At 34.2% G+C, this 144,179-nt stretch overlaps 10 protein-coding genes across 23 annotated transcripts; 5 read left to right on the top strand and 5 right to left on the bottom strand.

Annotated features, from left to right (window-relative positions):
- The first annotated feature begins 15,648 nt into the window (after positions 1–15,648).
- Positions 15,649–22,132, top strand: LOC114712278 (tyrosine--tRNA ligase 2, cytoplasmic-like). The gene is made up of 19 exons (XM_028896785.1): positions 15,649–15,725; positions 15,839–15,986; positions 16,129–16,418; positions 16,510–16,606; positions 17,050–17,155; positions 17,239–17,321; positions 17,472–17,617; positions 17,821–17,926; positions 18,551–18,610; positions 18,794–18,915; positions 19,000–19,147; positions 19,362–19,651; positions 19,747–19,843; positions 20,534–20,639; positions 20,725–20,807; positions 20,960–21,105; positions 21,322–21,427; positions 21,877–21,936; positions 22,061–22,132. Exons 1-19 carry the CDS (start codon positions 15,652–15,654, stop codon positions 22,079–22,081), a joined length of 2,289 nt encoding a protein of 762 aa, XP_028752618.1. The 5' UTR covers positions 15,649–15,651; the 3' UTR covers positions 22,082–22,132.
- A 634-nt stretch (positions 22,133–22,766) lies between these two features.
- LOC114712282 (protein THYLAKOID ASSEMBLY 8-like, chloroplastic) lies at positions 22,767–25,233 on the bottom strand. Of its 2 annotated transcripts, none has more exons than XM_028896792.1 (3): positions 25,151–25,233; positions 24,141–24,631; positions 22,767–23,685 (listed from the first exon to the last, which is right to left on the bottom strand). In XM_028896792.1, the coding sequence occupies exons 2-3, from the start codon at positions 24,516–24,518 to the stop codon at positions 23,296–23,298; spliced, it is 768 nt and encodes a 255-aa protein (XP_028752625.1). In that variant the 5' UTR covers positions 24,519–24,631; positions 25,151–25,233; the 3' UTR covers positions 22,767–23,295. The 2 variants fall into 2 exon arrangements, with proteins under 2 accessions (XP_028752625.1, XP_028752626.1); XM_028896793.1 differs by lacking the exon at positions 25,151–25,233 and adding an exon at positions 24,961–25,124.
- Positions 25,234–27,985: 2,752 nt separating this feature from the next.
- Positions 27,986–36,275, bottom strand: LOC114712281 (uncharacterized). Of its 2 annotated transcripts, none has more exons than XM_028896790.1 (6): positions 35,490–36,275; positions 31,898–31,953; positions 31,288–31,578; positions 29,686–29,977; positions 29,051–29,247; positions 27,986–28,416 (listed from the first exon to the last, which is right to left on the bottom strand). In XM_028896790.1, exons 1-6 carry the CDS (start codon positions 36,225–36,227, stop codon positions 28,263–28,265), a joined length of 1,728 nt encoding a protein of 575 aa, XP_028752623.1. In that variant the 5' UTR covers positions 36,228–36,275; the 3' UTR covers positions 27,986–28,262. The 2 variants fall into 2 exon arrangements, with proteins under 2 accessions (XP_028752623.1, XP_028752624.1); XM_028896791.1 differs by having other exon boundaries at positions 31,288–31,518.
- Positions 36,276–50,008: 13,733 nt separating this feature from the next.
- On the top strand, positions 50,009–54,773 carry LOC114712247 (endo-1,4-beta-xylanase 5-like). The gene is made up of 7 exons (XM_028896723.1): positions 50,009–50,076; positions 52,143–52,189; positions 52,286–52,505; positions 52,619–52,782; positions 52,984–53,082; positions 53,284–54,072; positions 54,332–54,773. The coding sequence occupies exons 1-7, from the start codon at positions 50,034–50,036 to the stop codon at positions 54,689–54,691; spliced, it is 1,722 nt and encodes a 573-aa protein (XP_028752556.1). The 5' UTR covers positions 50,009–50,033; the 3' UTR covers positions 54,692–54,773.
- A 2,046-nt stretch (positions 54,774–56,819) lies between these two features.
- LOC114712269 (endo-1,4-beta-xylanase 5-like) lies at positions 56,820–65,130 on the top strand. Its single transcript, XM_028896767.1, has 8 exons — positions 56,820–56,859; positions 57,361–57,401; positions 57,674–57,893; positions 57,987–58,150; positions 58,260–58,358; positions 58,560–59,352; positions 59,458–59,746; positions 65,035–65,130. The coding sequence occupies exons 1-8, from the start codon at positions 56,820–56,822 to the stop codon at positions 65,087–65,089; spliced, it is 1,701 nt and encodes a 566-aa protein (XP_028752600.1). The 3' UTR covers positions 65,090–65,130.
- An 833-nt stretch (positions 65,131–65,963) lies between these two features.
- LOC114712268 (putative pentatricopeptide repeat-containing protein At3g13770, mitochondrial) lies at positions 65,964–88,319 on the bottom strand. Of its 8 annotated transcripts, none has more exons than XR_003737219.1 (4): positions 71,354–71,573; positions 69,644–70,061; positions 67,264–69,187; positions 65,964–66,028 (listed from the first exon to the last, which is right to left on the bottom strand). XR_003737219.1 is itself a non-coding variant. In XM_028896764.1 (4 exons), exons 3-4 carry the CDS (start codon positions 70,095–70,097, stop codon positions 67,743–67,745), a joined length of 1,899 nt encoding a protein of 632 aa, XP_028752597.1. In that variant the 5' UTR covers positions 70,098–70,250; positions 70,985–71,332; positions 88,308–88,319; the 3' UTR covers positions 67,165–67,742. The 8 variants fall into 8 exon arrangements, 6 of the variants coding, with proteins under 6 accessions (XP_028752597.1, XP_028752594.1, XP_028752595.1 ...); XR_003737220.1 differs by having other exon boundaries at positions 67,268–69,187; XM_028896764.1 differs by lacking the exons at positions 65,964–66,028; positions 71,354–71,573 and adding exons at positions 70,985–71,332; positions 88,308–88,319 and having other exon boundaries at positions 67,165–69,187; positions 69,644–70,250.
- On the bottom strand, positions 72,955–91,834 carry LOC114712267 (ADP-ribosylation factor GTPase-activating protein AGD4). Of its 4 annotated transcripts, XM_028896757.1 has the most exons (20): positions 91,705–91,834; positions 88,755–88,831; positions 87,510–87,610; positions 87,077–87,147; positions 85,599–85,661; positions 85,221–85,265; positions 84,323–84,388; positions 81,266–81,313; positions 81,078–81,173; positions 80,950–80,991; positions 79,740–79,955; positions 79,493–79,624; positions 78,584–78,802; positions 77,710–77,796; positions 77,350–77,622; positions 77,020–77,138; positions 75,519–75,597; positions 73,744–74,156; positions 73,410–73,535; positions 72,955–73,272 (listed from the first exon to the last, which is right to left on the bottom strand). In XM_028896757.1, the coding sequence occupies exons 1-19, from the start codon at positions 91,753–91,755 to the stop codon at positions 73,421–73,423; spliced, it is 2,313 nt and encodes a 770-aa protein (XP_028752590.1). In that variant the 5' UTR covers positions 91,756–91,834; the 3' UTR covers positions 72,955–73,272; positions 73,410–73,420. The 4 variants fall into 4 exon arrangements, with proteins under 4 accessions (XP_028752590.1, XP_028752589.1, XP_028752591.1 ...); XM_028896756.1 differs by having other exon boundaries at positions 72,955–73,535; XM_028896758.1 differs by lacking the exon at positions 91,705–91,834 and adding an exon at positions 91,177–91,335 and having other exon boundaries at positions 72,955–73,535.
- Positions 91,835–96,735: 4,901 nt separating this feature from the next.
- On the top strand, positions 96,736–98,461 carry LOC114712280 (probable xyloglucan galactosyltransferase GT17). Its single transcript, XM_028896789.1, has one exon. It carries the CDS (start codon positions 96,816–96,818, stop codon positions 98,253–98,255), a length of 1,440 nt encoding a protein of 479 aa, XP_028752622.1. The 5' UTR covers positions 96,736–96,815; the 3' UTR covers positions 98,256–98,461.
- Positions 98,462–100,071: 1,610 nt separating this feature from the next.
- Positions 100,072–108,305, bottom strand: LOC114712279 (protein ACCUMULATION AND REPLICATION OF CHLOROPLASTS 3-like). Of its 2 annotated transcripts, none has more exons than XM_028896787.1 (12): positions 107,782–108,305; positions 106,636–106,694; positions 106,270–106,334; positions 105,604–105,738; positions 104,448–104,496; positions 103,591–103,703; positions 103,437–103,511; positions 103,171–103,281; positions 102,490–102,671; positions 101,558–101,842; positions 101,374–101,450; positions 100,072–101,222 (listed from the first exon to the last, which is right to left on the bottom strand). In XM_028896787.1, exons 1-12 carry the CDS (start codon positions 108,093–108,095, stop codon positions 100,342–100,344), a joined length of 2,346 nt encoding a protein of 781 aa, XP_028752620.1. In that variant the 5' UTR covers positions 108,096–108,305; the 3' UTR covers positions 100,072–100,341. The 2 variants fall into 2 exon arrangements, with proteins under 2 accessions (XP_028752620.1, XP_028752621.1); XM_028896788.1 differs by having other exon boundaries at positions 101,558–101,839.
- Positions 108,306–125,142: 16,837 nt separating this feature from the next.
- On the top strand, positions 125,143–126,602 carry LOC114712277 (transcription factor NAI1-like). The gene is made up of 4 exons (XM_028896784.1): positions 125,143–125,217; positions 125,305–125,769; positions 126,054–126,383; positions 126,516–126,602. The coding sequence occupies exons 1-4, from the start codon at positions 125,143–125,145 to the stop codon at positions 126,600–126,602; spliced, it is 957 nt and encodes a 318-aa protein (XP_028752617.1).
- The last annotated feature ends 17,577 nt before the right edge of the window (positions 126,603–144,179 follow it).

The raw sequence follows: 144,179 nt of genomic DNA, 5'->3' as shown, positions 1-144,179 counted from the left end.
GCTCGCCTATATGGCTATGTTGTCCCATCTGATTCCACCTTTTCTTTTCTGGGGTGTCCCGGGGAGCCCAGCTCCACATTCTTTCCCCGATCCGTTTAAGAAAACTAATTTTAGACTCAACTATGATTTTTTTAATAAATTTTGACTCTACCTTTAGCTTGTTGCAACCTCTTTTAGCAGATTAAAATATTATATGTAAAATTAAATAAGAAAAATACCAAATTTTTTTTGAAATTATTATTTCTCAATTCAGATACTTAAGAGTTGAAAATAAAATAAAGAAAATTGTGCATGATCTATTATTTTGTAAATTTAGTTAAATAACTAAAATATTCTTGTATCATATTTGGAAAAAAAAAAAGCTAACAAACCTATTATTATCAGTAATGTTATTAATTGTTCAATACTTATTATTGTTAGTTCACAATTTGTTAATAAATAACTTATCATTACGAATACATTGCTTATCATTTACTATTCAACACTTGTCGTTGTTAATTCATAATTTGTTAATAAATAACTTTTCATTGCAGATATATTTCTTATCATTTGTTATTTAATTCTTGTCATTGTTAATTCAGAACTTGTTAATAAACTTTATAATATAAAGAGATTTTAGCTATTTAACTACATTTAGAAAATACTATATCAGATATCATTTTCTTCTCTATCATTTTCAATTCTCAAGTGTCAAATTTGAAATATTATATTTTTAACTTATTTATTTGTCGTTTTTCCTTAAAATAAATATTTTACCTGCGTGGATCGGGGAAGTAAAATTGAAGAATTTGAAAACTGGGAAGCTATGAGAATACAAGGCCAAAGGCTGTCTGAATTGTCATAAATACTTATAAACACATTTTATATAAATTAAAGTAAAATTTTTTTATATACTTATCTCGTATTTTTTTAACTTATAATTAAAATATTATTTATACATTATTTCAAGCTTCTGAGGTCGAAGGTTGTAAGGAATAAATTGATTTGAGAATTGAAGGAGTTATTTGAATAAAATCAAAATTATAATTTTAAAAATATTTTTATGATATACAGAATAAAAATGTGAAAAAGTTTATTTTGATTTTAAAAAAATATTTTTTATATTTCCCAGACGCTCCCCCCTTGAGAAGGGAAAAAGGATCCTTGAGTGGACATTTGGGCTAATTCTCAAGGAGAAAGGGGGACTGCTTTTCTTGTCATCGAAGCAGGACGTTTTAGAAAGTCAAAGACGCACCTATGCGTTATTTAAGAAGAATGGGTTTTTAAATCAGGCAAAACAAACATCAAAATCAACCGCAAAAAATGGCACATGCATCTACTATGCAATCTTTTTTCAACCGATATATTCACACAGGTAGAGTACATAGTTGTTGAAATTACATAACTCCCCTTTTCTTTTGAACCTTCACCTAGCTTGTGTTTAGCTGGAAAAAAAATGAGTAGACAGATTTTAATGAAGGAAAAAAAAGAAAAGAAAACAGAGTAATTTTAATATTATCTTATTTAGATTAATAAGAAAAAAGGATAAAGAATTTTTTATGATATGATATACGATCTGCTAAGAGTGTCGTGGTTACTGTTCATTTTCCATGTGATGTAGGATCAAAAAGGTAATATAGCAATATTAAAAACTAATTATAAACATATTAGTCATGATAAATTAAAATATTACCTTTTTTTTCTAAATTCTCCCATTTGGGAGTGAAGAGTTACGAGGGGAAAGCCGGAGAAGAGGAAAAATCTTAAAAAATATTCTCTCTCCTCCTAAAAATTTAAGTAACTCAAATAATGAGAGGAGAGAAAAACCCCTTGTATCGCCCTCCCCTCTTCTCATACCAAATAAGTCCTAAAAAAAAGAAAGGATCAACTCCTAGATTTGCTGTTGAAGTTATGTGAATTATTCATTTATTTTCAAGACCTGCTATTACTTAACAAACATAAGCCTCGCTCCCACTTCTTAATATAAAACCTAATTAGAAAATTAACATTGATCCTTTAATATAACATCTATTTTACATATTTATTAATTTTTTTTCAAATTAATCTTATCGATATTCTCTCAACAATAATCAAATAAAAAAGGAAAGAAAGAATAAGAAAGATGCTTAGGATATTTTAGAAAGAATATATCATCTTAACTAATTTAACTAACTTCATTAACTTACTCAAATTAATTAATTATGTCCTATATTAAGGAATGAGGGGGAGTATTAGTTTGGATTCTTAATATAGGAACTAGATAATTAATTCGGAGAAATTAAAAAAAACTAGATAAATTAGTTATTTGTAACAAATATGTAGTGAATTCTCTAAATTATCCTATTTAATCATATGTATTGGAATTATACTTTGATGAGAACTTCTTATAATCAATAACGATATTTTGAGAAAAAAATTATGAATTTAGAATACAAAATAAATCAAAATATTATATTTAAGAGCAAATTCAATCCTACAAACTAATTATTACATTTAGGACTAGATATAGTAGTATTTTTAGTTAATTAATTTGCTTACAACATGTTTTAATAGAGTTAAGAAAATATTTAACTTATTAACTTTATATTAAATTTTAATAAATTTTTAATTTTTTTTGGACCCAATAAATTTTTAATTTTACTCTTATTTAATACATACACTTTCTAAGGAAATAAAATTTTATATAATAATAAATGAAAAGTAAAATTATATATTTATACAAAAAAATTAATGATACAATTTATAAGTGCAACAAAAATACGGCCTCTTTGAAATAAGACTAAAATAGTAAGGAAAAAATGTTACAAAATATCTGTTACATTTCAAAATAACAAATAAGGGAGACTAATCATTTTATAAAGATATCGATTTTTTTGATAAATATTTTCACGTGTTAAAACTTAAAACCATCTATTTAATAATTAAAATTCAACGGATATTTTTTCATACGTTTTTGGAAAAGTAATTTATTAAAAAATAATGAAAGAATAAGAATGAAAGGTGTGAGATTTGGGAACGTGGAAGAGTGATGGGAGCTGGAGATGGGAATTTGACGGCCGTGATTTTGTCCGTTTTGGGGGACAGGGAGGGATGAGGGGGTGTGCCGTCACGCATCACCCATCAAAAGTCAATCCGTCACGTTTCTCCATTTTTCCAAGTTTATTTAAGTAATTTAGGCCTTTTGGGCGTTTGAAACCAGGAGAGGAATAAATGAGGATGGACTTGGGACGTTCCAGGTCAAACAGACAAGCGTGTTAGCGAAAAAGGAGTTACTTGTGTCGTTGGGGAACTTGCATGGATGCCATCGAAGAGCGGGATTAGCTTGGAAGGTAAGAGAACTAATGTCATGACGAGTTCAGTTCATAATTCGGAGAATCACAGCTTGGAGCGCAACGGAACATGCTAGTGATACTCCCATTGTAGGGTGTATAGATAAAATTAAACTATAATTTAGAAAATAATTTCTAAAAAAAATTATTTAAGAATAGATTTTGAAAGATATATTTTTGTAAAAAAATGATTTTGATAAAGTGAGAATGTTTAGATAGTTGTTATCAAAAATACTTTTTATATATGCGAATTATTAAAAATTATATAAATTAATATAATAATTACATAAAAGATAGATTTTAGATATTTTATTTGAAATAATAAAATTATTAATAATATATTTTTGTCAACATAATAAATGATGATATATAAACAATGCCAGTAATAAATAATTAATATGTGTATATGTATTTATAAAATACAAGATTAAATATTTTTAGAAGAATTATTTGTTTTTTGTCAATTGAAAAATATTATTTTACCTTAAAGATTTTAAATATAAAATCCCACAATATGTTTTCATAACTTTTTTTTTTAATAATATACTAACTCTGATCTTTAATATAAAAGCTATTTTGATACTCAATTTAGTAATAAATATGAAATCCTAATCCATTTTATTTTTCATATTTTTTTTAAAGTAGTCATTGTAGTAGTTACACATGTTAAATATTTTATCAAATGGTACTTCTAACAAATACACATGATTAGAAAGGGTATTTAAAGAAAGACAACACCTATTTATTACAAATAGCCAAGTTAACTAGTTTTTTAATCTATGCAAATTAGTCAATTAACTCTTATATTAATGACTGGAAGTAGTATTACAATGTAAAAAAAAAAAAAAGACTACATTTTCAAAAAAAACAACATTTTTTTGCTTTTCATAAAACCATAGTTTTAGAAGCCAAAACTTTGGTTTTGGACTAAACCAAGGTTTTCTGAAAAATCTGCTTGTTTGGATAATATTTGGCCAAAACCATAATTTGAGGTGAAAAAACACTTTTTTTTGAAATTGCCAAACACCCCTTATCTGCATATATATATATAATATATATATATATATATGAAGAATAACATTATCATAGTTGTATATTTAACCACCAAACGAAGAAATAGTCCTTAATATAGGACTTAATTATTAAGTTAATCTTGATTCTAAATATAAATCTATTTGTCATATTTATCAGTTTTTTAAATTATCCCTATAGATACTCTATCAACCATAATCAACTAAGTGAGGAAGAAAGAATATTAAGAAAAATGATTATGATTTTTTAAGAAAAACATGTCATATTTCTTATAATTAACTAACTTATCTAATTTCTTTAGACTAATCAAATTAGTTAAATAAATATTATATTAAGGATCGGATGACTATAAAAACAAGTTGAGTATTTTACTAGATTAAAAAAATATATTAAGTTACTTATTTATAATAAATACGTATTGACTTTCCTAAAACATCTTAGTAATTAATTTACTGGTTAGAGTTATTATTATTAAAATGAATAATTTGAACAAAATAAATATAGATTTTATATTTAAAACTAAAATAAAAATTAAATAATATTTTATATTAAATACAGAATCTGCAATTAAAAAAAAAGCATGCTCAGCTGAGGAGCTAGGGAGATGAAAAGACGAAGAAAGCCGCGGAGACAAAGCGCATTAAGTAAAAGTTAGGGAGGGGGTAGTAGTAGCCTAGTAGGCACAGTACAAGTGTGAGGAGTCTCTCAAAATATATGAAGCCAACATGCTGGCTGGGACTTGGGAGAAGGAATGATCGCCTGCGCTGCGCTCCTTGGGATGCCCACTCCCTCCTCCCTCCTCCCTCCTCCTCCTCCCTCCCCCCTCGCTTCACTTCACGCGCATTTATTCCCGTCCTGTCATCTCCATTCTATTTTATTCTATTCCCCATCACATCGCTGCAGCTCTTACCTCCCTCTCTCCCCTCACACCGGGTCTCCCCCACAGCCACCCCTCAGCCCAACGGCCAGAACTACCGCTCACAACCACATCTCTGTCCGTCCCAACGGAATTCCTAAGCCATCATCACAGATCCAAAAACGAACACCCGCTGCAGAGAAGCTAAATGGCAATGCAAGCCTCTTGTTGCTGAAAAAAAGAAAAAAAAAAGCTAAACATTTACGAGAAACGGACTTCTGAATGAATAAAAAAGTTGGTTCATAACTCATAATTTATCAATGAATCTCGGTGTCTTACTTAAGAAAGCGGACTTGCGAATTAGATGGTCCTTGCTCTTTCGCTGGGGGAGATGGCCCACATAATCACTGCCGAGCTTATCCTGTTTGATACAAAGCATTAAAAATAAAAAATAAGGATTAAGCTTAACAGTAAAAAATAATATTAAAAGAATGTTTAATATGAGTAATTGTTTAATACTTGGGATTAGATAAATTCATATATATGAAACTGAAAAATACCATGGAGGGAAGTAGTACTTTCCAATCCAATCTACATAAGATTACTTAATCCCATATGATAAGAAATCACTCATGTTAAATATATTTTAAACAAATACTTTTAATTCCAGTCTTAATTTTTACTTATTTTTAATATTTCGTACTATTCGAGACCTATTTGTTATGATTGCAAAGTCTCTTTTCAATTTGATTATTGGTACGGCCAATAATTCTGAATTAAGGGTTTCCGGGGACTTTCCATGGTACCAATTTCAATTTCTATTCAGCTATTCTGCATCAGCCCAACAATGGAGGGAGACAGCTTGAGGGAATCTTGTTTTGGGGAGATTCTTTTTCCGGCCAGATTATTTTGGGTGGCCGGTTGGGAATATTCCAAAACTGGCAGAATATATTGTTATTTTTGGTGAGAAATAAAAGGCGCAGTGAATGAGGCAGTCACTATTGTTTTGTTCCTTCTCACTCCGCACTGGAAATCATTAATTTTAGAAGCTACCTAACTACTATGGATATGCTACTTTTAATTATATATATCGAATGAAAGATTTTTGGAAAAAAATAATCCTGATAGATTTTATCAACTTATAAATGAGTTTTTACCATCAATATTGCTTGTCAGACAGGTTTTGAACGGGGAGAGGGTTTAAGAAATCTTTTGTAAACATGTTTCACGTAAGTTAAAACAAAACTTTTTTCATATACTTATCTTATATTCTATAAGTTATTATTAAAAAGCTACTTATAAACTGTTCTAAACGGATTCTAAAAATAGAGTCCGGTCCCTTGGCGTCTGACCCTCCGTTTCGAACCAGCAAATTAATTTGGTTTTGCTGTGATAGTAGTAAAATAAGGCGTGTTTTTGTTGGGCGTGTTTTGTGAATGAAATTCAAGGAATGAATAATACATTTATAACGGAAACAAGTCGGGTAATTTATAATTACGAAGGATGAACAGTATAAGTAGCCGAATTGTTGCTTGATTTCAGACGACACACTGAGACCGGACCACCCATGTTCGGAAAAACGTAATAACAACGCGGATATGATATTGGATACTGGAATGAGTTGACAAAAAAGTTAAGGTAATAAATACGAGGGGCAAAAGGGGCATCATGATTCAAGCCTTTGTGCTGACATGCAAAAGCAAAACCAGAAATCCAGAATGGATGGATTGGTTTAGATATAATAATATAATAAATGAGGGAGGGGAGAAGGAATTGGGAAAAAGGTCAACAGAAAGAGAATGAATTAAATGGGGGGAGAGAGAAAGGGGGAAAAGAGAATTGGGGGAGGCAGGAAGTGCAGAGGGCAGAGGAGGAGAGTAATGATAACAGGAAGAGGAAGAGGGCAAAAGGGATGAAGAAGAAGGCGGAAGGCGACCTCACAGGGAGAGATAATGATGAAGGTGGCAGGAAAGGAATGATGAGGAATTGGGCAGACGGGGGAATGATGCACAATGCAACAGTCCAAATCTCATTTAAGTTGCCTACTGTTGGGGACTCTTGTTGGCATGTCAGCCTGCAACCACTCCATGCATTTCTATTCTATCTCTATTACTATGATAGAGATTTAATATTTAATAATTTTATTTTTTTAAAAATACTTTTTAATAAATACATAATGTAAAATACATATAATCTCTTAAGTATAATTTTTTAAAAAAATAAATTTTTTTATTTGAAAATTATTGGTTGAAATTTTTTTGGTAAAATATTAGTTGAAAATTTTATATCTAAATCATTAAAATTAATCTTAAATAATTTAGATTTCATCGCAACAATGGCCATCAGCACCTAAACCCGTTTTTCCTTCTGTTTCCTCCAAATCACATCTCTCTTGCCATTAATATATTCTTCCAGTTCTAAATATAAAATCTTTATATATATATTTAAGACGGGAGGAGTATTATTTCCCTCTTCCCAACTATCCCCGATCACACTAATGCTTCACTATATATTCATTACATGAGTATCTTGCTCTTGCGTTCGCATGCATGATTTGGTGTTATTTTTTTTTAAAAGGAAAAAAAAAAGTGTTTACAAGTGTGGGGCCCTGGTTGTATTTTTCGCTCAGACGATAGTAATTATTTTCGTGGGAAATTTTGGGGGGCAAAGAAAAGGAAAAGGCGAGAGCGAGGGGGAAGGGTTGAATGATGACGGAGGGGAGGGGGAGTGGGGTGGGCTTCGAGGACGCCGCTACTTTTGGCTTCTGCACACTCTACCTGCCCTTGCCCTCCTAAATTACTACACCTGTCCCCCCCGGAGGAAAAAAGACAACAACAAAAACCCCATTTTCGTCTTTTCATTCTCATCCATTTATGTTACTATTATTTCAATTAATACACTAGAATTCATATTTTTTTTTCATGCGTAGATATAGATTCTTTTGGGATATCTCAATGGAAAAATACATCGTTAACGAGATACGCATTTTTGCTAAAGCATCAGTGCGGGTTTATTGTATTTTATTTATATTTTAAATTTTAAAATCATTTCGCATTTTCTCAATGAAAATCATAGTGAATCATAATTTCGAAATAATTAAAATGCCGAATTGAATACTCATAAGTTTTAATATTAATCGGGTGACATTTTGGAAGAAAAGTGATGAGTTGGAGACAAGCATCGGGCCCACTAAATTGAATTTGGGGTGATGGGTCTTGTCAATCACCAGTTTCAAACTCTGTGGAGTCTGCTCGGATCTGCATTACCTCATTGGCCCTTTGAAATTTGAACCTCCGTTGGGTTTTGTTTCTTTATATGTTAGTCTCAACGTTTCTTCATATATTTATTCATGCTGTATAATGACCGTATATAGAGTCCGCATGCATGTATACATTACATTCTCCTATATTTAAAAAATACACAAAGTTACATTCTCTTATAGTCAATTTTTCTTGCATTTTGTTGAAACTGATTCCTTTGTGTTACATATTTAAACAGAAGCTAGAAATTTTTTTCAAAATTTTGCTCAAATTAAGCAAAGGTTAAACCACACGTATCTGCAAGATATGATGTTGTTAAGTTATACAGACATGTCTATTTTCAGGATGAACAGAAACATAGTATAAAAATAAAAGGAAAGCCCATATGGTTGAAGGAAAATCCTAGAGTTATTGTGTGCACAATTTTTTTTCCCAAAAAGGGCTTGTTTGTGCAGGTCTCAAAATGTAGGAGGCGATCAAGTCTCTCTCTCTATCTCTATCTATCTATCTATCTATAAAGACACACACACACACGTGCGAATTTTGTGGATGGTGTTTAATTAATTATAGAGGGCTTAATTTAAATATTTGAGAGGGGGGAAAGTGAAGCAAAGCAAAAGAGAAGATGAGCACGCAGGATGGATGCAGCCAAATTGTCAAAGTTTTTTTTTTTTTTTTTTTTGACCGGAAAATTGTCAAAGTTGATGAAAAGGCAGAATGGAAAGTTGAGGAATTGATTCATGCATGCAAATAACAGAGGCCAATAATTGAAGCTTTTTGTATGATATGTTGCGGTAGCAAAGTGAGAAGCCAAAGTCAAAAACTGGTATGGCCACTCTCTATGCTGCACTTCGCTCTTCAATCATTGTTTGCTTCCCTTGATCCCAAATATTCCCTTCAAGCTCTTCTAATATTATTCACTTTCTTCGTTCCTCCATCTCTTCCACTTTAATTCATTGCATTTACCCATGAATTAATAATTACGTTATTATTGTTTTTGCTCCTGCCTTCTCTTTTGAGCAAAATATACGGTTTTACACAGCCTTTCTCCTAGATCTGAGAATAGATTTATATATATAGCTGCATAAAAACTCCTGGGAGATCCGTACGCCTTTTTTTTTTTTTTTTTGCTTTTTGATTTTTAGGGAGGTTTGTATTTAAGCTTGGAAACGAGAAAGATAGACGGAAAATTTTAGAGGTATCCAAGTTTTAGGGGGTGTTGGGTAAACTTGAGAAGTATTTTTTCACAAAACGAGATAAATTTCTTCACATATTTACTTTATAAATCCTAAAAACACTTTTAAAATCATGGTTTGGTTTTTATCTAAACACTTCCTTAATTAGCATAGAGAAAATGTTTGCATAATGGTGAGTGGGCAAAATCAGTTTCAGTGTTCATTGCTTTGATAAGTGCCTCAAACTTATTAAATATGGATCGTCTATATATAACTCGAATGATTCACATTTAAAATTTTTAATTAATTATTTTACATAAAAATTGTTTTTTGAAAAAATGATAGTTTATATATTATCTTTATTTTAGATTTCATCCATATCAAAATCATTATTTTGAATAAAAAAAATCAAATTCTAACTGTCTAAACAAAATATAGATGATTTAAATTTGATTAATTTAAAGTGTTTATCACAATAATGCGCATAAAAACCGTGAGATGAGCATAGAAAACCGTGAGAGGGCCTTGTATTACAGTATTACTTTCTTCTTTTGTTGTTTATTCAGAAGTCAAGTCATCACCATTGGGACAGGGATCCAGTTGGCAGGAAAACATGCAATTTTAAAATTGAGTATGGTTTGGGCCTCGTACTGAGTTATATTGTTTTTTTAACTGAGTTGGGTTAAAATTTCAAAATTAATTACTTACTAGTAAAATGTGCGCCTTTGCACGTAGCTAGGCAAGTCAAGATTTCGATGAATTGATGCAAATTCAGAATTATCTTAATACTTTTTTCTTTTTAATGTAAAATTTATTTAACTAATTTAATTAAATTAAAAAATTTAAGTAAATTAGTTAATTATAAAAAAAATATAACATATTTCTCCTAAAACAAAATAATCATTTTCCTTACTATGTTCATTTTCTTTCCTATTTGATTATGGTTGAGGGAGTATCAATATATGTAATTTAGAAAAAATTAATATATAAGAAAGAGGTCTTATATGTAGTACCAAAATTAACTTAATAGTTATATATTATATTAAGGAGTATAACTAAAACAATCTTAAGCTATTTAATCGAATAATTAATTAGGCCTCCCAGGGTCTCACTCAGGAAAACGAAAAGCAAAGGAGAACGACGAACGAGTTTATGAATGCAAATGAACAAGGCATACACTAGTAGGGTCAAAAAAATTGTCTTTTCACAAATCCCTAGGCCAACCAATAATAATGGAGACGTGTCCTTAAATTCATAAAATATGAGGCTAAATATGATCATAGCGTAAAAGCCATAGATTTGGGAAGAAAACTTGAAAGCGGATGCAAATACAATATCATGCCTGGATTTAAGTGTGTGTTTGGGACATTTGAATTTAATTAAATTTGAGGTTAGGTGGCCTTGAATCATGGGAAGAATGTACACGACTTGGGATGAACGTGGGGTTTGTTTTGGGCAGATTGACTTTGTCTGTTGACTTTTTTGGTTTTGCCCCCACAATGTCAAACTTTTCACTTTCTAGGGTTTTAGCGTAGCAGGTTATCGAATTGTGCTACACCTCACGTGCATTGCATGCGGGGTCCCACCAAGCACATACTACTATTTGCCTGTTGCAGGAGGAAGAATTTGGGAGCGAAAATTTATGTGATCAAGTATTTGGAATTGGGCCTAGCGAGGTTGGTAAAGCCGGAGCATGGATGTGGGCCTGGGCTCAGGCCTGGCCCACTCTGGACGTCTGAATAAAAGTAGTTAGGGTAGGGCCATAAGATGAATCATGAGCAAAGTAGCGGACAAAATACCCAAGTAGAATTCAATCATTGGATCTTTAAGAGAATCTTGATCAATTATAGGAAATCATGAAAAAGAACTTACGATACTAAAATGTTTATGATCAAATAAAAAGTTTAAAAAGTAAATGAGGCAGAAAAAAAAAGAAAAGTAAAACAAGAAAAAAAGCCCTTAAAGAAGGTAATGGGCCACGGCCCATTATTCCTTAAATAATACTATTTCCGGTCTTAATATTGAGAACTTTTTTGGTATTCTCGATATGATCAATCTGAATATTTTTTGGCTAAGAAATCTTGCTGTCTAACACAGATCTTATATTTAAAATTCCATGTAAATTGGACTTGATTTGAATTACCGTGAAATACTCAGAATTTTTACTTTAAAAAAGAGTTTAAGTATAATAGTGAAATTAAAATTTGTAGGTTTCTTGCACTTTTTATTTTTTAAAAGTGATTTATGAGCAAATAAGAAGTTATGAAATATTTGAAAAAGTGAAATTCATTTGCTATGTTTAAATTGAAGTTTGTTATTTAATTTATATTACCAGAATAATCTAAATATCAGGTATATAAAGTTTTATTTAGTATATTCAAATTATAATTATATTTTTTTAATTAAATCAACATTTGATTCAATTATTCAATATTGTGAATATATGATAGAGATTTAAATGTGGGATGAAATTCAAATCATATGTTGTATGTCATTGATTGAGATAATGGAAAGATTATAATAAATCAGCTAATGGATATTACCTGCTTAAAATATCCTCACTCACCTCTATATATTAATCTAAAAAGGCTTCTTTCCCTGCGCATCCCAGCCTTGGAGAGCTTTTTCTTGGGGGCTGTATCGCTTCTCCATATCCAAAGCCAGTAAGTTCCTTTATTTAGTGACAGTGATGCCAACAACTGAATCTTTCTGTACGATGTTTGCTTCCGATGGATCCCAAATATAAATATTCTCATCAAGCGCTCCTCATATCTACTATTCTATTATTGCGCCCTTTAATTTCCTTATTATTGCTTTTGAGGGAAATATACACAATCCTAATTTTGACTCTAAGACGCGACTGACTCCCCTTTGAACGCTCACCCCAGACCCCTCTCACTGGCTCATAAAGTTCCTTATCCATCGCCCTTCTAAATTAATCTTAATAGTATAGAGTCAAAATATTTCGTAAATATGTAATACTTTTTTTATGAAAATAATTAAAAATTAATACGATAAATATTACTCCATGCTTTGAGTTCTTCAAAAATTGCACCAACATAATAGAAGGAGATGATAACATGCTAAAGCCTGGAAGAAGAAGTCATTAAATTGATATTTAAAAATCGTGACAATGATTTAGCTCTGGTTTTTAACTCTGTGATCCCCACGATATTTTAGAATTCAATGCCCACTTCAGTTCTATTCTGACATATAACATAAAAGTAAGCCTGAAAACAAACCTCTTTAATTTTTGGTTTGAACATAAAAATTTAATTCATATTGCCTTTATTAGCGGTATGCAAAAACCTAATGATCCGGTCTAGTCCAATCCAACTCAAAGTAGTCCGGTTTGATCTAGTATAGTCCAAATAAGCTATATAAGTTCCAAACTAAGTGATCACACCACTTGGATTAGTCTAATCTAGTCCAGATGATTTGTTTTTTACTTTTAATAATTTGTAATTTAGATGTACCTTTAATTATTTTTAATATTATTAGAGATTTTTATATATTTACGATTAAGTTTTAATACTTCAGAATGAGTTTTAATGATTATATGTATTTTTTTATTGTCTTAGTTGAATTTACTATGTTAAAATCATGCTTCCCACAAAGCAAAAAAAATTTAAAAAATAGAAAATTGGTGATAGTCCACTAGTTTAGCAAACCAAGTTCAGTCCAACCCAATCTAGGATTACTATTATATTGGATCAGATCACATACTACCAAACCCAACCTGATAAAAAATCAGACCAGACTTTGGGTTGGGGTCTCAACTATTGCGGTTCATTGTGCGACCCTAGCGTTTATGATGATTATGAATTGGGGGCAAGAAAGGATTTACCTTCCTAATATATCGTCTGCCTCATTTGTTATTCACTACAGTGCAGTTATAGGGTTTCTCGACTACCTTTGTTTTTCTCCCTTGTCTTATTTTTTCCCCTTGTCTTTGATGCACCTGCAGCTTTGACCCAAATCCGACCTGGTACGTTTATCTTCCCTTCTTTTATTTTCTGTCAAATTCATACAGATGTCACTTCAAATAAAAATAGAGAGATCACATGAACATATCTGCATGTAGGTTTATAATCATATACATGTGTGTATGCGTATCGGGAAGAGATGCATTGCTATTACAGTTTTTGAGGTAGCAGTAGATAGAATAGTCTTAATGCAGATGCAATTGATTTGATTTTAGTTTCATGAAATTAAACAAAACCGTGTAAATTAAGTTTCACGTTTTAAGTTTAAACAAACAGGGGTGATTTGTTGTGATTTGTTTAGGGTTTAGGGTTCTAAGAAGACATTAGGCCAAACAGAGATTACTTTCGCACAATCATATGATTTGTTAATTTTTAATAAATAGGAAAATGGAAAATATAATTAAGGAATGTGACATATTATATAATAGGGAAAATCCCCAAAATAGTGATTGGTGAATTTTAAAATTCCAAATCAGTATTAGTTACTACACTCGTAAAGAAAATGACTACATTCAAAAAGTAAATGACAACATATTTTTGTAGTAATTCTTGATTTGGAATTTCGAAATTTAAATATAATAAACTGGATAAATGTACTTAGTATTATATGCACAAGGTACCTATTTTCAATTAAATCAAGATGTGTCATTCTTTTGTTATGTTATAAATATTTTACAATACACGCTCATTACGTTTGTTATTAATTTTAACTACCCTCTTCAATTTACTTGCTTTGATATATTACATGTTTAATATAAAGGCTACATAATTTGTGAATATTAAGAAATTTAGCTATATTTGCTATTTGTAACAAATATATATTAGCTTTTTTTTTAAAAAAAAAAATCCTTTCTAATAATGTACATTATAGTTATCCTCTTGATGAAATCATGAAAGCCCTTTTACTATATTTATAATTAATGGGGATATTTCAGAACAAAAATTATCAGTATTCGTGAGTTCACATGTATTTGCATATTTGGTGAATTGGACGGCTTGGCAGAGGAAGTAGCTGGTGTCTTTCGTTTTGTCAACTTAATTTTATCCATTTCTCTTATAATTTTATTTAATATTGATACAATTCCTATGATTAATTATAAATATGCCTTTGGCCTTAATTATTATTATTTTTGTTCAAAAATTATAAATTTAAATGCTATAAACATATTGTAATAAATTTTTATAAATAATCACAATTTGGGAAATATATATTTATAATTATTTTGAGAATCTACTTTTGGTAATGACATCAATGTAATAAGTACTTTCCTCAGTACTCATATTTAGATGAGCTTACATGCACACCCCCCCCAACCCCCACATTTTACTCATGCACAAATATTCTACTAGTTCCGGTCATAATTACAAGAGGTAGTTGACTAATTTGAAAAAAAAAATTAAGTTAGTTATTTATAATGAATAAGTGTTGTCTTTCCTAAAATATCCTTACTAATTAAGTACATTGGCTAGAGCTATCATTGATTTTTTTGAAAAAAAATACATAAATATGAGAGACAAAATAGATTAGATTTTTATCTTATATTAAGGATCGGAGGCAGTATTTACTTGTAAAGAATATTTCTCTATGTCTTACACTTGCGATCAAGGCGATTTGTTTATTTAACTGGTGGTGAGTACTAACGGAGTAGTTTGCGTCTTCTATTCTCTTTCCAATTCAACTTAGCTAGGGAAATTTGTTAGCTTCCTTCTTTTATACTCTGGGAATATCTTTTACGACTCACAAGTAAATTATTATCTTGAATCTTTCTTTCTTCCTTTCTTTCTTTCTTTCTTTTTTACCTGTTATTTGATGAGTTTCATCTGAGTGATTAACGAGGTATTTATTTCCTTATTGTAAGAGGAGTTGCAAGTTTTAATTGGATGCTTTATGGCAATTTAGTATTTGTAAAGTTTTGACATTTCGTCTTTCTAAATAACTATAATTTTTAAATTCTTCTCAGATAAATATCATCTCCCTTGGCAGTTTAACATAATTTTCCCTTGATCTCAACACTAGTAATGGAGGCAGAAGCTATGGAATCTTTGCTAGTATCCAGTTCAGACAGCGCAGAATCATCTGGCAGTTCAAATCCAAATCGAACTAATCAGTAAATTACCTTGACCACTTAGCTTGTGGCATTCATTTTTCCATGGAGTTGTTATTTTCACTCAAACTTCAAGTATTATCCACAAATTATTTTACTCAAGTGTTCTCCCACAGATTGAGTTTGGAACAGAGGTTTCAAATCGTGAGGAGTGTTGGGGAAGAGTGTATTCAAGAAGATGAGCTCCTAAATTTGCTGGCAAAGAAGCCTGAGCCTGTCTGCTATGATGGGTTGGAACCCTCTGGTCGCATGCACATTGCTCAGGTACCCAAATTTACCAAATAGTCTGAAGTTTAGTTGACTTTGATTAATCCATCATCTGAAAATGTAGTTGGGAAATGGACACTTTTAAGCTGTTGGATAAACTGAATGGAGAATTAAATCTTTTGTTCTGTGACTTGTGCAGGGAGTCATGAAGTCCATAAATGTGAACAAGCTCACATCTGCAGGGTGCAGAGTTAAGATATGGATTGATGATTGGTTCGCAAAGCTAAACAATAAAATGGGAGGAGATTTGAAGAAAATTGAGGAAGTGGGCCGTTATTTCATTGAAATCTGGAAAGCTGCTGGGATGGATATGGACGGAGGAAAGGTAGAGTTTGTATGGGCATCAAAGGAGATTAACGCAAGAGCTGGTGAGTACTGGCCTCTTGCATTGGAGATAGCTCCAAAGAACAAAGTAAATGATGAAAACGGGTAAATGTTGGTTTGGTGCATTATTCATAACAATGATTTATTTGGTACCCGACATCTAAGTTATTCTTTATTTCCGTCTTCCAAACTACAGGCATCGTCAAATCATGGGACGAAGCGAACAAGATGAATTAACTGGAGCCCAAATCTTTTATCCATGCATGCAGTGTGCTGGCGTGTTTATCCTCAAGGTGCATTTTTCATATTTTAGTAAACATCTTAAGGTGCCTGCTTCCATTATAAAATTAAGTCAATATATTAATATCAATTGTCTAACTTTGTCTGTCCCAAGTCAAATTTTTTAAAAGAGCTGTTTCCATGTATACATTCCTAATTATTGTAGTTTTAGAAGCGATCATAGCGTTTCAAGATCATAATTGCACTTTTAGATCCTTAAAAGCCTAGTGTACAATTATTGTCTGATAAGCAACTTTTACTTTTCCATGATTGGTGAAGCATAAAAATGGAAATTTCTAGATATTAAATTTATAGTTTATTTAGCATGCTGTCCTTTATTGAAATAGTTTGTGGTTCCATTTGTACATTTCTTGCAGTTTCTCTTCTGAAACTACATTTTTTCATTTTGCTTGAAACATGTTTGTGAATATTCCATTAATTTCTTCTTTTAAAGTAGGCCGACATTTGCCAAATGGGAACGGATCAGCGTAAAGTGAGCGAACTCACTACAAAGTATTGTGATGACGTTAAGGAGAAGAATAAGCCTATCATCTTGTCACATTGTATCATCCTTTTTCCTTTCCTGAGAAATTTTGTATTTTGGTTGGATATATCTCTTAATAATTGTTACGGTGTTGATTTACAGATATGTTACCTAGCTTACAAAAAGGGCGAGAAAAAATGTCAAAAAGCGATCCATCATCTTCCATATTCATGGATGATGAGGAGGTAAGCGTGGGGAGGGTGTTAAATTTGTCATATAGAAAATGTGAAGATGCATTGTCCCAAGTATTCCGTAATAAAATAATCGGTTTTAATTCACCTGTTCATTCAGCACTCCCATTCTGACATTTGAACTTCTTGTTTGGATAATATTAGGCTGAAGTGAACTTGAAGATAAAGAAGGCTTATTGTCCACCAAAGATTGTGGAAGGAAATCCGTGCTTGGAGTACATTAAGAATCTTATCATACCATCGTTTAATGAGTTCTTAGTGGAGCGCAGTGCAAAGAATGGTGGAAATAAGTAAGTTTTGCTGCCTTTTGTTGAAACAGTTTGTGGTTCCATTTGGGATGAGTGGGCTCCTATTAGTTCTCGTCATGTAAACTCCCCCCCCCCCTTATTAATTACCACTTAAATTATTTTGGTTTCCATGAGTTTGTTTTCTCACTGCCTGGGTCTTGAATGGTTCTCAAGATCTATCATTTGTATCATTGTTTTTAATGTAGGACATTTAAGAGCTTTGAGGAGCTTATTGCTGACTACGAAAGTGGGGGGCTACATCCAGCTGATCTTAAACCGGCTTTAGCAAAGTCGTTGAATAGACTTTTGGAGGTAATTTTTGTACCCAAGTTTGTGCTTATTATGTTTTCCGCCTCCAAGTTTTGAAAAGAGTTCCAAATTTTTCAATTCGGTTGTACAAGTATTATTTGTTCTTAAACAGATTTATTCTAAAAGACTTTGCCATATATTTTGCTAACATATATCAATGCCACGTTCTTGTGCTGAGATAGATAGATATATATAGAGAGAGACCTATGTGGTCTGCTAACCCTGGAGAGATAATATATATCAATTTTAGAGGGGGGGCTTTGACGTGTAGAAAACTTTTGTAAGAAGACACTTCCGGAGATAGCATTAAAGACTAAAGAGCGAGCGAGAGTAGGGGTAGTAGCTGCAGCATCACCAAAGATCTTGGACTCTTAAAAAAAGAAAACCTCCCCCCCCCCCACACAAAAAAAAAAAGGGGGAAGAATAAAGTCTATTTGTTCTGTAAACCTAGGATATGTAATCTGTATTAACTTTGATTTTATGACTTTTAGACAAGGGGCTCAGACTTGCAAAATAGTTTACCAATAACATATTTCCTGTTTGAAAATGTGTGCATACGCACACCTCTTACTTTATCTCCTTTTACGATATGGTGCAAGGTGAATCCCTCTTTGTTTAAATGTGCAGCCTGTCAGGGAACACTTCAAAAAGGACAAGTATGCTAAAGATCTTCTAAAAAGGGTCAAGGTGAGTGATGGAACCTCTAAAATATGGAATTCCAATTCCAAGTAACATGAAACTGCCGTGACCTGTAGCATGCATACTTATCTAGACCTTTCAGGCTATTCATTTGGCTAGAAACTTATATTACACAAATATGCATTATACATTTTTTTTCCCACGTCTTTACCAAAATTTTTACAACTTTAGGATATGGATACCATCAAGGCTACCCCAAAAGAACCACCACGAGAAGCTATGGAATCTTTGTCCATACCCAATTCAGACAATGCAGAATCATCTGGCTCTTCAAATCCAAATACAACTGATGAGTAAATTTTCTGGACCACTTAACTTGCAGGTTTAAATTTCCATGGAGTTGTTATTTATACTCAATTTTTAAGTGTTCTCCACAGATTGAGTTTGGAACAGAGGTTTCAAATCGTGAGGAGCGTTGGAGAAGAGTGTATTCAAGAAGATGAGCTCCTAAATTTGCTGGCAGGGAAACATGAGCCTGTTTGCTATGATGGGTTTGAACCCTCTGGTCGGATGCACGTTGCCCAGGTACCCAAATTTACTGAATAGTCTGCTGTTTTCTTTGCTTTGATTAATTCATCATCTGAAAATGTAGTTGGAAAATGGTAAAGTGTATTGTTTCTTACACTTTTGGGCTATTGGATAAATTGAATGGAGAAAGGCATGGCAAGAGCACCGCTTGACATTGACGGCATTCTTGCTTTTTAGTGGAATCAAATCTTTGGTTTTGTCACTTGCGCAGGGAGTCATGAAGACTATAAATGTGAACAAGCTGACATCTGCTGGGTGTCGAGTTAAGATATGGATTGCTGATTGGTTTGCAAAGTTAAATAATAAAATGGGAGGAGATTTGAAGAAGATTGAAGTAGTGGGCCGTTACTTAATTGAAATTTGGAAAGCTGTTGGGATGGACATAGATGGAGGAAAGGTAGATTTCATATGGGCATCAAAGGAGATTAATGCAAGAGCTCATGAATACTGGCCTCTTGTATGGAATATAGCTCAAAAGAACAATGTTAAAAGGTTAATCAGGTAATTGTTGGTTTGGTGCATTCAGAGCTTAAGTAAATGACTTATTCGGTGTCCCACATCTAAGCTGTTCTTGATTTCTGTCTTCCCAACAACAGGTGTAGTCAAATCATGGGACGAAGTGAAAAAGATGAATTAACTGTAGGCCAGATCATTTATCCATGCATGCAGTGTGCTGACGTATTTTTTCTCAAGGTGCACTCTTCATATTTTAGTAAACATCTCACCATTATAATATTAATTCAATACGTTAATATTAATTTCCTGACTTTGTACGAAGTCATTCTAGAATTAAATTAAACAACATTGAGTGATAAGTGTTGATTTTTTTCCCCCCAAAAGAGCTGTTTCCATGTAAAGATTCCCAATTATTATAGTTTTATAAGTAATCATAGCGTTTCAAGATCATATTTACACTGTTAGATCCTTAAATGCCTAGTTTACTACCAATGATTCTTGACGGAGAAAAGTGGAAATTTCTAGATATTAAAAGGGTTCCTATTGAGTTATAGTTTGCATCCTTAATGCCTAAGGGAGAGTTTGTCGGGTAAAACCTTCCCGAGTGTACTTTGGTCTTGAGATTTTTCTATCATAGTTCTTAATTTGATTCTTTTTTTTTTTTCTTATTTGTTATGACTGTGTAAATGGCTTCTTCTTACAGAGCTAGAGATTTTATGTTTTCATTCTGGCATTATCATGCAATGATTGATCTGCATTACTTCATTCTTCCTTTGTTGGTTTTTAGTAAATAAATTCATGGATGTTGTTACATTTCTCGCGGTATTCATCTTTGATGTAGCTCGTATTTTCTTTTCTGAAAGTGCCTTCTCCATTTTGCTTGAAATATGTTAATGAATGTTCCATTAATTTCTTCTCTTAAAATAGGCCGACGTCTGCCAAATGGGAACGGATCAGCGCAAAGTGAATGTACTCGCTAGAGAGCACTGTGATCACATTAAGAGGAAGAACAAGCCTATCATCTTGTCACATCGTATCATCCTTTTTTTCCCTACTTGAGCAGTTTCGTATTTTTGTTGGACATATCTCTTAATAATTGTTTCGGTGCTGATCTGCAGATATGTTACCCGGTTTACAGCAAGGGCAAGAGAAAATGTCAAAAAGTGACCCATCATCATCCATATTCATGGATGATGAGGAGGTAAGTGGGTGGAGGGTGTTAAATTTGTCATACAGAAAAGTGAAGATGAGTAGTCCCATTCTTTTATATTGTGTAATAAACTAAACATTTTTAATTGAATTGTTCATTCAGCACTCATTCTGACATTTTAACTTTTTGCCTGGATAATATAGGCCGAAGTGAACCTGAAGATAGAGAAGGCTCATTGTCCACCAAAAATTGTGGAAGGAAATCCGTGCTTGGAGTACATAAAGTACCTTATTATGCCACAATTTAGTGAGTTCTTAGTGGAGCGCAGTGCAGAGAATGGTGGAAATAAGTGAGTTTTTTGAGTTTTACTGCCTTTTGTTGAAGTAGTTAGTGGTTACTGGTTCCATTTGTGGATGGGTGGGCTTCTATTAGTTCTCCTAATGTAAACTTTCCCTCTTGTTAATTGCCACTTGAACTATTTTGGTTCCCATGAGTTTGTTTTCTCACTGCTTGGGTCTTGGATGGTTCTCAAGATTTATTATTTGTATTCTTGCTTTTAATATAGGACATTTAAGAGATTTGAGGACCTTATTGCTGACTACGAAAGCGGGGAGCTACATCCAGCTGATCTTAAACCAGCTTTAGCAAAGTTGTTGAATCGAATTCTGGAGGTAATTTTTTCTACCCAAGTTTGTGCTCACTATATTCCTCCTCCGGGTTTTGAAACAGTTTCAAAATTTTCAGCTCGGTTGTACGAGTATCATTTGTTTTCAAACGGAGTTGTTATGAACGATTTTGCTATATTTTGCAACCATATATCGATGCCACGTTCTTGTGGGGAGATAGATACATAGATATAGAGAGGGCCCTGTGTAGTCGGCTAATCTGGGAGAAATAGTATGTATTAACTAAACCTAAAATTTGGGGGGCTTTGACTTGTAAAAAACTTGGCAAGAAGTTATAATTCTTGTTTTAACTTCAATTTTGTGATTTTTAGACAATGGGGCTGAGACTTGTAAAATAGTTTGGCAAGTTTGAGAATGTTTGCAAACGTATGGCTTTTACTTTATCTGCTGTTAGTATATGGTGCAAACTAATACGTCTTCATTTGTGTGGGCAGCCTGTCAGGGAACACTTCAAAAAGGACAGTAATGCTAGAGATCTTCTAGAAAAGGTCAAGGTGAGAGATGGAACCACTCAAATATCTTGTAAACAATATTTTCGATGCTGCCTAGCGATTTCTGCTCTTCTTGGGACCTCCTTGTTGCATTGCGTTTTTAAGGGAATTGGTGTTTGGTGTGCAGGCTTACAGAGTCACCAGATGATCCCATACGCTAATTTGGACTCCAACTTCAGTATATTTAATTTTTCAACGGCCACCAAATTTTGCATCACCAGATCTACCTTGTTAATTGTAAGACACAGTGGCATCTCTCTAGAGAATTATGTAAATTATTGGTTTAAGATACATTCTGAATGAGTATGGTGGTACATTTTGCTCAGAATGTTTGCTTTCATTTCATGTTTTCCCCGCAGAAGCCCTTGTGAGCTCCGTATTAGTGGGCATAAAATCAACGATGCGATGAATTCTGCTACTTTTTATGGCGTCCTCAGGGTTACAATTGCATACGCATCCATCTTCTTAGTCCTCCATGTTCAATGTTATGTTATTGGAGGTTGTGCACATTCACATTAACTTACCATTCTATCTCAACAAGTTAAAATTATGATACTCATAAATATAAAACCTATTTTATAGTGCAATATACTACAAAATGAGTATTATATTTAGGATTAGAGGAGTAATGTTCTTTCTCATATTGAATCAACTAGAGTGGAAGGGCCATATTCACACAAAATAAACTCCAGACTTGATTTAACATTGAGATAAATTACAAGGGCCAGTGAATTTTCGTAAAATTAATAAGAAGCATCAAAATTAGTGTAGGTCACAAGTTGCTAAAATTTAAATTTGATAATCGAACTATCAAGTCTAAAAAACCGGCCTGATTAATCCATCAACTCATAGTAAATTTTACTCCTATTAAAAAGTAAATATTTACGAGTCGCCAACAAAAAATTTATACTCGAACAATCTGTGCATCCATACCAAAACTCAAACACTAAGATGTCTATGAAAACAAGTGGGATAATGACATCCTCAAATTAATAGATGTTGGCTTCCGAGTCTCAAGCCAAGATTTAGCTCAGCATCTCTCTTGCTAGTATTTATATACAGATCTCATCATCAATGAATAAGGAGAGAGATTTCTCATTCAAATTCTGCTGTATATGAAAAGATTTTGTTAAAATATGACTATGTAAGCCAGAAGAAGCCATGGCTGTGAATTTGTTACACTGCCGTGTCCAACAGAAAGGCCCAACGGTAACAGATAAGTAGCAGAAGGCAGAATTACTAACCTAAGTGAAGCGAAGATTCTGCCAGAGCACCTCTATTCTCAGCTCAAAATCAATATCATCTTCTGTTTCAACACAGTATAGAAGAGGGGCAGGGAAGGGAAGGAAAAAAGTCCACACCTCAGCGCACCCCAAATATCTCTTCAGGTGGGTCATAAATGTTCTGATCAGGAAAGATCTCTTCAAAATCTTGTTTCACTTTATTTCTCAAAAGCGGATACGGAAGGAGTCCTTTCAACAAAATTCTGAATGGCAACTCCTCTGGTGGATCTGGAGAATTCTTCATGTGTTCATATACGTTCATTGCATCTGCAGGAGATCCATACTTCAAGAAACCCCTAATAACTTCAGTATATGTCTGAGAATCAGGGAACTGGTTCTCCTTTTTCATGCTTTCCCACAATTGCATTACTTCATCCATCTTCTGTGACCTCGCTAATGCAATAATCAAGTCCTTGTACAAGAATACATCAGGCTTGTACCAATCTTGTTTTTGTATCACCTTAAACATCTAAACATTCATTAAGGGATCTGTAAGCTCAGGGATATAAGAATAGCTAGCATTAAATACCAACATAAAACATAAAGGTGTTCATCAAAGAAACTAAATCTAAAAAAATCGTTGTGTAAGCTAAAGATTTTCTTATGACACCGAGAAACTATATCTAAAGATGTTCATCAAAGAAAGTAAAGATTTCATGGATGCATCTTTGGGCATTTTAACAAACAAGTTAAAGATTAAATCACTTCCGGTTTTGTATGACCGAAGTCGTTTAACATGTCAACAATTGAGATATTCGCCCCTGTAAGATAAATTTACTTTCTGTCAGCTAAATCATAACCCAATGACAAAAAGGGACCAGACGAGGGAACCAGTTAAGAACTAACTAAAATTCTAAAAATAATGAAGTTTATTAACTAGAAAGAAAACGATGAAGCCACATAAGAATCAGAACGAAAACAAACCATGACAGCCAAAGAAACTTCTTCCTGGCGCTCCAACTCACTGAGAACGGCAATCATGTCCATCTTCAAAAGCCTCAACACGTGAGACTTTATGAACTTTTGAAGCTTCTCCTCATCATTCTTAAACCTCTTCAAACCCAATACTACAAAAAGTGCTTCTTTGCCTATAAGCTTCTTTCCTCTCCAAAGGGGTCCTCTTGGCCTTCCATCGTGATATTGCTTCAAAATCCACATCGTTTTATCTGAACTGCATTCTACTTGTGGAATCATCGATCTACTGGGCAAAAAAGACTCTTGCGTCGGAGTTCTCATGATGTTGCGAACAAATATGGCAGACAAGTAAGGGATTTTCCATCTTGAAATGGCACGACTTGCCATAAGAATTAACTGGATGTTTTCTAGTGACCCTAACAACTGATCAGAAGCCTCCTTCAACAAAACTGAGGAAAGAGGACGAACATACACGGGACTCCAATTGCAAACTTAATATCCTGGAATTCACAAACAAGAAGTCAATTTTGTTTTTAATTTATAATTCAACCATTTTGAGTGAAGCAATAAAAATGCTAATGACAACTATCGGCACAAACATGACTATGGAAGGGAACACTAATGACAACGTAATTTCTACCAGTCCACTGAAACTAGCAGACGAATTAACCAAAGACATACCAGAGCAGGGGGGAAAAAAAAACTGGTGCAGATAACATGGCCATAACAAAATAAACCCATTGTCTATTAGATAAGAGGACAATTTTAAGCTAAAGGGGAACCCGAAAGAAAGAGAACTAGAAGCTTCAATAATCCTGTTTCAACTCACAAGGATGAAATCAACTGCAAACATAACCGGGGGAAGGGATTTCAAACTGTCAAAAATGTATCAGATGTAACAGAAACCAAGATGTACCCCATGCTTCTCTCCATAACAGTCGCCAGATGAAAGTTCAAAAGAAAGAATTGAATGGGTCCTGATTGAACATGAATAATAAGGTCGAGAAATCTAATGTTACCTTAAAAGACCAAAGAAACGGCAAGAAATCGAGATATAAATGGAAGTGAAACGCGCAAAATCGATTGGAGAACATACGCGCACATAATACGCAAATGTCCACGGGACCGGAGACAGTGACGACGCCGTGAGTCCGTAACCGAAGTGGAAGAAATTTGGAAATGGATTCAGGGTTTTAAGGAGCGTCGGGTTTTTTTGTTTTTGTTTTTGTGTTTTTATTTTTGGTCAACAAGGAGCATCAACCTTGTTCTAGAAAATAAAACATACAAGTAAAACCGGATGTTTTAGAAAAAATCATAAAAAAAGACTGTCAAAATAAAAAAATTATAAATAAGAACCTATTACAATATTAGTATAAGTTTTGACTGTAATAGTATGAGTTTTGACAATAATTTTTATAAATTGAAGTAGTAATATATATGACATATTTTTGTTTATATTCTAAGTATAATTGACTCCGTAATTTATATTTTGGTTTTAGTTCTATAAACACTTGAAACTGATGATTGAGTTTATAATATTATTCGATCTAGTGTACTTTAAACTAATGCCATGATAAAAAATTATAGAATCAGTTTTGTACACAACAGATGCTATATTTAATTAAAAAATCCTAACCTTTTAAAATTAAATTACAAAAATAAATCTATTTTAAATATAACATGTGAAAATTGTAATTAAATAAAAAAATTAAAAGACAATAGTATTATAGTTACATTATAACTGATTTTTTAAGTGGGTCATTAACAATTTTTTTTAAACATTTTTGGCTTTATTATGGCGTCAGGTTTTAGGGTCCATTTAGTATGAAGGAAAATAAGAGGAAAGGAGGAAAGGGAAAATTTTAATAAGCTCAATTTACAAAATTAAAAAATAGAGTTAAAAGATTTTAATTAATTTTTATTACTTTTTTATATTACTTCTTCTCTTTATTAAAATTTCAAAACCCCACTTCTCCAATTTTTTAAACAGAGTTTATTAAAATTTTCCTTCCCCATCCCTCTTCTCTATTTCTCTTGTACCGAACAGTATCTTAGAGAACTTGTTGCCATAATGTTAGCTGAGGGCCTCCAAATGGCCCACAATTTTTTATTAAATGGTTTTAATTAAAAAAAAAGTTCCTTTTACAAGTTTTTGGGCTTTACATAGTTTCAAGTAAAGGTAGTAATTGAAAAGGCTGTAGACACTACTGCCTTAATACCATTTTCTAATGATGAGGTAAAAATAGTAAGAGCTACACAAAATTTTATTTTTTGTCTAGGAAGGCTAATCTCTAAAGTTGCAGTTGATGTATGAATAACGTTATAATTTTCTTTCATTCCCCAGTTAAAATGGTATACATTTTTAATTTTTTTATTAGTTACAACAGTCGAAAGATTTTTTGGGTTCAAATTCTTTACATGCAACTGAAGCTAATGCCAAAACCAAGTAAAATGGCTGGAGGCGATTGGCTTTTGTTGTTGTTGACATGGATGATTTCATTGAATTAAATATAAGGAAGGAGATTGTGGAGCGCCCTTTTCTTTTCAATTAAGAGTCTTCAAGCAGGATGTTATTAACATCATTTCTCTTGATTGGTTAAACATATCAATAATTCAATTTTTTCTTATGTAAGTATGGTCTTTTTTTAATTGAACATTTATAATTTTTTTATTTTTGACTAACTTATTTAAAATTATCATAGGTATCTCCACAATATGTGCGAAAAATTGGGTAACATTAATTATTACAGATTCTTGTACCCATATCCTATCTAATTGTCTAGAAACAGTAGTGTAAGTGAGATAACGTCCTATATTGGGGGTGCAATTCAAGAAAGAAATAAAAAGTGTTGGTTTGTACCATTTATTGAAAGGTATTTAATTCTAATTCATTTTTTAGTTAAGTAAAAATTTTCTTAATGACATGATATTAATATAATCTCATATTTTAGTAATTATTGGAGGCTCACTGTTATCTGCCCATGTGAGCATACTCTATATCGGTTTTGTTCTTTACAATGGGGAGTGAGTGAAGACACGAAGAGTTTTTGAAACATACGTATTATGTGTAATTTTATTTTATATTATTAGAATATTATTTTCTTACAAGTATTTGACAATAGATGGTGCATTGTAAGTTGGTGAGAAAGAATAGTCAAAGTGATGTCAACTGGGTCTTTTTGAAGATAAGTATTTTAATTTTAAATAATGATTAAATTAATTATATTATTGACTTTTTTTAATTTGATTATTCTTATTTTTGTACATTCAAGTGCCATAAACAATCAAAAAGTTTTGAATGCAAATATCATGTGATGATGTATTTGTATGATATCATCACTAAGGGCATCACTACCTCATTTGACAAGGTAATAATATTTTATAAATATCCTATTTTTGGTTTAGACATTGAAATTTTCTTAGAATGTTGCTTACCTAAAGGTTTTTGAATTTACAATATTTTCAAAGTTTGGAGCCATATTCTGATGAGAGAGAAACATAAAATTGGTCAGAACACTTTCTATAATTAACAAGATTAGAACAGAAGATAAGTTTTACATGTTTATCTTTTGTAACTTGCTCATATTAGATGCATACTATTGCTTAGTCTTTTTTTTTTTGGTTGTATATTGATTGTATGGAATATTAGATGCATATATAGTAAATTGTATGGGTTGTACATGGGCTATATATGATGACAAGTTCTGTAGTCTAGTTATTAACGATTTTGGATGCGTGAATCGCCAATTGCACATGTCTAACTAATTTGTATATTAGACTTGTTAGAGAAAATCCTGTCGAAGACAAAAACTTAAAACATTGCCAAATAAAATTGCATATGTGCACCCTAAACATGTACACACACCAACCCCGTTGCTATATGCTATATAATTAAGCGCCAAAGATGTGCACATATGAAAGGAGGAATAGAGAAACAAACTAAAGAAACTCCCTATTTTGCTATCTTATTAATTCTAAAGTCTCTCTGTTGGGCTAACTAAAAAAAAAAAAAGCTAAAGAATCTCCATGTGGACTGTGATCAACATTTCAAAATCTGGGGCAATAAACACTCCAGTCTCCATGAGTTCAGGCAGCCATGAATAGCTGAATCAAATGGGTGCACTACAGTTGTCAAGAATTTATTGACCAATCATAGTTTTGATACGAGATGTGAACAGGGCCACCATCACCTAAGAGATGTGTCAAGAAGCCCGCTTTAGTTGGATCCAAGTAATGGATTACCCACTTCAGAATGTCTTTGCCTTGTCCAAAATCCATATCATACCTGGCAAATAGGATTTTCGTTACAATCCAAACCAAGTTAAAGAATTAGGCTTCAATTAGACTAAACTGCATGGATTTTTTTTAATCTAGATTTTGTTGAAACTATTTAGACTTCTCATTTGTTTTCCATACCAAATTAAAATAATGGATCTTTCCTAAATTTTGCTAAATTACGCAGATCTTGGTCTATTTTCAAAATCCAAGCAATCCCCTCTCTAGAGAACAAAAAACAAAATACCTCAGTTCTTATGAAATTATATAGCCCTCCAAAAGATAGTTGTATAAATTTTGAAATTAGAAACATTCATATGATTTATGTGAAGTTTAAATGAGGCATGTATCGACTTTCAAGCATGAAGTACTGTTGGCCAGAAAACATTTAGTACCAGGCTCTTAAAAAAGGGCTGCGCCCTCATTTTTTAATGTGCAAAACTAGAGTTCCAGAGTAACGCAAAAAGTGCACCTTTTTCCAAAAAGTTTGAATTCTCCACCTTTAATTTTCTCAAAATCTGTATTAAAAAATTTATTTTATACACACAGCGTTATAGATCTTCGTTCTCTATGTCTCTACCCAGAAAACTAGAGTTCCAGACTAAATGCAAATGAATGGTTAAAAGGGGCTTTCAAATGCTTACAACTTGATAATTCGAGTGAGATAAACAGTCCTCTTCTCCAGATCCACTACTACGCCACCTTCTTGGAAGAATTCTTTTGCAGCACGTCTTAGTTCTTCTACAACTCCTTGAGGTGAAAAGAACCTCACCTTTGGGCTCGACTTTGTGCCGTTACAAATCCCAAAGTGAATTAATGGATTCATCTTGACGAGGGCAAACTGCAATTTGCTGGAACAAGTTAGTAACCTTTCTTCGTACTCAATCAGATTGTACAAACGAAGGACCAAGAAACACACTAAAACTTCAGGGTGCGTTAAAGTCCGCAGATAGGAACATAAATTGTAGCTTTTTTTCTTTTTTATAAAGAAAAAATTCCAGAAATTAGGCATCCTTGAGAAATTCTCAATGAGATCCTTGACCTCCGAAAGCCTCACAATGTTGTTAAGTCCTTCCGTTTGTCAAAATGACGTAAAAGCGAGTCAGTACCCAAGATTCAGGTCAGTTTAACAAATAAACCGAAAAAGGGGGAAAAAATAACTCCATTGAGAAAAGTTCACTGCCAAACGAAATTGAGATCCATACACTTTGGAGGATCAAATTTAGAATTTTAAAACCCTGTGAAGACAATGAGGAATTTATAATTGAACACTGTTTACCTCTAATTGCTTGTGTCCTGAACGAAAGGTCTTCATCAAAGAATACGGTGCCCTCTGATTACATCTGAGGATACCATTTTTAATGGAGTTGAGACAATAAGGGAGCCCTCCAACCACATACTGGAAATCAGAGTAGAAGAAATTCCTGTCCAATACTGTCTGCGGAGACCCTACTCTGGTAAGAGCATGGATGACCATGGCATTGTACAAGTTCATGAAGAAAGCAAGCCTCTCGTTTTCTGACAGTTCCCCGACGTTAATTCGTTGAAGATCCTGGGCCGCAATTACATACCTGCAGTTAGGAAAAAGAGGAATAGACCCCAATTAGACGTTGGAAGTTCCCATGAGAGTACGCATTATTTCAATTTCTCAATAACCAAAGCCACCTTCTTGGTTTAAATGAAATGAGAAGTTCTACTAAGACATGTTACGAGGTATAATTGTATGCCATGTGCCAAGCATATCTTTTGAGTCATGCAGAAAAAAAACGTGGTAGTGTGTCTGAGTCTCTGCTTGATAAAAGGTAAACGATACAGCCACCATAAAACTGACACAGGCAACACAGAAGAACTCAGGTTCCTTGCAGGGACTTCAATAAGCCATCTATCTTCTTTAAGCAGCGGAAGTGTCTCAATAAAGTGAAAAGAACAGTCAAGGTTTCCTGTTTTTTGCAAGGGGAGAGAAAGATGGGAAGCAAAGGTTGAGTGATAATTCTACTTGTTCGTAGAGGCTTTTCCCTCCAGAACCCCCCTAGTTGTAGGAATGAGAGAATATAAGAGCGAATAACTATCAAAGAAGGGAAATGATTAAATTATTCACCTTCCTTTCTCTTCCCTCCATTATCCCCTCATCATCAACCCAAACGAATATCACACTACTTTCCCCAAAATCCAGGCACTTTTCGGAATGGACTAGAAGAGACCTTCAAATTGCAAAAGCACAAAACATAGAATTGGAGGAAAATATAAGTTCAAGTGTGAAAAGGAGCATCTATGATTAATAAATTCGAGAAAAGAGTTCGAAATCAAAATTAAATTCAGAAAGTACTGCCTAGAATAAAAACAGCCTACGGAAAGGTTGTAATATTCGAAGTGACGAGTTTAGCATCAAATTTTGATTGCCAATTTAATGCTGTCTTAAAGCGAACACCAACAACTGGTTGTTTATGAATGCTCAAAAGCTCTGGAAATCCGGTATTAGACAGAGAAGAGGTTAATTTATTCATTGTTCATTCTTAAATAAATAACACGGGATTTGAACTCAAAAATCTTGTGAGGGAAAATGAAATCCAGAAAATCAGCAGGAAACCGCTGAGGAAATGGACAAAAGAAAGGCATATCCGTGTCTGATTCATGTCACTGAATTATATTAAGCATCATGCAATACATCTACATATATAGACGAACATTTCATTTTGTAGTATCAAATGTCAATGTGTCTGTTAGGAACAATTAGTGAGTACGTGACTTCAGAGTCAAGATACTAGATGCAGCATACTATGCGATTATACATGTTAACCAAAACCACATTTCACGCAGATACAAATTATTCACCAAAATAAACCATTCAATTCCATTCTGAACCATACAACTAATATCCTACCTGCGAAATTCTTCGCTTTTGCCAATGGCTGAATAGTCAAGGTATCGCCTGTCATCAGTAGCATAAGACTCGAGAATGGCAGACATGAACTTGGTAAGTCTTTGGCATACTGCAACTGCAGGTTTTGGTTCATTATCATTTGTGATGGTCCGGAAATTAAAGCAACCGGTGACATATGGTTCATGCTCAAGGAAACGGTAGAGGTGGTTTCCATCCTCAAAATCATTTTCCCTACATTTGAAAGTTGACATGGACATGAAGGAACCTCCTAAAGAATAGTGCGTCATATAACTACATAGGAAAAACTTGTATGTATTATTTATACATTTGTTATTATATTTTTCAATCGAAATGTGATAGCGCATGGTTATACTGTAGCATTAGAGACAAGTTTATAGTAAACATCAATATAAATTATTAAAAAAAACAGTGAAGAACACTGTTCACAGGCTGAGAACACTTGGGCCTGGTACACGTGCAAATACCGGAGGCCCATGTTAGTTACTTGCTAAAGAAGAAATACTAATTATATTTTCTTTGAAAATTTTAATAGTCCTTAGATTTAATCTTTTTACTAGTACGTCACTAACTTTAAAAGTTATTCTCTTACCCGAAAACACGATGAATGAAATGCTTCTTGGATAACTGCTTTCCGATCTCAACCGCCTGATGATAAGTTTCGAAGACAAACACTTAGTGGAAACATTACAGATTTCACTGTTGAACACACAAATACCGGAAACATTTTTATTTCAAAGTGTCACATTCAACCGATACAGAATATTAAGAAATTACCATTACTGCTGGCAAGGTCAGCTCTAGAAGTTAAAAAGAGATGGATATCTATGGTTGGATCGTGATTAAGGTTTCTTGGGGAAAAAAACAGCTTGCTTTTAGTTTTTGTTAGCACTTGGAATTTACTGGACTCGAAGTGATGGACAAAGAATAAGGTGGCACAGGAAGAAAGAGGAAGTCGAAAATTTAGGAGAGTGGAACATAGCAGGGTGGATGAAGAGACACTGAGAAAGTTATTTTCTTACATAAAAATATTTTTCAACCTCATATTTTACAAACAAAATGATATACAAATTCAGAATGAGATGACTAATAATTAATAAGGATTCAAATGGTTAGAGATGTATTGAAAACTTTTTTTAAATAAAAGATAAAAATAAAAAATAAACAAATAGCAATATTAGCGTTAACGTAGAGCCATGCATAATTTTCATTTTTAAAGAGATAAAATAGTTTTCAAGTATTGATTATAATTTTTAACAGCAAACTCCTCTAATAACAGTATCACCTATCATGCTTAAAAGATTTTATGTTTAAATCTAATATTGATATGTTTGTGTGTGTATATATGTTTAAGTATATAAAATAAAAAAAATATCAACTACAATTTCTTTTTCAATAATCAGCATTAATATAAAATTACAGCAATGTGTAGTCAAAAGTCAAACAATATAAAAAAAAAAATCTAAGAGTTCTAATTTGTATCTATATTTTATACGTTCCATAAAAATTTATTAAAAAAAGTCAAAATTTTAATTGTTAGTTACAATGTTTGTCTAAAAGAAATTGACGATGTATGGCCCCACTTGCTTAGAATAGGCATTAGGCAAAGGTCATCATTGGGATTTCGTTTTCATTTTTTGGTGCATAAATTGAAAGAGAAAGACAGAAGACGCGCATAAAAATGAAAAGTCAGAAACCGATGCTAGTGCAATGGGCATTAAAGAAAGAAAATAAGCATGTGAAGGTTTGTGGTTGCTCCACGATAGCCCCTTTTAAAATCTGAAAAATATATTAATGGAGTGGCAAACTTAAAGTGCAAGAAATCATGAAATACATGTCATCATTTAAATCATAAATACACGCACAGTTATTCTCTCTTATTTTTAATATTATTTATTTTTTTATGTATTAAATATAAAAAATTTTATACTTCATAATTTTATATTTTTTGCAAGTTAATATTCAATATTTTTATATTTTTTAAAGTTAAGTATTTTCCCTAAAGAGTATATTTAAGAAACCAGGACTCTCTATGCTTAACAATTATTTTTTCGAATAGGAGACCAAAACAAACGACTATTTGCATGACATCGCCATGTGGGGTGATAATAAGAGTGAACGTTATAGAAAACAACAACAATACACAAGCTTCAGGACACCAGGAAGTTTCCGTGACATACCTACCACTGAGAGATAGAAAAATACGATATAATGAGAACAATCAGTAACATTAACTTGTGATAACTGATATTTATATTATACCTCATTTATTTGAATTATCTTATTCTACAGCATCATCTAATTAAAAAGAAACAAAAATTGTGTGTGCACGTATATATAATTCTCTGTTGCTTTTTCATTCCTTCCCTTTTCTAACGTCTAGTCCGATGGATATTCAACACTAAGTCTACGTTTGGTATGAAGGATTTGGAGAAAAGGGGAGGGATGATGGTGGATTTTGATCTTTTTTTGTTTGTGTGGCAACATAAAAATTTTAGAAGGGGAGGAAAAATTTTATAAAATTTTCCTTTCCCTCCCCTCCTAACTCTCCTCTCCAAAATTAGAGGATTTTGAGGGAGAGGGTAATATTTTGTTATGTTATGACTATTATGTCTATTTTTATTTTTAATATCTTTGTATCATCCTAAGCCCTTCCCTTCTTCTCTCTGAACGCAGACACTACTCTCTCCTTTCCCATCCCGACACAAAGTCAATAAAATAACAAATGGATTGTCCATGTTATATTTTGAAGAGTTCAATTAAAAGCCAATAAAATAACAATCAGATAAGAATTAAAACATATAATAATAATTACTCCTCCGGTCCTTAATATAGGACCCAATTTTTGAGTTGGTTTTGGTCCTAAATATAAGACCCATTTATCATATTTATCAATTTTATCTAAATTACCACTATAGATACTCCCTCAACCATAATCAAATAGAAGAGGGAGAGGAGATATTAAAAAAGATGATTATGGTATTTTAGGAAAAATGTGTCACTTTTCTTTATTAACTAACTTACCTAACTTCCTTAATTTAATCAAATTAGTTAAATGGGTCTTACATTAAGGACCGGAGGAGTATTATATATTGTAAATATAAGCATAAAATATAATTTTTGCTGACAAAATATTATAGAATATATTTTTATATATTAAATGTTATATATAATTCTATTTGATTAAACATTCCATAAAATTTGAAGAAATATCGTTAAATAAAATAAAGGTAAAATTATCCATATTAAAATATTTTTCTTCCCTTCTCCTCATGAGCCAAACAAGGTAACATTAAAACTCCTCCTATCTTCTTTTTTTTAATAAATCTAAACAAGATAATATTAAAACTCCTCCACTCTCTTCCTTTTCTTTTTCCTCCATTAAACTCTCTATCTTCCTATTAAACCAAACAGACCCTATACATCATACAGTAAAAGGGGGAAAATCCATGCCTCATTCTCTTCCCCTTAATTACAAAAATGAAACAACAAAGAGATATAATCAGGATAATGTCGTTTGAGGGTTCTTTCTAAGAAAATTATAAATACTTTGATCTTTTGAAATAAATACCTTTTTCGATAATGGCAACAACAGTATAGTCCATTAATAGTGATGAAAGTATTAATAATTTCTTTACAAAGGATCCAACTATCATTCCCATTGTAATCGAGGCAGTTCAAAAGTACAAAACAGGTGAAAAAAATCGTTCAACGATGAGATAATAAGATAGGAAGTTAGGTAAATTTTTTACTTGTACATGTGTGGAAACTAAATTATGTTGCTTCAAGTTTTGAAACTCCCATTTCCCGCTCCGGTGTCATTATTCACCAGACCCTCGTGCGTGTCATTATTCCTACTGTTTATGTTGAGCCTCGGGGGAAAAAATTCATTATTTTTTATCAATTTTATTAAAGTTGTAATAATAACCATTTTTAACATAAATAAATATACTTCATATTACTTCAAGTTTCCAAACACATACATTAGGCTTATCATAGGTAAGAAAATAATTTATGCATAATTTTAAACGTCAGATATTCATTTTAGTAGTTTGATGGAAGTTTATGTATATTAATTAAAGTAAATTAAATTAACCAAAAATTCATTCACAGAACCAGAATTGACCCAGGCAAAAATAACAGAGGAATAGAAAAGTACTAAGCATGAGGCATGCGTAGCGCACCTTCTTACGGCCGCAGTCCAAGTGGTGAATGAGCACCTCCACCAACTCTGCCCCAGAAAAGCAGTTATGAATGATTTTCATCTTCATAGCCATCACGCGGTCCTGAATGGGTAATTTCTGCCTCAGAACCTTCACGTATCCCACCAATTCGTCCATCTGATCATCCAAGTTTGCATAATCGAAACCGTACACTGGCGGTGCGGGCGCGTGATCGGGGCATCTCACGGTCATCACCTCCTTCCACAACTTCTGCTCGAAAATCCCACTGTTCCTCAGAGAATTCAACGCAACCAATCCCCCAAACAGCTTCTCGTTGAAGAATATCGCCGGCACAGCTGTAGTACCCGTCCTCTCTCTCAGCTCACTCTCTCTCTCCGGGTACACATCGATGTTGATCTCCACATATTTCAGGCCCATCTCTCTAAAGAACTTACGCACCGCCGTGCTGTCCCTACAGTTCGACCTCGAGAAGAAGCTTATTCTTCCTTTCATTACCAGCTCGTCGCTAGTTTTTTCCTTCACCACGACCCTGAGACCAGAAAGATTGAATTCCGTGACACTCCGATTATTATTTTTCTTCGATCCCTCATCGTTGTCGTCCATTAAAGACGAAATCCCTCTCGCAAGCGCCACCGTACGCTGTCGAATGAACTTTCCGATGGCCGGCATGTCGACGGTGGAGAAACTCGTAGTGTCGTCATTTTTTGCTGAAGGAAGATTTTCTATCCCTGGAGGCATTTGTGGCTTCGGAAGATTGGAATGAGGCAGCACAAATCGCAAATGGCCGTTAGTATTATGATTGGTGCCAGAAACGTCGTTGTTTTGGTCGCCGAATTCAAATTCTCCGTTTGTTCGTCTTGCAGATTAATTTCACCATCAGCGGAAACATGATCACGCTCAGGAGGAACGTTATCTCTTTGAGTCGTTGACGGTGGAGAATTCAAACCCTCCGCTCGTTCTTTTGTGAGATCAATTTTATCATCGGCGATAACATCGTCACGATCTGGCCGAACATCGCTGTCTTCGGTCGTCGATGCTAGAGAATTCTCGGAATGAGATTGGGCAATTCGTTCTGTTTCGTCAGTGATAGTGGTTTCAGAGTGAGTATTGGCTGATCTGTTGGCGTGAGTATCGGCGGAAACAACGTCAAGGCGAGGATGGACGTCGTCATTCTTGGTCGCCGATGATTCATCTATTTCTGTTGATGTTAGAGGTGAGCGTGATTGCTCGGCTAATTTGTCCAACTCCGGAGGATTCGGATTGCTTTCAACCTCGGAACCCATTTCCGGAATAAGATAGAGAAATTGCCAGCTAGTCACATGAAATGGAAACAGAATCAGAATGAAATGAAAAGAGGAGAGGACGAGGAAGAAGAAGAAGATCAAGAAAAGAACGAGGAAGAGAGAAGAAGTTACAGCGAAGACAACAAGGAGCGGAAATGGATGGGTGAATGAGATGGACGATGAAATCGGAGGGGTTTAGCTTTTGTGGAGGGAATTTATGGAAATGGGAAGAAGTTTGAGTGCGAGGCTCAGTGGAATGCACAAGAAGAGGTCAAGGGCATACATAGTCCTTTCTCAAATTTTTTCTTTCCAATTCCAAAAGAATTATTTTTGAAACTTTCAAAACCAACATACCGGAATATACATTTTTTTCCGTGGAAAAAAATGTATCTAAAACACACTGGAACGAATTAATTAGTGGGCCCAGTGGGCCGGGGTACAGATTTTCAGCCGGAGTGACGAAACCACCCGTAAAATCTATTTTATTTTTGAGTAAAATACTTTGATCTCTTTTATATTTTATCCTAATTATACTAGTTTTCTTTCTATTTTAAAATCATACACTTAAATCTAAACAGTTAACTTCGTTAAAAATATTCTAAAAATATATTTTTTAATTAGAATTTGTATTAAAATAGTTTTTATTTACTAATTTTTTCTTCATAATACTAAATTCCTAAATTTTGACTAAAAGGTTTTAAAGAATTTAAAATTTTTTTCTTAATTTATTTTTTATTTTATAAATATTTATTTGTTTAGTACTTTTATCATATTGATGGAAAATTAATTAATCTGATTAATTAAAAATGTAGACATAAAAATCTTGAATAGAAATTTGATTAATTATTTAAATAAATATATAATAAAGTAAATACCTTATAAATGTTTTTGACAAAATTTTTTTAAAAAATTTTAAATTTTAAATTTAATAATTTCTATAATCTCTTAAACTTGGACAATTTATATTATATGATAAAAATATTTATTTAATATATTTTCCAGCCATTTAAAAGAGACTTAAATAAATAAGTTTCATTATAAGGTGAAAAATTAAAATTATAAAATTTTATAATATAATTAGAATTAATAAATTTTAATGCATATTAAAAATTTGAAAATACATGTATTGACATTATTTTTGTTGTATCAAAAATTATTTTTTTGACAAATATAAATGTTTAAATATTTTTTATGTTAAGGAGGGGTATTTTGGTTAAAACAAAAATTTAAAAGTCAAACTTAATAGTCACCTAACAAATAGATGGATGAAAATAAAATCTCAAATATACAATAAATATTTGTATAACATGAATAAAGATTTATATACACTTTCAAAATATTGGAAAAATTTCATAATTTAGAAAAAATAGATGAGCAGTCATAATATTTTACTCTTTATTTTTATTTTGCTGAAGCGTCTGCTGTAAATATACACATAGCATAATGATAAAATAAAGAGAAAATTGTACCAAGAGATAAAGGAAAATTATTAATCAAATGTTGGATGCTTGATAGACCTCGTAGTTTTGTTGTTGCGTGTTAAATATTTAAAATTTTTTTAAAAGAATAAATAGTTTTTAAATTTAGTTTTTGTGAACAATTTTTTCTTAAAACAAATATAAACAAGAAACATAACAATAAGATAAAAAATGATGCATAAAGCATATTCAAAAAGAGATAAAAAATTAGCAAAGTGGATAGAAGTAAAAAAAAATTGATCACATACAAGAAATTTGGCCAATAAGATAATTACGTATAAATAAAATATAGTAAATCACACGTAGAGTACAGAGAAAATGTAATAAATAATTGAATTTATGAAAGGGGAGCAAGGAATTCAGAGTCGGAGGCGGTCAGTGATTTGGGGAGATCACTGAAAGTGGCGCTGATGTCGGGGGCTTATGAAATCCGTTGGGTGAGTCACCGAATATTATGAAGGTTGGCATCATCATATGGGATTTATGCGTAAGCTTTGATATTATTATAGACTTTTTTAATTTTTTAATGTTGGTGGGGAAAAAAGAAGAAGAGAAAATTACACACAGGTCTCACAGAAGACAATTTATTCTGAAAAAATCTCTTAAAATCCAGAAATTCTTCCTAAGTCTCCAAGGACCTACGGGTAATAAATTTTAAATGTGATATTACCCACGTACCCCCATTAATCTGAGTCTGTATTTTCCCCGCCTCAAACCCTTAGCCGTTCTCTTTGCCTATCGGAACCATCTTCGTCCTCGCAATTGTCCCAGATCACTCTCAGTGTCGTCAGTGCCAAATCTAAACCCCAATCCTCATGGCTTTTATCTTGTGCGTGGATATGGTCTCTTGGATGAAGCAAGGAACAATAGCATAAAGAGAATAGCAACGTTTCAAGAAAGGCTCTCTCAGACTACTTTTTTTTTTGGTGATTGATGCTCTGTTTTTTCGTGATTGATGCTGTGCTTCTGATAAAGATGAATGAAAATGACACTGTAATGCGATGGTTAAATGTCTTGTTAATGGGTATATCGAAGGTTGTTAATGTAACTGTATGACTTGTTGTTAACAAGTGATTGTCACAGGTTGATATGAAAGATGACAACTTCAAGTGGGAAGCATTTGTTCTGTTACTTCTATATAGGGGGACAATTTATTAATGGTGTAGAAAGTATAATACAATATGTTAGAGGTGGTGTGAAAACAAAAATGACAAAGGAAGGCACATCATATGAAGAATTTAGAACAATGGTGGGGAAAGAAAGTAATTGAATGGTTATAAAATTCACAGTAACTTTTGATGAGCGTACATTTGTAGACCTTGTAGATAAAGTGTAAATTTGGTGTAGTTACATTGTACATATATATAAAGTGGTAAATGACATCTAGTTATAATATGATATAATATCATATCTCTATTTTGCTGTACTTGTAAATAGGTTGTCATTGACTTGTTATCAGACGCAGTGAAGGTTGTCATTGGCAATCTAAATTAATTTACTGATATAAAGTGACAATTTCTCCTACTTGCAGTGTTCAGTGATTTCTTAACACATGATTTTAGTGTTCAAGTTGTAATATGATATGATGGAGAGGCTGAAAAGAATTGGTTTTGATAAATTGTTAATTAATGCTTATTGATTACTTATCATTTACTACTGTTAAGGTTGTCAATGCTTGTTGATTACTTGTCATTCACTACTGTCAAGATTGTCAATGCCTGCTGATTACTTACTATTCACTACTGTCAAGGTTGTTAATGTCTACTGCTTACTTGCCATTCACTACTGTCAAGGTTATTAATGCCTGCTGACTATTTATCATTTACTACTGTCAAGGTTGATGCCTGCTGATTACTTATTATTCACTACTGTCAAAGTTGATGCCTATTGATTACTTGTCATTCGTTACTATCAAGGTTGTTAATGCCTGCTGATTACCTGTCATTTGATATTGTCAAGGTTGTTAATACCTACTGATTACTTGTTATTCACTATTGTCAAACTTGTTTTTTTTTTTTTTACAGAGAGATTGTTTTTACCAAGTTCTTCATAGAGTCAAGCTAGCACTATTTGATGAAAAGAACAAAATTGATAAGGAAGTCACATGGATTAAAGTACATGTGCAATCTGACATATGAGTTGTTGTTGTTATGCACAAAAACTAATTGTGTTTGAGTTTTTAGGAGATAATGTTTATTGACTAAAGTACTAGTATTTTTTTTCAAGGACTGTTGTGGGTTTTATGTTTTGAGTTGGTTACAAACGTGGGACAGCATGGAATATGGTGATGATGGCTACACAATGCCTAAGTACTCTGCTCAAGAAATCCATAACGTGAAGGTTGGATGCTTGTAGTGGCTTGTAACTCATCAGAACAACTTGCATGGTGATCAAGTGTTGTCTTTGCTATGAGCAAACCTCCAAAGCAAGAGGAAGAAATAAATGACCAGCATATATTGTATTTAGTTTTTTTTTATTTGACAGCATAATGACAACTGAATGTAAAGTTCAAAGGTTTTTTTTTTTTACTTGACAATATAATGATAGTTGAATGTGAAGTGATGTTAATGTGTATTGACATTGTTTATTGGTTATGAAGTTTTTTTTTTAATGGCATTCATGTGTTTTGATAACCACAAAATTCTTCATTCCAAACCCAGATCATGTCCAGAAATAAAGACTTAATAAAACTGGATAAACAAATGTTAACCATGATGATATGATAGGTATATATCACAGTCCTCTCTGTTAGATCCATTTACAACCTCAACAGCGGCTTTTGATAACCTGAGGAGAAGTGATTAATAGCTTCGGCAGTGCCTCTGACAACTCATTCTGTGAGATACTATAGCTTCTAAAAAAATTGTATTATCAGCTCATATAACGACCTTAACAATGTAAGGGGAAGCATTTTTAAGTCATTAATAGCTTTAAGTGAACCCAATAAGATTACAGCAGATTTTTATTGTAGAGGTTCATTTACAACCTCAATGGCGACTGTTGACAACTTGAGGAGATGTGGTTAACAACCTCAGCAGTGTCTCTAACAACTCACTCTGTGGGATATCACAACTTCTATAAAAATTAAATCATAACCAAGTCATATCATATTACAACTTGAATACTAAAATCATGTGTTAAGAAATCACTGAACACTGCAAGTGGGAGAAATTGTTACTTTATATCAGTAACTTAATTCAGATTGCCAATGACAGCCTCCACGGCGTCTGATAACAAGTCCATGACAACCTATTTACAAGTACAGCAAAATAGAGATATGATATTATATTAGATTACAACCAGATGTCATTTACCACTTTATATATATATGTACAATGTAACTACATCAAATTTATACTTTATCTATAAGGTTCACAAATATACACTCATCAAAAGTTACTGTGAATTTTATAACCCTTCAATTACTTTCTTTTCCCACCATTGTTCTAAATTCTTTATATGATGTGCCTTCTTTTATCATTCTTGTTCTCACATTACTTCCAACATATTGTATTTCACCTTCTATATCATTAATAAATTGTCCCTTTATATGGAGGTAAGAGAACAAATGCTTCTCATTTGAAGTTGTCATCCTTCATATCAACATGTGACAATCACTTGTTAATAACAAGTCATATAGTCATTAACAACCTTCGATGTACCCATTAACAAGACATTTAACCATCACATTACAGTGTCATTTTCATTCATTTTTATCAGAAGCACAGCATCTATCACCAAAAAACAGAGCATCAATAACTGAAAAAGGAGTAGTCTGAGAGAGCCTTTCTTGAAACGCTGCTATTCTCTTTATGCTATTGTTCCTTGCTTCACCTAAGAGACCATATCCACGCACAAGATAAAAGCCATGAGGATTGGGGTTTAGATTTGGCACTGACGACACTGAGAGTGATTTGGGACAGTTGCAAAGACAAAGATGGTCCCGATAGGCAAAGAGAACGACCGAGGGTTTGACGCGGGGAAAGTACAAACTCATATTAATGGGAGTACGTGGGTAATATCGCATTTAAAATTTATTACCCGGAGGTTCCTAGGGACTAAGGAAGAATTTCTGAATTTTAAAAGACTTTTTCTGAATAAATTATCTTCTATGGGACTTGTGTGTAATTTTTTCAAAAAAAATTATAGACTTTTTAAATTCTATTTATGAGATAAAAAAAAAGATTTTTGTTGATTCTATCTGGAAGCCACTTCATTAATTTTTTAATATAAGTATATTATTTTATTATTAATTTATTATAGTGTAAATAGTTATATTTTTTAAAAGGTGTATATTAAATAAGATTAAAATTGAAAAGTTATTACTATATTTTAAGATTTTTGTTAACCTGTGTAAAATATATGGAAAGTATTTTTGAGGATATTATTAAAAGGCCGTCGTCCCCATTTCTCCAAGTGGAGGCTCATACGTAATTCCAGACTATTTCCTTGTACTTTCCCTTTGCTGATAAGCAACACTCCTTCCGTTTTGAACCGTCAAACATATACCAAGGGGCAAGCAAGCAAAAATGAGTTTGACCAAAATAAGAAACTAAAATTTTTTTAAAAAGGATTTTTTTTTGTTTAAAAAATATTAATATCTAATGTTATTGAATAAGATTTGACTATTCTCATGTTTAATGAACTGCAGTTTTCTCATATCTGTTTTTTTATATTTAAATAAAATATTAAGCTGTAAATTTGTCAGGAAAAATTTCATTTAACAATATCTTGGATGAAAATAAACTCATTTAATTTCTTGCACGTCAATAGTCATAAGTCTTTTATAAATTAATTATTAATAAATAATAACATTTATTGACTTATTATAAAGATATTGTCATTCAATAAGCAATTTGAATTTTAAATTTGAGGAAGGTTTCGAAAATTTTCATTTAAATATTTTAAAGAAAATTTAATACCGAGTAAATAGAATATTTTTATTTTAAGGTGAAATCATTTAAATTTTTGTAATTTATCTAATTGACATGAGAAGATCCAAAGTTTCCAATTAATGAAATAAAACAAAGAAATTAAGGTGCAATATCGAGCCCATATTTTCACAGGCAAACCAGTTTTCTAAATTGGATTCACTTAAAAGGATTTTGAAGAACAATTAACTTCCGCCCAATGAAACACAACATGAATTATTGTTTCTGAGCGTATTTAATACTATTTCTGATCCTAATTATAAAAACTAGTTAATTAATTTGAGGAGAGTAAGAAAAAAAAGTTAAGTTAGTTATTTATAATAAATATGTATTGTCTTTTCTAAAATATCTTTGCTAATAAAGTGTATTAGCTAGAACTACTATTGTTAGAAGGACTACCCTGTAAAAAAATGCATAAATATAAGAGACAAAGTGAATTGGGGTCTTATATTTAGGACCAAAATAAAAGTCAAACAAGGTTTTATATTAAGAACTAGAGGTAGTATTTTACAGATCAAATGTACAAAAAATACTTTGTGACAATATCCGCATGATAAAATAGTCACATATTTATCACTAATTAATATGAAGATTATGTATTTATTAATTTATTTTGGACATGAAAACTATTTTTGATCTAGCTGCTGTAAAAAACTAGAAATATGTTTTTGTGTGCTGCGTGATTTTGAAAATGAGGTATATTGTCCACAAATTGTGAATATATAACGTAACTTTTCATAGATTTATTATACATAAATTGATATATTAAAAATTTGTAGAAAATTATCTCTCCCTGAACAGCAGAAAAATATATCTAATTGATTGATTATCGCATTGGAGTCATTATTTCTGAGTCAAGTATATATTTAAGAAGATAAAAATGAAAAAGATGCAAGCAGTACCCTCTTTTCCTTAATCCATTTTAAGTACTTAGACTTTTTGGCCAAAAAGAAAACTATTTAGACTTTAAAAAAAAAAAATGGATTCAGATCTCATGCAATCAAATAATGTACGATATTTCTAGTTTTGTGAAGAACAGAGATTTTGTGGTCAGTCAACATAAGTCAACCTTTCTAAGTGTCACTTTAACAGCCTTGGTGATATTTAATTAGTTTTAATGGTAAAATCAAATGTTTTTTTATATTAATTTATTATTAGTATGATAGTCTGATTAGTGATTACACGCTTAAGACAAGGGTAGGACTATAACTTTTTCGACAAATTAATGTATACAGAAGCTAAAAATTAATCTTTTTTTAAGGAAAAAAAATATAGAAGCTGTCTCTGGCAAAAACCAAAGTCCGACACAAACCTATGCTCACTGAAAACATAAATTCCGTGTCTATGTCTCAGTAACTAGATTGAATCACTCAAGTTTGCCACATTATTATTTTATTTATTAATTACTACCAATTGTAATACAAATTACTATGTCCATGGGTCATGACATATTCAAATTCAATTACTAGAATCTGTCAAACCCAGGCAAGTGTGCTTGTATTTTTAATGAACAATAAAGGTTTATTCAAACTAACATCGGACTAAAAATAAATGACCCACGTTTCTAAAATAGTTGGACATTTCAAAGAATCAAAATGTTATGAAAAGTTATAAAAAGCTATACGTTTATTATTATTCGAAAAGAAAAGAAAAAGTATAATATGTCATTGTCATGTAGCATCATAGGCACTTGGTCGTGAAAGGAACCGGGATGGCAGTGAAGAAAGTTGGATTAAGCACCAAAAGAACGCAGCAGGATTTGACTTGGATTTGGCAACTTCCCACCAGCCAATCTGCCGCCAATCTGCATATAATAAAAGTCAACCCCACATCATCGAATTCATCTTTTTCGTATGAGATAATTGTAATGAAGTGCTAAATAAGACATACTCCTCCGGTCCTAATTATAAGACCCAATTGACTTATTTGAGGAGATTAAGGAAGTAAGTTAAGTTGGTTATTTATAATAAATAAGTGTTGTTATTTCTAAAATATCCTTGCTAATTAAGTATATTGGCTAAAACTATCATTATTAGAAGGATTATCTTGGAAAAAAATGCATAAATATAAGAGAGAAAATGGATTGGGTCTTATAATTAGGACCAAATAAAAAGTCAAATTGGGTCTTATAATAAGGACCGGAGGAGTATACCATATCCAATTCTTAACATAAGAGCTAGTTGATTAGTCTAAGTAAATTAAAAAAATTAGTTAAGTTAGTTATTTGTAATAAATAAATATTATTTTTTCTAAAATATTCTTTGAGATCAAATGTATTGGCTATAACTATCATTATTATAATAACTGCCTTGAAAAAAAGATAAATATGAAAGACAAAATAGACTGTGGTCTTATATTTAAGGCTAAAATAAAAATAAAACAAACTCTTATATTAAGGACATGAGATAGTACTACCTCTAGTCCTAAGTATAAGAGTTAGTTGACTAATTTGGAAAGACTAAGGAAATAAGTTAAGTTGGTTATTTGTAATAAATAGGCGTTGTCTTTCCTAAAATATCCTTACTAATCCATTGTGTTGACTAGAACTATCATTATTATAATGACCGCCTTGAAAAAAAAAGATAAATATGAGAGACAAAGTAAATTGGGTTTTATATCTAAAGTTAAAATAAAATTCAAACAAACTCTTATATTAAGGACATAAGATGGTAATTACTAAAAATCTCATTAATTTATAATTCTCCCTTTCCATTTTGTGTTTTATCCTAAGTTGTGGCGTGAGTTGTGACATGCGTCTTTGTCACTTAAACAAGTGCTCCAGCACCAACAAGTAATCAAAGGTAACAATAAAATCAAACACGCATAATATAAAATGTGAACAAATATTCTTTCAGTTCGAATCTACATTAATCATTCAAATTATGATTTCAGTATTTAGTAATTACATGAGCCTTTGTTCGTGGGATTTCAAGATCCATTCACATCCACAATAATATTTTAATAAAAAATTATAATTATAATGAATGAACTGTATTTTATTCTATAGTTTTTTTTTAAAAAAAAGCAATGCAATATAAGATTTCAACAAAATAATTAGATAAGATGCTTTATCATTTGAGAGGGCCATATCTCTTTAAATTTGTCAAAGCACTCACGAAATTAAAGTGGCGTTTGGCACCTAACATGTACTCGACCTGCCTTTTGTAACCTTGAAATTAATGGTGAGCATTCTCTTTTACTCTATTTAAACCCTTTTTAATGAGTAAATATTGAATAATCAGACATTAATTTTTTTCATCAAAATAATCAGACATTATTTCAAATGAAACTAATCATAACAACTGGTTTGATGTAATATGGTATTTCTTGTTATGTCAACTAAGTCCTGCACAACATGCACAATTATTCTTAAAATAACGATCGTGAATGTTTTTTTTTTCATAAAATAGTTTAAATATTATCAACATTTCAACTATTCTATTCTTTTACTATTGATTATTATTTATTTTTGTAATTAAGAATTTTTATTTGCTGTTATTCCTAAGTCTTATATCAACATTCATCGTCAATAAATCAAATTTTCTTTTTATTTTTATACTGCCCATTATTTCTTTTCTTTTTTGATCCAATTTCTTAATTACAAGAACATTGAGGATATTGGATATAGATGATGAATGATGAATTGAATATGTTTGATTGTTAATGAATATATATTATGGTTTTAATGGGCTAATTGCACACCATAACTTGTACGCAAATGTATCTTATAATCCAACATGAATTTAAAACTATATTAAGAATTTACCCTTTTAATAAAACTCCTAATTTATAGTTTAATTCCGTTTGTTATCATATATATTAATCTTTGGATTGACATCCCTTACTAGAGAAATTAGTGCGTGTGAAAGATTGAACCTTTTGTCCCTTCATGATTTGGAAAGACGTTAATAATAGATTAGATTGTAATTCTTCATTAAAAATCTCCCATCACCAAATACACATTAATTAGTTAGATGATTTCTTATTTTCTTTTGTTTAGTGATAAATTCACATACAAAAGTGTGGCAGAGTGCTAGAGAGCCAAATTGGACCATCGAATTGGTAAGAGGAGAGATTAAATGATTATTAATTAATGTGAAATGAAATACGAAAGTCACCAATTTAATTAGATAATCTTGTGGGAGCCGTCAGTGTCAAAACTAAAAGTCAGACTCATATCTTATTACTAAAATGTTAATTCCATATGCCCACGCCATTAACTAGATCAAATCAACGCCTTCTGCTCCATAATTTCTGTATTCATTTGTTAATATTTAATAATTGATCGTGCCATTTCGCTCATGACATATTCAGTCGCCACTGGAATCGTTTTACAGATTGATCAATTGAATGATCGAACAACAAAATCAATTGTTATATAAAAAAATTTGAAATAAATTAAGTTCACATGACTTGTAACATAAGTAGAAATTTCTTCCCACGGTGTGATGTGCGGATTAACAAATCTGATTAGATTTAAAATTTTAATAAATTTTATTATTTAAGGTGGCTCAAGATTCACTTTTTATGGGAGTATATTTTTTTATTTATTCAAATAAGATTTAAATTAGAGACGCAGAATATAGGAAAAATAGATGAAAATTTGAAATCAATTATTTATTTCTCCATTTAATTATGATACTCCCTATTTAATTCAATATATTCAAATCCCAATTAAGATATTATTCAAATTCAAAATTAACTATTAATTTCTTTATTTGAGCTTTCAATTAAAATCTCATTTAACTCAATATATTTAAATTCCAATCAAGATGTTATTCAAATCTTATTAATTGAATATATTTAGATCCCATACTATCATACACAACCTATTTTTAAAAGAATAGGTATTACAAATTTTTAAGAATATAGTTAATAGTTGATAGTTGATGAATGATGATTGATAGTTGATACCTCTTTTTATCAGTACAAAAAGAAGAAAGATTAGATGATGTCTACATGTCAGTTTAGGCTTCTCAATTTTTACAAGTTTTCAGTAATTTAGGGTTTGCTTAGTTTCTTGTTTTAAAAACAATTTTTTTGTTTTTAAGAACAAAAAAAAACTTGTTTGGCAATTTATTTTTATTTTCATATCTACTTTTTTTTGGGGAAAAAATGCGTCAATATTTTTTTTTTTGGGGGAAATAATGCGTTCATGTTGATGACGGTTCTAGTATTGGGGTTCCTACACGCAAAAGCCTTTAACAGAGCAAGGATAATGGGCCTGAGGCCTATTGGGCTTATTTAACATTGTGAGATAAAATTAGACGAACTTTGAAATGAACCGCACAATATGTTTTTCGGCCACCAACCGCACAATATTTATCACCGGTTCATATTAAAATTAAAATATCCTTAAGACATGATTTAGTCACCCAGAGCAACCTAAAATTTGGCATCTCTCCTGCTTCTTACCATTAATCAAGGCCGTATGTTGGTAACAAAATATAAAACAACCGTAAATCTCGTATAAAACAAAATAAAACCATCATCCGTATAATCCAACGAACCAAAATTAAATAGGAAGATATTATAGACTCGTGACATATTGATAAAGAGACAAGACAAAATGAAAAGATAGAAAGTGAATCCCACACATGTATCTTCACGGTATTGCGTATCATGTTCTTGATGATCACCTTCAAAATTTGGATTGATCAAATCAATTTGGAGATCCAGCACAAATCCCTCAAATCCTCAATTGAACAGTAATTGACAAAATTATCAACTGGGGAGTAAAGTTGTCAAACTCGCGAGTTTAAATAAACTCGTGATAATGATGTAAACTCAGATTATAAACTCGAATTGTGAACTCGTAAAAGTTTACTTTTATTAATAAATTGATATTAAAAGTATATAATCAAATAATTAATATATAAAAAAATGAGAACAATTTCATTTAAATATATTTTAAATTTAAATAATTGAAATTATATCTATCAATGTTCATAATTTATTATATTCAACAACAAAAATTTTTATAAAAATCATATATAAAGTCACTAAACATAATCAAATTCAAAAATTTAACACGAGTTTAAGAGCGAGTTGACACGATTTTGTAAGCCAAAAAGGTAAAAACGGTAAACTCGATAAATAAACTTGTAAGTTTAATTGAGTTTACAGTTATCACGAGTTTAAAAATGAGTCGACACGATTTTGTTAGCTGAAAACGTAAAAACGTTAAATTCGGAGAGTCAACTCACGAGTTTGACAACAGTGCTGGGGAGGATTCAATTACAAACCCTACATAACATATATATATATATATGTCTATTTGTTTGAGAAATGACCTTATATAATATGCAGTATATATACCATGTATGTATATATGTGTCTCTTTTCCCAAACTTAATTCTAAATCTAAGAAAAAGATTGCCAAGATTCATAATTTCAACGACGGTGAGAAATTTATGCAATTAAGCAAACATTTGGTCAGCGTGACGTTAACAAGTTAATGTATCATGTCGCTCCAATGTAAATTCACCATATTCATGGTATTTTGTCTAAATATGATACAGAGAAGGTTTGACTGAATTCCCTAAAATGAAGGTCCATTACGTTAATTTCTCCGTTTCTTCATACATTTTTGCTTATAAATATACTCTTCTTCAGAGTCGACCGGTATACTCTTCATTTTCAGCGTCTCCTTCAAGAGCAATCCATATATACTCTTTGGTAAAACCTTCAAAGCTCTCTTCTATATATGCTCTCCTTTCATGGTCATGGCTTCTTCTTCTTCTTCTGTTGTCTGAAACAGCCATTTAATTTTCTGTGTTATATTCCAATATATATATATATATATATATATATTAAAGCTGCAGGGAATCTGTGAAGCTTGGGGACAACAACATGAGTTTCATACTTCTGGTCTTTTGCATATTCCTTTTCCCAGGTTTGTTGTCCGTATCTGATTCTCTCTCCATCCGAAACTCCCATATCATTCATACTTCTTCTGTGTTTATAATCGTATTAATTCCAGTTAATTAATTTTAATAAACTACTTATTATTATTTTTTTAGTGAAATAAATCATTTAGTTTTAAGAACGCAAAATTTTTCCGACATCTATTATTGAGTGGCCTCACGTGTTTTATTTCCGGCCTCTCGATTTGGATAATATACATGTATTTTGTCTCTGTTTACATTGAAATTTGAAGTTCACTTTCATGTGAAAGAAAGTAGGATATCAAAGGTTCAGTTTTGCTCTACATAGGATAACTATCTTTATATCGACTTTTATTCGACTACTTCACGTGTTCATTTGACTCAGTAAGGTTGAACTTATAACCTCATACATATACTAGTATTCCTTTTAAAAATACTTCAATATCAGATTAAAAAAAGGACTACAGGACTTTCGAACGCAGTGTATCTCTGCAGGGAATTATTTCCATGACATTATCGAGCAGAGAAATTCATTGATATCGTTCTCTTTGAGGGGCATTTAATGAAAATTAATGAAAATGTTGGTATTGCTTAATTGTTGTTTTCATTTTCAATATTTGTCCCTCTCACCACCATACAATTGTTTCTTCTCAATTAAATACCATTAAATGTGTTATAGTCATGTCGGAAGAGACGCACGGTCTTTTGCTTTTTAATTATTTTTTGGTCCTCAACCAATTCTTTATTTATCTTTTATATATTTGCATAAAATTCTCTGTCTATTTATTATTTTTTTAATGAAAATTGTATGACCTGGTTGTAGTTTTATAATACATAAAACTCCAAATTAATACCTTTAACACGATCAAAGATCTCTTCCGCTTATTAACTCTATTATTATATTGTTGATTATCAAAGATTTCTTCCACTTTTTTTTTTTGTTTTGATTTTTTGATTACAACTTGCAGCTCACAAGTCTTCCACTCGATTCTACGAATTGTTGATCCAATTTTTTTTTTTTGGTTATTAGCCAGCGCGCATTAGTTTTTAGGGTACAGTGACTATGATTGATAGTTCAAATTAATTTAAAATACAATATAAGTCTTTTTAGATCACTTCATGAAAAGGTAGTTGTAAAATTAAACATGTGAAGAATTTCTAAAGCTTTTCAAATATGTGCTTGACATAAAATTCAATACAACCGAAATTAATCACCTGTAAAGTTTAAATGGATAGAAGGGCAAAATTAAAAAAAAAATAAATATTCTAAACATTACTCCTATCAAATAGAACTTTATATTACCTCCTATCCTTAATATAAGATCTCGTTTCACTTTTATTTTGGTTCTAAATATAAGATCCAAATCTACTTTGTCTTTTATATTTATGTATTTTTTCTAAGGTAGTCCTTCAAATAATAGTAGTTCTAACCAATATACTTGATTAATAAGGATATTTTAAAAAACATAACATATATTTATTATAAATAACTAATTTAACTTTTTTTCTTAATCTACTCAAATTAGTCAACTAGCTCTTATATTTAGGACGGGAGATAGTATTTTGGACCAAGTCAATTTACGGGAAAAAAGACTTAGAATTATGGGTGAGAGCACTATTTAACTTGATGACTTTTTCAGCCATTAATATCCCGTTAATAGTGGTATACTCAGCCGAAAGCAATATTTTTATTTTTCTAAATCATGTATCATCTGTTGCTCTAGAGGGTGTGAAAAAGTATTTAAGGAAATAAAAACAGAGTTGTGAAAGAACATGGTCTTCCCTTTATTCGAAAATCAAAGAAAGATTTCTTGCGCGCATGCTGTTGAAAAAATGGCACAAGTGTCTCTCCAAGAGGAATATAAAATTATAGGGAAAATCTTACGAAATCCTTTAAACTCCATTTAAATTATATACAGACTTTCTTGAAGAGTTTGTGTATGTATAAACTACTTTTAATGATCTTAGAAAAATTTGGTTGAAAGTTGAAACCTATGCAGACAAAATTCTTTGGGTAATTAATCATTAGAACAATGGCAGATCATAAATAACAGTGCATAGAATGCTTATACAGGATATAAAGCCCAAGCTCTGTCCTACGATTACTCCTCCAGCATCCAAGTAAGCTCTCTCCTCAACGAAGCAACACTTGTATTTTCAAGTGAATATCGACTCTGAAAATTAAAATGGACTCTTTAATATTTTGAACGTTATTAGTGTCTAGAGAACCCCCAAAAGCCTTTGTACGATGGGGGAATCATCAAGAACCCAGAATTCAATAATGGACTTCAAGGCTGGACTCCATTTGGAGATGCTCAAATACAACACACAGTGTCCAGAGGCAACAAATATATCGTGGCTCATAGCAGAAATCACCCATATGATAGTGTTTCCCAGAAGATTTATCTGCAAAAGAACAAACTCTATTCATTATCTGGTATATTTTCTCTTTTCTTCTTCCCTTTCATTACTAATTTTCACATCAAAGAAAGATTTAGGTACCTATCTGTGTTTGTTCTTCTCACTTGATTATGATTGTATGCTATGCAGCTTGGATACAAGTGAGTGGGGAAAATGCAGCAGTTTCAGCAGTTATGAAAACAAGAGAAGGATTCAAACATTGCGGTGCTGTCATTGCAGAGCCTAATTGTTGGTCCATGATTAAGGGTGGCCTCCTAGCTGTTGCTTCAGGACCTGCTGACCTCTATTTTGAGGTATTTTCATATTAGGATATCAAATATCCTGTATATTACATGAAGCATAAATAACCAATGATATATTGTATCTTTATAGCTTGTGAATAGTAGAGTTTCATATGAATTCTATATTTTATGTTGATATTGATGATATGGGAGGAAAAGTATATTCTAATTGCTGAAAGTAGCAATTGACGCTAACAAATTCCATCTGTGCAGAGCAATAATACTTCTGTGGAGATATGGGTAGACAGCATTTCCTTACAGCCATTTACACAGAGACAATGGAGACTTCATCAGGAAAAAAGCATTGAGAAGGTAACTCTTTTGTTACAGTTTCATTCTCCTCGGCATTTTTGTGCCATATGTAGAAGGCATTATAAATCCCATTGACATTAGGAACTCAAGAGAAAAAAAAGGAGATTGTAGTTAGTTTTCCCCCCTGAATGTTTATGATTGTGACATGTAATATATAGAAGAAAAATTTGACTAAAACCAGGTTCATTTCTGTCTTTACAGACACGCAAGAAAAAGGTACTAATACAAGCAGTTGATGAAAGAGGTCACCCTTTATCAAATGCAAGCATATTCTTTGAGCAAAAAAAACCAAGCTTTCCATTTGGGAGTGCCATAAACCAGAACATCCTCAACAACAATGCCTATCAAAACTGGTTCACCTCAAGATTCACGGTCACAGTATTTGAGAATGAAATGAAGTGGTACAGCACTGAAGGAAGTCAAGGCAAAGAGGACTACTCTGTTGCTGATGCAATGCTGCAATTTGCCAAGCAAAACAACATCCCCGTTCGCGGTCACAACATATTTTGGGATGATCCTAGTCAGCAGCCAAGCTGGGTTCCCTCACTCTCACCAGATCAGCTTACTTCAGCAGTTCAGAAAAGGCTCAATTCCGTAGTGTCAAGATACAAGGGTCAGCTTGTTGCTTGGGATGTGGTTAATGAGAATCTGCACTTCTCATTCTTTGAAAGCAAACTTGGACAAGATTTTTCACCCAAGATTTATAATGATGCTCACAACATTGATGCACAAACCACTTTGTTCTTGAATGATTTCAACACCATTGAAGATAGTAGAGATGGTTCATCAACCCCGGCAAGGTACCTTGAGAAGCTCAGACAAATCAAAAGCTATCCAGGTAATGATGGATTGACCATTGGGATTGCTCTGGAGTCCCATTTCTCTGGCCCTCCTGATCTTCCTTACATAAGGTCTTCTATTGATACCCTTGCTGCCTCTGGTTCACCAATTTGGATCACAGAATTGGACGTCAAAAGCCAACCTAACCAGGTAGATCTTAAGAAAATCATACAGTTACAGTTAAGTTTGGTATAAAACAGGAATGAGCATGGTGATAAGCATGGAAGAGGGGGGATTTCCTAAAAACAACTATCACCAATTTTTAACACACCAAACGTAAAAGTCTAACTTTCCCTCTCGTTTTCTCATTTTAGAAAGGACTTTTTGGCATATCAAACATATCATTAGTGGTGAAGAACGCCGACATAGGCTAGCATTTTTCATTTTTCTTGATGATTGTTTTGTGCAGGCACAGTACTTAGAGCAGATTCTGAGAGAGGTTCATTCTCACCCAAAGGTTCAGGGCATTATTATGTGGACACCATGGAGTCCTAGTGGGTGTTACCGCATGTGCTTGACTGATAACAATTTCAAGAACTTGCCTACTGGGGATGTTGTGGACAAGTTGCTTCATGAGTGGGGATTTAATACAAAATTGAAAGGAACAACAGACCCAAATGGGTTCTTTAAGGCAAATCTTTTCCATGGTGATTACCAAGTGAAGGTCAGACACCCTATTTTGAGAAACTTCACTTTAACTAAGCATATGCAAATTATGCCAGCAGATGAACCTAAGCACGTGACTCAAGTTTTACAACTTTCCGTTTAATTATTAGGCTCTTTTACATATTGTGGAATATATGACCCTATATATAAAAGTGGTCTTTATTATGACTATATTTTTGGGTTTGCTAGAGGAATGGAAATGGGTCTTATTTGTTTTGTGTTGCAAAGATATGAAAAGGATGCAGAAAGTAAAAGCTACTAAAGCAAATAAGACTTATTGCGCATGAGCACAAACCAAAAATCACAAGAACGATATATCAATGCATACATGGACTTTTAACATGGAAAAGCCTCTGATGCAGGGGGAAAAACCAGGAATCTTAATCTAATCAACAAAAAAATTTCAACAGTAAAAATAGTATTGATAGTAATAGGTCCTTCAACTATCTCTCTAATCAAACTAAATATCAGATTAACTCATAATCAATTAATATATCAAACTAAATAGTCTTGTTGTCCTTTAATTTTGTACCCACTTTTTATCTGAAATTTATACTATACTTTAGCTTGGCCCTTTAACTTGTTTAATCTCTTGTACTTTGAAATTAATACTTTAATTTAATTTTTTTAGTACATATTTTTCTCTTCTTTAATACTTTTTTAATATAGGGTTAAGGCGCATCCAACAATTCGAAGTATTTTGTTAGGTATGTTGAACACCCTAAAAAATTTTGTGGTATGCCTAGTACCTTGAAGTATTTTTTTCAGATACATACACTACCCTAAAATATTTTGTGATGTAATTTTGTTCTTAAATATTAATTTTTTAAGAAGCAATTATGCTTTGAAAATATTATTTCATGAACAGTTTTAATTTCATCATTAATTCTTTAAAAGATTTGTTAAATGAATGTATATCAAGCACTATAAAGTATTTTTCAGTATTTTTTAGGGTACTAGATACACCTTAAAAAAAATGCTTTAAGGTGCTAGAGGCATCACACAATATGTTGGGATGTTGGATGTACTTGAAAAAATATTTCAGGATACTGGGTGTACCACAAAATACTTTACACAGCACCTGACAAAATAATTTTGTGAGGTGTGTTGGATGCAACTTAACTTTTAATTAATATATTCAACAAAAATATTGTACAAAATTAAATTAAATTAATTATAAATAAGTTTAACAAAATTACCATGCCAATGCAAAAATAAAATAAATTCTTTCTCTCTAATGTTTCAACTCCCAAATTTCCCATTCACTGTACCTGAGTGAGAGAGAATAATACGCATTTTGGAAGCATCCATATCAAAATCATTGAATGTGTGAGTCACCAATCTCTGACTGACTGTATATAATGTACTTTAATATATTTTAAACAATTTTAATATGAAATTTTCATAATATTAATAATTACAATTAAAACTTAACATACAGTCAAGAGAAATAAAAGTAGATCGGGATAGTATTGAATATCGAAAAAAAAATTATGTTTGAAGAATTACGTTCAGTATTTAAATCTAGCAATGCACGTACAGATATAATTTCAAAGTATCTGAATATCATATATAATTATATGAAAATAATATTATTTTGCCTATGTAATTATGTATAATAAATGACCCAAGAAACAGAAGAATAGCCATATGCAATTTGTTTGATAAGAGTAGACACTAATTCTTAAATGTATGCTATAAATGTTTACCAATATTTTAAAAGTTGTGTTTCATACTTTGATTCAATTATAAATCACAACATAAATGGGAATTATATCCTACTATTTATTGTGGCATTAAAAAGTACTCCCGAGTCCTGCATATTGAATTGGATGTGGTTTAATATTAAATACATAAAATTTTGATCGCCTTTGTCTCTCTTATTTAATACTCCCATTTAAAATAGGGATATTCTAAAAAAGAGACATATAATTTTTATATAATAATGATAAATAACTAATTTAATCAATATTTAATTTTTATAAATAAATAAATAAATTCTTATATTTAAGATCAATCAGAATAAACAATAACTATAAATATACAGTCACCAATTAAATTCTTTAAATTTATATGTAGTTACTACCAATCAATTAATTGGATATTCATTCATGAACATCAATTACTTAAACTTTAAAGCATAGTATAAAAGATGCTACACTATTCAGCCTCCCATTATATTCCCTTCAGAAACAAGAGACCACATCTGTTGAAGCTTGAAGGCTACAAGTATGAGCATTCTTGTGCTGTTTATCATCCTGCAGTTCTCAGGTTTGGTGTCCATAAATGTTCGGCTTTTAATTTTATAGCTAATAATAAATGTGACGATTATCAAAATTTAGTCTTTATAGAAAACCGTATATGATTCATTGTTAAAAATAATTGACTCTTCACGTTTGGGAAAATTGATAAGCAGATTGTCTTTTCTTTTCTCTTATCTTCCTTTCGTTTAATAGGTTCTCTTTTATTCCTTCTCAATTTTTAAACTGATAAAACTGTTGCTTTTCATCCTTTCTCATTATTTTTCAATTTTTTTAAAAGAATTATCTTGAATGTAATCCAGCTGAAATAAAACGTGATTTATATAATAAACTAGGAAAAATGTGTCAACAACTGAAAAATCTAGTGACAATTCAGTTCACTAAAATCTCATTGACATTTTGTAAAATTGCCTGATATGTACCTTGATATATATGTAAATGAATTTATACTCATCCAGTATTTGAAGTTCTTCTCAAGTCTTCGTTATCAATATACATAATGTCTCCACAGGATTTGAAGCTTTGCCGTATGACTACACAGCCAGCATCGAGGTGAGTTCTTCTTCCAACAGTATTTTAATTATCAAAACAATATCAATAGAGTATTAATAAATAGGAGAGGAAGTGAGAGGTTATGATCCGCCTCTTACTATGAGTCTTAAGAATTAAATCTTCTAAATTATGTATAGTCCACTTGAATTGAAGAAAAATAAAGACATAAAGGAGTAGAATTCACTTTTGCCCGGTGAGTCCCACTGAAGTAGGCTCCACATAGGATTTGCTCTAAGTCTACGTTTACATGTTCTTATGTTTTCATGCTTTAGTGTCTAGAAAATCCTCAAAAGCCTTTGTACAATGGGGGAATCATAAAAAACCCAGAATTGAATGATGGGCTGGAAGGCTGGACTGCAATTGGAGATGCTAAAATACAACACAGAGAATCAAGAGGCAACAAATTTATTGTGGCCTGTAACAGAAATCAACCAAACGATAGTGTCTCCCAGAAGATTTACATGAGAAAGAATAATCTTTATACATTATCTGGTAAACTTTCTCCCCTGCACACTCAAGGGAATATACCCATCTGGATATGTTATTCTCTTCTTCTTGCTCGGTAATGGATTGGATATTATGCAGCTTGGATACAAGTGAGTCAGGGAAATGCTGCAGTATCGGCAGTTGTGAAAACAAGGGAAGGACTCAAATACGGTGGAGCCATTGTTGCAGAGTCTAATTGCTGGTCCATGCTTAAGGGTGGTCTCACAGTTGATACTTCAGGGCCTGCAGAGGTTTACTTTGAGGTACTTTTTAACATATTATTCCGTAATTATGGGAAAAAGGACTATTGATGTGCTAAATCAATGATTTCCAATTTTCCTTGAGACTCAAGAAAAATGCTAAACTTTGCAGAGCAATGACACTTCTGTGGAGATATGGGTTGATAGCATTTCCTTGCAGCCTTTCACACAGAAACAATGGAGACTTCATCAAGAGCAATGCGTCGAGAAGGTAATCCTTTTTTGTTTTAGTTTCATTTTTTTTATCTGTATTTTGGACTAAAGGGGCAAATCACTATAAACGCCATTAACTCAGAACATAGCAAGAGATTATAATTCTTGTTTTGAATACTTATGATGATGATGTGTGCGTGCGTAAATGCATATATTAGGGAGATTAAACTAAAACCAGGTTCAAATTTTGGTTTGGTAGAAACACAAGAAAAGGGTATTAATCCAAGCAATTGATGGAAGAGGCAATCCGTGGCAAAATGCAAGCATAACCTTTGAGCAGAAGAGGTCAAATTTTCCATTTGGCTGTGCCATGAACAAGCACATCCTTGATAATACTGCATACCAGAACTGGTTCACTTCAAGGTTCACGGTTACTACGTTTGTAAACGAAATGAAGTGGTACAGTACTGAGAGTGTACAAGGCAAAGAGGACTACTCCATAGCTGATGCAATGTTGAACTTTGCCAATCAGCACAAAATTGCTGTTCGTGGTCACAACGTATTCTGGGATGACCCTAAATACCAACCAAGTTGGGTTCCTTCACTCCCACCAGACCAGCTTAACTCAGCAGTTCAGAAAAGGCTTAACTCGGTTGTGTCGCGATACAAGGGTCAACTCGTTGATTGGGATGTTGTTAATGAAAATCTGCACTTTTCATTTCTAGAAAGCAAACTTGGGAAAGATGCTTCTGCGAAGATTTACCATGATGCTCACAATATTGATGGAAAGACCACGTTGTTTCTGAATGAATTCAACGCCATTGAGGATAGTAGAGATGGTGTATCCATCCCAGCAAAGTACTTAGAGAAGCTCAGAGAGATTAAAGGATACGCTGGTTACACAGGATGGCCAATTGGAATTGGGCTAGAGGCCCATTTCAGTGTTCCTCCTAATCTGCCTTACATGAGGTCATCTATTGATACTCTTGCTGCTAGTGGCTCTTCACTTTGGCTTACAGAAGTGGATGTCAAAAACATGCCAAATCAGGTAAGTCTCAATAAGATCTAACCCAGGTCTTTTTCAGAGCGACCCTTTATATATATTCGCTTTGAACAAAATTTAAGACAAGTCTGTATAATTTGGTTTGTGTAAGCAGAGTACCTGGAACAAGTTCTGAGAGAGGCACACTCGCACCCACATATTCAGGGCATTGTTCTGTGGACACCATGGAAAGAGTGTGAAGCTATGTGTTTGATTGATGAAAATTTCAAGAACTTGCCCTGTGGAGATGTTGTGGACAAGCTTCTTCAAGAGTGGGGATTCACACAATCACTGGAAGCCACAACTGACTCCAATGGATTTCTTGAGGCCACACTTTTTCATGGTGATTACCAAGTCAAGATCACTCACCCTCTCAGCAACAGCCTCACTTCACTTCACAACTTGCAGGTCATGCCAATGGATGAACCAAACAAAGCTGCACAAATTATACAACTTTCTATTTGAGCTTTTTCTTCTGCATACCTACTGGACTCGGAACTGTATGTTTATTTAAGAAAATAATCACTACTCAATAATATAATGATTGTTTTGCGTCTATTTTTATTCCAATACATAGCATATTAGGGAAAAGTACTTGATTAAGTTCTGAATTAATAGTATTAGGAAATTGGAAAAATTATTAGTGAATCTTATTGGGACTTCCATGAATGAATTGAATGCCTGTAGACTTCTAATAGTCATTGATATGTCTGAGTCCTCATCCATGATGCTCTATTAACCGGAAGAACCAAGGAATCATTACATTGATCTGATTCTGTAGTTGCAATTCTTTAGTTTTTAATTCAGTTTCTCTACGCAATTAGTCACTTACGGCCTAGTCAATAATGTTCTTGTTGACCTTGAACCAATTGTTAATAACCTAATATAGATTACGCGGGAAAGGCCGGAGGCGTATTGAGCATCATGATATTGTTCATTTATTGGCCATCCATATTGTCATTCATAAGACTTTTATGAACAAAGACAAATTTAGAAGACAGTGCCATTAAGATGGAAACAATTTTCGCAGCAGACAGGGAATATACATTATTAGAAAGGCCAACTATTTTAGGTAATTTGACAGTTATATTCAAATTACTTCCAAAATTATTAGGTATCGTTTCATATTTTTTTAAACCCCAGGTCAACTGGGTTATATATTTTATGATTATTTCCCTCATAAATGAACTGTATAAAATTTAAAAATAAATTTCGAGAATCAAGACTTGCAACTCTTCCCTATGTTCGATTCCCTATCCTACTGCTAAACATAATAGCCAAAAGACTAAACAAATGAATTTAAAATCCAATATCCAGTCATCATGTAGAGATCATTTGATTGGAAGGATTCTCTCCAACGTGGGCAGAATCAACCTTGTTATGCCGCATACAAGAGAAAAAATATGAAGTCAGGTCTGAACTCTGAATCCTCTTTTGTTCTCATTTGCTAACTTCTCCAGTTTTGACCATACTTTTTCACGGGCATATTCCGTCCACACTGTAAGGATAGTTCAACCTCATTATCCCTCTGACAAATGTCATGGTCTGAAAAACCCGTTGTATTTGTCTTCACTGATTGTCCACTTCTGAACTTCGTCCCCCACTTTCCTTGCTCCTAGGAATATAAACACACGAAACATTTTCACACACCCAAATTCAGAATCATCTTTGAGACATAGTTCTACTCCTTCTTCCCTACTTGATCAAAATAGCCAGCCTACAAAATGATTGAATCAAATCCACCCCTCCAGCAATATTATGGCAGGCTTTTACAAGAATCAGCTGGTAAAGGCCACCAGAATAGAAGCTACTTTTATGATCCTACTCATTATCCTGTAATAACGGAATGTGAGCTGCCATTGATAGACCTTGATGGTCTTAAGAGGTGTGATAGAAGAGAGAGGCTTGCATGCTCTGCAGCAATATGTAAGGCAGCATCAGAATGGGGATTCTTCCAAGTTATCAACCATGGAATAGACACTGAGCTGTTGAGAAAGATGAGGAGAGAGCAAGTGAAGCTGTTTGATATGCCTTTTGAGAAGAAGGAAACGTGTGGCCTTCTGAATAACTCATACAGGTGGGGCACACCAACAGCTACTCGTCCAAATCAATTCTCATGGTCAGAAGCTTTCCATATTCCTCTCACTAAGATTTCAGAGCCAGCTTGCTGGGGTGAATTCAAATCTTTAAGGTATCAAGATTCTATGCCTTTTATCTATTTTAGTTGAAATCCGTCACTCCCTGTAAAAGAAGCATCAATACTTCAAAGTTTGATGCTTTATGTTTTTCTTCAGGCTCTATATTCTTTTTCAAGTTAAGGAAGAAAACAAATATAAGAGAAAACTTAGATGGTCTTGTAAACAAACAAGAGCTTTTTGGTTGTCTTATTAATATCGACGCCACAACCAAAGTCTTTTATTTTTCTGTGGCTGAGAAGCATTTGGAGCTTTGTCATGAAAGCCAAGACCCAAGATTGAAAGCTTAAAGCCATCAGGGTTTGTTTTCTTACTGCTCTTAAACGTTCATTGATCCTTTTGGTCCAACTCTTTTTAATCATAAAAAATTTCATACGAAGGATGAAAAACAACATATGAATAAACTAAAAGCACTTGCAAACAAAAACGAGCTTTTTCGGCTATTATTGATGCCGACCCCACAACGAAATCTTTTATTTTACTTTGAGCGCGAAGTATTTGGAGCTTTGTTATGCAAGTCAAATTATAAGCTTAGAGCCTTGATGCTTTATTTGCCTGCTGCTTTTAAAAAGTGTTTTTTAGAAAGAGAATATTCTTGGCCCAACTACCTTTTGTTCTTGAGAAATTTTTTATCATGGAAGAAGATCAAAACTAGATGAATAATAAATTACAAACAACGATAAATTAAATGCGCATGTAGACAAACAAGCGCTTTTTTGGTTGTTCTTGATGTTGACATCCCAACAAAATATTCATTTTTCTGTGAATAAGTACTCGGATCTCTGAATACAATTTAATTCGGTTTGCAACTTTGGCTACAGTGAAGTGATAAATGAATTTGCAGCAGCAATGTTAAGACTATCAAGGCTATTAGCAGGAATTCTGGCGGAGAATTTGGGGAATCCAAAGGACGCAATTGAAGAAGTTTGTGATGAAAGCACATGTTTTCTGAGACTAAATCACTACCCAAAATCTGAAGAAGAAACTTTTGGATTAGTTCCTCACACGGATAGTGATTTCCTAACAATCCTCTATCAAGATCATGTGGGTGGACTCCAACTTATGAAGGACTCCAAATGGGTGGCCGTCAAACCAAATCCAGATGCTCTCATCGTTAACATTGGAGACCTTTTCCAGGTAAAAATTGAGATGTTCCTTCACAGAACTGCTATAGAGAACTAGCATGCTAATACACAACTCGACCAGTTGAAAGACACCTCATTAAGAATGTGTCATCCAGCTCCCCCAATTCAAGAACAAAACACAAGTGCATTTTCATTTTTAGAGCTGTCAAGTTTTTTCAGCAATAGCAAGACAGAGTAAATGTTTTTAGCAGTTCAGCAGCATTAGATTGATTTTTACATAAATATACTTTCCACCACTAATCCTTATGGGTAGATTTACGGCTTTTTAAAGTACATAAACAAGACTGGAAAAAAGAACCCCAGTCACTCCAATTGTTTTGATGATTGTTATACAATTTTTCCTATAACCCAATGAAAAAGCAAAAAATGTTTACAGCTTCATATTGTATGTTTAGTTTTTAAGTTGTTCTACGCGATAGTTAAGTTACGATAGTTAACTAAAAATGATTCATCTAAAGCATGAGGCACAGAAATTATCAACTAGTACCACTAAAACAAAAGTCCATAATAAGCAGCGGGAATCAGAACGACCATGATACATCAATTATTAAGAGATTAATTCACTAACAAATTCTTTTCTTGGCAAAACCCAAATACAGGCATGGAGCAACGATGAATATAAGAGTGTGGAGCACAAGGTCATGGCAAATAACAAAATGGAGAGATACTCCACAGCATACTTTCTATGCCCATGTTACAATACTTTGATAGGGAGCCGCACAGAGTCGTCAATATATAGGAAATTCACTTTTGGAGAATACCGAAACCAATTCAGGATGATGTCAAAAGATTTGGACACAAAATTGGACTATCAAGATTTCTTCAAGATACCAATCCATTGATAATGAAAAGTGATTGAATGGCACAATACTAGTTTAGTGGGATTAATACTAAAATCCCTTGGTACAAATGGACAAAGAGGTGGTTCCATACTTTCCCCCCACCCCCCTAAATTTCCTTCATTTTTATATATCTTCAGAGGGGTCTAAGATACAAAATATACAAGTGAAAGGAGTCTTGTAATCAAGTAATGCATCATAAAGTACAACAAAATAAAAAGCCATTTCTTTGTTCATTATATGTTTTACCCTTTTCCTTTCAGGTTTTACTGTCATCATGCACACAACTGATTACTGAAGTAGTTTAGATGTGAACTACTTCAACGAAAAACCCAAATATTCAATATACAGAAGCTAACACAAAGAAGCTCATATGCATGACACACAACACAAGCCACTTAGAAGATAATGAGAAAACTCAGTTTCAAGTTATTTATAAAATATAAAACAGAAGATGCAAAAATTTGATGCTTAGATACCCTAATAACCCCAATTTGTTCTAAATCGTAACTTATTTAACTAAAAACCCATTTGGAATAACTTATAAATAGCTTTTTAATCGTGATTTATGAAATATGAGATAAATATATGAGAAAAGTTTTGTCTCAACTTACATAAAACATGCTTATAAATGATTTCAATCATAATGACAAATAGGACCTAATTCTAACCCAATTAATTAAGTAGTAGGACAGCTTAACTAATCACCAATTGCTAATTCCCAATCACTGAAAGACATAGAGACGAGGGGAAGAAACCCCTTGAGTGAAATATAGTTAGCATCAAAATGAAACTCTGTTTTTATAGCAAATGTTACAAGTCTTTAAAGACTGATATTTACAAAATAATATCATTTACATTCCAAAAAGAACAATTCCAAAATTGCGTATACATCCATAATTATTCCTTTATATCTTATATACACTGTCAATAAAAAAAATACAAAAAAAAAAAAAAAACCCTCAAATGCAAAAGTTCATAACCTTGGTTATATGTTTGCTTGCCCTCTTAACATTGTATAATCAGAACCAAAGGCGGGCTTTTCCATTGCAACATATTTTACTAACCATTCCCGTTAGACGCCAAATGCAGATGCTTTGTCAGATTGAAAAGGTGCTGAATCCTTCTGATTGAACTTCAATTTCACTGTATAAGAATTTGATCCATAGATTTCATATTGACAAACTTTGACTAGGACGAGACAACGATTGAAGAATTATATACATTCGCAATTACCTAAGACACAAAAAAACTTAAATTTGTGCTTTGGCATGAAATATGTAATTCTTCTGCTTTCAATGGATTCACATACCTTAGTCAAGAAACAGTCCTACTTTGTCTTTCAAACTACATTTTCTCTTCGTCAAGGGAACTTTATCTTTACCAGAAAATTCGTCTTGTCTTTTTCCAGGGGACTCCTGGGTGAACTCCACACTTTCGACAATAGACTTGTTCTTCTCCTCCTCAAGGGGTTTCAGCAAAGGACCCAACAAAAGCTCCAGCATCTCTTGAGCAGGATCACCAGTTTGAGAGGTTCTAGTAGGAACCAATTCACCGGTTTTATTTGAAGTGGAACTGTATAGACCCTCCCCTTCGGGAGAAGACCACCTTTTTCTCTCACAATGGGAACCAAGAGAATTTCCATATTCACCTGTCGTTGGAAATTGCTGTACTGATTCAGACTGGCTATTTGATGCTTCTTTTTGTTTCTTCTTCTCATAATCTTTGACATACTGCAGGTAGAAACAAGAAATTTACATCAGCAAACAAGAACATGACTTAATTCTTCCGTAGCTGGGAAACTAGGAATAAATATTGAACCTCAACCCCTTTTAGATTTGCATTATGGCACTATATTCTTTATGCAGTCAAGTATATGATGAGAAGTAATAAACATATTTACATTCACATTACTCGTAAGAAACCATGTGTTATGATTTTCCTTCGAGAAACATTCCAAGAATTTAAATTACCTCCTCCGCAATGGTCATCAGGTCCTCAATCGTTAGCTCTGTGTCATAATCAGTAAAACCTTGAACAGAATTTGCATCAGTATCACCACAACTAGGGTCTTTGACAGTTTGGCTTTTATTTGAAGAACTCTTCAGAGATTTGACCTTAGAACTCTCCTTTTTCTTCTTGTTCTTGTTCTTTTGTGTAGCATTACCATCACTGTTTGCATCCTGTTCACTCAACTTTCTTCTTCTCTTAACTCCGCGTTCTGCAAGAGAGTACGACTTCCTCTTTGAAGTTTCCCTCTTATGACCCACTCCTGCTTTCTTCAGTGCAATTTCAGCATCTTCCATCAAGTCAGGAGCTTCAGCTATAGCTGATTTCCCTGGAGTGCAATTCTTTTCAGCACTGACAGAATTGTGCACAGGGATGGTAGCGGCCGCAACCTTCGGCAGCATCCATGGTGGTAAATACCGTTTGCTTGCATCGCAGAAGCAACTCTGACAATTTCTTTCTCCGAATCATGATTATCGCACATCCCCACTGATAAGGATCTGAGGCATTTTTAAGTTACTGTATTAGATAGGATCAGCAACTCCCAAAGCTGAGTCAATTTTCTAAAGGACAGTCATAGATTTTTACTCAGATCACAGTTTAAGCGGGATGCTAAATTAAACAACAAAGGGCTACGTCAAAAACATCAACAGTATCTGGGATCAATATTCTCCACCCCCTTGCAAATGAGAAAATAAAAATGCAAGATTATGAAGTTTCTCATCCACATACTATCTTACATTAAACTTTAAAGAGAAAACATGGTTGAAACATCAGCAGGTCAGCTTGTATCAGCAATTTTTTTTTTTTCCTTTTCTTCAATTGAAAAACAGATTACGGAGAGAATCCATCTACTTAACTTAAAATATATGATAAGGAATCAGAGCTATAACTATATTACAAGAACAAGTGGTGTTTCCATTAAGGCAAACATGCCAGCACTGAGATCTTGCAAAGTTGCAAGAACATAATGTCTTTACAATATTTTTATTGGAAAACAAACGGATTACAGAGACAATCTATGCACTTGATCTGACAGTACATGATACAAAATCACAGCTAAAAATATATTACAAGAACAAGTCATATTGCCATCAAGGTAAGTAAACATGCCAGAAATGACATTTTGCAAGGACTGGCCAAAGATCCTGAAAGACAATAAATAGCTGTCCCCAAGATCTTCAAAACACGTACAAGTTTACAATCGACGACAATTATTTTTCAACCTTTCGTCTAAATTGACTTGGGAACGAAGCCAATGCTCCTCACTTTAAACTACCCATCTGTAGTGCTAAAAATTTGAATGGCTAATCATTCAGGATCTAAGGAACTTCGATCTCACTTCAGTATTACATATTGGGTTCTGTTACACTTCTGTAACAAGAAGTAGAGAGAGAGAGAGAGAGAGAGAGAGGGAAAGATAGAGGAAGATTGAAGAAGAACAGAGGGAATAGAGAAACCAAGAGGAAAAGAGAGAAACAGAGTGACAAGAGAGACTGAAGAATACTGCACTTCAATCCATGAGAAAACACAGACACACGATTATCCTGGAAATACAGCCTTCTATAGGCAGAAAACAATAACAACTAACAGAAATTTAAATGTAACTAACAACTAATCCTACTAACGACTAACAGCTACTAAACCATAGACTATGACCTAACTACCCTTGCTTAAAAAACACCAATTACAATTATATAACAGGTTCTTTAAGCATATATATTCTTGACTTGACCTACTAATTAACATGACGCGTGTTCAAGACAAGAACGTATCACAGGTGTTGTCAAACCATATTCCATTCCAAGCGTAGATCCAACTTTCATCCCACCACTTGCCCCTCCATCCATATGCAACTTGCCATACATCCTTTTTAAACAATCTCCAAATGGAAGTAAAATTATCTGAGGCAAGTATGCAGGTAGATTCCTCCAATTCATTCCATGTGTTACGGTCACTACCAGATCCTGCCATGTTGATCAATAATCTAGAACCCTACAATCAACTTCACCGTCATTTTTGTTCAAAAAAGCCGGTTCTAGACCTTTATCCTGTAATCTTGCTTAGTTCAACATTACTTCACCCTTTTAGTTCCTTTGCTTTCCACTTATTGGTGGGATTTCATTTGATCACTCATCATCATTTTTAGCACCCACCACTAATACTTCCCTTCTGGCAGATTGCCCATGACAATTATGACAGTCCAAGATCTTCTTACCAATAGTCTCCACAAGTACATCTCCCTCCAATGATTCGGTGAAAACGATTTTTATCCCTTAACGACACTTCTCTTCCATAAACCTTTGAGATCAATTTAGCAAAATTGTGGCAATCAACACAAATCCGGAGGTTTTTTATAATGCGGATTGGCACTCCTTTTGGGGTGGCAATTAAGCCAAAAGTCAGAGCCAATTTTTCACTGTGGCCTTGAAGTATCTTCTCCTTCTGCTCATCATCCACATCATACAGCACACAACTTAAATCAGGAACATAACCAACTTCTTTGAACTTGATTGATAACTCCTTCACCTTTGCAAATATCTCCTCTCTTCTAGGATGGCAACGATCACTCGCATGGAAAGTGTGGAGTATTTGATCAAGCTCAATCCAGCTTTTTCCAGGCTCCTTTATTACAGCCTTCTTCAACATCAGATCTCTCAGTGATTTTACATCTTCCCATCTTCCTACTGAAGCATATAAATTAGAAAGAATAACATAATTCCCAGCATTTCCAGGTTCAACTTCTAGAAGTCGATGGCCCACAAATTCACCTATGTCAACATTTGAATGAACCCTACAGGCACCTAAAAGGGAACCCCATATAGCTGGTGTTGGCTCAAAAGGCATTTCATTGATAAATTTAAAAGCCTCTTCCACTTGACCAGATCGACCAAGCAAGTCAACAACACAACCATAATGCTCAATCTCTGGTTCAACTCCAAGTTTACCATTGGCCATATCATTGAAGATATCCAGCCCCCTATCTTCCAGTCCTCCATGGCTGCAACCAGATAACACAGCCAAAATTGTGACACTATCAGGGTTGACTTTATTTTCTTCCCTCATTAAAGTGAAAAGATCAAGCACTTCTCTGCCCATTCCATGTTTACTATACCCCACTAGCATTGCATTCCAGGATATAACAGTTCTCACTGGCATGGTATCGAAGATCCTCCTTGAATAAATGAGGTTTCCACATTTTGAGTACATGTCAATCAAAGAGTTTTGAAGGACAACAGATGAGGGGATTTCACAGCGAAGAACATGATTATGAACTTGTTTGCCATGATCTAGAGCAGCAAGCCCAGAAAGTGCAGTTAAAACACTAGCATAAGTAACATAATTTGATTGCATTCCTTCCTTTTGAAGCTGGCGAAATAGCCCCAATGCCTCTCCATCAAAACCCAGTTGAGCATAACCAGAGATTATAGCAGTACAAGAAACTACATCCCTTTCTGGCATGCATTTGAACACATCATGAGCTTCATGAATTTTTCCAACTTTGGCATACATGTCGAGAAGTGAGCTTCCAACAAAGATATGAGATTCATAATCTGATTTAATGATAAGTGAGTGGATTTGTCTTCCGAAGACAAATCCAGGAGAACCTGTGCATGAAGTAAGTACAGTCGCAAAAGTGAATTCATTAGGTTTTGTTCCTGCCAAAGGGAATGCGTGATTACCATCAGTATAGGGAAAATATTGGGATAGCAATTTTTTTTGGTCTTTTGATGGGGGGATAAAAAATTGAGCCATGAATGAGAGGCTTTTTCCCCTGGTTAATGTAAGCTTGTGATATCTAACCACCAAAAAAATCTTATTTTCATTTCATTGACACAATGACTTCTCCATAAATTTCTAACAAACTAATGATAAAATCTCAGCTAGACATTTTGCACATCCATGTGATGGAAGAAGCTATTTAACCCACTTGCAAAGTATAGTTCATCATACAATCATCTGGTTCGTCGTGGATACAAAAGAATTTCTCCAAACTTTACACCAAAAGGGGGGAAAAAGATAGCACGATGAACATATGGGGATTATTCCGCAATCCGTTTCTAAGATAATTTTATCAACACACACAGTAACTAACAAGTGAACACCAAGCATACCTGATCTTAACATGTGTAGAAAGAGGGTAAGAGCCTCAGAAGCATAACCCTTTTGAGAATAAGCAGAGATCATCGCTGTCCATGACACCACATTTCTTTCAGGCATTTCATTGAGCACTCGCCGTGCATCATCCAATGAGTCACACTTAGTATAGAAAACGATCAACCTTGTTCTAAGGTATACAGATGGCAAATAATCAGTTTTGATCATGTGGGCATGCACTCTCTGCCCTTCTCTAGTGGCCCTTTGGTTCACACACTCATTCAAGATGGAATTGTAACCTTTGAACTTGATTTGGGGGCCCATAAGGGCCATTTGTAGCAAAGCTTCTTGAAGATGAACATTACACATAGAAGCTATAAAAGCCCGTGAATTTGAAGGGTACGTCACGAATCCTAGTTGAGTGATCAACGTTTCCTGAATGTAAGAAGTTATATATCTTGTTCGAAGCATTGGAACTTGTTAGTTAGTGCATAATTTTGTTTGGCACGATAAAGCCTTAATCGTTTGCTACATCATATGCATTTTCCCCCCTCTGACGCCCAGCCACTAAATCATGGATTTTAAACTCGTTGATCCTCAGGCCAAAAGAAAAAACTCGTTGGTCTTGAAAACCATAATGCAAAACGAAAAATAAATAAATAAGCAAACAGTCTCATATAAGTACTATATTTTACAATGCACATGTTTTAACATTTGTATCATTATTTTTTACCACTACAATATTTCAAAATGACTCAAAAACTTACAGAAAATTCTTTTTTTTTTTTTTGGGTTGTAATGAATATCTTCATCAAAGTTTTGACATACTTGATCTAAAATTCAAGAATGCAAAAAAGAAAAAAAGAAGAAGAAAATCCCATTAGAATACAACATAACAATAAAACAATCTACATACAATGACATATACATTTATATTGTTTGATTCAGTACTTAGTAGTCAACGAGGAAGAATACCACCATTGATTGGGGGAAAAAAGAAGAAGTTATAATTATCAAAAAGGAAGAACGCAAGTTGTGAATGAATAAAATGATACTACATTCTTGAATCCTGATATTTTTATATATACTGTGAATGAAAAATATGTCATGTCAAAACATTTAACTATATATGTATTGATTAAAAACATCTAGTTGCGTGTGCGTGTGTGTGTATTTTGCCAGCACAATTCAATGCATAAATACGTGTTAAGTTACTGTTTATATATATATATATATATATATATATATAATAAATGCATAAAAAAGAAGTAACAGACTACCAAGCAACTAACTAGAAAAAGGAAAAAAGAAGAAGACTGAACATAAGCAAGGAATACAAATAAAAGGAATCAGCATACCTGTACGAAGAATTAGAATAATTTCCATTACTTCCCTCTCAATCAAAAAAAGCTCGAACCAAGTAGGCAACAAGCCGTATCAAGCAATCTAAAATAGCACGAAGTCACCCAAGTGCCACTGGGGCACCACAAAAAGACCGTAATTTTCCCAAAATTGAGTAGAGTACAGCAGATGCCGGCCAGGGAATTAATTAAAAAGAATCCCAATAAAAAAATGGAATGCATGTTCATTCATATAAAATAGGTTTGTCCAGCCCAAATCTCATAGAAATGATTCATACGAAAGGGAGTCGCTGAGATATGAAAATCTGAAGCGTCATATCGAAGACAAAAAGACAAAGCGCACAACTAGAAAGACTCGAACGCTACCTGTTGAGTCGCCGACGACAACAAGAATGGAGAACAAGAACGCCGGAGAGGTTGAACGGCGACTGTGAGAGTAGAGAAGGGTGACTGTGCGTGACAGGAGCTGTTGACGACGCGAGAGAGAGGGATCACCATGGGTCGGGCTTCCCTGCCGTTATCATCCTGTGCCCTCCGCTACGTTTATACGGCACCGTTTGCAATGTTGAGGGGGAAAATGTTTTCGTGGTGGATAGGTCAACAAACAGCCAAACAGGGATGAACGGGCATTTCCTCCTCTCAATCAACGTCAACCAAATCCCCCTTCGTTTTATTTTCTTGCTCCCTTTTCACTGCAAACAGGCCAGCCTCGAGAGACCAGGCTTCAAAACCAAATGTCTGGCCTATTTAAACCGGCAGGACTTCAAATAGGTCTTAAGTTTGGTCTATTCATTAAACAGGTTTAGAACTTTCCACGCCCTAATCCGGACAGGCGTGGGCCCTTAATGAAGACCGGGCTATGTCCACCCTTAAGTTAATAGTCAAAGTTTATTCATTTTTCATATAAACCAGTGTATGTAAATGCATATACATAATTATACATATATATTCCCTATTTCCCTTTTTTCCTGCATCTATATATACTCCTCCGGTCCTTAATATAGAACCCAATTGTTGAGTTAGTTTTGGTCCTAAATATAAGACCCATTTTTTATATTTATCAATTTTCTCTAAATTACCCCTATAGATATTCCATCAACCATAATCAAGTATAAGAGAGACAAGGAGTATTAAGAAAGATGATTATGGTGTTTTAGGAAAAGCGTGTTATATTTCTTATAATTAACTAACTTACCTACCTTCCTTAATCTAATCAAATTAGTTAAATAGGTCTTATATTAAGGACCGGAGGAGTATTCTATACATAAAGTTTTGAATTTTTTCATACGTGACCTGTACATACATAACCTCACCCTATTTAATCTTTTTTATATTGGATCAGTTGGGTAGCCAGACGCTAACCCAAACACCCCTTAATCAGTCGGGTCAGGCAAGTTTATAAAATTTTAACATTAAATTTTATATATTTAAAATTAATAGTAAGTATAATTTATTTTGTCAATTACAAAATAATATCTAGTTCATTTAGCATAATTTAATAAATGAAATATAACTCAATGAGAGTTTGATGCATAAGACATTTAATTCTGATAGAATTATGGCCTTTTTACGCGTCAATACATTATTTTGTGCAGCCATAGCGCAAGACTTTATTTTCATGCATGATAAATAATAAAATGTTCAAAATTCATCGATATCCTTTTCGGGCAAATAGAATTCATCCTTGACATTGTAAACTAATATCTTTATTGATTCAGTTTACCAAATAAATACATATACATGTTCAGTTTCAGAGTGAAGCATAAAGAATGGAACTGATGACTTGTAATGTGAGGCCAACATGCTTCGAAAACCATGAAGCTGCGAGTTCGGAAGTCAGATACAAGTATGATTTCAAAAGTATGGACAAAAGATTCAGGACATGCTAAATACGTTGAAAATTTTTCTCGGCCTATTAGAACGGCGTAGAATCAAACATGGTCTGCAACTGGCGAACGTAAAGAATATATGCACTAAGTATTACAGTTCACTTCTGGTCCCAAAAAGAAAGTATTACAGTTCACCATAAAAGAATATGCGATACAGGTTACAATTTTTCTTACAACTTTAGGTATCACAACATAAACAAACCTAAGTATCAATCAATACCCTTGAGTTGCAGATCGATAATAAGAATAAGCCTAAAGCAGCATGTGATTTACAAGTTTAAACAGCTATATATAAACGAAACGACACAGCCTAAATCAGGTTCACTCAAGATGTCCGAGGTCAAGAGATTTGCTTTTCTTGATATATGAATCCAGCGGTCCAACACAAGGATGCACCTAAATAAATTGAACCCCAATGAAAACCAGATTTCCCACTTATTCTTGTGCATGCCAAAACACAAGACATCATTAGACTTGTGATTCTCGAGGAATTGAACAGCAAACTGCCAAACATGCTTTAACACGTTACATACCATTTCCATTTTTAAGCGGATTCGGCTAGCAAAATAAATAGCTCTTCATCAGTTATTGCTCCCATCTCCATTGCTCTTTCAAGTGCAGTGAACCCATCACCATCTTTAATGGAAGGTCTTGCACCCCTGATTTATAAACACGTTGTTTCAAGTTTTCTCATAAAGCGTGTATCATGAAATATAAATTATGAAAAGCCATGCAATGGTCTCGGACATCTATGAAATAAAATTCAATTTTAATTTGGTAAAGGAATTAAGTAGTATTGGCTTTCAACAAAATTTCTGGTAGATGAGAGAGGAAGGAAATCAAGCCAAAACTGCTTGATAGTTTTACCTTCGAAGTAGAAGCTTTGCCAAAGGATTTTTCCCTCTAGAAATGCAATGGTGCAAGGGAGTCTTTCCATGGGAGTCACGCACATTTACATCGGCACCAAATTGAAGCAACAACTCAACCATTAGGTCACTGTCAGAATGACATGCCAGATGCAACAGTGAACAACCTTGGAGATAGCTCACATGATTATCAGGATCTTGGCTTTCAGTTGCGCTACATCTTAAATCCAAATTTTCTGCCTCAGCATGGTGAACGACATCATCATATTTGGTGTTTACCAGAGTTTCATCTGAAGTGACAATGAGGCGATACACTTCTCGTATGTTCAAAGCCTGAACTGCTTGCCAGATTCTTAGGGCAAAAGAAGGGCTCCCGGGTACACTCTCTTTATGGATTAGTGACTTCTCCACGTACTGTTTATAGTAAGGTTATACAAAAATATTTAGAAACTGGCAAAAGCTGTGGTGGTAAATAGACTTCCAAATCGGAATTGAACAGAACATGGGTGGAAACATGCAAAATTGATCTACTACTAGAAAGAATTGCCATGTGAGATTTTCTTCTTTGGCAAAAAAGGGAGCAGAGAAAAAAAGGATGACAGAGACTAACAATCTGATGAAAGTACTCAGAAAGTTTCTCGTCCATGATTTTTCCATAAAAATAAACACCAAGTATTCATTTCAACTTCTCTTAGAAATTAAAACTGATCATCCTATCCTATGTTATATGCTTATAATTAAATTCCTTGTCAATAAATTTGCAAAGCTTGTCAAGGAGGATGGAATGAATTTGAGTAAGGTGGGGAAAGAAAGTAAACTAATGTTGGGGAAGGATTTTGATGGAATATGGGATACGATAAAATTAGGGTTATCTCAGATATTTGGGATCATTTTATTAGGATTATTTGAATAAGGATATATCGAATACCTCTTATGCTGATAGGGATTTAATTGGATTTCCTTATCATTTATCTTTCTTAGAATTATTTTAGATTTTATTTATTTTCAACAGAATAATATGTCAAGGTGGTCTATATTATCTGGTTATCTTTGTTACTTTTTTCTTAGGGTTTGAATTATTTTAAATATTTTATCACTCTATACATAATCCTACGGTTTCTCATCGCAAGCAGACTAAACTTGATTGAATAAAGTAGGGCCAAAAAAAAAAAGAATGAATAAAGCATCCCATATTTTTTAGCCTCCTCCCTCTTTCTTCCTCTTTTCTCTTTTTCTCTCTTCCCCTTCCCCCCCTCCTCATGTCACATCAGATTCCCAACCCAATCTTCCCGGCTCCTCCAAATTAAAGAAATACCGGAGATTTATTCATCAGGTTCACACCCGGCTCCCATTGATGACAAGATAACTTCCAAAGTGGAATGGGTTACCAACCCTTTTTAAATGGAAGCTTCAAATTCCAGAATACAGACCCATCCCATTGATGACCACTCCACGTCCACTGTACTGAAAACTTTCAAACAAGCTCTTAGACTCACTCATAATAGAAAAGGTGATTCAATGGAATGTTTACAGATACGTGTCTTTACTAAAATCAACATGACAACATCATATTATTACTTTATTTTTATGTGTTCTATGATTGGAAGTCATTGAATGAATGAACTAAGATTCTTAAGAACAGAAATGAAACAAAATCAACAATATGCTTTCTCACTCATTGAAAGAAGTCACATGCCTAACATGCAAAGTCGTCTCTTTCAAAGAAGATAATAGAACCATGCACATCCACCGTGAAATAAAAGTACCAGTACTAACCTTCGCATGGATGTACTTTTCCTTCTCTTGGAAGGCGTCTGTGGGGCATGGTTTAATTGGTGCATTTGACTCATTTTTCCTGCAGATAGTTGTCCGGGCAAAAAAGGATTATTCTCAAGTCAATGATGCTAAACTGGAAAGGGATACAAATGAAAAACAATAACAATTCTCAAATCTCGGTCAATTCAATAACTAAAAGGTGATGAATGTTATTGCCCAACAAATGCGTATGCTAGAAGCAGCATAGGAAAGGGGTTAGGAAGTAATAGAGCGTGGTTAAGACAGTGAATAATAGAAAGGGTCACCCTCCACCTTGTACCCGGCCCATAATACTTTCGAATCAGAGCTAAAACTTTTAATACAGATGCTGAAATCCCATGCTGCACAGCTGATAACCCTAGCACATCAACAGCTTCTTTTCCTTTCTCAGTTAACTGAGGATATTTTCTTTTTCTTCCCTTTAAATTGTCTTCAGTTTCTGTCCTGTTATTACAGTGTGACGGGACTTTTGACTTAAATAAGTACTCTCTTTGTCTGAAATCAGAAAAGGACTAAGTGGATCACACGTATCCTTTAGTCCTATTTATATTGGTGCCTACTGACGGAATAATATAAAGAAAAACAATTTCCAATATTTTCTCAATTTCTCTCCTCCTGTTCACCCTCAATATGCCCAGCTATCAGATTGTTAAAGAGCCCACCTTCTGCTATACCAGGTACAAATATATTTCTTGGATGATGCAATCCATATTGATACTAAACCAGGCCTCTACGTGTCAATGCACAGGGCTCACCCTTATGCAGCACGTTCACCCTTTCTGTACCACCATTGACCCATCCTCTTTTCAACATGCTACCAATCTTCTTCATTGTATATACACATCTCTCAACATCGATAAAGTTGTCAGACCCACTAAATCCGCTGCTTAGATTCAGATTCAAAGCTGTCAAGGCAGCATTCAACAATTTGCTTGACACTTGTCCCGCTATCTTCATTAGAGTAGCCACCATGACGTAAAGTAGAACACTAATAAGCAAATGGGATTCACGCTGCAGAACACAGCGTTTTTGGTGCTGCTTATGCAGCCATGAATTTGGGAAAATCTTTGGAGCCAGTGATGACACCACCAGTAGTAAGAAACATCAATGATCCCAGTTTGAGCCTATACAACCTGAGGTAATGAAAATTTGGAAGCTATAGTTCATTGTGGCCGTTCCCTCATCTTCTCCGGCCCACCAAGCTATCCCTGATTCCAATCTTTGGTTCTAATCACCAGATCAATTCAGAAAATGGCACTTCTTACCGGTTTCAATGTCAAAACACTGTCCACATTATCATTCAAGGATGAATCAGAGAGGACCAAGTATAATTGCTTTAGGCTTTCTTTCCATTAAACCAAGTTGGATAACTCTTACAAAGCAAGGCATTTACCAGGTCACAGCCATAATAAGTGCTCTACCGCAATTTCTGTATTCTTCCTAAAGAAAGTAAAATATTTACCTTTCATTGTCATGTAGCAATCCCTCCCATATGGAATTACAATATGCATTACCCAAGTTCCGGAATAAGTCCAGAACAGTAGGTTCCCAAACCTTGACGTCTAATGTTATGGATCTCACCTGCAGTTGGCAGAAAAACATACAATAACCTTAATGATACTAGATTGCTGATATCAAAACAGAGATCATATTATTGAGGAAAGTTTGCTCAGTACAAGCAGCAAAACTATATGGAAAATAACTATTCCTAAAAGCCCATTGACCCAAAAAAAAAAAAAAGTAAAAACACTAGAGGAATAAATAATTTGCATGTCTTTTAGAAAGAATAAACCTTTGATATGTGAACTCCAAGATTTCGATGAACACCAGAGCATTCAATACACAGCAATATTCCCAGGTTAAGAGATGCCCAGTCCGGTTCAGTTGCACAACACTCGGCACACCTATTATTTCCAGGAATGCCCCACAAAATTTTAGACACACTCTCCACTTCATTGGAATATATGTCTTCAGTCAAAGATCCATGGCTATGCTGCAATTGACTATTGCATGAAGCACTGATGGCTGATTTCTCATTTTCTTGATGCAATCCAACCCGATTAGGCTGCAGAAATCACATTGAAAGGCTTTCACATTAGTATCTGCTATATTTAGGCACACAGTCATGCTTTCAAACATTTTGGAAGAGAACCTGTTGAAGAAACTGAGAGTTGAACAGTGATGTAATAGCTCCAGTAATTTTATTTACCCAGTCCATCCTATCAGCTTCATTTTCAGCCTGATCAAAATGAAGTTAGAGAATCCACTAACAATAAGACGAACTAGAATTAAAATAGATCAGAAAACCAAGTTTTCTACAACATTAGTAGAGGTATGCAATCTAAAAGATGCAACATCACAAGTTCAAGAAAAGACTGTGTTATCCCTTTGTTCGCTACATAAAATAAAATATTTTTTTAAGCAATTTAGGAAGGAAAAAAGACACAATTGCTTGGGATGCGTAAGTAGATAACTCCTCGAGTTTCTATCTTATTCATAGAGCTATACAGGTTTACTAACTCTATAGTACAACTAGCCCACCTAGTGGGAAAAGGCTTTGTTGTTGTTGTTATAGTACAACTAGCACAGTGACCAATACGTAATACAGTTAGAATAGAGACTATATATTCTACATAATCTAAACAATATACCATTCCAACATGCTCCCGTCAAACTGCAGCATACATGTCATATGCACCAAGCTGGTTGCTCTATGTGAGCCTCTTCTTGAACATTCCCATGAACGAAGGCATTTTTAATTCTAGCTTATGTAAAGGCCAATTGACGATTCCTACTCCTTACTCATTCCAAAACATAAACAGGACAATTTGGAATGTACTGAGACAAAGCCAAAGCTCTTGGGAAATAGCTGAGTTGTTCCAAAGCTACCACTTCAAAAAGTGTAGAATCAAATGGCTATTTTTAACTAAAATAGGTCAAAATAAACTAAAAACATATGATAGAAACTTATTTTATGAGCCGCTCAAATATATTAAATCAAAAGTGAACCTGATGAAATAAATTACCTGCAGTGTGTATGTTTTGGATGGGGAAATTATGCGAAAGCAAAGTCGAAGATCTGAATCATCTGCATCCATCTTTATAGTTGATGTGCACAGATCAACCCCACGGCAACTTAGAATTTCCTCATTAAGAGATGCTGCCCTGTTGTGCCTAGAGCGGAATCTCCCAAACATGCCACTGTTTTGTTCAGTTGATCTAGTAAAATTATATGATTGAGAGCCCTGGAATCAAATTTGGAAGGAAAAAATTAGTATAACTCCAAAGAAAAAAACTACTAATTTTACTTCATAAATACACCATCTTGATGTTGTTGATTGATCCTGTGTTTGGATTGGAATTATGCAAACTCGTTTTGGATCAATGCAGATGCATTTTTTCCCATCAAAGCTTGTTTAGATTAAGTGATGATTCTTTGAAGCATTTTCCAGCGTCCATCTGATATTAAGGCGTGGTACGCTCACTTGTTGTTTGTTGTGAGAATTTAGGACTGTAATGTGCATTGGGCACTTTGATGATATTATAGATCTGGAAGCTAAGACATTTGTGTCTGAAGATAGTTAACACATCCAAAACTACGGATACAAAAAGTTAGATGAAGACAAAACCAACTTCCTAGAGTGGAAAAATATGGTGTGGATAGGTTTTAGCTGAATGGAAAAGGATGAACCTCAGACAAAAGCTAGCCCTTGGAATAAAAGGAAATAAAAATTATGGGTACAGAAGCATCAGCAAATTCCAGAACTTCCGGTTAATTCTATCAAGAAATTCATTCTTACAAATTGTATTACCAGCAAGGATATTTGGGAATTTGTAGATTTTAGTGTATGGTGGTTCTAAAACAAATTCAACTCGATCAATGCCCATCAATTCAACAGTCAACAGAATAACTAGTGGGGAGGGGAGGTAATCACCATAGCCTTGGCTCCCTTCGCTCTATAGTAATATAAACTCCCTTGGTTGTCAAGCACAAAAAACCTCCGCTTCCAATCTCCACGCAATCTTGAGGATCGTTTTAGCAGATAGCCTTGCTTAACTGTTTGACACTACTAACACAAAAGTAAAAACAGTTACAAGCCATGATAATAAGAGCAAAACCAAAATAGTCAAGACAAGCAGGCAAGCTGACTGATGACACCCTACAAAAGCATATTTACTTACCTCACCTTGGGGCACAGACTGGATCCCTACTTCAGAGCTCTTGTATGAGTTCAACCCAACAACACGGCTGCCGTCAGCACCAAATAAAGTATCAGCATTACTAGAAGCTCGTGTGTTGTCCAGCTCAGCTTGTGTTCTATATTCCTGAATTCGTTTTGCAAGCTTATCTTGTTCAACATTAGCCAGCTCTTTAGATTGTTGTGCATATGTTAGTACCTTAACGCAGAACAAGAAGAAGAAAATTAATACATTATCCTCATGGAGCTATCAATCTTCAAACCACAACAACTACCATTACCAAATGACAAAAAGATAAATTACTTCAACATTGACCAAAATAAAATTGTTAGAAGTGTGGTGGCTAGATTAATTAACGTGTTACAAGAGACCTAAGCTTGTACTAGTTCTACCACATTGTACTTGACCTAATTTTATACTTCCTCCGATTCTGATTATAAGACAAAATTTTGGGCAGTAAAGTTTCCTGTATATAAGACAATTTACAGTAATTAATATTTTGTCCTAAAATGCCCCTAATGAATGAATAAAAGGAGTTGACCCACTTCGGAGAAAAAACATATGCAGCCTTTCCCATGGATGAAAATGTTGAGTATTGATTGAGAGAAGACAGTGGAAAGATGGAATAAATTTTAAGACGTATATTAGTTAAAACTGTTTTATTGGTATGTGTAAGGTAGGCAATTTTAAGTTATAAAAAGGAATAGAGGGAGTGATTACAAATAGAAAAACAGGGAACCTAACATTGCAAGATGGTGATCCCATTCCCAAATGCTCTTTCTACTCCTTGATCACAGGCTAAGTTAAACAAAAGAAAAATTAGTCAAAGATTACCTATTTTACTATCAAGGGGTGTGAAACAACCCACTAAAGTGAAAAACATAATGCTTCCAGCCCTCTACTTGTATCATATGTTAAAAATAATTAACATAAATGACATCTATTCTACTGACAGTATGCTAGCTGCAGATTGTACAATCACCTTAACACAACGTCTTCTACAAAATCTCTATAAGTAAAATGTCATCAGAGGCCAGAATTCACGAACTTAATAATCCCTCTGTGTGTCTAATTCTAGTCATAAAGTAGAAGGGCAGTACACCTAGTAAAAGCCTAGTCCGCTAGTCACCAACCCAATTTACACTAGCAATCACACTGAAACTGTTCAAGAGAAAGTAAACCATATATATACCTGGTGAATATAAGGTTCCATTTGGCTCAGTAAGTCATAACCCTGTAGCATTAGAAACCCAACTGGTTAAGCATAGCACCACAAAATGGAAATCCCCAAATAAAGAAATTGGCAATTAATAAACATACCAGCTTGAAGTATCTAAGATGGGCATCCATTATTGCACTAAAGGACTCCAAGAACTCATACTTCTTTTTCACTTCAATGTTCATGAGTGAGTTTACCTGCAGTCCTTAAAATCCCACAGGAAGGTTCATAAGACAAAGAAAGTTTGATCCAAAGACACGTAAAAGATCAACAAAAGTAGAAGGCATACTAGATTAAAGCGACTTTTCTCAAAAGCTGACTTTGAATTCAGAAGACCCTGTCATAGATGAAATAGAGAAAATATTAATCTACGTAATGTAAGTCTAAGTCACCAAGACATAAATGAAAGAATAAGAAGCAACTACTTTTTCCAAATCTCTCTCTTTTCTCTTGATTAATCAATTGTAAGCAACATTTGCCTTTATGATTGTATATTAGATTAAGTACAAAAGGAAATACATAGAGATAAAAGAAATACTATTGATTTGAAAGAAAGAAAAAGAAATGTTAAAACACTAAATGATGTCTAATCAGAAATTTAAAAAAAAATAATAATAAAAGAGAGAGAAGGGGGGAAAAGAAAAGAAAAATGGTAGAACCCAAATGGCTAGATAATTAAGTGAATAAAAAAAAAACTGACATATAATCTAGTAAAGGGTTGAGGCAAGAATCTCACTCTCAACTCACTAATAGCCGGGATAAAATCTACTAAAATTTACTTAAGCAAGGATCTCACTTAACTAGATTTAGTAGCCAGAAGGAGAATCTCCAAATTACTGAACAAATATTTATTTCTCTCATATGTTAGCTTATAGGATGGCTAACATATTTATAATGCAGAAATTACAATTGAATAAATATAAGAATTAAGTAAATATCCCTAATATCTTGGAACTAACAGAAAGAGACGTTGATGGACCTCTAACAACCTAAAGTCCCCTTATTCAATTAATAAATCATTAATAAAATCAATAAAACCTAAAAGACTCATTCAACTCTCCTAAAAAGATGCAAACAGACTCAACCACTACTCCATTCTCCCTATTTCTCCTCTGGTGCGTTAATGTGCTGACTTGGAGTCCTATCAATACTCCCTCCCTGAAGACACGACTTGCCCTCAAGTCGTAATTGATGAACTTGCGCAGCCACTTGAACTGTTCCCTTATCCATTGGATTTGCCTTTGACCGATGGTTCCCATTCATTTGCATTTCTAATAAGAGCAGACTTTGAAATTGGGCAGCAGTATGGGTCCCTGGAATAACTCCCTGAAGCTTGTACTTTTTGCCATTTATCCAGAAAATCATGAACATCTCGTTCCACTTGGTTTGGGTGGTATTCAATGAAGCCAGCCATTTAATGCCCAGAACAAGATCAATTCCACTTAAAGTGAAGGGGAAATAATCTTGTTTAATAACTAAATCAGAAATTTTTACCTCTAAATCTGTGCAAATACGGTTGCATTTTACCACTCTACCATCTCCTGTTTGAACTCCAAATGAAGACGTCACACTAGTAGGAAGACACAAATCAGAAACTAATGCTTCTGATATAAAATTGTGAGTAGACCCACTATCTACTAAAATCAGAATCTCTCGGCCCATTATAAAACCTTTGAGCTTCATGGTTCCAGCATTTGCCTTCCCTACCATGGCGTTAAACATAACCTCAACTTCCCCTCCATCTCCCATATTGTTGACATCTTCTTTTGAGGGTAGGATAATTTCTTCTCCTTCTTCAATGAGTTCTAGGAGAGAAAAAGAGGAGTTGCAGCGGTGCCCTGGTTTGAAAACTTCACCACAGCGATAGCAAAGCCCTTTCTCCTTGCGACGCTGGCGTTCAGACTCCAAGGTAGAGGAACTGGGTGATTTTGCTGATGGGTGCTGAGACAAATATGTGTTTGGGGTTGGCGGTGGAAGGAGCTTTGGAACTGCAGATGAAGATGGTTGTGCGATGCTTGTGTCTTGTGCTGGCTGGGTATAGGGAAAAAAGGTGCGAGTTACTCCTGAGGCTATGTTGGGCTTAGGCCCATTAGCCTTTTGGAGCTTAGTTTCATATTCTAATGCTAAACTGGTTGCTCGATAGACAGTTCTAGGCTTATGGATACGTACATCCGCCTTCAACTCTTCCTTGAGCCCATTGATAAAGACACCTAACAAGCAATGCTCTGGCCAATTCTTGACGCGTGAGGACCTGCGAGCAAATTCAGAACGATACTCCGACACCGTCCCTGTTTGTCGAATGCTACAAAGGTACTCATCTGGGTTTTGGTATTCCGGTGGTCCATAGTTTTCTTGAAGAACCTTCACAAGTTCATCCCAATACACTACTGTGCGTTCATTGTTAACCCAAGAGAATAGATCAAGCGCGTCTCCCTCCAAGTACATTGATGCCACATCCACTTTCAAATCTTCTGGGGTGTCATAGTACCTAAAATATTTCTCCGCCTTCAATATCCAGCCTCACGGATCCCCACCGCTAAACTTGGGGAATTCAATTTTTGTGTAAGGCATTCGGCGCCTATAAGATGCTTCAGGGTCGTCCTCACTGTCAGCTTCCCAATGAGAACGTTGGTTTCCTCTTCGACTTCTTTCAGATGCAGCCTCCAAATTGGCTACTCTATTAGCTAATGCTTCAATATTTTCCAGTCGCGCAGCAATTGTGGTCAAAGGATCACTATCTCCTACTAAAGGATTTTCAGGTGGGTTGGGAATGCGGGATGATCTAGTCTCAACCATGGCTCTGATGCCAATTTGGTAGAACCCAAATGGCTAGATAATTAAGTGAATAAAAAAAAAACTGACATATAATCTAGTAGAGGGTTGAGGCAAGAATTTCACTCTCAACTCACTAATAGCCGGGATAAAATCTACTAAAATTTACTTAAGCAAGGATCTCACTTAACTAGATTTAGTAGCCAGAAGGAGAATCTCCAAATTACTGAACAAATATTTATTTCTCTCATATGTTAGCTTATAGGATGGCTAACATATTTATAATGCAGAAATTACAATTGAATAAATATAAGAATTAAGTAAATATCCCTAATATCTTGGAACTAACAGAAAGAGACGTTGATGGACCTCTAACAACCTAAAGTCCCCTTATTCAATTAATAAATCATTAATAAAATCAATAAAACCTAAAAGACTCATTCAACTCTCCTAAAAAGATGCAAACAGACTCAACCACTACTCCATTCTCCCTATTTCTCCTCTGGTGCGTTAATGTGCTGACTTGGAGTCCTATCAAAAAACTACTAATCTTTAACAAATCAATTCAACAAACCTCTTCTACTCCAGCAACAATGTCTTCCCGTGTATTCTTCTTCAAAGACACAAATTTTTCTCGTGCCTGGAGAAAATAGACGAGTGAACACTGTTAGAAACCATAATAAGTTGCTGTTCTGAACTGGGCAACTAAGTACAAGATAAGTGCGTGGTATGCAATGGAGGACTCAAGCAAACCAAGGCTTTCAAGAAGAGCCATTAGGGGGGGGGGGACTGCTTCTGTAAGTACAACTTTCCTTGCTAATTTGAACGAGAAGTTAGATGCATAAGCAACAGTAAAATTAAGCAAGCTTAACTTGACGCTTAAGTGAAAACTTGTATTGCTAATTTGGCAGTCGCATATTTTGTTCAAAAAAATCTGCCTGTTAAGGGGAGAGGAAAAAAAATCAAAGATCACCATTAGTTATAATGGGAGTTAACCGGGGCTCTCATCATTGCGGGGTTCATTATCCATTATGTAAAAAAAGAAAGTAATGACAACAGATCCAGAGGTGAAAAGGTAAGTGATCCTAACAAAACATGCATGGTCATTTAGATTTACCATCAAAATGTCTGGGAACTGAAACAAACAAGACGATTGACTCAGTCATTTAAATATTATTGTGAACCCTTTCAGAAAGATTCTGCAAAGATGAAAATAACAAAGTGCCTCAAAAGTAAACTTAAAAGGATGAATATACATCTCATTATGAATATGTAAGGAGGAAAAAGAGGAAAGAATCCATATCTAGGCAGTATAACACACAAGAGCACAACTTTGGCATCATCTTAACATCAGAGGGACAAATAAGATCTTATGAAATATCAACCTGTATAACCAAGTTTCAGGATTATACATTCAAATATAAACACCAATAAAATTAATTATAGCATTTTACAAAAGAATTGTTTTATACCTGATCATATGAATGAACAGCTTTGTCGAAACGAGCACGAGAATCCTAAAACAAGCATGGAAAGTGAGTGAACACAATGAAATCAATAATAATTTTTAGCAAAGAAATAATTTTCAAAAGAGACAAACTCAAGAAAAGCAGAAGTATCACCTTTTAAAAATTCAATTTCAACCACCTACTTTATGCATTTAAAACTTGAAAATAAACAAGAGTCAACCAAAACCATTGCTGCGGTATATAAATGATTTGCAGTTACAGAAGGCAACATAAAACAAGAACAGAAGTATAGCTCTTAAAAAAGTATAGCAAAAGTATGGCTTGCACTTAAACAATAACATGCTAATAAAGTAAGTGAACAGAAGAGGAAAGAAAACACACCTTTGCATCTCGTAAATCAACATTCATAAACTGCGCCAACCGGTCGATCAACACATGCTCCACCTGAACCAAAATTCTGTCAACTGATAATAGACACAAGAAATCCATTATCAAGAAAACGTTTTGGGCTTTGGAGACTTAGCAAGCCACAAATAAGAATAAAAGTATAGCTCCTTCCTTTTCCTGGCCATCTTTTCATTTAGAAAATGGCTAGTAAAATTAAAAGGGCTGTTAAATCCAATAACTGGATTTAGCATGACCTCTCTTTTTTCTCCAAATCAAATTAAAATTTAGTGGGAGAAGTGCTCTATCGTAGCTAGGGAAGGATCCAAGTTAATCCAACAGCTGAAGCTCGTGAAAGAGAAGCTGAAGTGTTGGAATAGGGAGGTTCCTGGGGATACCATGAGTAAGGGGGGTCTTGCTGTTGAAACTCAACGTGATAAAGGGGGAGAGAAAGACATGTGCTAGTATGAGTAGTTTTAATTGTAAGTTTAATCATTTATTTTATCCCATTTGTTTGTTCTGTTCAAACGTCACTTGTCTGTCCTTGATCGTGTAGAGATTAGAGGAAGGTTGTTTTGTTATTGTAACTATCCTTTTTTTCCAGCAAAGTTATTGTAACTATCCTATTATCTTGAGATTTGATTGGATTTGAGTGGTTGGTTTGCGGCTAGCCTATCCTACTGATTCCCTGAATGTCTCTGCACCTTCTGACTGAATAATAACACATAAAAACAGAGAAACATTTTCTCTGGTATCGCTTCATCTTTTCTCTCTGATTTCCTACATGGTATTAGAGTTGGTTTTACAACACAAAGATGACCACATCCAACTCAATGAGAGCCATTCACAAAGGGACTCTGAATCCTGACTCAGAAGCATCCAGCACCTCAAAACTGATTCTGGTTCCATGGCTACCAACAGTACTCTATTGAAGACCAGAAATCATAGGTTCAATGAAAATAAGTCATCTACAATGGTCCCAGGGAATTGTTACGTTCATCATGGAAAAGGCAAGGTGGAATACATCACTGATGAGGCCATTGAACCAAAACTTTCATGCCCCAGAAATGAGGTATGGAGAGCAAAGACCAATATGATCAAATCATGGATGGTAAATTCAATGTAAACTAAAATTGGAGATAATTTTCTCCTCTGTCAGACTGACAAGGATGTGTGTGATGCTGTGAAGAGATCACACTCGACAGTAAAGAATGCAGCAGCTTTGTCCAAATTAAAGGACTCATCCATAACTTGAAATGAGTGAAATTGGAAATCACTCAATACTGGAATATTCCAGAGAAGTATTGGCAGAAAGTGAACTTCAAATAGCTGAATGAAGAGAAAATTCTACATTGCATTCCAACAGAAAAATCATTTTGTCCAGCCCGGGGTAAAACGTGCCCAAATTAAGACTTGTCTCAATTATTGTTAAGAATTCACAATCTAGAGAGAATCATGCGGATTCTGGGACTCACCTGTGACCGGAGAAGCTCTTTAAAAGATGCAAGTTCACGAAGTGCACCAATAAATTTAGATATGACAGGTCCTGGAAGAAAATAATACAGTTAAAAGCATACCACACTCAACTTTAATACCGACCATTATCGTATCCATGAATGATTCAACGATGGTTGGTAAGAGTTACTGCATAATTACATGTCTACAGCAAAAAAGTGCATGCACATCCATTCACATCATTCTTTGTTTCTTTGTTTCTTTTTCTTTTTTTAATTAAGAAAAAATGGTGCTTCATCACCAAAACTTGGTATAGACAGGATATCAAACAAAATCACTAGTGGGTTTAATAGTATAGTACTGATTACTTTATGAGAGAAACGCCTTTTTGGTTTCTTTTTCGCTCATGCAAAAGAGAAATAAAACGATATAAGATAATGCATTCCCAACAACCTCCAATTGATACACTAACAGGATCATCCTGCCCCCCACCAAATACTTCTAATGCATCAGCAAAGGCAATGTCTCCATTATAAGCTTCTCCTAAAGCTGCCCTGATGGTAAAAGAACAAAGAATTAACAACTTTGTGTCAGTCCAACAACTGGTTTGATTGGTGTAGAGGACTAAAAAGACACAGTTCTAGCCACCACAGTCATTTACCCAGAATCTTCATTACTAAAATCACACAGAAATTCAAAGTAAGATGAAAGACCAAACTTCTTTTTCTTTTAATTTAACCAACTAAAATAGAAAGATCTTCCATCCATGACACGTCACACACACCCAGCATCATAGAAGTACTACTTGCAAATAAGAAACAAAAAAAATATGGATGCCGTTATTTTGCTAAAAAAATATCTTAAAGTCTATTTTCATTTGCAAACTTTCATTTAATAAAAAGGCATTTATTTTTGAAGCTAAAATATCTATTGTCCTTGCTGAAAAGTCAAATTTACATTGACGATCATGATTGTTGCTAGACTTTGGGCTTGAACATTTAAGAACTACTGAGTCACTTAACGCTTATGCATTCATCCTAATGAATAGGAGAAACTTCAATATTATATCGTTGCTATCATCTGATCAAATTTGGTAGGGCAAGGAAACAAACAATCCAAACCCATGAAAATATCCAGACATGATTCTAATAATCAGCCAACAGTAGTCATAAAAGTTTTAAATACGGAAGAATTTTCCTCAAAATCATTTTTTGCAACTGCTCATAGCTCAACTCCCAATGATAACTGAACGTCTATCTAGTTTAAAGCAAGTAAAAATATAACTGCAGCAGAATGGCAAGCAATGAAATGATATTGGATTTGATGAAAGATATCTCATTGGAAGTCTGACTACCACACATTTTCTCCAGCTGGATCTCGCGATCTAGTTCCCAGATCCCCATTTTGTCCCCCCTTGCGCTTTGTTGAGATAAAAGAAGCACAAAAGATATGGAGAAAAGAAAATGACCAAACAGTACGTACACATACATAAAAATATTCATAATGTATATGGGAGCATATCAATAGTGATCTTAGGTGAGAGGTGAGAAAAGTAAGTAACCACCATTAAATCATGAATTAAAGGTCAAGAGTAAATATATAAACCATCAAAAAATCATGATATGACATTCCCGGGGAGTGACTTGGCAAACACAACAATAGATCTATTACCTAAGACAAAATATATCAAAAGCTTACATAAATTTCTTGCACCCTCTGTATAGTTTCTGGCATCGATCGGCTAACTCATCAGTCGTTTCTTCAAGAGAACATATCTGTAACAAGGAAAAGAAAGAAACTACTATTGAGAATAATCTTTATAAGTCTGATCAGAAACTAATAAATTTTCCCATATAGACTGCCGATTCAGGAATCTTGATCACATTAAATACTTCCACGGTCACATTAATACTGGTTTTGAATAGATGAAGAAATTTCGTTGACATTAGAGTAGAAAAGGACAAACCAGAATAAGGCATCCTCTTACTGTAGACTAAAGAAGTCAAGGAATAAAAAAAAATGGAAAAAACACAAAACAGCCAATAGAATTGGCAAAAACGAATATTTATCCTTAAAAGGTTTGGCATTTCTCTACCAGGCACCAAATATTAAAAGAAATCCATATCATAACCTCATCAGCATAACTTTTCCAGCATCAACCAGATTAATTCAGCAGATCAACAAATATAGGCTCATCAACAAAACATATAACTACCCTGTAGTAATAAGTACTCTCCAATGGTTTTAGCTTTAGGGTTTTGGAGGACCAGTGGATTGGGTCTTCAGTTTTTACTGAGATTTTCCCCAAACTTTATTGTCTATCAGCTTTGCATCATGCACCACCACCTTTGAAATTCCTAATTTAACAAGGGTCCATTATAAATGGAATTTCCACACCTCATAACCTTTACAGTGTTTTTAATGATATTGCTCTACTGTTTCATATCCGTAGTGAATCCCACCTTCCAACTACTAAGTGATCTTTGCAATCTCCCATTTTACTTAATAGTGTAGTTAAGTAACTCTGTTATGTAATCTGTTATGCAACTTAACTGACTTGGTTAGACTTAGTTAGCCAACTTAGTTGAGGCACGTGACTGTATCTCTGTATATATATGACACTCAGTACAATGGAATACATATCAGACTATTCACTCATCCTTCTCTCTCCCACCTTCCCACTTTACCCTCACTACTTTCCTCCAAATCCTTCCTCAATTTTCTTACTCCTAATGGTGCTTTATGGAAGCTCAAGGTTAACTATAAGGTTTACAGTTTTGTCGGGACAGCACAGGCCAATAGAATAGAATCAACACATAACGTGCTTCAAACTAATTAACCTAATAAAGCTGTTTTATGTTTATGTTGTATTTTATGAGCTCCAAAAAGAATACAAACATTACTACTAGCATTGCAAATTGGGAAATAACATTACTACTTTTTCCAGAGTTATCACCCTGAATGTGTTCTAGCAGCTCCAAGACGAATATAAACATGCTTTGCACAGTAATATAACATGGCAAATGTCAGCATTGATTTTTTGGGAATTTTTTTTCATTTGCAGTGGCCTAGCCCCTCTAGTTCCTCTTGTGGCAATTTAGTTTGAATTTTGAAGCTTTGGCCATTAGTAGAGATCCTTTGGCAGTTAGGTGCTTTTGGCAGGAAAAAATTGCAAGAATCCTTGACCAAAGATTTTTTCCCACATACTGTCTTTAGAAGAGAGTTACTTTTTGGATTCACCTAGGATTCAACACAAGGCTGGTTCAGGGGATTAAAATTGCATTCTTCCTTAAGATTAAGGAATCAATGATCCTTCAATGTTAACATGGCCATCAATGAGACTAATAATTTTGGCTTCTGAATGGAAATTCTATAGGACATAACAATCCCACTTTGACAAACAAATTACGTCAGCTTAAACTTTTAAATGTGCTTCTCAGTCTACTCCAATAAATTTAAGCAACTACGCTTTACTGTTATGAAATCTGTTCAAAACACTTTCTTGAAGTAAACTTAAAACTTTCCCTTAACTATATGATACTCGCACTAGAAACAGGAAACACAGTTATACTCACTTATTTTTCACATCCTTCTCAGAATTAGTGGAATAATTGGTTAAGAAACCCACAACAATCCCAAGTGAACCCAAGCCAACCGAAGGCTTTATTCTCTGTGAACTATAAGCTCTGCAGTGAATAAAGAGCTAGTAGTGAAGTTCTATTTATATATCTCTGGCTTGAATTTGAATTTAGAATTTTAGCAAACTTCAATTAATTAGTTCTCATTCCAGCTTTCTCTAAAATGTCTTTGGTTTACAACGGTTTACAAATCTGAGTTTAGATCTTTTAGAACTCCATAACAGTTTGGTAACAAATAAAAGCTAGGAATTTTTTGGCCATCGCTTTGCCAGGATTTTAAAATATGTAGAACCGTTTACATTTATGTTTATTTCACACACCACATTGGTTTAAGTGCAGATGTCTGTTTACGACTTGGTTGGAGGGTACAGCCTAGCATAGTTTAAAACATGCAACTTTGATATTGCAAAAAGAACTAGCTAACGGTCTGGTCTTGACTTTTGTTTTCAGAAATGAACAAAAATAAACTACAAATGAAATACCTATCGTGTCCCCAGGCGTCGCACGTTCATCTTATGCATTATACGTTTCTTTCCTCCCACTCTCCATTTTTCCTCTAATCACAATGTCAGAGACTTATTGCAGATCCAGTCCTAAATCTCTTTTCCAATTCCGAAACCACAAGGTATTTAATCACCATTACTTGCCCAGAAATCTAGCTCAAACGAAGAACAACGGTCTGCTTCCTCGTGGTTTCCCATGAAATAATATTTAACAAAAATGTATTGAAACTTCGAGGCGTCTGAGAATATAAGAAGCTATGAGGGGTAAAGATCAACCATCGTCGCAGCCACTGGCACCTCTCATCGAGCTTCAAGCACAAGAAATAAGAAGGCCATGCCTGTACGTGACAGAATCGCAGTGCCACAATACGGACAAAAAAAGCGTGTTCATGGTTTAAAAACTAGACCAACAAATGATGCTTAATGAGGATTAGACAAGAGCCAAAAAGTGATCAAAAATTGGAATTTAGAATAGACGCAACATCGAATCTTGCACAGCCAGTTTACCTGCTTCTGAAACATGGGGGAATCATCCAGTTTGATAAAGGCCGATGCCATTGTTGCTCTGGGGAGAAGCTCGTTGTCGCTGTCTTGCTCACTTGTGAGATTCGCTGGGATCTTCAGATCGGCAATGAAGCTCCACAGAAAGATTACAAGAAAGCCATAGTGACATTTTTGTCCCCGCCGTGAGCACGACGCCCTCGAATGCAATTTTTTTTTATTTTTTATTGGATCATGGGGCAAATTTTTGTCTTCCTAAACTACTACAAAAATTTGTTCGGAGTTTAACATTATAACGCCCGGATGAATTTCATGCTGGGAGCCAAAATCATTATTTCTCTTCATTGAATGTTATTTTATTTTTAAAAAACTACAACGTTTATATTGAAGAATAACGGTTTTTTTTAAATAAATCAAATTTCTCATTTAGTTAGTATTGTTAGTTGATAGTTGATACCGTAAATTTTGATCACGAGTCACGACATCGGATGCTCTAACATCTCTTAAAATTTTAAAATACTTGCCAACATGATCAGATCTGAGCATGGAAAGCATCCCTTTCTGCCTTCAAACCGTCCAATTATGTTCCCTGTCCATTAGTGTTAACACTTGATTTCCAGCTAACTACTTCATTAGGCTCAACATGTATCACTGTTGACCCTTTTTGTGAGAGGAAGTTATTATTTTAAGCTTTTTAACTTCTCTAGAGTACTAATGATGAGATGAAAATGCCGCATATATACATACTTCTTTTTCTTTTTTTTCCTAGTAGCAATTATTCTCTTAGTAGAGACGGTTATGGTCAAGATATTATGGAATGTTAAATACAGACACATCTCTTATTGAGAATTTAAATTTTAATTCACCATGTTATCAAACACTGGCATTATCAAATTTTAATAGACTCAATCACATTAACTCCATATATGCATACTGTTAATTAGTTTGTGTAAGACAATAGCTCCCAAAAGGGGGGGGAAACAGTCAAGGAGACCTCGGAATGAAGAACCTTACCCACTGAATGATGGGTTAGTGATGAATCTTGATCTGTTCTAAAGAGCAGAATGAATTAACGGGATTAGATCTAATAGAAGAAGCTAATTCCCTATGATGTGATAAGTCAATTTTTGAATTTTTACAAAGAAAAGTATTCATATTTAATGTCTGACAGTATCTTAAATAAGATTACTTTTGACACCTTTGCCTATTTAAAAAAAAAAAAAAGAATGATGAATATTGGTTGGGGTTCATTGGCAAATCGCGAAGCTCAGGATGGGAGTGCGACTACGGAGGCAACACAAACGTGGCAGCGAACAAAAACTCCTCAATTATGCTCGAATGGACTGCTATTTGGCAAATCTAGTCACTTGAAAAAAATTTACACTTTTATAGGACAAAATTTACTGCTATTATATTAAACACTGGAGGCAGTATATTTATTTTGTATAGTGTAAAACTAATTAAAAATTTTATGAGACAAAAATATGTTTGTGGTGATTTCCAAATGAATCCTACGTACGTAGTTAGCTATTTATAAATGGGCTTCTCCTATCAAGCCTGTTTTGTGAGTCACTGTGGTCTTAAGTTCTTAATTGCGATGAACGAGTTTGTACGATCATTTCGACGAGGTCGTTGATTACTGTAACGTGCTATATATGATGGCAATTCAATGATAATCCAATACTGATGGGACTGATTAATCAATTGTACCAGGGGCATAAATCGCTGGCAAAAAGAAAAAGTATTAAGGAATTCCAAAATATTAAGAAAACGAAATAAATTATTTAATTAAAACATATGTTATATAATCTCTTTAAAATATTTATGTATTGTTAGATTACATATTTATAAGTAAAACAAATTAGTTTGGAGAAAAACAATAAATATAAGTATTTTAAAATAATTTATTTAATTTTTTATCTTTCCAAATTAATCAACAGCTGCCCAATTTCTAAACAGTCAATTAAATTATTTAATGCTATTATTTATTTGTATTTGTCGGAATTAATTAGCTGTATTATTCTAAAAATAATCCGAACTTTCTATTTTGCAGCAATCATACATGTTCAATTATATTCTATTTTGAGGTAAACTAATTTTAAACCTCACACATGGAATTTTATTTTTACATAAGTATATTGTAATTGATATGGTGGGATTGTTGTACCATTTTTTAAAGCTCTATATTATTTTGCTTTCTCTTGTTCTTCTCATAAGGTCTTATTAATTATTCTCATCATATTAAGAAAAATTTCCGTTTGATTAATATAACTCAATAAGGGGGGAGAGAGAGAGAGAGGAGAAATGACAAAAACAATTATTTTTAAAATAAAACTAAAAGATACAATTGTTTAAAATAATCATAAATATTTTATTAAATTACAATGGATCTTATACTACCTCCTGTTTTTTATATAAGAACTCATTTGATTTTTATTTTAGTCTTAAATATAAGATCTTAATTCACTTTGTCTCTCATATTTATCTATTTTTTCTCAAAGTAGTCGTTATAATAATAATAGTTCTAACTAATACACTTAATGAATAGGGATATTTTAGAAAAAGAAAATATTTATTTATTACAAATAATCAAATTAACTGATTTTTTAATCTATTTAAATTAACTAATTAGTTTTTACATTAAAAATCAGAAGTAGTATTAAATTCTACTGCTTCCGGTCCTAAATATAAGAGCTAGTTGACTAATTTGAGTATATTAATGAAATAAGTTAAGTTAATTATTTATAATAAAAAAATATTGTCTTTCCGAAAATATCATTTCCCATGGTAGTTCTTATAATAATAATAGTTCTAGCCAATACATCTAATAAATAAAGATATTTTAAAAAAAAATATTTATTTATTATAGATAACCAAATTAACTCATTTTTATACTTAAAAATAGGAGGGAGTATTAAATTGTACTAATTACATGGTATGGTAATGATCGTAGCTGGGCCCTCCCATGATGAACGCACCTTTCACTGTTTCAGGCACTACGCAAGGGGCTCGCAAAAAATGTGTTAATATACTGCCGACACTATTTCTCTCTCCAAACGGCCCCTTATTCTAAAGCAATAAGGAAATAAATAAAAGGTCAACAGGTTCCCATTTTGCCTCCACTGGCCAGTCACTCATCTTCCCGTTTTGTTATTGAGTATTCCACTTTTTTTCCTTCCACAACTCATCTACTTTTTATATTTCTTTAGAGAGTTTAAACTTACAATCTCACTTCAAAAAAATTTCAGAGAGAGTACTAATTGATGTCATTTGAGCTAAAGTGATACAAAATATTCATTCTAGTATAAAAATCTCTATGTCCATAAAAATTAATGTTAAAAAAATATAAAACTATAACAATAATACACAAACTTATATACAGTTCGCCAACTGTTTGGGTCTTTTATTTTTCCCTGAAAAATAAATACATATATAAATGCATTTAGGGGATTTAATAATGGAAATACTACCTCCGGTTCTTAATATAAGACCCTGTTTGACTTTTATTTTGGTCCTAAATATAAGACCCCAATCCACTTTGTCTCTCATATTTATACATTTTTTTCTAAAATAACATTTCTAACAATGATAGCTCTAGTCAATACACTTGATTAGCAAGGATATTTTAGGAAAGACAAAACCTATTTAGGACAAATAACTAACTCAACTTATTTTCTTAATCTTCTCAAATTAGTCAACTGGCTTTTGTAATTAGAATCGGACTCATAATAATTGTGTAGTACTCCTCCGGTCCTTATTATAAGACCCAATTTGACTTTTTATTTGGTCTTAATTATAAGACCCAATCCATTTTCTCTTTTATATTTATGCATTTTTTTCCAAGATAATCCTTCTAATAATGATAGTTTTAATTAATATACTTAATTAGCAAGGATATTTTAGGAATAACAACACTTATTTATTATAAATAACCAACTTAACTTACTTCCTTAATCTCCTCAAATAAGTCAATTGGGTCTTATAATTAGGACCGGAGGAGTATCATGTAGTGAAACTCATAATAATTGAAATAAATTGGTCAAGTCTATATATACATATATGATTGAGAATGGGGATGATGATATGGCAATATTCTTGTCCCCATAAATCCTTAGCTGTAACATTCCTCTGTCCACATTTGATTCGTGTGCTATGAAGTTTTGGTCGTCATTACATCACTTTTCTTTTAGTTTTGAATTTTATATATGTATGTATATACACAGCACCAACCAGCAATGAATATATAGTTTTTATATATATTTATATATAAAATATAATATAAACAAAGCATTATTAGGTAGTAATTGTAGGAAGTGAATTGTCAGCTTGTGACACCTAAGCCAATTGCATGTGCTTGCTCAATTTTGTATCCTTCTCTACTTTGTCTCGTTCAAGCCATCCTTCCTTGACTTTTTTTCTCCTACAAGAAGAAGAACAACAACTCGCCGCCCCCTTCATTGGCGCATGATTTGTATTCTTTTCCATTTTTAATTTGTTATTGCATGTGCTTTCATGTCTTTATTCTTCTCCCCTCATCTCCCCCCAAAATATCTTTTCTTATTTGAGTTATTGTAAATAATTTGAACCAATTTTTAATCACATATGTAATGTTTCTGTTTAATATTATTTACTATTACTATATCAAGATGTTAGATGAATGCTAGCTCTTTAATATGACAAACCAAAATTACATATAGTTAGTGTTCAATGCAACTCTTTTATAAGAAACATTTAATTAAATCGTATCGATAAAAAAATTAGTGAAAATTTATTAGAGACAATAAATATATAAAAATTATAAGTCTTTTTTTCCAAAAATATTGTTATTTTGACAAATAAGATGATAAATAGTATACTGAGTATAAGAATAAACAAGTTAAGGTGAAACAAATAAAAGCAGATGCCTCTCTCTTCCATCAATTCCCCAGCTCCCCACCCCACCTATCATTGTCATTTATGCATTAATTTTCAAAGCTCTGGTATTAATTGGACAAATAATTTGATGCGTTCCCCTTCTCGTGATGAGAAATATCAGTCTTCTCTTCTTTAGCTGGACATCACGCAAACATACACAGCCTTCTCTTCTCTCTCCTTCCCTCTCTCTCCTTCTTCATCTCATGTTTTTCAGAAAGCCTTCCCCAGTTCATCCGCCATGGACCTTCAAATCAGAGAGCTTCTCCAAACTCAAAGACTCCCACCATCCCATTCTCACTTCTAACTTAAGGTACACTCTTCTCCTTTCTCTCTTTCTTGCTTCCTGGCTCCTTCTCCTCTTCTGGTTCACGCCGTTCTCCTCCGCCACGACTCCCGCCGCCGCCTCCCATGCCACCAGAAAGCTACTACCCCCGCAAACTCATTGTGATGATGGCACTGTATCAGTTTATGTCTACAATTTACCTTCTCGCTTCAACCTCGGCCTCCTCACTCACTGTCAAAACCTCAACATATACACTAACATGTGCCCTCACGTAGCCAATCGCGGCCTCGGCCAGCCCATTCCTAATTACATGTCCCTCTCCTCCGCCGCCTGGTTCTCCACGCACCAGTTCATCGCCGAGATGATCATCCACGCGCGCGTGGAGAATCACCCTTGCCGCACGCGGGACCCAACCAAAGCTAACCTGTTCTACGTACCCTTTTACGGTGGGCTCCACGCTTCCAGCATGTTCCGCGAGGCCAACCACACTCTACGCGATGAACTAGCCGTTGATCTTGTCCGGTACCTACAAGATCGGCCCTCGTGGCAGAAGCACAATGGTAAGGACCATTTTCTTGCCCTGGGGAGAACCGCATGGGATTTCATGAGGTCAGAACATGGACCAGACTTTGGCGCCAACATCCTCCTCAACCTTCCACCTGTCCAAAACATGTCGGTGTTGACTGTGGAGAGGCAACCTTGGAAGGGGTCAAACCAGTATGGTATTCCTTACCCATCTTATTTTCATCCGACGACGGTTTCAGAACTGGAAAGATGGCAGACGATGATGACGGAATCGGAGCGACCTTATCTGTTTTCCTTCGTCGGTGGTCCGAGGAAAGGCTTGGAAAAGGCGGCGATCCGAGGGGAGATTCTCCGGCAGTGCGAGGAGTCAACACGGTGCAAACTCTTGAAATGCGGCGGCGGCGGAGGAATTAAGTGTCATGAACCAAGCGTGGTGCTTGACGTGATGACCAAGTCTCAGTTCTGCCTGCAGGCGCCGGGCGACTCGTTCACGCGGCGTTCGACGTTCGACTCGGTGCTGGCCGGCTGCATTCCGGTGTTCTTCTCGCCGCACACGGCGTACAGTCAGTACGCGTGGTATCTGCCGGCGGAGGAAAAAGAGACCTATTCGGTGTATATTGATGAGAAAGGAGAAGGAAGCAAGACGATAGAGAAGGAACTAATGAAGATTCCGAGCGAGAAAGTGAAGAGAATGCGTGAAACTGCGATAAAGATGATCCCGAGGCTGACATATGCTCATCCCAATGCAAGCGATGTTGGATTCAAAGACGCAGTTGATGTTGCACTGGTCCAACTCTCCAGGATTGTTCAGGCAAAAATTAACGCTGGATCTTAATGACAAGGTCAGAGATATAAATCAGTTCACCTCTTCTCCGTTATGTTGAATTTTGGTTCAAGCGCGTATAATGTAGAAAACATGAAGAAGGAGAAGACATGTCCGGAGTCCCCAAATAAAAATTCTTTTAAAATAACTTTCGAGAGATATATGATCTATCTCTATTACCCCAAATTCAATTCATTCTCTCAATTCTTCTCTATACAGATTATGCTGTGGTATGTAGCTATATATTTGGGATTTATTAACTCTAGGAAATATTTGTTATTCATTATTCCCCGAAATACTTGTTTGGACTTTGGAAGCATAATGCATGCTTCCATATAAGATTCGTTTTGATTGTGAATGTATTTAATTTTTTGATATCTGAGCACGTTAACTGGATTCCATTGTCAGCTGTTTCCATATATATGCAAGCAATAACACATCTGGCTTCTGAAAACTGTTCGGAATTGACAAAAAAATGTAAAATATTGGCTTTTCTTTTCATAACCAGATAAACTTCATATATTACATTAAAAAGGAGTAGTACGCTAACCCCGCGGGGTTAGGTCGACTAGCTGGGGTCGTCCTAGCTTAACCATGGATCTCGGATTCGAGACGTGAGAACGCAGCACTCCAAGGGGCCAGGGGGCGCCGTCCGTATGGATCCTTGCAAGCCCCCGAATCCGGATTAGTCTGGGGACGTTGTCACGACTGAAAGACGCCTATTTCCCTGAGATACCGGATGGAGTAATCCAAAAAAAAAAAAAGGAGTAGTACGCTTGATAAATGAAAATATAGCACAATTTAGTTTATTGAGGTGTAAATAATTTCGATGACAAAGAAGGTGGAAATAATGTCATGGTTATGATTGAACACATTATATAGTGAATTAAACGCAACAGGTTATTCCCAGCAGTACGATTTGGACTCACTTTAGAGTAATTGAGATCAACAAACAATTTTTTATAAATTTTTTTTTTACGAATCTTAGAAATATTTAATTCAATTGGCATAAATAAGTCATCCCCTCATAAGATCGATTATCTCAAGCCAGTGGATTATAGTCTTCCTTAATTAATGTATTCCTATATACAATACTATTGCTATTCTCTTGTAAAATTTCTTTAGTTCTAAATATAAAATCTATTTAAGAATTTTGATTTGGTTCAAAATATAAGGTTTCATTTTCTCCTATCCTGCATATTAGATTTTTCTTGATTGTAATACTCATTTATAGGGGTATTTTAATTTTTGCACGATAGATTTTAATTATAAAATGACAATATTCTTTTAGAAAAAGTGTTGAAAATTCTTTACATATTAGTTACAAATAACCAACTTTCTTATCTTGTTTTTTTTTTTTTCCAATTCTATGAATTAGTTAAAGAACTTTACATTTAAGATTGAATATAATAATGTTTTTAAAAAATTTTTGCGCGGTAGGTACAATTCAGAGTAGATGGAAGCTCAGTTGTTTGTAAGCAAGAATTGTAAGTTCTAACTTGTCTTTACGTTTCTTTATTGTGAGATAAAGAACAAAGTAAAGTGTCATAGTATGTGTCCTCTGCTTTGGTGTGTGTGAGAAGCTTGCGACAGAAAAGCAACCATAAAGATTATACCCCAATTCTTTTTTTTTTACCAGCAGATTATACTCCAATTCATAATGTGGGGGTCTAAATTGCAAGGAGTTTATATATTATCAATTTTTTTAAGGCCTTATCCATTGTTTTAGGCCAATCAAGCACGCTTTCCGATAGATAATCCAAAACTGTAATTGCGATGCAGAGGTCATTCAGCAAACTCTTTGAAGCGAAAAGGGCAAAGATGCGGATATCATATAACAACACTGCTACGGTACATGTATGTACTCATACTTGATAATGCTCGAAAATGGAAACGAATGTTCATATTTCATACAAAAATTCTGATCTGCTGGTCACTTTGATGGAAGAAAAAGAATATACGGATGAAGTTAACAAACACTGACCCAAACTGACAGGGACATGGTAACTACTGCTGTACAAAATGGAAAGAAAAATCATAGGACCAGCAAAGACAAGCAAATAGAAATTAAAATGATCACGTAATTTTAGATACACATTCATTCTTCTCCGTCATCTTTGTCTTTTTTGACCTGAACGTCATCTTTGTCTAAATGCTTGCTTTCTACAATAACACCATATTCCCAAATCTCAATATACCTTCTTCCTTTTGCATTGATGCATAGAAATTGCCCGTGTCGCCATCCATCTTTAAAATTTCCAAAGAAGGCATCCCCATTCTTTGTGTAGAAACGGCCTTCACCATTTGCCTTTCCCTTCCAAAAGTTTGCAAACCACCTATCCCGTGTGTGAAAATAAAACCAACCTTTGCCGTGCATGAGATCGTCCCTCCACGATCCTTGGAACACGTCGCCATTGATGAAATACAATGTGCCAGGACCTGATCTCTTACCATAGCGCCATGTACCATCATATATACTTCCATCTCTGAGGACAAGTCGCCCCTTCCCTTCAGGTAGACCTCCTTGGCATCGTCCCTTGTATTGACCTCCTCTATATTGCATTTCCACAAGTGGGATCCATTTTTTGGATGAATCACGTTCTGCTTCCAGCATGGATGCTGCTCGAACAGAAAGAACCCCTTGCTGGTTTGATTTGTCTGCATACTTTCCATTTAAAAGAGTAGATGTAAAATCCATCACTGCTTCCAGACCTGCATCAGTCAATGCACTCCAGGACATGCTTTTGTTAGGTACTTTGACATCGTTTTCAGTCGCTGGCTCTTGTGCCGCAGAGACTTCTGGACAGTCTTTTAACTGTTCTGAAGATCTGATACCAACAGGAAGGTTGAAGATGCTAATATTATCAGCTGTTGGAGTAGTAGCATCAGCTGCCCTTTGTTTGGCCCACTCCTGTGCAACCTCATATCCAGGACCAAGATTCCAATTTATGAGTTTCTCCCTTCGACAAGCAGAGTCGCCTGATATAATTTAAGTTTAATAGAAGGGGAGGAAAAAAACATTTATTCCCAGTGCAGAAATGCAAAACAATAAAATATTTCAGTGTCTCAAAGCCCTTATTTATTTATTTATTTATTTTTAGATTCTGGCCATCCAGTGTCTCTAAGTTACCTCTAGTAATTTCATCGTTAAGGCTGGAACACTCGGAACTTGTGTCAAATTGTTCTCCCTTGTTTTGTTCAGAACGCCTAAAATTGGCCAAAATGGCAGAGGAAAACAAAGATCCATTCATTTACAAGCACCATTAGAAGTTAACAAAAACAAAAAGAATAAGCAAACTAGAGAGAGAAGTAACCTTGATTCGTTTGACTTCACAGTTTTATTACCCACAGTTGGCTCCAGAGATTCAAAATCCTTATCAAACTTCTCATCTATCTCATCAGAAGCAATTCTATCCCCATCATTAAATTCATATAATTTAGTCACTTGAGAAGGAGCTATACTTCCAGTTAAATTCTCTTTCCTAGAGTCAGCTGGTTCATTTTGATGTCCCCCCCAAAAGCGGCAAAGAAGAGGAAAATGCTGGGCCAGTCTAGAAAGCATGCCACCACTCTGGGAACGCTGTTGCATATTAATGCTGCTAATCAAATGGAAGAAATCAAATCAACTTTGCCTAGTCAGAAACTTGGCAGCATAGACTACAGTACAGCAAAACAGCAACAGTTATGCCATTGATACACTTCATTAATCATTCCCATCAACATTATCAATAAATGACCAGCAGTGTCACAGGTTACAGTGATCAATGACCTAGCAGAAATGGTCAAAAAATTCATGTGCATTAAAAAAAAAATTAACTAACATACGGATTGGACAGACATCCAAGCAAAATTTAACATTAATAGTCCAGATAATGATAAACTCCACATCCTTTAAAGTCCCAACTTTAAGGTTTCTCAACAATGTCACCCAAGACTTCAATTTCAGAAAGCCAGCGCACTCACAGCTGATAGAATATGATCAAATTTAAAACTAAAGAACCATTAACTGTCCTAGATCATATTTTTCGATATCAAATTTGTAATAATAATCAAGAATTCAAATTCTTAGTGATTTGCCTCTTCAAATCCTAGTTTTATTCCTAAATCCTTAGTGATTTGTTAAATCAAAGTTTTCTGCTTCTGTATACATTCAATTAAAACTCTTGTGGATAGAGGCCTTCCATGGAGAAGTAACTGAAAATGAAGTTCAGCAATATACATTAAAACCACTAAGTAGTATACTTACCCCAGTGTAAGAACAGTGGTGATCAGCAGGTTTGGCTCAAGATTAGGCTCATGATCTGTAGTTATTATTATTTCCTTTGTGTATCCTGTTGTTTGACGGAAAGTATGCAGAAAGGCAGCGATATCATTGTCATTCATATGAACTGAACTTGTGAGATTGCATATAATCATGCCATTTGAGTCCTAAACAAAAAATATTGATCATAATAATCAACAAATTAATATATTACTAGAAGAAAGCATGCAGACAAAGATGAAATTAATATTTAGCATAGTTGCTGATAATGCATGGTGCCCAATTGACGAATAGACGCTCCTAGAGCCATGGGGCATGAATGGCACATTGCAACATTGAAGTGAGATGCACAAATTATTTAATTAAATCGCAATGAATTAACAGTAAGACAACACACACACACACACACACACACAGAGCAGAATCATACTTGAAATATGACTTCAACAATTAAATTATAATATTGTATGATACACCACTAAAATGATACGCTGAACAAATGGTAGGATGCAAAATGTCTACAAAAACTGATGGACTAGTCATGAAATGACTTTATTTGCACCAAGAATATTATAAGAAACACTACAATGGAAGGAACAACACCATTGAGTATCATCATGACTCATGACACATGAAGAAAATTTGCCACTTAATTCTGAGTTATACCTTCAAACTAACACCAAGGAAAGGACAATCAAATAAAGACTGTAGAATTGAAGTTTTCATGTTATATGCTGCTCCAAATCCAATTCTAGCTTCCTTATTGCTTTCAAATATCTGCAAACGGAAACAACAGAAAATATTGCTTAGTTCTAGAAAGGGGAAACAAGTAAAATTTAATGTTTGGTTCTGTTTCCGTTGTGTTACAATGCTAAAAACAAAGATACTAATTTGTATGGGAGTAAAGGCCTAAAATGATCTCAGAATCTTACTTTATTAATTTCCAAATTACTGACTTCTTTCATGGCACCAGTGTCCAGACCATCTGTAAGTTTCCTGTGCATCTCCTAGAAATGTCCAAGATGTAACCATATGATTATTTTCTAGACAACCAGGAAAAAAAAGAAAAGAAAATGGGAAACTTACGGATTTGAGAACAGATATGGCATTAATGGCCAACAAAACCGCATCATTTGCAGTTTTCATAGCTTCATCTAGAGTCACCAAGTCCTTTTTAAGTAGTGAATCAATATCAATTTCTGTGTGCCAAAAATCAATAAGCAGTGAATCCATATAAGCAAATTATACTTTCCTTCCTCTATTTACCTCAAATTATTTTTCATCAACTTGCAATAACGACAAACACAATATCATTGACTAATAGTCTAAATCAGCAATTTCAATCCCCAGTGAGTTAATCCCAAAAACAAGGGTCACTTAAATCTGTTTGCATATTTTAATTTACAATGCATAAAATCACCGAAGCCTTAGCCCACCTAGTGGGATAAGGCCTGTTGTTGTCCATAAAACCACCCATGTTATCCTTCTTTCCCAATCTACAATTTCTGCTGAACTCTTTAAAAGCTTCCTTTTTTCTTGTCCTCAATATTTTGTGACACTCTTCTAGCTCACTTTACTTGCCCTCTTTCAATACCCTTCAACCACTTCAGACCTATTGTTACCATCCTAGACCAGAAGCTTCTGTGGGGGCACTATTAAAGCATTTGAAGATTCACATTCTACTATCTTTACACCTACAATAGACCTGGCAAGCTCTGGCCATTATAAAAGTATCCACTCTGATAACCCCTCCCTATTGATAAATTTTTGAGCGACTATTATTTGTTTTACTATTGCGAGCAGAGAAGGGAAAAAGGTGAGGAGTTACGAGAATAAAGTGAATGGAGTCACTGACAAAATAGATAGGTTCATTATGCATCAGTTTAAAATATTGGTATAAAGGGAACCAGAAAAGCACCGCCAAACATTCTATATATACTCACCAAGAAGTAAATCTGTGTTCTCCTTTAGTTTCTCTACCAAATTTTTGACCTGTAATTCATGACAAATAAAAATATTATCACGCATTGATACAGCAACAAATCAGAAGGATGAAAAATGATAGACGTAAGAAGAAAACACATAAGTAGAAATGTATGTTAGAATATTAGTTGATTGTAGTTGTTGTCAGTTAAAATCAGTGAGCAGTTATTGTAACAGAATTAGATTAAAACCCATAGATAGCAAAATGCTGTATTGTACATCCATTCATTGATCAATGAGGTATGCAGTTACTCTTGACTCCGTGTGTTTAAGTTTCTCTAAATTTACATAAAAGAGGAAGAATTCTTTTAGCGTGAAAGAATTAAATATTCTAGCAATTTCATTATCCCGGGACCATGGCAGAGGCAACTTGGTTAGCAAGATTCCAAAAAACTATGAAGCAGGTTCCAAGTAATGCTGATGTGAATATGGATCAGATGAAAAATACCCAGCACCATTTCAGAGAGTCCATGAATATATTCCAACTAAAGCGAAATAAGACAATGTCGCTTATTGATATGTTATATTTTCAAATACTTATTTGGCTTTAAAATCCAGAGTACTCGGTGACCATGATCTTAGATGGCCATGTATTTTGCAGCCACTCAAAGCTTCAAGTGGCCTCCTGGGGAAACAAGGGAAACTCTAGCTAGAGAAACATAAAAGGAAACAAAAGGGCATCAACTGGAGACACAATAAAGTTGGAGAACAACATTGGAGCCAGTTTCTGACGAGAGAACAGTTATAGTTTTTCTTCGTTTACTCAAAAATTGTAGAATTTCTCGAGTTATAGTAAGGCTTACTAACATGCACACTGATTATATCACAAAAATAATTATAAAACAAAATTAATTTCCAAATGATGAATGAATGACCAATTGAATAAATCAGGCAATTAACATCTAAGATGTCTAATAGCCTCTAAAACAATACCCAGAAAAAAAAGGTCGTACTGCTTCATGAAAAATTGAGACTATAGAAATGTTCATCATTACAACACGCCATGCAATTCCTTGGAGGCAAAAATGTTTTAAACATCATAATGAAAGATTGTTTGACAGCAGTAATCTCTTATATCAGTGCAGCGTAGTTTGTTATATTAGGCATAAATATTACCTCATCTTGTCGCCTCAACCCTTCAAAGACAAAAGGCTTCAAGATAATAGCAACAGTTAATCCATTTGATGACTTTATAGTTTTGAAAACATCAATTGCAACAGAGTGGTCTGATCCATATCCTGCACTAGCTACCTAGAAAATAAATTTAAGGGAAACTTAATACCCGGAAACAGAATGTTGTTGATAAATAGTTTCCAGTGATTAAAAAAGGGCCATATAAGCCACTTTGGCAAATTATAGCAAGAACACTATAATACACTTGTAGGTATTATACTTAATAAATGTTATTTGGGCAATTACTTTTATGCACAAAAGCAAAAATAGGGAAAAATTATCACAAAGAAAAGGAGGCATTTGACAAATATGATCCTGAAACTAAAAGGAACAACTCATATATTATCTATATATAATATTAAGTATCCATGTATTATTTTCAATAAAAATTAGGAACTTTAGAGCAAGGGAAAGAGAAATGTATATGTTGTAGGCTTCAAGCACACGGTTGCTCATGCCCTACAGCTCCACATCTCTAGATGATAGGGAGGATAGTATCCCTTCAATTAACAGATAATAGTCCTTGTGATGGCAGCTTAAGAGATTAAATTTAACATTATTGCAACTCAGATCCATACGACAAGAGTTTAAGGTAAGGAATGTACAAACAAGAATAATAGTCGATGAGCATGACTTCATAAATAATGGAGCTTTGACAATTCTTGGAAGAGAATCTGCAGAAGTACAGAAAAATATCAGTGTAATACCTTAACCATAGAGAACAAAACGTCAAATGTAAAGATTTTGAAATAGCCAAAATTCATTTGAACAAAGCCATTCAAGATATCCTGTTCTGTAATTTCTTTTTTGAAAAGTTAGGATGTACATAAGTTGCCTTCTAGTAGGAGCGTCACTTTCATATCATAGAATGAAATGAAATCACACATTTATGACCACTTAGATAGCATGCAAGATTAGACAGCTTAAATAAATGGGAGAAAAAAGAATGGCAGCAGTACTGATATAGAGCAAAACCTTCTTCATAAGACCTTAGTTGTAATTGAACCTCTTGAGATTCCTTCATGAGAATATTCCTGCAAAAGGTTGACACTCATTGAATATAAAAAGTCCTAGTTCCATAAGTACGAAGAGAAAATGAAGAGAAGTACAAAAAGAATACAAAATACTCCACATGCAAGGAAAAAAGAAAAACTAAGCTAAAAAAAAAAACAGCTCATCAATCCATCAGATCCATAGATTCACCCAAAGAAGAAAAAACAGCAACCACAAGGAGGAAAAAATAGCACACTTTCAAAGGAATTTTACTCTCATTTATTACATATAATGCCTCTAAACCAGATTGTTCATAAATGGTCCAAAGAGGCTGGACAAACCATAGCTCATCTTAACACCTAAAAGTTAATTCAAGGCATCAGCAGACCACTTCTTTTCATCCGAACTAACACACATAACAAGCTAAAAATAGTTACAGTTTTTTTGCCAATGAGATGGTTTACTAATTGATAATTGGCAGAATAAAAGAACTAAAAATGCTAGTCACTTGACTCACTTCTTACATGTTAGACTATATATAGCAGTAACCTAATGCTTTTCTACATTACTTCTCAGAATAAATTGCAAAAGCGAAAAGGAATGTTATAGAGCTGCATCCACGTATATGCGACTTTACAATATGCTAAGATCATAGAAGATCATGTACGACCATCGAGGATGGTTGGACCATGAGGTAGAGGATGGACCTTCTCCAAAAATGAAAGCCGAAGCTCCATACACTCAAATAACATCGAAAGTTTCGATCATTTACTGGGTCGGTAAACTGGGGCATCTCTAAGCAACCCAAAAAAAAAAAAAAAAACTTTTCCATTCGATGCTCAAGGATAGTTTATGCAGAGGACAGAGACTGCATCATGTTAGCAGTTATGTACGTGACTGAAGTGAACCTTTCAAACAAGATTATCATCATTACAACTGCCATGAACTTCTTCACAAAGTGGGCATCTAAGAAGAAGCTCATCACAAATTGCACATAGATTTTGCACGCACCAGATCCTTTTTCTTTTTCTTTGTTTTTTTTTTTGGACAAACATTCACCAACTTCACTAGTCCAAACGAAAAATCATCAGAAAATGATTAGAAGAAGCATAAAAAATAGAGGGTTACCAAAATCGCAGCGACGATAGCTGAAAAGGCGACTTTAAGCAGAAATCTAGAACTGCGTCCTTTCTGCTGCCAATGCCAATCACGTCGATAGCTCCAGATTTAGTTCCAAGGCTCTGTCTTAGTCCATAATCATTTGATAAGGAATCTTCATCTGAACTCATGGTGATTCCAGCAAAAGATTTCGAATTTCGACACCATAGGAACCCAATGTTCCGGCAACGAACAGAGTTTCCATACAAAACTTGTTTGGAAGAAAAGGGGAATAATGAAACCTTAGAAATTGCCTCAAAGCTGGGAAATGCCAGAAGCTCCATTCAACGGACACAAGCTGGGGCAGATAAGGCTTCGCGTCTCAAACTATCTCTGTTTTCCTTTCTTCTTCTTCTTCTTCTTCTTGCCAGCGGTATTTCTTTCTTCTACTTCAGCCAAATCAGATCGATATTGGATTGAGCTAATTTTGCTACTTCATTTGCTGTTACAGATGTTCTGTTTCTATGCCTATGGGGGGGATACGGAACAAAAGTCCCTTCGGAATAAAACTGGAATATTTAACAAAATCACTCGAAAAAGGTAAATTGAGGATCCTGAGAAGGGGAATGACATCTTGGGGTCTCCACTTTCAATCAACTTATGATTAAAATTCTAAGAGATTGATTCAAGATTCATATACACGTTCATGTTAGCGTTGATGTAAGATGAAACAAAACTTTTCATATATATTTACTTTGTATTTTATAAATTATAATTAAAAAACTGTGTATAAATTATAAGAACCAGTTAATTAATTTGAAGAGATTAAAAAAGTAAGTTGAGTTAGTTATTTGTACTAAATAAGTGTTGTTTTTCCTAAAATATCCTTACTAATCAAATGTATTAACTAGAACTATAATTATTAGAAAGCTTATCTTAAAAAAATTGAATAAATATAAAAGATAAAGTGGATTGAGGTCTTATATTTATGATCAAAATAAAAATCAAACAGGGTCTTATATTAAGGACCAGAAGTAGTATTTCAAACAAGTTTTAAATCAAAAAATTAATTTTTTTGATTTAAATAAAATCAAAGAATTAATTACAATTTATAATAAAATAGGTCAAAAATTTTCATAAGTGACTAGATCTCCTTAATAATTAAATATGTAATATGAAATTATTCCATTCCTCTTATTTTATAGAATGCTCCGAATTAAAAAACTGAAAAATTAGTAAAAATTATTATAATAATTAGTAATAAGTTTGGGTGAAAGATGACGTGTCATTGTAATAATATATATTAGTTCCATTTTTTTATTTTTCATAATTTATCATTTTAGTGTGAAATTTTCATAACTAAATAAATTTTCAATTTTTAACATTAAAGATGAGGGAAAAGAGTTTAAATGATACACACAAATTTTCATTTAACTTTTTGAGAGTGATATATAAATAATTGGTAGTTTATATTTTAAAACTTTGCATATATACATATATATCCAAAATTACATATATACATATATATTCAAAAGTTCGGATTAAAATTTCAAAATTTGATAATATAAGAAAATTTTGCAATTATATTTAAACTTTTAATATTAATGATTATAAACATGGAGCTTAGGCCCAAAATAGAATCCGTCAAGTCCGAAAGCTCTCCCAGGCCCAGCGGCTTCAGGAGGGACTTCCGCTCCTGGCCCAATCCATATCAACACCTCCTTCGGTGTCAATGAGTGACTTTTACCCTATGTTTGATGAAAGAAAAATAGAAAAAAAAATGAGGAGAGAAAAAATATTAATAAACTCAATTTAAAAAATTAGAGAAGTGGAATTTTACAATTTTAATAAAAAGAAGATGTAAAATAAAAGAGAAATAAAAATTAATTAGAAACTTTTAACCCTCATATTTTCGGTTTTTTAAATCGAGTTCTTTAAAAATTTTATTTCCCTTTCCTCACCTCCATTCCCCTCATACTATGACCCTTAGGATTGGATTCAAAGAAAGGAGCTAGTCCCTCATAATATAGTAAATCAAGATTCAAATTCGCATAAGAAGAGACGTTGACATTTAGCATCTGATAATATCTCAAACATAATTACCTTCAATAGAAGAATACTTATGCCTAGGAAAAAAACAAAATCATTATTTCATATTCATTGGTTATTGCATTATTATGTTTAATTTATTATGAATATATGATTTTTTTTCCATGGACAAGTAGGAGCTTAATTAACAAGCCTAACTAACTACCATACATGGGAAGGTGAACAAGTCTGTAACTTAATTTATTACTCCCTCTAGTCTTATTTATAAACTTTAAATTTGAAAAGGAATGTGATCCACTTTATGAGTTTCGATTTGGGTTTGTCTTAACATTTAATATATTTGTTCTAATATTGTCTTTGATTATTTATCTCTTATCATATTTTTCTACACATTCTTTTTCATCTTTTTCTTATTTATTATAATGACATATTTGAAAATAAAAATATATTTCTAATATATTTATTGTTTTTAACTAATTTTAATTAACTATTCGTTATCTGTGAATTAGTTATTTAAAACTTATACTCTTTCAGTGCTTAATGCAGAACCTAATTGTTAAGTTAATTTTGGTCTTAAATGTATGATATACTACCTCCGGTCCTAATTATAAGACTCAGTTGACTAATTTGAGGAGATTAAGGAAAGAAGTTAAGTTAGTTATTTGTAATAAATAGGTGTTGTCTTTCCTAAAATATCCTTACTAATAAACTATATTGGCTAGGACTATAATTATTAAAAGGACTATCTTGGAAAAAATACATCAATATGAGAGACAAAGTAGATTGGGGTCTTATATTTAGAACCAAAATAAAACTCAAACAGGGTCTTATATTAAGGACCGGAGGTAGTATTTCTCATATTTATTAATTTTTTATAAATTATCCCTATTAATACTCCCTCATCCATAATCAAGTAGGAAAGAAAGAGGGGATATTAAGGAAGATGATTATGTTATTTTAGAAAAAACATATCATATTTTTTATAATTAACTAACTTACCTAACTTTCTTAATCTAATTAAATTAGTTAAATAATCCGAGGAGTAATAAGTACCAGAGGGAGTAATTCTTGAATAAGTGTTCCCCGATCCTTGGACCTAAGGAAATAGTGGGGAGTGATCAATCGTCTACGAGGTGGGGGAAGAAGAGTTTATATCAGAGCTGCAGCAAATAGTTTTTCTTGATTTTTAATTTTCTTTCCAAAAAGTTAGCGGTGCTGATGGGGCCTCGGGACCGGATGGTTTTAATGCACGGTTTTATCAAAGGCTTTGGCAGTTTGTAAAAGATGATGTGTTTCAAATTGTTAATCAATTTTTTGTCACTGCATCTTTACCTCCTGCACTGAATAGGACGTTTATTTCAGTAATTCCCAAGGGCAAGGTTTTCCAATCTTTTAATGATTCTCGGCCCACAAACTTATGTAATGTCGTGTACAACATTATTACCAAAGTTCTCTGTAATAGGTTGCAACCTGTGCTTCAGGATGTTATTTTGCCTTTTCAGAAACGGAAGACTCATTTCGGATAATATTTTGGTGGTTAGTGACGTTATGGCTAAGCTTGGTTCATTAAGGAAACAAAAGAAAGGGTGGTGCGTCATCGAGTTGGACATTGAAAAGACTTATGATAAATTATCTTGGTCTTCTTTACATGTTGAAATCTTGAAGATGAGTTTCCCTATTCATTGGGTTAAGTTGATTATGCAGGCGGCTTCGTATCAAGTGTTGCTTAATGGTTGTCCTTCACCAGAATGTTATCCTCGGAGTGGGATTCGGGAGGGTGATCCACTTTCACCTTATCTAAACATTTTTATGTGCTAATATTCTTTCTTCTTGGATTTTGCAGTCACAACAGCAGGGTAAGTGGAAGGGACTACCTTTGAGTCGGGGATCTTTAGCCCTTTCTCATCTACTGTTTGCAAATGATACTCTTCTTGTGGTTAGAGCGGATAAGCAATCTTTTAATTTAGGCAATCAAATATTAGACAAATATAGTCTTTTGGCTGGTCAAAAAGTGAATAGAAGAAAATCATTGATGGTGTTTAGCCCGAATGTTTCGCATGCTACTAAAATAAGGCTATCTAAACTTTTGGGTATCAATTTTGCTAATCGTTTCGGAAAATATTTTGGTACACATGTTGATTTAGGGCGACAGAGAGCAGAATTGTTTAATGAAGTTTTGGATAAAATTAATTCCAAATTGCAGCAATGGAAGGCATCATTATTATCTCAAGCAGGACGTTTAACACTCATTAAATCAGTGGTGTCCTCTGTTTTGGTTTATCCGCTTTCTTTTCACAAATTGCCTACGGGTGTTGCCCATCAATTGGACATGAGAATTACAGATTTTTTTTCTTCATCTGGGGCTTCAATGAAGACTAAAGAAAAAAAAAAGAATGCATTTTGTTGGTTTTTCAGGAATCAGAGGTTGGTGGATAAAATGGATATGATGTCTCTCCTTTGCCAATTATTCATAAAGCTTACTCTGAGGCCAATTTCTACAACCAATTATGTGTCCACTTTGTTCGGCTCGACTGGGGATTCATCTTTGAATTATGGGTCCACGTTCACAAATCTCTGGCCCTGAACGAACAGTGACACTTCCTGGCCATGAACATTGGCTTCCTTTTTTTGATAAGTTGCGTAAATCATCTGCCAGGTGTAAGCGAATCAGTATTTTGATGTTCTTCTATCATCAACATCTTGCTACTTTCAAGGCATGGACCGTGTGGAACCAATGTAAATGGTATTCGTGTTTGTGCCTATTGAGGAGGGTCCTGTTGTTTATTCGTCATCACAGTTGTATTCAAGACCCCTTATGATCTTATCCACTTTTTCTTCAACTTAGGGAGAATGCACTTTGGAAAATCTTAGCTAGGTAATACTTTTTCTAACTTTACTCTAATGCAATTATATGTAGTTTTTCCATGGGAAAAAAAAGTTAGCGGTGGTTTGGCCGAGGGTTGGGGTGACATGATAATGTGGAAAAAATAGGAGAAATGACAAAATTTGATCAGAACAATGGACAAAATGGTTATAAAAAAACTTGACCTATAGGTTTTGTTCAAAATATAAATACCCCATGCCTTTCTTTTTCACAAGAGATAATGTGGGAGTATATCATATTTCTTTTTATGAGAAATATTTGGATGTTGGTTCAAAATTATTTTTTTTGGCCAAAGTCAAACTTGTTTTTATTTACTCATGTCATTCTCACACATTCTCTATTCACCACATATTCTTTTTCTTTCACGTAAATGAAGATATTTAACGGTTACATATTTTTTAACTATTTATTGTTATCAACTAATTTTAACTACTATCTCCACCAATGTAATTTAATTAATTGTTTTTTCAATTTGTAACAAGGAGGGGAGGGAGCACCAAATTTTATTATTAATCACGCTTTGTGAATTATGAATCCAATCATTGTGATGCGCAACCTACTTTTAATTTCAACATGCGGTCTCATTCCAATTGTCTTTTTCTACACTGGCACTCTTGATTGCGTGGCATTGTCTCATCATCTAGACCTACCACGCGCTTCCTATGCTCGTCTTAATATCCTTGTTCTATTTCGTTTTTATATGTTTAATCACGATTTGATCAGTTACTATATATCCTAAAGTAACATCATCTTTATTTACGCTACTACCTCTAATCTTTAGTATAAGAACTAGGTGATTAATTTGAGCAGGTTAAAAAAATTAGTTAAATTAGTTATTTGTAATAAATAAATATCGTTTTTTTCTAAAATACTCTTGCTAATCATACATATTAGCTATAACTATTATTTGTGAAACCTTTAACATGTACAATTACTATAAAGATTATCTTGAGAAAGATGGATAAATATAAAAGATAAAGTAAATTAAGATATTATAATTGAACCAAATTGAATGCCAAACTAGCTCTTATATTACTGGAGGTAGTATATTCCAACACAATTAGAATGGTGCCTTTTATTCTCACTATATTATACTACCTCCGATCCTTAATATAAGATCCTGTTTGTCTTTTATTTTGGTCCTAAATATAAGACCGCAATCCACTTTGTCTCTCATATTTATATATTTTTTCAAAGTAGCCCTTCTAATAATAAGAGTTCTAATCAATACACTTGATTAGCAAGGATATTTTAAGAAATACAACACTTATTTAGGACAAATAACTAACTCAACTTACTTCCTTAATCTCCTCAAATTAGTCAACTGGCTCTTATAATTAGGACCAGAAGTAGTAGCATAATTTGCGTAAGCTTTTATTAAAGATATGACATGTAAAGTTTTAATTTTTTCCCCCCACAAAAGAAGCATTCAAAATGATATAGTCTCAGCAGGATGTAAATGTAAAGTACTTACCGTTTTTTTGTGATAAAAGAAGGTGAGGACCCAACAAAAAGGGAAAACTCAAAGTACGTTGCTTTCAAAATTAAACTTCTTCATATACAAACGATTAAAAGTAAATCTTTTACCTAAAAATCTTGTCACGAGCTAATTAAAAGATTTTTCAAGTCAATCATACGTAACGATTTGATGAAAACAAGAGAATATCTTCTGAAGGTTCAAATAAATTGCTTAGGGTTGATGAGCAAGAGAATATAACGATCGATGAAAGGTTGGGAAAAAAAGGACTCAGGGGATTCCTGCCAAGTTTTGAACAATTGTCCCACATACACACACTGTGAATATAGAAAATTATCAATGCTATATTCAAATTCATAATTAATTCAAGTGTTTTGTTTTCAATACTGGTTATTAGGTTGTATTATAATACACAGACAAATTAATAGGTTGATTGAAGATGTTTTCTTAGAAGATTATTGACTTTAATTTGCATATTTTTGGGACGGGAGAAATTAAAGCTAGTACGAGAGACCATAAAATAGCGATGAGTTTGAGAATGATCAAACAGAGAAAAAAGTTGCAAAATTACAAGAGGTAGCACATGAGGCAAACTATGAAAAACTAAGACATAGTCCCATAATAATACATACTAACTAAACCCATTATTAGTGCCGCCATTAAGAAGAAGGCCAAGGTACAAGTAAGGGTGAAGGTAGTTTCATTGTTAGAGGCTAGACAAGACTTATTTCAGATTGTTAACAATCACGATTCACGAGGGGATTTAGACGCATGAAAAACTCTAAAGATCGATGAAATGATTATACAATCTAAATCTAAAGTTGTATGTGTATATGTCTTACAACTCATATTCTGACACGTATCAGTATCACTTTCTTAATGCGAAAAGATAATACAGATACGGCCAAACACGAGTATTTGCAAGTCCTCTTTTTTAATAAGGATATATATACCTTGTTAGTACAATATTCCTATTCTTTTCCTCTCCCATTGGCCCACTCTTTTTACCTAAAAGGGGTTCATCATTCTATAACTTTCACAATCAATTATTGATGAACAATTAAATTCAGTCTCCATGCATGAAGACGCAAAAGAAACATTCCTTGTCCCATTATAAATATAGAAAACTGGATGTTGTTAAAGCACTTGAAAACCTAGAGTTGTTTCCAGAGCACTCATCTTGTCTCTCACACAAGTCTAATGGAGGAGTCATGGCAGACTAGTTTTCTTCCACTGCTAGTAAGACCAACAATACCTTGTCACCTCTCCTTCACATGAAAACGCTTTATATATCTTGATTTCGTCTCAAATCTCTCCTATAAAACTAATCCCAACGACTCAACAGATCAATAAAGATCAACTTTCAAAAGTTTCCCTATACAATATCTAGTTTGAATTTTGGCGTTTGATTCACAATATATATATATATATAGAGAGAGAGAGAGAGAGAATATGTGATATGTACATACATGTGTCTTCTTTCTTGTCCGCTCTTTGTTGTCACAGAGGCTCATCACAAAGATAATCTTGTTAATACATCTGAATAATCGCAGGATATGGATGGCGATGAAGTAGATTTGCGTGAGCAGTACAATGAAATGATGAAGTGTTTAGAAGAGGAGGACGAAGACCTTCTGAGAAACATTATGCAGCAACCAGCTGGTCATTATCTGACTTCTCAAACAGAATCTGAGAGTAAGGGCAGTTTCAGTAACCATGGTTGGAAGGATGAAAACCACGTCCTGATGTCTCCTAGGGCGTGCATCCTGCAATTTGATGACCATGACGTGAAACCAATGATCCCAAAACAAGAAGACTCTGATAAGAAACGTTGTTCGTCAAGAAGAATCACCAGAGCGAAGCATAACTCTGAACCCAGTAATAAGAAGAAAAGAAGGTCCTCGGAGACAGTAATGGATCATATAATGGCAGAGAGGAGAAGGCGACGCCAGATCACAGAGGGCTTCGCAGCACTTTCTGCAACTATTCCCGGCTTGAAGAAGGTTGGTATGGTTTGAATATTTGAAATTTTACTTGTGTTATTGTATTTTGTGTCTCACTGTTATATATATAGTTCACCATCATTGGTTAGATTGAGTTTAGAGATTTAATACCTCTCAATTATGTTCAGGACGGGGAAATGGCACAGGCAAATTAGGGGGGGGAAAAAACTATTCTTTTAGTTCATAATTGTATGTGATGTGCCAATTAATCACGGGTTCCCTGAACTTCTGAAGCTTGTCCCCATAAGTGGGGTTGGGTGTTCTCGTAAAGTTAATTATTTTTTTGACCAGACATAAAGTTAATTATATTTATAGTTCTCTCTCTCTCTCTCTCTCTCTCTCTCTCTCTGTTTTTTCCCGATATAATTATGGTTTTAAATGTATCTGTTTAAAGTTCATGAGTTTACTAAGTGTTATTTACTGTTGTATTGAAATATTATAGCAAACGCGCATCATCAATTGATATCAACAGTAATATTATTGCATGTTGTAAAAAGCTAGGTGAGTTGATTTTTTATTAAAAAAATTGGAATGGATATCTTTATATAACATATAATATGTAACGAATTAAAAAATTCAAACAAAAAATATTATGTGATTATTTTTTGTGACAAAAATATTACGTGATTTTCATAAATTTTCAAAAAGATGTAATTCGATTTTCTTTTTGGATTCATTTGAAGAACTTGTATTATATATGAATTTTGGACAAATATTTTCATAACTCACAAAATCGATCTCCCCAAAAATATTATGTATTTTCATAAGTTTTCGAGAATATATACATATTTTAGAAGTTAAATAAAAAAAATCTATGCGTGTCTGTAATTTTAGTAAAATAAGAGATGAATTATAAACATTAGCAGGCCATATACATATGTTTTTCTCTGTGTTTTGATATAGCTGGACAAAGCCACTATACTGGACGAAGCTATCAAATACGTGAAACAACTTCAAGAGCATGTAAAAGGACTAGAGAAAGAGTCATCAATGATATCCATAAAGAGAATTGAGCAGGTTTGTGAGAATGTCGACGATTTCTGTGAAGTGAATGGAGAACTGCCTGAGATTGAAGTAAGAGTTTCAGAGAAACAAGTACTGCTGGGAGTCCATTGCCAGAAACAAAAGGGCATCGAGTTCCAAATACTGAGTTTGCTTGAGAATTTTCATCTCCATGTCTCCAGTAGTAGCGTCTTGTCATTTGGAAATTCCACTCTTGGCATTACCATTATTGCTCAGGTATATAACTAATTAATTGCATTGAACATGTATAGTATAATTCATAAATATATAATTTCCATGACTTGTGTTTGGGAAACAAATCTGAAGTATAATCTTGAATTCTTGTGACTACAATATAGGTGGGCGATGAATACAGGATGCCGGTGAATGAAGTGATGAAAAACTTGCGACAAATTCTACTGAAGTCGCATGATAATGAGGTTGATCCGTACTAGTGTATCATAATCCATGCATGTAATAAGACAATTTTAATTAATGTCTATTGGGTAATTTTAAACAAATAACAAGGGAAGAAAAACAAACTTTCCCTCCCCATCCTCCTCTTTTGCAAGCAAACACCCACACATCAACATAATCGATATTCACGCAACAGCATATATGATCAAATCTAGAAGGTGAGGATATATGGAATGCAAATTTGGACAAGGGCTAATTGGAACATGAGGGAGGAGATCTGAAAGAAGAAAATCGGCACTAATCTAGAAAAGGGCTTCAAAGTCCATTATCAGAGAAATTTAAGGTGTCGCCGAAGAAGCCTCCATGCATGGGCATTGATGATGTCGATGGTAGAGATTCTCGGTGGCGATTGATCTCGTTGGATTTTTTGGCTGTAATTCATCCCATGAGGGCATTTCATGTCTTTTCATCACATGGGCTGAGGATATAATTGTCATTCAATGAAATCTCTGGGAAGGTAATCATCATTCTTAGGCACCCCTTATATACAAAAGACCATTAAGAGGGTGTTTGGATTAACTTTTTAGAAGTAATTTTCCAATATATGAGGAGTTTTATCTCTATTTGCGTGAAGAGTTACCAAACACCCTGCAGTTTAAGATTGTAATAAAACACTGCAGTCCTCTTTAGTTTTTGTCAATATTATATTCCCAATGCAGCAATCCCAGCAAAATAATAAAATCAAAATTTAATTAGCTGCTCATGGTCAACATCATATCAAACATTATTTTTCTTTTTATCCAACTAGAGTTTTTTTGTTTTTTTGGGTCCGAGCTAACCTCTTAAATTTCCTAACGACATGTCCCAAATATGTATAGGATATGGTAATTAATTAATAATGAGCCTTGGATTCACCTGACTCCCTTTTCCAATTTATTTGCAAGATTACACATGAAATCATCTCAAGAGTTTACGATGTGGGGCTCAAAACTGTCTATTATATTGAAGTGTCATTCACATTATTCTGGCATCTTCGTGAAGGCCATTTTCTGTCAGTTTCATGGCGTGTCTCACGTTTAGGATGGGACAGAACTGTACATATCAGAATACTACCCTCAATTCGGGAAACTTCTTTAGCTGTATTTTAATTTATCATCTGTAAGCTTTGGTATGAAGAATTACGGAAGAAATTAAGAAAGAAATCTGAAAGCAAGGATACTGACGGAGGTGATAACTGTACGCAAAACGATAAAAAAAGAAAAGGGTGTAAGCATATATAGACGTATCGTCATGTCTCCACTCACACAGATAAAAGAGGTATTATTATCACTTTCCCAATAAGGAAACGTATACGGCCAGAATATCAGTCTTTGCTTGTCCCCTTCTCATTTCTGTGAATAGTTTTTGCTTCTATTACATTCTTCTTTGTTTTCTTTATAATTTCTTCCTTTTCTCACACTCTTTTTTCCTAAGTGGGGCTCTTCTGTTTCCATTTTCATCATCATTTATTGACTACTACTAGCTAATTCATATTAATTTCATGCATGTACGTTCCAATATATATATATATATATATAACTAGATATAAAGGACTCATAAACATACCTCAAGTACATGTTCTGATCTCTCAGGAACGAATATCGTCAAATGGAGGAGTCATGGGAGACTGGTTTTCCTCAGTATCCAGTAATTAAGACCAGGACTGTCATCATACATGTATTATAGTCCTTTTATTTTGATGTTCATATATTTTAATAATCATCGCAGGATATGGATGATGATGCTCAAGAAATCCAAGATTGTGAGACGATGACGAATTTGGACGAGGAAGAAGAAGAGTTTCCCTGGAACTTTGTGCAGGAACCAGACGGTCATTATTCGTCGGATTTGGATCCGCTCTGGTCAGAAATTACATCGTCTTCTCAAAGACATGAAAATGAAAATAACGGCACTTGCTCCAGCAAGCACGTGATGTCTCCTAGGACATACGTTCTGTCATTTGATAACTCCGGCGTAAAACCAACCATAACGAAACATGAACAAAATACATTGAAACATTGTTCATCGAAAAAGAGCAGAGCGAGGCGTAACAGCGTTGAGGCCGGAAAGAATAAAAGGAGATGTCCAGAGAAAGTGGAGGATCATATAATGACAGAGAGGAGAAGGAGACAACAAATCACAGAGAAGTTCATTGCACTTTCTGCAACTATACCCTGCTTGAAGAAGGTGAGTTTGTTTCTTGTTCTCCGAAAATTACAATTAATTAAATAATTAATGCTTCGTTTGATGCCTTTCTGGGGTCAAAGAAGCAAATGCCAACTTTGGAAACTAAAGAAATATATAGCACAGTATTTAATTGAATTTCAATAAACAAAAACTTTATTTATATATGTTCGACAAATTGACTGGAGGTTTCTTGATTTATTTGTCTAGAAAAAATAGAATTGGTGGAGATTATCAAACCTTTTTTAGTACCAGAGTTAAACGAACCTTTTCCCTACGAAATCCAAACAAATCCACGCCATACTAAGCCTTTTTTGGGGTTAAGTTCTGTCTTAATTAATGTTTCGTTTACTGCGAATTGGATATATATAGTTGGACAAAGTGACTATACTGGACGAAGCTATCAAATACGTGAAACAACTTGAAGAACGCGTAAGAGAACTAGAAAAAGATCCATCACTCACAGCCATAAAGAGAATCGAGTTTTGTGAGAATGACGACGCCTTCTATGAAGTCAATGAAGAACTGCCTAAGATTGAGGTTAGAGTTGCAGAGAAGCAAATGTTTATGGGAATCCGTTGCGAGAAATGGAAGGGCATTGAGTTCAAAATATTGAGTTTGCTTGAGAACTTTCATCTTTATGTCTCCGGTAGCAGCGTCTTGCCCTTTGGAAAATCCACTATTGGCATTACCATTATTGCTCAGGTATATAGTGATGTGCAAATAATTATATTGAGCATAATTCATATAATATTATAATGACTTGTGTGTTTGGCAAATTTAATTTGAAATCTTTCAAATCTTGTGACTATATATAATGCAGGTGGGTGATGAATACAGGACGCCAGTGAATGAAGTGGTGAAAAACCTACGACAAATTCTATTATTAGGCTGATCCGTCCTAGTGTATCATGCTTCATTGTTGGCCAAAACATCCAGAAAAAAAATGTCATGCTTCGTGCATGTGCGTGAGACGCAAATTTAATGTCTGAATTAATGAAGTAATTCTAATTAGAGATGATTTTTCTCTGCGAAGGAATCTCATGACAGCGACTCCAAAGAGATTTTAGGCAATATTGGAAATAGTAAGGAAGGTTGGTGTGTGTATGTATTTTCTTTGTTTTCAAAGAAAAATTATGTTTGTTGGTAATTCATATGAAGCAAGAAATAAAAATTAGCATGAGAGAGAACACACACACACAAGATGCTAGTTCATACTCCCTCCAGTAATCATAAATATAATTTGTGCCTAGGTCCATCTCACATATATCAAGAAAACAATTCAAAACTAATTAAAATATTAAAGTTATCATAAAATTATTCAGCCAGTTTTCAATGTTATTTTTATATTATATTAATTTTGATCCGCTCCCTCTTGGTATCCTTATACTACCTCCGGTCCTAAATATAAAAGCTAGTTAATTAATTTGAGTAGATTAAGAAAATAAGTTAAGTTAGTTATTTGTAATAAATAGGTGTTGTCTTTTCTAAAATATTCTTATTAAGTAAGTATATTAGTTAGAACAATTATTATTAAAAGGATTATCCTGGAAAAAAATGTATAAATATAAGAGACAAAATGGATTGAAGTCTTATATCTTGAACCAAAATAAAAGTCAAACAAGATTTTATATTAAGGACCGGAGGAGGTAATATTAATTAAAGTTATAGGCACATATATATATATATATATATATATGTCAAATACAATTAATGCGATAAGAATATGTAGGGTGCCTTGTAATTGACTAAAGTTGCCCCGAGGTCTTGCTTTTTTCTTCTTTTTATTTTTTAGTAAACAAACATCATAAATGTTTTTTGGCCAACCGAAAAAAGGCACAAGAGAGTGAAAGTCAAAACAGATGGACAACAAATCAAGCATGCTTTCCAGGCCCAGGAAAAAAAAAAAAATCAAGCATGCTTCCAAATAAAAATGTGAACGGGACCTCTGACAAATCCAATTATTGATGCTGATGAAAATGATGGATACTACAGAAAAGAAATGGGTAAGTGCTAATTGGGATGGGAGTTTTTCCCATTCATATTGGCATTATTAAGAAAAATCTACGTTTTAAATGAATCTTTTGGAAATTATGAAATACATTTTCATTTTCGATTATACTTATTTCCCCCTTCCATATTATTGCGTCAAATCGAAAAAGGCCTAATTAGTAAGTTGCTTCTGAATCATACCCCCCTTCAATCTTCATTTATGCAAGGATATGCTTAGGCGAACACAAAACCGTCTTGTTAATTAGGGCTCTTTTTGTTTTTTTCCCCCCTGAACATCAAACAGTATTCTCGTTACTGTAAACTTTTTTCAAGTAGATTTGCTCCACACACAAAGGTCAAAAATCGAACCCTTAACTTCTTGATTAATAATGAATACCAATACTACTCGTGTATTATATCTGTGTAGTTATCTGCTGTTATTTTATTTTTAATCGTTATTTAAAGGAGCGCACACATGATATTTCATTCAAAGCTCTCCAATCCAAGCTTTCTGTTGGAAGAAAAAAATTGGCTGATAACTCGCTTTTCTTACACTGGTGTCTCCGAGCTTCAATCTATTGGATTCACATATAGTTGTCGTCCGTGGATCTTCAGTTTCAATGGAAGAGGGAAGGGGGGCCTAGGAAGGATACAACATTTGAGAAATCCTCTAACACTGCCCTAATTGAGGTTAATTCTTCTCTTGTTAATAAGAATGTGACAAAAACCCACTCTATTTTCCTTGATTTTGTGAATATCAGATAGCCCAGGCTTCTTGTTGAAGGACATGGAGATTGCTATGGTTGAATAAATTGATGATGAGGGGGCCAAACTATATGAACGGCAATGTTTTCCTTCTGTGCCAAATTAAATGATAGTAGTGTGGATAATGATACCATGCAAGATGTGAAAAATCCCAACTTTGTTAAGCTCGCTAATTAAGTGATTGCTGCCTTCAACCACACTTTAAAGGAAGCAAGATTGTGATCTATATAGAAGCTTAATGGAGAAGCAGATAAACCAAATATATTTAATGCAGGGGGCCAGAAACGAAAAGATTCTCTGAAGATTCTTCTATATCGCAGCCAAATAAAGAGACATGAGCCAGCAGAGTTAATAGGTGGTGGGCCTTGTTATCCTTCTATATCAGCATGGTATTTGTGGGGGAGGGAACTGACCACAAATTATCTATGGATTATGAAGCTGTGTTCATTTGTGAATAACTGCCTTTTTTTGACGGTGACTGTTTTATGCCCATATTAGGATAGTCCCGGGGATCGACAAAATTATATTTATGGACCTGGATTTCATCGATGAAATTTATAATGAAGGACCTTAGGAACTGAAATTAAAGAACCTATAATGTTTCATATGGACGACAATACCCCAAAACAATGATTTCCCTCAAAAGTTATCACCTGAGATTCCTGTGATAAGTACAATACACTTTTATGGTTATTGCACCAAGCTTGAATTAAGTTCTTTCACTACATTGGTTTCTTAACTCTCAGCACAGTAAAGTTAATTTTAGCTCGTTCTTCTTTAAGTTTACAAGAAATTTGAAGATTGTCACTATCAAATTTCTGGTTTTTTTATTTCTTTTTTTTTCCAGCTCTCATCATTGAGAAAATAACTGCATAATCTTACAATCTTGTTTATCAACTCTTGGCGTTATAAAATGATTACATTTTTAAAATTACAAGAGAGATGTTCAGGATCGTTTCGTCCCCTCGTGACAAAAATAAGATCTTTAGGTTCTTCAGAATAATTTTAATCTTTAAAATCTTTCGTTATAAATTTTGTCAAAACATTCAAACGTAATTTTCACGTAGTTTATATATGAATAATATTTGGAACAAATTATAAAATCATATACTATTCCTCGTTTTTTAGACTCTCTATTATTTAATATTATTTTAGCATTAAGGTGTATTACTCGTGGTGGCGAGGAAAATGGTATTGCTTAATCGATGGCGTGTCAATATTGTCGTCAAGTTTTAGAAGGAAGGAAAACTGAAACTTCCTTTGAACTTTAGCGAGTCTTGTTTCTGGTATTGCATATTCGTTATCATATCATGGGTCGCTAACAAAATTTGACTTATACGCAGGGGGTAGAGTTCACATAGAATCCACTAAAAGAAGAAGAAATTATACAGTCTGCAAACAAAACATGAAGTGGAAAAATCTGAGAAATGCAAATTAAAACAAAGTCTGGAGATTGAGTTATCATTATTTGAAAAACATAAGATTTTATTGAGTTAGCAATGATTGTAGTTATCATGTTGATTTTCTTCACAGCAAAGGATTTGTAATAAAAGATACCAAAATTGATTCACATGCAAACAGTCCATAGGACATGTGGGATTTTGTCCACTGGTTGAAATTAGAGTAATTATTGAAGTACTACCTTTAGTCCTAATTATAAAAGCTAGTTGACTAATTTGAGGAGATTAAGAAGATAAATTAAGTTAGTTATTTGTAATAAATAGATGTTCTCTTTCCTAAAATATCCTTACTAGTCAAATTTATTGGTTAGAACTATCATTATTAGAGGAATTATCTTAGAAAAAAATACACAAATATGAAAAATAAAGCGGATTGGAGTCTTATAACTAGGACTAAAAATAAAGGTCAAATGATGTTTTATATTAAGGACTGGAGGTAGTATAAGCTAAGTATCACTATCATGATTTGGGATCTTTGCGAAGGTCATTTTCTATCAGTCTCACGGTGTGTCTCACGTTTAGGCATTATGGCATATAATCAGACATAATTCTGGCATTTCCTCCATAGAACTTTATTTCTCTTAGATCAAAGCTTATTATTTATATATGCGAGCGCACTTGTATATATAATCGAGTCATTAACATCAAATAAATAAAAACTGTACAATGAAGTAACTGCATGCCTCACCAATAGTGGGGAATTTAATGGCACGCAAAACGACAAAGAAGAAAAGAGGATATAAGTCTAAAAAGTTGTATATCGCCACTCATATAAAAACAGGAATATATACATTATCACTTTTCATTTATAATGGGAAAAGATATGCGGAATATATATACACACACACAGCCAAGCACATCAGCAGTCTTTGCTGGTCCTCTGCTTTTGGTGAATAATCCTGGCCACTACATTCTTCTTCCTTTTCCCACTCTCTTTTTTCCTAGATGGGGCTCCTTTGTTTCCATTCTCACTACCAATTATTGACAAATAATACTAATTCATATTAATTAGTTTCATGCATGCACGTCCTCTATATGTATATATGACCAGCTAGATCGATGCTTTAATTTTGAGCACTTGTAGAGAAGTACAGTCTCGAGATAATACTCACCAATGTAATGTCTGATACCATCAGAGAGAAGTCTAATATAATGGATCAGGAGTCATGGGAGGCTGGTTTTCACCAACATCTGGTAAGACCAAGATTCAAATCGTATATATCAAAACTTGTTAGTTTCATCGCACTTCAAATATTTGAGTTAATATTTCAATTGTCGCAGGATATGGGTGGTGTTCAAGATTTCCACGACCAAGATTATTGTCACACGATGATGAATTTTGACGAGGAAGATAAAGAGCTCCTCAGGAACTTTACGCATCAAACAGGTCTACATTCGTCAGATTTAGATCCTCTGTGGTCGGAAACTGTATTATCTGCTCAAAGAGAAACAGAAACTAACGGCATCACTTCCGGCGACCAAGTGATGATGCCTCCTAGGGCATGCGTCCTGTCATTTGATAACTACAACGTGATACCAATAATCTCAAAACAAGAAGACTCCAATAAGAAACGTTTTTCGTCAAAAAGAATCAGCAGAGCGAGCCATAAGGCCGAACCAAGTGCTAAGAAGAAAAGAAGGTCTTCGGAGACCGTAATGGATCATGTAACTGCAGAGCGGATAAGAAGACGCCAAATTACAGAGGGCTTCGCAGCACTGTCTGCAACTATTCCGGGCTTGAAGAAGGTCAGTTTGTTCGTTGTACTGCAAAATTTTTACAATTATTAACGCCCATGTTTCTATGTTTATTTCTTTTGGGACAATGACCATTGATATTTTTCTTCTGTCGGAAAAAAAAACATTTATGTGTTTTTCAATTCATGTTTAAGGGTGGAAATCAAACTCTTTCGAGTATTAGGAGTTAAACAAAATTTCCCCGGCCCCTTTAAAATGTAAGCCATTCCATGCATTAAGCATCCTCGCTTAAATTTTATTTTAATGTAATGTCTTTTACTGTGAATTGGATATAGTTAGACAAAATGACTATACTTGAGGAAGCTATCAAATACGTGAAACAACTTCAAGAACGTGTGACAAAACTAGAAAAAGTGACTCCAGTAATATCCATAAAGAAAATTGAGGTTGGCGAAAATGACGATTTCCGTGAGGCCGATGAAGTGCTTCCAAAGATTGAAGTAAGAGTTACGGATAATCAAGTGCTTCTTGGAATCCATTGTGTGAAACAAAAGGGCATTCAGTTCAAAATATTGAGCCTGCTTCAGAATTTCAATCTCTGTGTCACAAGTAGTAGCGTTTTACCATTTGGAAATTCCATTCTAGGCATTACCATTATTGCTCAGGTAATTATTAATGTATTATAATCATACTAAAGTACTAAACACAAGTTATATATACTTGTATTATGAAGACTACTTGTGCTTGGGGAATTTTAAATATTGTACTTTCTTTTTTTTGGTGTGACTTCAATGCAGATGGGTGATGCACACAGGATACCAGTGAATGATGTGGTGAAAAACCTGCGACAAATTCTATTAAAGTCGCATGAGGTTGATCCGTAGTAGTGTATCATCCGTGCAAGGCAAATTTAATTAGCATCTCTTACTCTAAATGAATATGTTTTGTTTGCAAATTAATGTCATAACAAAGCCATGCATGTATTTGTTCGTGTTATTACTTGCTACTTTTATTCAAAAGTTGGTCACCTTTAAGTTGCTTGTGGGTATTGTTATTGTAACTATATATGTGAATGGGACCTAGACTTCAACAAATTAGATGAGAAAGAGAGGGGCGAAGGATTGTCATTTTCTAAGCATGAGAGAGAAGTATGAGCTTTTACAAAACAAATTCGGCAAGTGGGTCATATGCGCTGTGCAGAGAAGACAAGGCAATTATGGAAAGTTGAACTATATACTCATGGACTGCAGCCATATAATCATATATATTAAGGCGTATCCTTTATATCGATCTAAACAATCTAAATAGTTTAATATCACTAAATAAAACTCATAATTTAGTAGTAATGGTTTTCTATAGGTGAATATATATATGTATGGATATAAAAATACAGAATTATTTTTCTCATTGCTTTGTTTTATTTATTTTACTTTAATCTACATAATTAACATTTGCTAAAGTATTAATGTCAACAATTAATGTAAATTATAACTTCCAGGAACTAGTTCTGATGCTTATCAAAGTGATGAACACCCCAAGCTTATCATATCTAGATCATCTAGATTTGATTTGGATGGTTTAGATTTATTTTTTTTAATTTTTTAAAATAATTATTTCAATGAGTATAGAATCTAAAAAATGATAATTTTTTAACTATCTTTTTTTGAAAAATAATTTTAAAAATAAAAAAATAGATCTGGACCATCCAAATCAGATTTGAACGGTCTAGAATCTAGATATGATGAGTTTGGGGTATTCATCACTTTAATAAGCACTAAAACTGGTTCCTAAATTCTACATCAAATCATAAACTATTGTAATGTATGAATCTTATTTTTCACATTTCCATATAAAATAAATAAAGGCTTACACAGTTGGTATATGTAAATAAAGGTTGCCATATAGTTTTCTTATTCATTTACAAGATTATACGAAATCAACAAAAACCCATATCAAAGCCAAAGTTACCTTTTGATCAGAAATATTAAAGGTTAATGTACATTCAATATCCCAAAAAAAAATTTTCAACTGCATCCGACACTCTAAAATATTTTGTGATCTATTTAGCATCCTGAAGTATTTTTTTAAATGCATCCAGCACTGTAAAATATTTTTTTTATACATCCAATGCTTTAAAATATTTTTTTAGGTGCATCCAGCACCCAAAAATATTTTTTGGTACATCCAGTATCAAGGATAAAAAAAAAATACTTTAGGGTGGTGGATGCACCATAAAATACTTTAAGGTGTTGGATGTATTTAAAAAATATTTCATGATGCTAGATGTACCTTAACCCAAGATTAAAAGACAGAAATCTTGTTCGTACTTCATTGGTGTTAGGTATTAATTGTGATAATTGATTCAAAATATTGTCCTTATGGAACATCTTAACTTGGATAATGAATAACTCTTCAAGAAATTTGCCGAGGGACCTGGTGAAAGTTATAAGCTACAAGAAAATTCCTTGTCAAAACAAACTATGGCCTCTTATCCATTCCATTAGAACATATTTATTCTACTCATGATTTGAACAATTTCTCCATATATCCTTGAATCTCTCCCAAGCCTCATAGAATAACTCATCCAGATACTGCTCAAAAGAAAATAATTCACCCCTTAATATAGCTCGTTTACCTTTTAGAATAAATCTGGCCTTGAACTTTGCTACAAGCTCATCCCAAGTCTTAATCGAATGTTCCAGCAAGGAATTCAACCATGGTTTCGCCTTGTGAGATAAAGACATGGGGAACAATCTGAACCTCAAAGCATCTTTAGTAACCCCATTTTGCTTGAAGTTCTCGCATACTTCCACGAACTTGGTCAAGTGCTCATTACGATCATCACTGAAATTCCCTTCAAAAGTGCCAATTATCCCCAATAGTTGAATCATAACTGGCTTGATTTCAAAATTCCTGGCTTGAATGTCTGGTAGCCAGATACTCGAATGAAAAGTCTACCCTTCCTTATCCAAATAGTCATCCAGAATATGCAAGTCATTCTCATCTTGTTCCGCTATCTTTTCTTGTGGTTTTGTTTCAAGTGGTGGTGGTAGAAGCAGCCTGGGTCGTTGCCGAATCTCTAGTATGTTTTCAGTTTCTCCTGAACTAGAAGTAACCTCTTCTAAGATAACTTCCAGATTTCCTTGCATGCGTCAGGAAGTATCTACAAAGTCAAATCAAACACAAGAGTATCAAACTTATCAAATGAAATGAACAAAGTAAATACTACTATTCTATCTATAACTATCTCTACAAATGCTAAAAGAAAAGTTAAGTGTAACCAATCACACAATAAAGACAATCAACCTCAAGCAATCTTGTCGTTAGTCCTTGGCAACGGCACCAAAAACTTGTTCGCCGAATAGCTCAACCGCAAGCGGACAAGTTGCAAGTAACATAAAAAGTATTGTTCCCTTAGAGATTAAGGCTACATGAGTTAAAAGTCATAATTGTGTTCTTGACTAGGTTAAGTAAAGCAAAAGTTGTAAAAGAGTTTGTGAAATGAGATTAGGAAAACAATGATTTAAATCAATATGAAATCAACTTGACTTTGAGACAAATAAGGGTCTAGGGTTATTTTTCACTAAAATACTTCATAAAACTTGATTAATCACTTCTTAAGTAGTAGTTAACAATAAGTTCAGTTAGCCAGGGTTCGCAGAATTGATTAAGCTTTCTCAAGTCAAAACCAAATTTTTGCAATCCCAATAAAATAGAGCAATTTCTTGCATTTGTTTGAAAAAGGTTGCACATCGAAAACCAAAACCCTTTCTAGGCTATGCTATGTTAATAGATATATTTCTATTCTATCAACAAACCTTCCATTTAATAAGATAAATTTCTGGACTAGCACATTTTTACCAAAGTTCATAGAGTAATTTAACTTTCTTAAGCTTCAACCAATCAACTAATCAATCCAAATGATGACCAGACACAAGGAAGCATTAAGCTCAAGGTAGAAACAACAAAACATTATCATTAACACTAAAGAGTGAGTTAAAATAAGTCTTAATCCATACAATAGATCAAAATAACCCTAGGATGACTATTCTAGCTACACATGTTTAGCAAAAAGCCACAACTATAAGAATAGTTACTAGCTATTACAGAAACAGGGAGAGGGGAAGAAGAAAACCTTAAAAAATTGAGGAAAAAAGCTTCCAATCTCTTGTAGCTTCAAGTCTAAAGATCCCAAACTTCAAAACCTCCAAATCCTAGTAGAGCAAGCCTCCAAATGAGCCCCAAAGGCAAAGGGTGTCTAAAAACGACAAATCTCCCCACATATCAACCCTAAATTTTAAGTTACGGCATAAAATGCATAGTTATAAGGGGTCAGGCGCCATGGCAGATATGGTCATCCGCCGCTGCAAGTAGGGCTGTGCAAAAACCCGGTGGTCCGGTATGGTCCAGTCCAACCCGAACAAACCCGGTCCAGTCCGGTCCAGAAAAAATTGGCCCGAAACAAGACTGGACCAGACTGGACCAGACTGGTCTCTTCGGGCTGGACTGGACTAGGGACTGACCCCTCAGACCAGTTGGTCCAGTCCAGTCCAGCCCGATTTTTTTAAATTATTATTTATGTAATTTTAATTTGATTTAATTTTTCTATATAAATTTTTTATCTATTCAAATAATTAAGATTTATCTATTAACTTTCGAAGTAATGAGCATACATATATATTTTCTACAATTTAAGATCTATATTGATGAGGATTAATTAATAAAACATGACTTCATTGGGAAATTGAAAAGGAATGATCAAATTTGATAAATTTTGAATTAAAATATGTGTAAAATTTTATATAGTAAGTTATAATCTTGCCTCCTATTGAAAAAAAAAATTTCAAAAAAAATTAAATTTAGGTCTGGACTGCCTAGATTGGTCCAGGCAGTCCAAAGGACCAAGTCTAGTCCAACCCGACCTTGGGTTGGCACTGGACTGGACCAGACCTCGGGCTGTTTTTTTCAGCCCGAGGTCTTTACTGGACCAGACTTCGGGTTGATAACAAACCCGGTCCAGTCTAGTCTATGCACACCCCTAGCTGCAGGTATCACAGAATGGGCCTCTTGAAAGGGTTGGACACCGTCGCGGATATGATCAGGTGCCACGGTGCCTTGCATAGAATAGCAGCTCTTGGGACAGATAGGGGCATCACAGTGGATATGGTCAGACGTCGTGGCAAATTAGACCAAATGCCTTCCCTTCTTTTCTATCAAAACCACTGTGACGGTTTTCCTCATTCGCCGCGGCGGTTGGTCCTTGTTTCAGCTTCTTTGCTTCTAATCTCTCTTCCTTACTCACTCCGGGCTTTTTCCTGCACAATTAACTTCCAAAATACATAAAAGAGAGCTAAAACAAGCTGAATAAATGGGAATTTCAAGAGGTTATCATGGGTTTATATAATTTGTTTGTCTAGGTGGAGATCAAACTTTTTGACTGCGTAGTACTTAAGTTAAACAATTCCATGCCATAATACGCTTCTTCTTCTTTTTTTTTTGGCTGGGTTGTCTTAATTAAAGTGTCACTGTGAGTTGGATTTATATAGTTGGACAAAGTGACCAAACTGGACGAAGCTACCAAATACGTGAAACAACTTCAAGAACGTATAAGAGAACTAGAGAAAGATCCATCATTTACGTCGGCGAAGAGAATTGAGTTTGGTGAGAATAATGAAGACGACTTCTACAAAGTCAACGAAGAACTCCTAAGACTGAAGTTAGAGTTGCAGAGAACCAAATACTGAGTTTGCTTGAAAACTTTCATCTCTATGTCACCGGTAGCGCAGCGTCTTGCCATTTGGAAAGTCGACTATTGGCATTACCATTATGCCCCTCCAATCCTCCTCTTTTGCAAGCAAACATCCACGTACACAACAGCATAATCAAATCGATTAAGAATAAGGCTGACTTTCATGAAATCATGATAAAGAAAAAGTTACTTTAGATACGATAATAATTGACGGCTGAGGTTATGCTTCCTAGATGGATGTGTCAATCTGAAATAGACAGAGAATGGAGCCCGCATGCTTCCAATCTGTGTTTTTACTTACACCGTTATTATTGCAGTCGGTGAAAATGATGCATCCACAGCAATAATACGGAAAAGTCCAATACACTTTGCCTTTAGGCTTTACAGGAGTAGTACTGTTCACACACCTCCAAATTCGACAGGGTTCTACATAGAGTCGTCTGATTAACACAGTTCCTTTATCCAAGTTTAGGAAAACAGGTTGAAATGAATTGGAAGTTAAAGTTATAAAAGTTGTGTCACGGTCCAACGTGGCATTGAAAATTTCACAGAGGCTGAAGGACCTACCCGGGCACGCCGCAACTCACGTGAGCGTCGCCTCACGTGGAAATTGAGAGAATAAAGCACTGATCAGCAATGAGTGGTGGGGTGGAAAAAGTTGTTACGTAGTCTCCTCTCCCTCTGCCATTCTGTTATTCTGTTTCTCTCCCTCTGAACCTGTGTGGTTATTCTCCCTTCTTCCTTAGTATTTTTTTCTGCTACTGAGTTACTGAAATTCATACTGTAACTGGATGATTGAGATGTATTTGTTATCCATGAATTAATGCAGCTTGACATTCAGTGAGCTTATGTGCATAATTGTTTTCTGATCCGTAACAATTTGGTGCTCTCGTTAAGAGTAATGGCAGAGGCGACCAGATTCAAGGAACTCCAAGCTGATGTGAAAGGCATGAACGAACATATGAAGCAGATGAAATCATTATTGAATTCGAAGATTAAACAAATGGAAGCGAATTCGAACGTGAAATTTGATAAAATGGATGCGAGATTAGAACGCATCGAGGCAGCTATAGAAACACTGGTACGGGCGCCTGATGCGAGATTTGAGAGGTTCGAGGCAGCTTATGTCAGCTTGAGCAAGGATTTAGAAGCCCAACAAAAGACTACCGAGAAGCTGGCTCAGCAAGTGGCATCCAACACTACGTTGCATGAGTCGCATTCGGGGTCCTACGGCAGCCATAGTCAAACACTCTTCTCTAAACAGATTAAGGTTGATTTCCCGAAGTTCGACGGAACTGATCCAGAGAATTGGATTTTCAGAGCTGAACAATACTTTGCTTATTATGAAACGCCGGATCCTCATCGCTTGGTACTGGCAGCGATTAACATGGAAGGAGACGTCATTCCCTGGCTCCAGATGCTATAGAAATCGAAAACGATTTTCAACTGGGCTTCATTAGTCAGAGCTGTGGAGCAGGAATTTGGGCCCTCATTACTGGAGCAACCCAGGTCCAAACTGTTCAAATTGACACAGGCCAACACGGTGGAGGACTATTGCCGACAATTCATGACTCTAGCAAACCGCATGGAAGGAGTGTCGGATGAAGCTCTCATCGATTGCTTCACCGGCAGTCTAAAGGCTGAAATCTGTCGAGAAGTCATAGCACGCAGACCAACTTCTTTGCATAGGGCGATGGAAATCGCCAAGCTATTTGATGCAACTGACGCAGGCTCTAGGGTGGGGAAGATCAAGTTGGTAATCAATCCCTCTGGAGCTGGGTTGAAGCTTGCCAACACTACTGGAAACAGAGGCTCCTTACCGCCGCTGCTGCCAACCCCGAATATTAAACCGTTGACTAAGGTGAAGAAAATGACACCTGCCGAGATGATAGTCTGCAGGGAGAAAGGCTTGTGTTATACCTGTGATGCGAAGTTCTCTCCGGGGCACAAATGTCTAAATAAGCAACATATGCTTATTGAGTGTGATGAGGATACTGTAGACCAGAAGCAGGAATTAGTAAGGATCGAAGAGGAGGAAGGCGACGATGGGGAACCACTTTCGATCCATCATCTGTCACTACATGCGTATCGGGGGTCTCCAGGTAAGGCTACTATCCGATTCATTGGAATAATTGGGGGAACCAAGGTACAAATTCTGCTTGATGGTGGTAGCTCTAATAGCTTTATTCATCCTCAAATTGCTAAATTTTTGAAACTGCCTGTTGAACCGGTTAGAAATGTAAGAGTCATGGTTGGGGATGGTAATGCGATGAAAAGTGAGGGAATCATCCGAAAAGTAGCGGTGCATGTACAAGGATACCTCCTAGAATTTCCTGCCTTTGTATTAGCAATTGCAGGCTCAGATATAGTAATCGGTGCTTCATGGTTGGCAACCTTGGGCCCCCACGTGTCTAATTATGCAATTGGGAATGCGTACATTAAATTCTACCACAATGATGATTTCATCACTCTGAGGGGAATACGGTCACCAATAATGCAAAATGCCGAATACCATCAGATGCATCGATTGGTGCAAACGGATGCAGTGCTTGAATGTTATCTCTTGCAGAATTTTACAGAAATTGAAACACAAGGCGATGAGTCCAGTAATGACACTGTCACAGCAGAAATGCAGTCAATATTGGATAAGTACCAAGAAATTTTTGAGAAACCACATGGGTTACCCCCGCAGCGAGAACGGGACCACAGGATCATATTAAAAGAGGGGACAGGACCAATTAAAGTGAGGCCTTAACGTTACCCATATAGTCAGAAGGCCGAAATTGAAAAGATGGTTGTTGAATTATTAGAGGAGGGCTTTATCCAACCTAGTCTAAGTCCCTTTTCTGCCCAGGTTATATTAGTCAAAAAGAAGGATGGGACGTGGTGCTTCTATGTTGATTACAGGGCCCTTAATACAGTAACAATCAAAGACTCTTTCCCCATGCCTACTGTTGATGAATTACTTGATGAGTTAGGTGGTTTAAAGTTCTATACTAAACTGAATATCCGCTCAAGATACCACCAAGTATTGATGCATCCTGATGACAAAGAGAAAACAGCTTTCAGGACACACCAAGGGTTATATTAATGGACAGTAATGCCCTTCGGATTGTCCAATGCCCCTGTGACTTTTCAAGCATTAATGAACCTGGTATTTCGTCCATTTTTTAGAAAATTTGTACTGATTTTTTTGATGATATACTTATCTATAGTGCAGATTGGCAGCAACATCTAGAGCATGTGGACAAGGTGTTGGGATTGATGGTAACCCACAGACTATTTGCCAAACTCTCAAAATGTTCATTCTGTCGTACCAAGGTAGAGTATTTGGGTCACATCATATCTGCTCAAGGAGTAGAAATGGACCCTCGAAAGGTGCAAGCAGTGTTGCAATGGCCTACACCACACAATGTGCAACAACTACAGGGTTTCTTGGGGCTTTCTGGTTACTACAGAAGATTTGTGAAACAGTATGCTATGTTGGCTAGCCCCTTGACTCAATTGCTGCATAAAGATGCTTTTGAGTGGTCCCATGAAGCAGAGAAAGCTTTCCAGCAGCTGAAAACAGCTCTAACCAGTGCCCCTTGATAAAGCCCAATTTTTATATATTTTATCCCACAATAATTCAAGATTTAAATGATAATTTTGAGTTTAATTAGACTTTTTATGCATTATTGGATAAATTGGTTGATTTTTGGATTTTGCATAAAAATTGAGATTTTGGATTGAAAATATGAATATTTTGTGCTTTCCTATTTTTGACTTGGAATTAATTTTTCCTATTTTTTGGAAACAAGTCTCATATTTTTAGAAAGACTATTTTTAGAAAGTTTTGCACTTTCTTGCCTAATTTTTGTGCAGATTTAATATTTAATTGTTGATTATATTTGGATATAATTTACATTAATGGATGCACTTAAATTCTTGTAGGTCAAGAAAGGGACACATAGGAAATCCAATGGTGCAAGATTGTTTCTTGGAATCTAAGCACAATCCAATGGCTAATATCAAGGATTCACGCCTAGGGTGACACTTTTCCATCTCCATAAAAACGCACAATTGAACGCCTAGGACCCCGGGGGAATTATCCACCGCCAAATCATACCTTTTCATCCTTCTCCATTCAACGCACGAAAGGGAGACTTGAACGTCAAATCCTCCTCCTTCACCACTACTTCTCTAGTCTCACGGCCTCTCATAATTCCTTGATTCCATTCCATACCGCAACATCCACTCTCATCAATTGCTCCACGCGTGCTTCACCAACTTGAATCATCCACCGTGCGTCACATGCCCGTGAATTGCACCAAAGAGCTTGGAGGAGGAGACAATTTGATGGAAGCTTAAGCTTATAGGGAGGCAACTTGGGAGGAGCATGGAGGAGACTAGAGCCTTGGGCTAGCACTTGAAGACCACAAGGGAGTGATGTTCCATTTATCTTTTTAATTCAAGGACTTGAGATTATTTAGTTTTAAATGAGTTCAAGTTGTAATTTTGTTGAGACAATTTAGTTCTAGGTTGTCAATTTTATTCTTGGATTAAATTGATATTTGGATCTTATTTGTGCCAAGATACTTGTTGGAATTTATGTTTAGAACCTTTGCATTGTTAATTGAATTTATAATTGAGTTTTCATTATGAGTTAAATTATCAATGTGGTTTGACTTGTAAAATTTGGGTTCTTTCACCTCTTAATTGTTCAATTAAGTTGGTTGATTATCTGATTGTTTAATTGGATAATTTCAAACATAAATTCCAAAATTAAATTGAATTATCTTCATTGGTTTTAATAGGCTTAATTAACCAACCTTACACTGTTATGAGTTCTCTAATGGTTTAAGGGTTTTTGAATTTGAGGGTTCCCTTTGTTTCAAATAGGTGATTAAGTTTATTAATTCCACTCTCTTATCACTTCCCTTTGGTCTAATTAACTGATTAAGGCTATGAAGGTTAAATCCATGCAAATCCTAAGTTGTCCCCTCTACCTTACCTGAAGAGAACTTCTCAATTTTCACTTCTTAATTTTCTTTTCTTTCTGATTAATTTTCTTTATTCATTATTTTTATTTTCCTTCAAAAAAAAACCCCCCAAAAATTGCATTGCATTCATTTAGTTTAATTTAATTTTCATATAGATTTTAGGATATTTGCATCTTGCATTTAGAGTTAGAATTTTGCATTTTAGTTTAGGTCCGATTTATTGCATTTTTTTATCACCTAAATTTTTACCTAAAGAAACCCACAACTTGCTCCTTGGAAGTAATGACCTAGGTTGACCCTAAACTACAAATTAATTGGGACCTAGTTTAATTGAGTGCTTTAACGACAGAGGCATCATCACCCCTCTACTAGTCCTACTTGATTTCAAGAAGACTTTCGTGGTGGAGACAGATGCTTCAGGCAAAGGCATTGGCGTCGTCCTTAGCCAAGAAGGACACCCCATAGCCTATTTCTCAAAGCAAATCTCAGCTCGTATGCAGGCTCAGTCAGCTTATGTGAGAGCTGTATGCAATAACACAGGCTGTCGCCAAATTCAAACACTACTTATTTGGTCACCACTTCATTATACGGACCGATCAAGAAAGCTTAAAGCACATGAAGGGCAGGTTATTCAAACACCAGAACAGGAAGCCTACTTGCCTAAGTTGTTGGGCTATGATTTTTCCATTGAGTACAAACCTGGTAAGACCAACCTTGCTGCTGATGCTTTGTCCAGAGTCACACATATGGCTCTCGTACAGGTCCAATCCACCTTGATGACTAAAATATTAACTGCTGTCCATACGTCAACCTCCTTACAAGATGAACTACGACGACGTGAGGAGAATCCTCTACTTAACCCAGATTATTCTATCAAGGATGGCTGTTTATTCTAGCGTGGGCGCTTGGTTCTTCCTACAGACTGTCCAGATCTGATCCACCATTTGTTATTGGAATTTCATGCTTCGGTTATAGGGGGACATACAGGAGCTTTTCGCACTTTCCAGCGATTGGCCACTTGGTTTTACTGGCCTAACATGCGACGAGAGGTTGCTCAATTTGTTAAGAATTGTTTGGTTTGCTAACAAGCAAAGCAGTTACAGACCAGTCCTGCTAGTTTATTAGAACCCCTCCCAATTCCTCATGCTATATGGGAGGATATCGCCATGGATTTCATCACTTCCTTGCCTGTGGTGAAAGGGTTTTCGGTGATTTTTGTGATAGTGGACCGCCTCTCTAAATATGCTCATTTTGTACCATTAAAGGCAGCTTTCACAAGTCAACAAGTGGTAGAAGCCTTCATCCAAAACGTAGTTAAGTTGCACGGATTTCCCAAGACTATAGTCTCGGACAGAGATAAGGTTTTTGTTAGTAGTTTCTAGAAACAGTTATTTAAGCTACAAGGGACAGAGTTGTGTATGAGTTCATCTTACCATCCACAAATAGATGGACAATCTGAAGCTCTCAATAAATGCCTTGAGATGTTCTTACGGTGCTTCGTATTCGACTGCCCCAAGTTGTGGCTAGACTATCTTCTATAGGCTGAGTTCTCATATAATACTGCCTTTCATTCTGCTATAGGGATGTCTCCATTCAAGGCAGTCTATGGTCGAGACCCAGCAGTGCTCCTGACAGTTGGTCATTCAGATGGTTTGCCGTCTGATTTATTCAAGCAACTACAGCAGCGGGATTGCATTTTAGACCGACTCAAACAGAATTTACTCAGAGCTCAACTCTGTATGAAGAAATTTGCTGATAAGAGGTGTACTGAGGTACATTTTGAAGTTGGTGATCTGGTTTTTGTCAAATTGCAACCTTACCGTCAACATTCAGTAGCTCTGAGTAAGCATCACAAGCTTTCTTTACGTTACTTTGGGCCCTTTCCTGTAGAACAGAAAATAGGAACTGTGGCTTACAGATTAACTCTACCACCTTCTGCCCGCATACACCCTGTCTTTCATGTTTCCCTGCTTAAGAAATGCAAAGGACCTGCAACCACTGCTTATATTCTGCTGCCTTTATTGTCTGAGCCGGAGGGTCCTCTTATACAACCACAGGAAATTCTGGACAGCTGCACAGTTCAACGTGGTGATAAATGGGTACCTCAAGTTCTGGTCTGCTGGGACACCGCCAATGACGCGTCGTGGGAATATCTTGATGAATTTCATGCGCTGCACCCTTCTTTTGACCTTGGGGACAAGGTCTCTCTCCTACAGGGGGGACATGTCACGGTCCAACGTGGCATTGAAAATTCCACAGAGGCTAAAGGACCTACCCGGGCACGCCGCAGCTCACGTGAGCGTCGCCTCACATGGAAATTGAGAGAATAAAGCACTGATCAGCAATGAGTGGTGGGGTGGAAAAAGTTGTTACGTAGTCTCCTCTCCCTCTGCCATTCTGTTATTCTGTTTCTCTCCCTCTGAACCCGTGTGGTTATTTTCCCTTCTTCCTTAGTATTTTTTTCTGCTACTGAGTTACTGAAATTCATACTGTAACTGGATGATTGAGATGTATTTGTTATCCATGAATTAATGCAGCTTGACATTCAGTGAGCTTATGTGCGTAACTGTTTTCTGATCCGTAACAAGTTGCAGGAGAAATAGATGTTTACAAGCCAGGAGTCTCATCTCAGATTTTACGTGGTGATGGGGCCCAAACTGTCTGTTGTTAAGGCCATTTTCTATCAGTTTCATGGTGTGTCTCACGTTTAGGATGGAGCAGACCAAATTACCCTTATGGCAAATTCTTTGCATCTATTTTAATTTATCATCTATAAGCTGTGCTATGAGGAAGAAAACGGGCACACGATGGCCGCAGAACGATAAAACAAGAGAAGTATGTGGAAGCCTTTTGTTATGTTATATCACTTATCATATATTAAAAGAAGGTATTAGCACGCATATCAGTCTTTGCTTGTCATCTTTTAGAGAATGGTTTTTGCTTCTACTACATCTACATTCTTTCTTTCTTTTCTTTATAATTTCTTCCTTTTCTCACACTCTCTTTTTCCTAAGTGGGGCTCACCTGTTTCCATCTTCATCATTTATTGACTACTAGCTAAGTCAAATATATTTCATGCATATTCGTTCCTATATATAAATATATATATATATTTATATATAGATATAGAGGACTCATCAACATGCCGTTAAATACATGTTCCGATCTCTCGGGAAAGAATATTCGTCTAATGGAGGAGCCATGGGAGAATGATTTTCCTCACTATCCAGTAATTAAGACCGAGACTCCCATCACATACATACATATATCGCAATCTTTTTATTGACTCGAGTAGTTCTTCAAATGTGATGTTAATATATTTCAATTGTGATCGCACGATATGGATGATGCTCAAGAATTCCAAGATTGTCAGGCGACGATGAATTTGGACGAGGAAAAGTTTTTGAGGAACATTATTGTGCAGAAACCAGCTGGTCATTGTTCATCGGATTTGGATACTCCATGGTCAGAAATTGTATCGTCTTCTCAAAGAGGTGAAACCGAAAATAACGGCTCTAATTCCAGCAAGCACGGGATGTCTTCTACCGCATGCGTTCGGTCACTTGATAACTCGGCCGTAAAACCAATCACAACGAAACAAGAAGAAGAATTTGATACACTGAAACTTTGTTCATCCAACAAGAGCAGAGTGGGGCATAACAAAGTTGAAGCCAGAAAGAATAATAAAAGGAGGCGTTCAGAGACAGTAGAGGATCATATAATGGCAGAGAGGAGAAGGAGACAACAAATCACAGAGAAGTTCATTGCATTTTCTGCAAATATTCCCGGCTTGAAGAAGGTCAGTTTGTTTCTTGTTCTCCAAAATTTACAATTAATTAATTAATGCCTCTTTTGATGCCCTTCGGGGGACATATATGGCATAAAAAATTACTTTATTTATATATTCAACAAATTTGCGGGAGGTTTATATAATCTATTTGTCTAGGTGGAGATCAAACTTTTTGACTACGTAGTACTAAGTTTAAAAAGACATTTTTTTTGCTAGAAAGTTAAATAATTCCATGCCATGGTATGCTTTTTTTGGTGTAGCCAAGTTGTCTTAATTAAAGTGTAGTTTATTGTGAGCTGGATTTATGCAGTTGGACAAAGTGACTATACTGGACGAAGCTATCAAATACATGAAACAACTTCAAGAACGTGTAAGAGAACTAGAGAAAGATCCATCACTGACAGCCGTAAAGAGAATTGAGTGTTGTGAGAATGACGACGACTTCTATGAGGTCAATGAAGAACTGCCTAAGATTGAGGTTAGAGTTGCAGAGAACCAAATGTTTATGGGAATCCATTGCGAGAAACAGAAGGGCACTGAGTTCAAAATATTGAGTTTGCTTGAGAATTTTCACCTCTCTGTCTCCAGTAGCAGCGTCTTGCCATTTGGAAAATCCACTCTTAGCATTACCATTATTGCGCAAGTAGCGATGTGCAAATAATCATACCATACTATTATGATGATGACTTGTGTTTGATTTGGGAAACTCAATTTGAAATCTTGAAATTTTGCGGCTATGATTAATGCAGATGGGTGATGAATATAGGACGCTGGTGATTGAAGTGGTGAAAAACCTACAACAAATCCTATTAAAGTCGCATCAATCACCATCATGAGGTTGATCAATGCTGGCCTAGCATGCCTCATTTCATGATAACGACTCCTAAGAGATTTTAGGCAATATTAGAAATACTTCGGAAGGTTTATGTGTGTGTGTCTAATTTTTAAAGAAAAATTGTATATGTTGGTAATTATATGAAGCTGAAGCAGCAGGACAACAACGACAAACATTATTCTACTAAGATTGGCTATATGGATTATACAACGGCTTTGTGTTCTATTAATGACAAAATTTTTAGATAAATTATTGATGAAAAAGTCCTGCTCTGCAACTTCATTGAATGTTTTCTTTAGTATTTCCTTACTCTTTTCTAGAGAACTACCATCCTTACCAACGCATGACCCTTTTTGTAGGTTGATACCTTTAGTAGTAATTCATATAAAGTAAGGAATAAAAATTTATAGGGGAGAATCTATATATGAGATGCTAGTTCATGCTCCCTCCTGTCATAAATAAAATTGTAAGTTCATTGACACGTATCAAGAAAATAATTCAAAACTAATTAAAATATTAAAGTTGTTGCTACTTTTATACTATATTAATTTTCATATTAATTAAAGACATACATGTAAAAAATAATTAACGTTATAAAAATACGCAACGTGAATTATAATTAGGATTAAAAAATCCCCTAAAAAATAACCTATATTTAGGATTGAATAAGAGTAGAAAGCAAAAGACAAACCTCCTAATCGTCCTAGTGATTTTATATGGTTCTATTTCAAACGATGTTCAATGCACGAAGACTAATTACGTTGCCCCAAAAGTCTTTTTTTCCCCCCTTCTTTTTATTTTTTACTAACAAAAATCATAAGAAACTAAAAGCCAAAACAGATGGAGATCAGATCAATCCAAATAAAAGGGAAGAAACCCGCGTTAGTGTGAACGAGATGTCTGATAAATTTAATTATTTATGTTGCTGATGAAAATGATAGAAAATAAGTGGGTAAGTGACTGGTTTGCGTCCATATTAGGAGGATCGAGAAAATTATATTTATGGACCTGGATTCGATAAAATTATAACGAAGGGCCTAAGAACTGGAATTCTTCTTAAGAATTGAAAGAGCCTATGATGTTTAAAATGGACGAAAATATCCCAAAACATTTTCCCTCAAAAGTTATCATCTGAGATATATATATATATATATATATTCCTGTAATGATTAAGTACAATAGACTTTTATTATATGAATATCCTATCAAGTTTCAATTAAGTTCTTTTACTACAATAGCTCGTGCTTCTCTAAGTTACACGAACCTGTGAAGATTGTTGGTTTTTAATTTTCTTTTTTCTTAGCTCTCATCATTGAGAAAATCACTCCATAATCTTGCTTAATTTACAACAGACTTGAAAGATCATCACTATCAAATTTTATGTTTGCTTTATTACAATGTAATCCTGTTTCTCAACCCTTCGCATTATAAAGTGATCGCACTGAGAGATGTTCAGGATTGTTTCGTCCCCTCACGAGAAAAGTAGGTTCTTTTGTGGTTCTTAAGTATAATTTAAATGTTTAAAATCGTTCATTATAAATTTTTGTCAAAACTGGGCTGTTCAAATGTAAGCTCCCGTATTTTGTATGTGACTAATATTTGGATTATATTATAACAACATAAACTATTCCTCGTTTTTCAGTCTCTCTATTATTTAACATTACTTTAGCATTACGTTGTATTACTCGTGGTGGTTGCTTTAGCATTACGTTGTATTACTCGTAGTGGTTGGCCAAAAAAAAAAAACAGAGACAGAGATTGCATTACTTGTGATGTTAAATTTTTTTAATTCCTTTTCAAAGAGTTCGAGTTTTTAAGCCATGACGTCTGCCTCTTGTCGTCAGTTAATTTCTTCCATTATTGCAAATTTGTTGTCGAAGCATGTGTCAAATTTTCATTATTACCACTATGTTAAGAACACGTGATTTTGTGTTACCAATGATTTTGAGTACAATTTAATAAAGAGTATGTAACTTTTTTCATGTTCATTCCGCAGCACCACTTTCACATGAGCCAGTAAGGTTTTAAAGGAATGGTTTAAGAAATAGATAACCAAAAAAAGTGGGGAATTATATGTGGCACACTCATATTTGTAAGAGTTTTAATATCATGACAATCAATTAGCTGCTTCTTCATAATAATAATGAAAAATTATTAAATACATTTGAATATTCTGCCTTCTACAATAATATCATAGTTAATACCGGCCACAGGTGTACAAGTTTATACGTATAACAGGGTAAGTTTAGAACTTTTTTTTTAATTTTTACTCTAGCATTCTCCTAGTGAAACTAATTCTATTCAAGACACAATTAGACACTAAATGTAAACACTTTTTTCAGTGAAAATTCAAATTTCAATTCGTCACGTCTGAGAAACTAAGCCCTCCCACCAAACCCAACTCCTTTGGTAGCCTATAGAACATATTCTTTAGTATGGATTTTAATTATCGTGGTCATTATTATCAAATTTCTAAAAGGAAATGTTATTAGATATTGTTGCACATAAAAGGTCTCACAATGCATTGATTTTTATCATGTATATGAAAGCAGGAAACATATATAAGAATTTACTAGTGGCACAGGTGGCAAACTCCACGGCTCTCTCCACAAGCTAGCTTCAAGGAGGTCTTTCAAGACGTTCTAAATCACATGGGAGTCGTGCAAATAAATTTGAAAAAAATAAATAACCTACATTTCAACAAAAATGTTGATATTTTCCTTAAATACCCTTAATATATGTAGACATGTACTACCTCAGATCCGGTCCTTTCTGTAAGGAACTAATAACGGAATCATCAAGATCAAGGGAAGATGGTTAAAATTAAATCATATGCCATTAATATAATGCACATACAATTTTTTTCAAAAATATCATCATTATATGGAGTTGACTAGGTTCATTGTAAAATATCATTCTTCTTTTGTTAATAAGGATGTATACATAAGGGAAATTCTAATAAATACTTCAGACAAGACATTGTTGTCTCCTATAAATAAGATTAAGAGAACTGCCCCAAAATTTTCTTATAAAAAGAAGAGGAAAGGTATATTTTCAAACAAAGCCAAACCTTCGAAATGATAGTTATTTTGGGGAATTCTTAAA

Source organism: Neltuma alba, unplaced genomic scaffold, assembly GCF_004799145.2.
Source record: "Neltuma alba isolate B1F8T4 unplaced genomic scaffold, ASM479914v2 tig00011342_pilon, whole genome shotgun sequence".
Classification (NCBI taxonomy): domain Eukaryota; kingdom Viridiplantae; phylum Streptophyta; class Magnoliopsida; order Fabales; family Fabaceae; genus Neltuma; species Neltuma alba.
This window is presented reverse-complemented; position numbering and strand designations above follow the sequence as displayed.

Excerpts from the sequence above, each read along its gene's own strand:
- LOC114712278 (XM_028896785.1), top strand. The coding sequence starts at position 15,652 with ATGGAATCTTTGCTAGTATCCAGTTCAGACAGCGCAGAATCATCTGGC. Across the intron at positions 17,322-17,471 it reads TATTCATGGATGATGAGGAG|GCTGAAGTGAACTTGAAGAT; the intron begins GTAAGCGTGGGG and ends GGATAATATTAG. Across the intron at positions 18,611-18,793 it reads ATCTTCTAAAAAGGGTCAAG|GATATGGATACCATCAAGGC; the intron begins GTGAGTGATGGA and ends TTACAACTTTAG.
- LOC114712282 (XM_028896792.1), bottom strand. The coding sequence starts at position 24,518 with ATGGCAAGTCGTGCCATTTCAAGATGGAAAATCCCTTACTTGTCTGCC. Across the intron at positions 23,686-24,140 it reads AAGTTTCTTTGGCTGTCATG|ATGTTTAAGGTGATACAAAA; the intron begins GTTTGTTTTCGT and ends ATGAATGTTTAG.
- LOC114712281 (XM_028896790.1), bottom strand. The coding sequence starts at position 36,227 with ATGCCTCCAGGGATAGAAAATCTTCCTTCAGCAAAAAATGACGACACT. Across the intron at positions 31,954-35,489 it reads TGGACTGCGGCCGTAAGAAG|GCGGTTGAGATCGGAAAGCA; the intron begins GTGCGCTACGCA and ends ACTTATCATCAG. Across the intron at positions 28,417-29,050 it reads CTCACTCGAATTATCAAGTT|GTATGATATGGATTTTGGAC; the intron begins GTAAGCATTTGA and ends CCTATTTGCCAG.
- LOC114712247 (XM_028896723.1), top strand. The coding sequence starts at position 50,034 with ATGAGTTTCATACTTCTGGTCTTTTGCATATTCCTTTTCCCAG. Across the intron at positions 50,077-52,142 it reads TTGCATATTCCTTTTCCCAG|GATATAAAGCCCAAGCTCTG; the intron begins GTTTGTTGTCCG and ends ATGCTTATACAG. Across the intron at positions 53,083-53,283 it reads AGGAAAAAAGCATTGAGAAG|ACACGCAAGAAAAAGGTACT; the intron begins GTAACTCTTTTG and ends CTGTCTTTACAG.
- LOC114712269 (XM_028896767.1), top strand. The coding sequence starts at position 56,820 with ATGAGCATTCTTGTGCTGTTTATCATCCTGCAGTTCTCAG. Across the intron at positions 57,402-57,673 it reads ACTACACAGCCAGCATCGAG|TGTCTAGAAAATCCTCAAAA; the intron begins GTGAGTTCTTCT and ends TTCATGCTTTAG. Across the intron at positions 57,894-57,986 it reads TAATCTTTATACATTATCTG|CTTGGATACAAGTGAGTCAG; the intron begins GTAAACTTTCTC and ends GATATTATGCAG.
- LOC114712268 (XM_028896761.1), bottom strand. The coding sequence starts at position 71,485 with ATGGTGATCCCTCTCTCTCGCGTCGTCAACAGCTCCTGTCACGCACAG. Across the intron at positions 70,062-71,353 it reads TGTCGTCGGCGACTCAACAG|GAAACGTTGATCACTCAACT; the intron begins GTAGCGTTCGAG and ends TCTTACATTCAG. Across the intron at positions 69,188-69,643 it reads TCTACACATGTTAAGATCAG|GAACAAAACCTAATGAATTC; the intron begins GTATGCTTGGTG and ends TCCCTTTGGCAG.
- LOC114712267 (XM_028896756.1), bottom strand. The coding sequence starts at position 91,755 with ATGGCATCGGCCTTTATCAAACTGGATGATTCCCCCATGTTTCAGAAG. Across the intron at positions 79,625-79,739 it reads AGTCTGTGCCCCAAGGTGAG|TGTCAAACAGTTAAGCAAGG; the intron begins GTAAGTAAATAT and ends TTGTGTTAGTAG. Across the intron at positions 77,139-77,349 it reads TTGGAGTTCACATATCAAAG|GTGAGATCCATAACATTAGA; the intron begins GTTTATTCTTTC and ends TGCCAACTGCAG.
- LOC114712280 (XM_028896789.1), top strand. The coding sequence starts at position 96,816 with ATGTTTTTCAGAAAGCCTTCCCCAGTTCATCCGCCATGGACCTTCAAA.
- LOC114712279 (XM_028896787.1), bottom strand. The coding sequence starts at position 108,095 with ATGGAGCTTCTGGCATTTCCCAGCTTTGAGGCAATTTCTAAGGTTTCA. Across the intron at positions 105,739-106,269 it reads GCTCATCGACTATTATTCTT|GTAGCTAGTGCAGGATATGG; the intron begins GTTTGTACATTC and ends TTTATTTTCTAG. Across the intron at positions 103,704-104,447 it reads GAACACAGATTTACTTCTTG|AAATTGATATTGATTCACTA; the intron begins GTGAGTATATAT and ends TTTGGCACACAG.
- LOC114712277 (XM_028896784.1), top strand. The coding sequence starts at position 125,143 with ATGTCTGATACCATCAGAGAGAAGTCTAATATAATGGATCAGGAGTCA. Across the intron at positions 125,218-125,304 it reads CTGGTTTTCACCAACATCTG|GATATGGGTGGTGTTCAAGA; the intron begins GTAAGACCAAGA and ends CAATTGTCGCAG. Across the intron at positions 126,384-126,515 it reads GCATTACCATTATTGCTCAG|ATGGGTGATGCACACAGGAT; the intron begins GTAATTATTAAT and ends ACTTCAATGCAG.